General features: G+C 39.9%; 2 protein-coding genes across 3 annotated transcripts; both read left to right on the top strand.

The window, feature by feature from the left end:
* The first annotated feature begins 27,003 nt into the window (after positions 1-27,003).
* On the top strand, positions 27,004-77,995 carry ANXA10 (annexin A10). Of its 2 annotated transcripts, none has more exons than XM_074950059.1 (12): positions 27,004-27,073; positions 43,578-43,662; positions 52,207-52,301; positions 60,422-60,535; positions 62,095-62,185; positions 63,007-63,086; positions 69,308-69,361; positions 69,489-69,582; positions 70,876-70,971; positions 72,344-72,402; positions 75,723-75,845; positions 77,828-77,995. In XM_074950059.1, the coding sequence occupies exons 1-12, from the start codon at positions 27,056-27,058 to the stop codon at positions 77,894-77,896; spliced, it is 978 nt and encodes a 325-aa protein (XP_074806160.1). In that variant the 5' UTR covers positions 27,004-27,055; the 3' UTR covers positions 77,897-77,995. The 2 variants fall into 2 exon arrangements, with proteins under 2 accessions (XP_074806160.1, XP_074806161.1); XM_074950060.1 differs by having other exon boundaries at positions 27,050-27,073; positions 43,581-43,662.
* A 4,672-nt stretch (positions 77,996-82,667) lies between these two features.
* On the top strand, positions 82,668-100,896 carry LOC141985873 (uncharacterized). The gene is made up of 9 exons (XM_074950061.1): positions 82,668-83,147; positions 84,589-84,675; positions 87,476-87,706; positions 89,209-89,231; positions 92,260-92,405; positions 92,665-92,765; positions 92,895-92,996; positions 94,990-96,862; positions 99,803-100,896. Exons 1-9 carry the CDS (start codon positions 82,668-82,670, stop codon positions 99,850-99,852), a joined length of 3,093 nt encoding a protein of 1,030 aa, XP_074806162.1. The 3' UTR covers positions 99,853-100,896.
* The last annotated feature ends 932 nt before the right edge of the window (positions 100,897-101,828 follow it).

A 101,828-nucleotide genomic window follows, 5' to 3' on the forward strand; every position in this document is an offset into this window, starting at 1 on the left:
AGCCATAATTACAGTTTCGTTTCTGCAACACTATAACAAGAATCAAGGCTGCTGTTTTCTAGTCTTCAAAGGCCATATAATACATTTACTGTGCTAAAAATGAACCCCAAGGATTACAGCAAATATGTAAACACAAGCCCATCAAGCAGCACAATATTTTAATAGGGACAGTCATCAGCAGGGGTTGAACTGGTGGGAGGGGAAGCAATGGTACTTTGTCAAGCCTCCGCAATAAACCAAATTCTGCCCACTTGAGCTAGCAAAATGAAACATCACAGTAGATTGTGCAGCTCTTCATATTCTGAATGACTCTCTCCTTCCTTTCATGACTGGCCATCAGTGTTAACAGTAGACCTGCTTAGAAAATGTTTTTTCACACACACACCCCCATTGAAAATTTCAATTACATACACAAAAATATCATTGTCATTGCAAACTTTCCACAGAAAAATTTTCAAAAGCATGAAAATTGAAAACTTTCAGCTGAAAACCAAAAGTTTCCATCAGGAAAATCAAAACAAAATATTCCATTTGATCCAAATCAAAAGTATTTTGGTTTGTGAAACAGAATCAAAATGTTTTGTTTGGGGAAAGTTCAACATTAAACTGAGTCCACCTGCACTGCCTCCTACAAATTGTAATGTGGGTGTCTTGATACACTAAGGGATATTCTAATGTTGGTCTCTCTTGATGAAGCTTTTCCACTGTATATAAATGATTTAATATGCATTGGGCCAGAGAGAGAATGACTCTCACTGTATATGTGAGAGACAAATATTTAAATCCCTTTGCCGCATCAGGCAGAGGGGGAAATTGAACTGGGGTCATCCCCTGAGTTCCCTAACAAGTGGGCTAAAAGTAGGCCTCTTCTTCCTTGTCCCATTCATTTTGTGTGGAGTTAGGTATCCTCTGAGAACGCCTACTGGATTGGGCCCCCCAGGCAAGATAGGCAGGGGGAACGTCTAGTTTTACCACATTTGAGCACCCTGCTGGGACTTAGGCATGAGTCAGTCTCTCCGGTGCCTTGACTGAGGCACTGTGTGCATGCCTAAGGCAGGAATTTAAGTGGGATTTTAACAGCAAAAATGTAGATACAAAGTGAGTTTAGGCACCTCCAGTTTAGGCAGCAGATTAGCAGGAGGGTTGAGGATATCAATGGTGCCTAAATTTTGGCTTTAGGTGCCTAAATCCATTTGTGGATCTGAGTCCTGGAGCACAAAATGTGGAGATATATTAATTTGGGGGTTCTTTTCATTTGCCTTCTGGTGTTGGAATGTTTAGGATACATGTTTTCAAGCTTTTCTGCACAGTTACAAGGACAGAAAATTTACTTGTTTTTAAAACAAAAGCTCAGATTGGCAATAACCTGATTCCAGCTGCTGACGATGGAAATAAAACACCAAATATTGCAAGACTCGCAATAATATAATGAGAGTTGGCAAAAATGAAAATGTTTTCTCTCTGTTTATGAGTGGGTGGTGACTACTGCCATCAGCCAATATATTCCAAAAACAGTGCCTAAAGTTAGGCTACTAAGTCTATTTGCACCAGAAACTCTACATCCGCTCCTGAGGGACACAGAATTTTTCATGACAATCTACCTAAGTCTATGCATTTAAGAGAACTTAGAAAAATTGCTCTTAAACAAAAAGCTCTGTATAACCATGACTATGAAGTCATTATCTCTCCTGCACCGTTTTTAGGCACCTAAATAAATGGCTTTTTTTTTTCCAACAGTGCTAAGCACCCACTGAACTAAATGAATGTATATGGGTGTGAAACTGATACAACAGAATAGACCCATAGTATTCAAAGTGTTTGGGAGAATCTAGAATGAGAAGCATAGTCTCATTTACAGGAGCAGTCAAATAAATGAAACAACAGCATTCAACCTTCATTTTGCTCCATAATGAAAGCTACATCATAGCACCATATCAAACGTTTATTAAACTCAACATCTTGTAAAAACAAACCTCACAGTAGTTGATTCACTATATCAATAATAATTTAGTCACAGCAGTTACAACTCTGCTTTAAAGAACCCATTAATTGTTTTTCTAAATCTTTTTTAGTGGAAGAAGGTCCAATGGATTTAAGCAAGTCATTACAAGAGAGAGGTTCTTCAGAAGAAAAGGTTGTTTGAAGCTGGAAAATACTTTGTTTTCCAGTTGTATAGTAATTTTCTCATAAAACAAGACAACAGCAACCTCCGTGGTTCCTGTGAGGTACTGAATGCAGTCCATTCCCACCGAAGTCAATGGATTTGAGAGGTCGCCCAATCTCTTGTAAGATCAGGTCCATATCTTGCACTTTGATAGCTTGGCATTACAAGAAATCTTATGCAAATTCATGCAGAAAATATGAGCAGTGTAAGTCATTGACCTACAACCACTGACCCATTTTGAGTGTTCTTTTGGTATAATTTACAGGACAACCTTAGAATATATTTAAACCCAGGTCTGAAGGTAAAAAGTTACCTTTGCCATCTTCTGAATACTCTTAAATGGTTGTAATCAATTTTTCTTCACTTAAGTACATTCATGTCTTGATATCTCAGACAAAGTACTGTGATGTTCATGGCAGGTTAGTGACCTTCTCATGATATAAATAATAAAATGACAATCTCTAACTTCTTACACTCCCTAAAGGCTATTAATTGAATCCTTTTAAGAGCTTGCAGTAAATTTTATACACATAATTATCTGATTTACTTTTAGTGTTATCATATAAATTATGTCCATAAAATTTCCACTTGCCAATAAAACATAGTAATAATATTGTATTAATCAGAAATGAGTCCATCCACAATTATTAAATTCTGTAAATATAATTAGACACATTAATTGCTTCACTATTTTTGGACTGGTGCATTGTCCTAACAAGAGGTGTATGATACGTAATTGTCACCTACACAGTGGTTGGAAGTTCAGAAATTTGGTGACTGTTTCTATTTAATTCTCCTGAAATAATGTATGAGACTGTAATAGTAGTTTTCAAAACACAACTGCAATTTTAAAAGACACCATCTCCCTCCAGTTTCCAACCTTTCTTAAAGGAATTCCTTTTTACCTGAAATTTTGCATTTGTATTCTCTAGCAAAAGGAGGGTTTTTTAAATATACAGCTAAGCAAACAAGGCATTTTTGAAACCTGAGTTTGCAAACTAAGAGGTTTTTCACTTTTTTTCACATTTTTCTGGAATGTCATAACTTCAGACAACTTGGGTCTGAAGTTATCATGGACCTGATTCACCATTATTTTTTTCCTGTTTCACACTGATATAGCTCTGTTGATTTAAACACCATTACACTGGTGTAAAACTGGAGTAATGGTGTGAACAATCAGGTTCCACATTTGTTTTATCTATTTGTTAACTATGAGAACTAGTATCTTTGAATGTATTTTGAAAGCCATGTGGTTCATTTGTGAGTTATATTCATAATGAATAGTTGAATATTGCAAGCCAGACCTTCAGCAGGTGTAAATTTGCCACCTAACCCTCCATGATCAGTCCAGAGAAAAACTCTATATCTGAATCTCCACTTATCAACACTGAAAATCAGAAGTAATGTCACTGAAATTATTTGAGTTATACTGTTGTAAGTTAAAGGAGAATCAGCACCAAAGGAGGATACGACATCACATTTGTAGCACCTTAAATATCAATTTCCTGACTTTGAATTTCCATGGCTTCAGAAGATTTGGTTTTCTTTAATAACTACAAGAATCAATTTAACTGATATAGATTTGTAACTTAACTGATTTTTGTCTGGGATATTGAAAAAGAATTATAATACTAGTTGTGTGTATCATTTTAAAGAGGGTTCCCTTTTTATATTTATATATATAAATAATCATATTTTCAAAAGAAGACTCTCTCAGATACCTTATACTTAGTTTTATTATGTGGGTGGGGAGAAAGGCAAGAAATAGACTATAAAGCATAAATGGAATGGAATATATTAAGACAAACGCCTGGCCCAGCATGTAAATATCCAGAAAACAGGTGTAAGATACCACAACAGCAAGGGATATTTTTATATCTGGATAACAGCCATTCTTCAGATTACCTCTGATCAGAGGAGGAATTACCTGCTAAAGAGTGAATGGATAAGGATTATTGCTGGAAAAGTGATTTTAGAAGCAAAACCACATGGATCAGGACCTACCTAACACAACCCTCCACAGTTCCTGTTGTGGGCCTGTGGAGCAGATGTTCCATGAGTTTAGTGATGAACTAGGATTGGTGCAGAAATTTTCTACTATATACTCCTCCTGCTGGTTGCAGTTTTTCTGGCATGTGACTGTGCAAAACACCCTACAGAATTTGCCCAACGGTGTATAGGACAATCTTTCATTAATTCAAGTAAATGGTCCCTGAGGACTCTTTCCATACATCATGGGTTCTTAACCGGGGTGGAAGGTGCACATCAAACTTTCCAGAAAGGGTGCAGTAAGCCAGGCCAAATTTGAGTGAGTGGCGTTGTGACCCTGTGCACAAGATTGTTACATCACTTTCTACACTTTGAGTTTCTAGGAAGGGTTTTGCACCAGTATCCTCCTCACTATTGTGAGGGGAAAGGAATTCTAAGAAATAGATGCTAAAGCAGGGGCATGATTCAAAAAAGGTTGAGGACCCCTGTGGTACATCATTCTGTCTGCTAACTGGTTACTCTGTGAGCTGACAAATACATCATAGATCTGGTATACTGCATTTTATAAAGTCACAGTTTCCTCAGGTATAAACTAAACCTTTTTCTCCTACCAAGCACCATTATTTTCTCTTTTCCACAAGCTATCTATATAACAACCTAGCATCCATAAAGCAAACATGTCAAAGGAAACAAATAGTTCACACAGTGTTTGAGTACAGCCAGCTTTTCCAGGTCAGTATGGCTCCATTTTAGTTGCTGCAAACATTTTCTTAATAAATACATTTCAAGCCTCCCCCTCTCTTGTAAATGCAAATTACTTTAGCCTTCTGAAAAAAATCAAGGAGCAAGGACTAGGAAAAGTTGCTAAGAGAATGACTCCTCAGGCAGAACTGAAGGAAACCATTTTCATACGCTCTCAGGAAGAAAGAGGTATGTGAGATAACACTTTTAATATGTGCCCTTAGAACAGCTTTTCGTGCCTCACAGTATAGCACTCCACTCATATTTCTTACTGGAGTCTTTTCATCTATTCTGTCAACATAAAGTTCATTTCAATTTCCATGACAATATCATTTTTTATATTTAACATGCATTGTGTGTGGATACACAAGTAGACATTAGGTACAGCCCAGAGAGTTTCAAATATCACACAGATGATAACATATTCATGTTTACCTCTTGCCCCCACATACATATACACACACACACACACACACACACAAACAAAAAATGGAAAAGAGTTGCAGCACCAGAGACAAATCAACAGTCAGCCAGGTAAAAAGACAGGCAGCTGCGAAGCTCTAAGGAGATCAATTCTTAAATAAGGGTCCTGCAGTCCTTCCCCGCACATTTGGAAATACTAGATGCAGTTTTTTGTACTTTATGTGATTTTAAAACAAGCAGATGAAATTAAAAACCCACCCTTTGCCCCTCTGAAGTGCTTGCAGCACCCCAGTACCTGCTATTTTATGTACAGGAATACCTTGGACAGCCATTTAAAACTCATCATGAACTATGAGAGGGGACCGTTAAGTGGACTATTTTGATTTTAGTGCTAATGGAAAATGTTATTGAAACAGACAAGGGCTCCAAGGAGATCTCTAAGGAAAACTTGGACCTAGAAAAGTTCCTCCCCCAACCCAAGGAAGGTAAAAGGAGCAACTGAATCCTATCAACAGCTGAATCACTTAAAACAACTGCATCTTATTTATAATCAGGAGTCTGGTAAAGAAAAGGCAATCTTCCTCTGCAGGAAGGAGGCATTAGGTGAAGTCTGAGGGAGTAATGCAGGCTGCTAAGGAAACCACACTTGAACTCATAGGAACTTGGGATGCACACCCAGGAAAGGCATCCAGAAAGTTAAATTTTGTAAACTGTACTTTGGGTCAGTTTGTTTTTGATTAGCCATCTTAAAATCTCTGCACAGCTTCAGCATTCACGACTTTCTAAGTTTTTCTTTTTGTGAACTTTTACAAAATAAGGCCATGATCCTGCAAACACATTTGTCAGTAACTTTATGCACATGAGTAATTCTGCGGTGTTCCTGTGGTCTACTCATGTACATAAAGTTTCTTACGTATGTATGTATTTGTAGAATCAGGACCTTAATGTGAAAACACCGATTAGGAGGCATGTTCTCCTTTTTCTTTGGAGAAGATTGGTGTGATTTGAAGGGGGACCGGAATCAAGCTCCAGCCACACATTCCACTCTAGTTGGTGTTTATCTTGTACTAGAATAATTTCAAAATCCCAGTATTAGTATAATAAAAATTTAGTCATGAACTTTGACAGGTTATCCTTTCCCCATCATGTAGAAATATTAAGGTCTCATAGCCACCTCCAGTTCACAGCCAGCTCTCCCAAAATTCCTACATCCTAAAGAATCATGCTCCCTGTTTTATGAAATCAAGGCTGTGTAAACTTTAACATTTTGGCATCAAACTGTAACCTTTTGGTATTTCTTGTTTTTCACTTTACTTTTTTTCCATCTTTCTCTCTTCCCTTACTCTTTCAGTGTCAGTTTTATCACTGATTAACTTTTCTTTCCCAGCTCTTTCCCCGCTCTAAATCTTTTCCTTCATCTGCTCCCTTCCTTCTTTCCTTTCTTCCTTCATTCTCCCCTTCCTTGCCCAGTGCTTTCCCCTGATTCTTTCCCGCCTGCTTCTCTTTCCTTCATGGCTCTTTTAGTCTCCTCCCTTCTTAATAACAGCTACCTCTCCCTCCTGTATTGACTCACCTTAGGCTGAGGCCCCCTCTTACTGGTGTTCCCTGGCCTTCCTGGTTACACCTATTTAGTCCCCTTTTTGTCTCCCCTTACATGCCAGGACTGGTCCACATGGGTATGTCTACTCAGCCCACAGAAGTGAGCCTCCCAGACTAAACTGACAGACTAGGGCTAGCGGGGCTCACCCTAGAACTCGAAAAATGTCAGTGTAGACAGTGCTTTGAGGTTGCAGCTCAGGCTGGAGCTTAGGCTCTGAAGCTCACACCCCTCTCTAGACTTCAGAGCCTGAGCTGCAACTTCAAAGTCCTGTATACAGCCACTAACCCTAGTCTGTCAACCTGGAATAGGAGGCTTGCTTCCACAGGCTGTGTACACATAGCCAAAATATCCAGTGTTCCTGTATGGCTAAGGCACCTAGTTATTTCAATATATATATATCTGCCCTCTCAACAGCTGAGCAGGGCTATACTCTGCCAAAGGATAGTGCAGCCTATGTAAGCCACTCCCCCCACCTCTTCCCCACCACTGTAGTCAACAGCAAAACTTCCATTGATTTTAGTGGATCCAGGATTTCACAATGCATCTAGAAGCTCCTGCAAAAATGGTGCATCTCTGCATTTTCCTGTACTATGGGCTATGCGTCAAGAGCACAACTGAGTCTATAAGCATCTTAAAATATGGCAAAAGATTAAAACTTAATTGTGAATATTTTCTTTTTCTGATCAACTAGTTATAACAGGATGGTGAGTATATATCACTATTAATACAAATTATATTTAAGAGTTTGAGATCAAATTAAAAGTGGTGGCCAGGAATTACTCATGGTATATATTTAAAGAAGCAAAAATGTCATTTGTAAACATCTGATTATTGAACTATTTCAGTCATATAACTGAAGAACATGAAAATATATGTTTCTTTGAGATGCCGAATTCTTGTTCCAAATGTTCCTATCAATACAGACAAGCTGTTATGTCACAGGGTGGCTGCCCTGCCCTTTAACCACCTCTGCCTGATAGCCAGTCCAAATGTCATCATGCAATTTAAGTCGCATATGATAACCTCTGAGAGGAAATCAATATTTATCATCCAGAAAATAGAACAGGATATCATTGTGAGAATCTCCCAGCTATCACGGATTTGAACTGAAATCCAGTGACAGTAGTTGAAGTATAGGTCCCGTATTTTTCAGTGACAGAAGGATATACTTGAAGATTTAAGTACAGAATAAATAATCTTACATCTTGAACAAAGAATTTTCATCATTATCTGTATGATTAAATGATTTATGCCGAAAAAAAAGCCACAAACATTTTGCTAGAAAGCTATTATGCATGCTATTTTCACTGAAATGCTTGCAATGAGTGCTATGGTGGTCTAGGTCAATTTGTAAGCTTAATAAGCTAACACACCACAGTTTATTTAGCTCTTCAGGAGCACAGCATGTAGTCTCTTTTATCTTCCTTGCATCATGTTTGATCACTGATTAGAAACAGAGAAGCGATAACAACATTCAAGCCGTAGGGTTAAAAAAAAAAAAAACAACCTCAAATGTTAGACTAGCAACCGCAGCTGCAAAATGAATGGCTAGCACCAGCTCAAGAAAATATCAGGGTCTTAAATGAATAACAATTCAGACAAAAGGTTAATATTTTAAATTCTGCAAGCAGAATGAACAATAAAGAATGAAGGGAATTGAAAAAAGACTTACAACTGCATTTAAATGTAATAAAGGATTTGAAGCTTAATTGCTTATGTTACAACTAATTTCATGGCTAGATGGTGTCTTGAGCAGCCAGTCGTAAATAATCATTGTTCTGGAATCTGTCCATCCATATTTCATTGTCTATTTCCTTTATTTTAACACTTTAATTATGAACTGTATCTACTCAATGTTATCATTAAAAGACAGATACTAATTAGCTCAAGTGCCACCGAGAAATGCTACCAGTCAGTACAAGTGGTTTCAGCAAAGCCTAAAGGAGAAAAAAAATCTCTTCCTTGAGTTGCTGAAATCAATGTAATTGTGCCTACTGTATCTATTCAGTATGTTCCGCTGTTAACACCCCCCACTGTGTCTATTAAGTATGTTCTGCTACTAACACCCCCACTGTGTATTAACATTTTAAAGGTAACTATACATTTTTTCCCCTGAAGTTAGGGCTAATACATCAGATACACTGAATAAAGATAATAAAATATTTAAACTGTGCAATTAGTTATTTGCTGAAGCAACAACTTTCCTGCATTTTTATTTGAATGGTAAAGAACTTCCTGACGAAACAAAACAAAAAATACTCAATTTCTGGTTCAGTAATAGACAAGTAGAAATGATGTAAGTATTTCTCAAGGTTTTCCTCCTAACAACTCTCTTTGTAGTTGTTGAGGGTGGTTTTATGTCTGAGGCTTTTATACCTCACAGACAAGCAGTGAGTAGAAAAAATTAGAGAAGAAATGTTATCAGGATTAAATCAAAACACCTAGATTACAAGAAGTAATCTATTTCTTAACAATTATCTAAGGATAGTGCACAAAACTGCTGATCTTTTCCTCCGATATGCACAGAAATTTGTTCTTTGTAAACAAAAAAACATGGTCAAATTATCTTGGGGTAATTTCCCTTATAGGCAGATTACAGCTTCACAAATATTTCATCTTTTCTATCAAAGGAATTAATTAAAATGTTGTCTTTCAGTGACTGTAGTCAGCTTCAGTAGGAAACAGAAACCATGATGCAATTAGAACGGAAAAATAGCACGGTACATCTAAGGACTTATTTTATGCCTGGAACTTCTAGCCAAAAACAAGGATAATTCTGTAACCAGCAGAGTCACATGACAAGTCACATGTAAACATGCACTGCATGTTCAAACAAATGCATATATGAGTCTGTGTCTAGATCTGAGTTAGACATTCTAATACTTCCAGGGGAGGATGAGTACAGTCTATATTAATCATCCCCCAGCTCTGCACAGAAGGACAGAAAAGGAAAAATACATGATTCTTCCAGATGATCATCTAGCCATCAAAAGCAGCAGCCCTGAAAAAACACTCCTGGCATCATGCTTTTATGTTTTGAGAACAAAACACAGCAGAAAAAGGGGAAACATAACAAAAAAGTACAAAGGTCTAGATCCATAGAGGTACTTGGGCATTTTAATGCTCAGAATCAGATGCTAAAAGGCTTCCATAGTGTGTTTAAACTCAGGGAGAAAAATAGGACAAAATAGTAACATACCATAGTTCTCGAAGGTTTTTCCACCTTCCTTATTTGTGAACTTGGAGTTTCTTGTATTATATGATTTAAACTGGCTCACATATAGTACAATCTATTTATTGAACAGGAAATAAAGCCATTTTGTATGTTACCTATGGATATTCATCTAGGGTGAAATTCACCCATAGGCCTAATGCACCCCTTTAATAAGGTTGCCAACTTTCTAATCACACAAAACTGAACACCCTAGCCCTGCCCCTTCCCTGAGGCCACGCCCCCTTCTCCGAGGCCCCATCCCACTCACTACATTCCCCCTCCCTTGGTGGCTCGCTCTCCCCCACCATCACTCACTTTAACTGGGCTGAGGCAGGGGGCTGGGGTGTGGGAGGGGGTGAGGAGTTTGGGGTGCAGGAGGGGACTCCAGGCTGGTGGGGCAGGGCTGAGGGATTCAGAGTGTGGGAGGGGGTTGTGGGTTGAGGTAGGCGTTAGGGGTTCAGGAGGGGGTGAGGGCTCTGGCTGGGGGTGAAGGTTCTGGGGTAGGGCTGGGAATGAAGGGTTTGGGGCACAGGAGGGGACTCCAGGTTTGGGGGGGCTCAGGGCTGGGGCCGGGGGTTAGGGCTCAGGGTTGGGGCGCACTTTCCTTGGGCGGCTCCTGGTCAGCGGTGCAGTGAGGCTAAGGCAGGCTCCCTGGTTGTCCTAGCTCCACGCTGCACCCTGGAAGCAGCCAGCAGGTCTGTCTCCTAGGTGGAAGAAGGGGCCAGGAGGCTCCGCACACTGCTCTCACCCACCGGTACCACCTTCACAGCTCCCATTAGCCACAGGTCCCAGCCAATAGGAGTGCGGAGCCAGTGCTCGGGGTGGTGGCAGCGTGTGGAGCCCCATGGCTCTCCTGCCTAGGAGCCAGACCTGCTGGCTACTTCCGGGGCGCAGCACAGAGCCAAGTCAGTTAGGGACTAGCCTGCCTTAGCCCCGCAGCACCACCGACCGGACCTTTCACGACCCAGTCGGCAGTGCTGACCGGAGCCACCAGGGCCCCTTTTCGACCAGGCATTCGAAAACAAGACACCTGGCAACCCTACCCTTTAAGTCTCACTTAAACCCTGTTTTCAGAATTTAAGTTGCAAGTAGGCTGTTTGCTGGCCTTCTCCACAGGTGTGAATTGCACCACTAGCCCTTTAAATGAGATTAGGTGATGAGAACTGAAGTTCACACCTAAAAGAATTTAAGAGTAACTAGTAAATATGGCTCATCTACTCCTCTTCAGCTTTTTTTCAACTGGTGCCTGTGATGGCTGGCTGCATAGAGGATTCTCTCCTTCCCCTCTTCCCCCGCCATTGAAGCAGCATGCAGGCTCTATCCATGACTCTTATGACCACAAGGTGGAAAAGCGGGCAGGGAAGCAACAGTATTGCTGTTCCTATTGCTGGAATCCTTGCCCTGTTTACTGGATGCAGTGCTGTAAAGAAGCTTTACCACTTGAAAATGTAGCAGTTTAACAAAATGCACAATAATTGAATTTGTTTATTATATTCCAAAAGCCACTTCCAAATACATTAGAAATTAGAGGCAAACTCAGACCAAACTATATGAAAGCAGAAAACAAGGAGAAAGAGGATGCTCATGGTCATTCTTTCATACAGTCACCTTTCCTTGTTGTCAACCAAGAAAGAATACTACAAGCAGACCTGGGGATTGGTACCTTTGTTTTTTCCTTTTGTTAGAAATTCACCCAGGAAAATGGATGGTTTTCCTACAAAAGCTGGGAGATCTAGAGCCCGAATTCTAATCCCAGCTCTGGCACAGATCTCCTGTTTGACCTTGTATAAACCACTTAATTTCTACTCCCTTCATTTGGAAGATGAAGAAAATACCTCCTCTAGACTATTATTGCAAGGATAAATTCACTTGTGCTTCTTAAAAAGCGTTGAGATCTGCAGATGAAAGAGGCCATGAGCACAAATCATCATCATCCTGGTGTAGTATATTGCCAGGAAGGGTGGATTCACACTGTTCTGGAGCTCTCAGAACATGAATTTGGCCTTGTAGTACTTACTCAGGCCAGGGGCGGCTCTACCAATTTTTCCACCCCAAGCAGTCGCTGCCGAATTGCCGCCGCACCCGGAAGAGCAGCGGAGCTGTAGCCCAAAAGCCACTGCGGTGGGAACAGCGGCAGAGCTGCCACTGAATTGCCACCGTGGGACACGGACTGCCGCCCCATTCTGAATGCCGCCCCAAACACCTGCTTGGAAAGCTGGTGCCTGGAGCCAGCCCTGACTCAGGCAAAATTCCCTGTAAGTTTGATAGTCAAAACAGACCAAATACAGTGGTAAATGTTTCTTGAATGAAGACTGAAGGATTGAGTTTTATCAAGACAAATCACTATCCAATGGTACATCTTGTACAACATTAGGCACATAAACTGAAAATAACAGTTTTCTAAGATGATTTTGCCTTTAATTTGTTCATTTTAATTTCTTCCCATTCTACTCTCCTAATCATTTGTTCAGTTTTCTTGTAATCTTTGGAAATATACAGTTCAGAAATAAACAGCTGATACAAAATTAGACAAGGAGTCAAATACAAAATAAATAAATGAATAATAATAATAAAGAAATGATAAGTTAGACAAAGCAGAATGTTTTTATCATGTTCTCAATCTTTGAGGAAATTTAAGTTCTATGCATTTGTTTGACAAATGTGTATTGTACTTGAAGTAATAAAACCAATTACAGTGACATTTGCAGCCATCTGGATTACATATCTTGCTGTGCTAGCCATGGTTAAACATTTTAAATTGTAACTTCTGTAAACAAAGCATGTTCCATGGGGAAAAAAATGAGTTCAGTTTACAAATGAAATAATTCTTAATACCAATTATCTGTTGTCATGGCAAAAACTGAGCTTCGAGAGGCATGTGTTTTGCTTGTTTGGCATCCAGAAGCTGTTTCCCAGATGGGGGCACAGCAGAAAAAGTTAAATGTCTATAAAAGACAACTAAGGTCAGATATCCATCCCACTGGCATTTACACATTGCCATTAAAGTTACGTTTTAACACCATTAATTATGCTTGACTGCCTCCTTTTCCCTTTTTTAAGCAAATAATTGGAAAGTATTTTTGCAGTGAAAAATTCCCTCCAAGCTAGTTAGAGGGATGTTCTTTGTACTAATGTGATTTTCCTTGCACTGTTAGGTTAGTCATGGTAAATTGTAAAGTATTTTATTGTATCCATAGTAATTTTACATTTAAAGTGTGAAAAATTAAAAGCAGCATCCACAACAATTCAAATATGCCCATTCCAGTATTACTGAAGGTTCTCTTGAAACATTTTAATGTGGTTTTTAATAGGTTTGTCATGAAAAGATTTTCTTGGCTGCAAATTCAAGGATTTTTTTTACTCATTTAGTTACAAACCTTTGATTAAATAATTGCTGAGTCCTTCATTATCATTGGTATTACAAATATCATATGTGGGCAATACACATTGATTCCAAAGTTCTTTCCATGAAGCAGGAAAATATTTCTAGGAATTTTAAAAACAAGTGTAACTCTTCTGCCAGTAACTGGAGCAGCAACAAGGGCCACTTTCCAATAGGTAAGGATCACTCTTAAAAACTAATACCACCTCCCTCCACTCAGAATTTTTTGGGGGGATCACGAAATACCTTCCCCAGGCACCCTTAATAGGCAATACTTCCCCGTTCACAAGCACGGAGTCTGTGTATGAAGCAGGGAAAGGGAATACATCCGCAGCTTGGGAAAACACAGCAACAATATATCTATATGAACAATAAGTAAAACATTCCCCCCCACAACTTTGGCAGTAGTCCCTTAACTCAGTTCCCACCCACCAACATGAATGTTCAATAAGTAAACATCCCTTTACCACATCATTTCACCCTTCCCCATCCACTAAACCTTAGTCATGGTTTGGTGTCTGTGGGTAGCTGGGAGCATAGTCACAGAATTCTGAGATGTACTCAGACAAGCCTGTCTCCAGTCCCTTGGGAAATGCTGCCTAGTCCTATCCTGAGGCTCTGCCACATAAGCCAGTTGTAGTGATTTCAGCTTTATTTACTGATTGGGTCAGAGGACCTTCACTAGAATTTTTTCAGCTCTGCTGTTGTCCTCTGTGGCTTCAATAAAGAGTCTTCTCTGCGATTTGCCCCATAAAAGAATTGCCTCTGCATCATCTCCTATCACAAAGACCTCTGCAACAGCACAGTCCCATGACCAGAGAGAAACTAGTAGCATATAGAACTCTTGAGCACAGTCTTTGCCACAAACTAAGAACACCTTTTTCCTATCTCAGTTCAGTTCCACAACCCAACCACCAATTCTAGTTTGAACACAGTTATGGTAGGCCCCAAAGTATTGCTGGAAGTATTCCGGGTAGAATGCTTATGAAATGAAGCTCTTTCTGTAGCTCTATTTCCCCCAGGTCACCAATAGATGGTGGCAGAAAGTTCCTTCCCCATTGGAATGTCTGTCCCTCTGGAGTTCTGGGTAAATAGCTTATGCAGATGAAGCAGCTCTCTGACCATTCTTTCCCATTCATCAACAGATGGGAGCAGAGAGCTCCTTACCCAGTAGAGCAGCGTTTCTCAAATGCAGCCACCAGGGACTTTTCTTGCGACCACAGCCTCCTGGGTGATTATGGGGGGGAAGGGAAGCAGTGGCCACTCCCCGCAGGGTCTGGTTCCTACCCCCTTCTGGAGTCCCAAACACTGTAAGAGCAGGCAACCAGTAGGAGTGGAGACCAGTGGAGACCTTCCCAGGGGCGGTGGGGCTCGGGCTTCAGCCCTGGGGTGGTGGGCGGCAGGCTCTAGCCGTGCAGTGGTGGGCTCCTTCCCCCCTCCTCCAGGCTTCGGGCTCTGGCCCTGGGCTCACCCTCCTATGTTGCCCCTGATCCCACTGCCTCCTCCAGTCCACAGCTGTGCAGTGGTATCCCAGGCTCCAGTCCTGGGCTCACCCCCTCCACCCAATCCCCCATCACCTTCCTATCCATCTCCCCGTCCAGGGCTTAATTTTTCCTCCAGCTTGCTGGGGCTGAGTAAGTCTACTGTGAAAAGCGATATTGACAAGTATACAACTATCAATTTTCACAGTAGCAGGCTTACTAGCTAGCAAGTCTGAAAAAAATCAACTAAAAAAGCAAAACATGCAAAGCACATTATTTGTGTTTCTGTTCTAAGTCCAATAAAGAATAGAGACAACTGTACATTATTTTTATTATTGAATCTGCAAAACCTTACATAAATAAATTAAAATGATTTGGACCTTATATGTGCATATTTATTTGTTTTTCCTCAAGTTAATTAAGTATTTTAGGAAAAATTGTCAGAGTGGCCACCAGCAAGAGTTGGTGGCTGCAATCTGAGGCCACCAAAATTTTTGTAGTGAGAACCCCTGCTCTAGAGCATCAGGCCACAGAGATTATATAAATTTGACACATAGTTCAATAAAAGAACTGCATATTGGAAAACTTACTGGTAGTGCATCAGTAGGATTCCTCTGAGGATAGTTATGATGGGAATTTAATTATGCTGGGAATTCTTCTCTTTCCTCATATGATGAGGGTGTATCATTTTCCCCAACTGTCAAAGTACTTTTGATCAGTACCAATGAAAGTCAAATCTCCGTTGTATGTGTCTCCTTCCAAGGAGAGCATCCAAAGCACTCTGGGTGAAATGCATAGTAAATATTTAGTATGAAAATTTGAAGATTAAAGCTCCATACAACCAAAAGTTAAATAATAAAGTGAAGCACTGAATGGGAGCATTCCACTACCATGTTTATCAGAATAACATATCATCAAGTCTAATTCGATCATCCACTGACTCCAGCATGGAGATCAGACTGTGCCAGAATGACAGATACAACCCAAAGAAGGATGAAGCAGGTCACAATGCCAGTAAAGCTACAGAAAATGCAGAAATTTTCATTCACAATTTTAAGATAGCAAAAAGGAAGGATTTATCATTTAAAAAAAACCCACAAAAGCGAAGTCATACTCAACTCATAAAAATTCAGCAGTCAGAAAATAATTAAAATACACAATGCCCATCACACACATGAACACGCTTTCTCAAACCCAGAAGAAAATTAAATGAGGCTTGCAGATGTAATAGGTGCAGACACAGAAATATTTGAGGGAGCAATGGCTTGTTTTGCAAGGCTGTTGAGCTAGTGGGGTGTCCTGTATTATCCTTCAGAGCTGCAATTCAATGCACAAGAACCACCAGCCACCAACGCTGTTGCCCTCATTCTCAAAAAAAGTTTATTTTAAAAAACAAACAGATAGTGGCGTTTCTTAATATTGAATGCAATAAGCCATTCCAAGCTTTGACTCCAAGATGTATTTATCTTTACATTGCCTTTGACAGTCATAAATGACTTTTTGAAGAAATAGTGTGTGCAGTGTTGTTGTAGCCATGTTGGCCCCAGGATATTAGAGGGACAAGGTGGGTGAGGTAATATCTTCTATTGGACCTACTTCTATTGGTGAGAGAGATAAGCTTTTGAGCTACACAGAGCTCTTCCTCAGGTCCGGGAAAGGTACTCCGAGTGTCACAGCTAAATACAAGACTGAGTAGTTAGTTTAGCATAAGTAGTCAGCACATATTCAAAGGGACCATTCAAGGTGAAGTGGCCTGTTAACACTTCTGTAGTCATAGGACAAAAAGCGGATTAGTGGGGGTTACAGATTGTTATACTAAGCCATAAATCCAGTGTCTTTATTAAAACCATGATTTTCAGTGACTTGCAGAGTTATGAATTTAAGCTTCCAAACTCATCTTTCAAAAGTGTTGTGCAGGTTTGCTTTGAGGATGAGGACTGAGAGGTCAGATATAGAGTGATCGCTTTGTGAAGAGTGTTCACCCACAGGTGATGTGATGTTTTTGTCTTTTATCATTTTCCTTTGTGAGTTCATTGGAGAGCATGGCGATTGTCTAGTTTCACCCACATAGTTGTGGGTAAAACACTGGATTGATGACTTATTACAATAATCTGTAACCTATTAACCCCTCTCCCCTTTTTGTTCTATGACTATAGGGGTATTAATAGGCCACTTCACCTTGAATGGTCCCTTCAAATATGTGCTAACTACTTATGCTAAACTATCTACCCAATCTTGTATTTAGCTGTGACACTCTGAATACCTTTCCCAGACCTGAGGAAGAGCTCTGTGTAGCTTGAAAACTTGTCTCTCTCACCAGCAAAAGTTGGTCCAATAAAAGATATTACCTCACACACATTGTCTTTTTTGAAGAATGTGATGTGAAATCTCTTTACTGCTAATTTTAGTTCTGCTCTTAAATCTGAGACATGTGCTTTTGATATGGTAGAACAGTTTTCTTATCCTTGCAGAGCAACTGTGTTTGTCCCATGAGAAACCACCTGCATCCCCTTTTGTTTTACAGGTCATGAAGCTTTGAAGTCCCTTGTGAGATCATTAATTCTTTCTGTTTTACATGGGTAGTCTTATGATAAATACCTGGAATAATTGCAAAAGATTTGTCAAAGATGAAAATGGCTATTTAAAAAAAAATCATTAAGCCTTCTGAAATCTAACCTATAGCTGGATCATAGACTCTAGATCATTAAGGGCCTGATTGTGCAGCCCTTACTTACTTCAGGGGGAAATTCACCCCAGTGTGGAAGGCCACCAAAAGGCTCCTCACACCACTTATGTGTCAAGTAGGAGCTGTGTCATGGGGTAGTGGGTGCTGCAGACAGGCATATATAGGCTGACATTGTGGGGGAGGGTTTGGAAAGGGCTAAGGGATCTGTATTCATGTGGCCCCAATAACCCACCTAACTGTGGAGGAGAAGCTGCAGCCACCTGGGCGGGCTAGATTTCACCTCTCAGCTATCCACTTCTGTGCATCTAGCTTTCACCTATTGGTGAGGACTGTATAAGGATTTGTATAAGGAGTCCCACTGATGTCAACACTACAACTCATGTGAGCAAGTGCTCAGCTCACCAACATGAATAAGGGGCCCAAAAATCTGAGTTTTCAAAGCAAGTGGCTTGACTTTCATTGTGTTCTGCAACTCCATCTTCATTCAGTAACCCAAATGCCAAATGTTTGTGCAAACCTTCCGAGTGAAACTATCAAGTCTCAGCCAGATTCAGAAATATGCTCTAGCAGCTTTGCAGCTTTCCAGTAATGCAAGGCAACTATAAATCCAGCTTAACTTGCTGGCTATGCTGAGTTTATGACTGCTTTGCAGTGCCAGCGTAGCACAAAGCAGCCAGAGTGCACTGAAAATTTGGCCATTTACTTGGTAGAAATGGCTTCAGCATGTTATATTGCACATATTCTTATCAAAAATTAGAATCTGTTTCATTATTTGATGTAACACATTCTAACCTGTTCGATTTCCAAATGGCCACAGCTATCAATTTGTTGTGTTATTTAGCACAAGAAATAAAACCTCTGATTGATTAGGATTGGATGCAGAAAACATGGGTTTTTTTGGTCTAACCTTTGAAATAGTAAATGAGTAGCTGCTCAGATGAAATAATGGAAATAATTCTACATCTGCAAGGTGCACTAGCTATCTAGAAGAATAAGAATTTTCAGAATTGCCAAGCACTCCCAACTTCCACTGAAGCCAGTGCCTTTGAAAATAAGCAAAAAGAAAAGGAGGACTTGTGGCACCTTGGAGACTAACCAATTTATTTGAGCATAAGCTTTCGTGAGCTACAGCTCACTTCATCGGATGCAACATAGCTCACGAAAGCTTATGCTCAAATAAATTGGTTAGTCTCTAAGGTGCCACAAGTCCTCCTTTTCTTTTTGCGGATACAGACTAACACGGCTGCTATTCTGAAACCTTTGAAAATAAGGTCATTTTTATTTATAATTTTTATTTTATGTATAAATCTGAAATACAGATTTAGGAGCCTACCTTTAGGCACTGAGAATTGGAAATTTTGGCAAATTTACTTTATACTTGTTGCAAAAAGAGACTCTCCTACATTAGCTATTAGCCAATTACTACTTAAGGGTGAGAGCATTACAACCCATAGCATTAGGCTTTGAGACGTCCAGGTCATTTCTAAAAACCACTTGATTGTTAGCTCAAATCTGGTCCAGTTCAATGGTGCCCAGAGTCATTGCTAGCTATTGCTAGACTGGAAAGAGGCTTAGAATTGAACCTGCGTAAGGTTCACACGCCTCTACAAATGGCCATTCAGAAGGGTGCAAGGCAGAGGCATACAGGTAGGGTGATGTGGAGAAGTTTCACTGCATAAGTTAACACTCGCTAAAGAATTCTTTTCTCTTCATGACTAAAAACTGATGCCCAATATGTTACAGAATTTCAGGAGCTTTGAAAGAAATGGCTGAGGGTGACTTGATTTGACACACAGCAAAAATGATAAATCTAAACATTGGTCCAACTGTCTGTGCTCGGAGGTAATTTAATACATTAGCATCAGGGGCCTTGTTTTAAAGGATATATATTTGACTCTAAAAATAAATTTGTAGGTTCAATAAAAAAAGAGATTATACTAGGTAGCGTAATAAACCTGGATATTTTAAGTGAGTCTGTTAGCAGCGGGGGATATTGTATAATGAACTACAAGACAAGAATTAATGATAATTTTGAGTAGGTTTTTGCAAACACAAAGGTCTTTCTTTCTCTTTATAAACTTAATATCTTGTAGTGTAATTAGCTGCAGAGATCAGTTAAGAACAATCTCTCTTTGCTGACAGGTAGCTTTTCTGTACTGCATGCTTGGACTAACCAGTAGAGCTCAAGCCAAACTAAACTACGGGTGCTGACCAAATTAAGCTTCACGAGTTTCTGCCGGTGAAGGAATAATTGCCTGGTTTTTTCCTCTATTTTAGTCAGCGTTTATCAGGAGAGAAGTTCAAAGTGCAGTATATTATTTTAAAGGTTATGCAGCAAAGCTCCTTTATTAACACAGCTATAGAATAATGTAACAGTGTTTTCATGCCATTGTTGTGTTTCTGTACATACAGATTTCTTATGCAGCTCCCTAGGCCCAGAATACCTTTCATGATCGAGTGTGCCATGCAACTTCATTGTCCTCCTTCAAATCCCTCCTCCAGACTCATTTCCTCTGGTTAACCTTCCAACACCGACCTTTATTCTACCACTCTCTTAAGAGACTTTAATCCTCATACTGTTCATATATTACATTAGCATATTTTAAAAGGTTCTTAAAATGGTACTGAACAAGAAGTGCACATAACAGACTTGACTTAGACACATAACAGACATAATATCCTCTGATTTGTTTTAATGGAGTAACCCGCAGCCATACTATACCATTACTCAGCACCCTTTGTTTGTTCTTTTGTGCTGTTCTGCCTTTAACTCAGTTGGAAAGCCCTTTAAACCAGGTATCTATATTTTTATTTTGACTGTAAGGTGCCAGGCCCACCACTCCATTTACACACAAATGGGGCTAGATTCAGGGTTCCTGGGTATGCCCTCCCCACCAAGGGGCAATCTGCTAGCCAGAGATCAACAGAGCATCCTGGCCACACCCCTTCCTCTTCACCTTGTACACAGTGTTTTCCTGTAGATAAAACACAGACCTGGGAGTTATGAAACCTGGCTTTGATTCCTGGTTTCTCTACTGATTCACAGTTCCTTATCTATGTGTACGTCACTTTCCCAAGCTATGAAAGGAGGATATTACTCACCCTCTCTTGTAAAGCTGATAGAGATCTATGGATGAAAAGCACAGTATTTATTAATCTTGTACACATGTGTATATGCTCATTTGATGAGTGTAATGCATTCTGAATGCATACAATATAGATTATTAAGTGTTTCAAATGTCACAGGTGGTGGAAGTAGAGTTAAGCTCTTCTCTGACCATCTTTTATTTTCCCCATGTCTCATTCTCACTCTCCCTACTCCTGTGATAGTTGCAATAGTACAGTTTCACCAGTGCAGGCTGTGTATTAGATTTGATCCCCCCCACCCCCCAAACTATGAGTGTATGTTTAGAGACACAAAGAGAAAAAGTCCCATGCCTGCAACACATTACTGTTTGTCATTAGTATTTGCTGTAGACTGGACAAAGTTAGTAGTACACGTGTGTTCCTCAGCTATCACATTTCAGTTCTCCATGGAATCCCTAAAGCAATACCTGAAGCTTATTACTCCTACAATGTGCACTTGGTTTTTAATTATTCAGGGAAATGAATATCAATGAAAGTTAGATTCTACCATAGGATTATTTTTTACTTCTCATTTTAATAAAATCATTCTTTTAATAAGTTTATGACTATCTAATTAGAAATTAATTACACTGGGCTAATTTTAGTCAGTGTTCCCATTAGCACCAACAAAGACAAGGTTAATCTGAATTCCTAACCCTAAACACCTCAATGATCAACCACACCAGAAAGCGGCACAGAGGAGGAGCCTAAGTGGAAGAGCCTTCAGCATAGTTGAGTAGCTCCAAAGAGGGCAGAGGAAGAGGGTATCTAGCCTCCTCCACTGTCACAGAAAAGGCAAAAGGCAGCAGCAGTTTCTCTAACAGGAGAGAGGAGGCAACCTGGGGGGTGGGGGCAGAAAACCTAGATTCCTCAATCAGCTGCAACATGTATGGATCTTTGGAAGGAAGAGGAAGGTGGAACTCCAGAGTGGAAGAAAGAGAGGAGGCACCACAGAAGCCAAAATAGTTACCAGATCTCCCAAATGGGAGGAAATGAAAAGAGAACTCAGATCCTCTGGTGCAGGGGTGGGGACTGCAGGTGTAAGAGAGAGAGAGAAAAAAACAGAAAGAGCATGGAACATGGGGCAGAGCAAAGGCCTCATGACAAAGGAGAATTCAGGGTGCAAAGTGGATATAGAGAACAGGAAGAGAGGATGGGGATATGGCAGAGAAAGAATGAGAGGGAAAAGTATGTTGCTTTTTATGAAGAGAAAAGGAGAGAGAGAAAAAACAAAAAAAGAAAATAAGAAAATGATCTGCAGAGGGACAGAATGTTTCTGGGTTAGATGGACAGAAAAATAAGGAGAAAACCAATATAACATTTTGGTTGTTAGTTAATTGTATTTAAAATATTTATGTTCCTTCATGTAACTCTATTTTGCTTGCACTCACCCCATGTTTGGGCAAAAGGGATCATTTTAACTGCAGAACTCAAAATAATCAAATGATGCCATGGCTACATTGGATTCTATAATAATTAAAGAAAATAACTGAGCAGAATATGCAAACTCCCCTCCAGCTGAGGAGAGTGGACCTGTCCCTACACCTCCTTCTGTTTTGCATAACTGTTACTTGGGAATGTTGGCAACTATGCCAAACCCCAGCACTAGTAGCAGGGCTTCACTTCTCTTGCATGAGGCTGGCATATTGGAATTTCTCTCCCGATCATGTAATTTGGAGAGAAAAGATGCTTAAACAATAACTACACTGGCCCGCCCAAAACTCCTGGGACTAGTTTCCATCTCTGAAACACCTCCTGCTCTAAATCCATCTCCATCTGGGGTTTGTGAAAGTGTAGTGACTTATGTTAAAGTGGACAGAGCTGGAGACTGTAAATGAACATGGGAAACTAGGTTTGATTGTGTTCAGTTCTATAAAGAAACAAACAAAAAAACCAACAAACATTGGGCCAGATTCACTAAACATCACATAGAGGTGTAAGTCACATCTCCTTGTGCCAGCCTGGCCTTGCCTCACAGAATGAGGAAGGCAGAAGGCAGACAAAGAAAGGACAGATACAACCCCTTCTCTTGGTGTACTTTCCATCACTCAGTGAGTCTTCCAGGGTCCCCGCCCAGAGGAGTCAGCATAAACCCTGGGCAGATACAGTCCATTAATTTACTGATGCCCTTTTCATATGGGTCTGGCCTCCACATTATGTGCCATGCATTCCACAGGCCCTAGAGTTTGGTTACTTGTTTAAACCCTGAGGTCCCTGACCATGGCAGGTTTTGACAGTGGTGAATTAAAATATTGTAAACAATCCATTTTGTATTGTACTGAAGATTAATCATTAAGCACACTGCATTTTAATTACTCTTAACACGAAAAGAAGAAATAAAAAAAAGAGAGCCTGCAAAGAGAAGCTAATATTTTGTTTCAAAATGTGGACAGCAAGGAAACCTAGCTTCTGTTCTGGGTTCTGCCTCATTGTGTGGCACTGGGCAAGTCACTGAACTTCTCCATGGTTCAGTTTTCTTATCCATAAAATGGGGATTAGAACATGTAAGTAATTTCTATAAAGCACTGAGGCACAAGGATGTAAAGTGCTATAACTGATCAGTTTTATTATAAGTACAAAGGAAACATTCTTGAATTAACAGGCATCAGGTTTAAAACAAACAAAAGGAAGTACTTTGTCACACAATGCACAGTCCATCTCTGGAATTCATTGCCAAGGGATCTTGTGAAGGCCAAAACTATAACTTGGTTCAAAAAGGAACTAGATAAGTTCATGGAGGATAGGTCCATCAGTGGCTATTAGCCAAGAATGAAACCCCATTACCCAGGTGTCCCTAAACATCTGACCACCAGAAGCTGGGAGTGGACAACAAGGGATGGATCATTCAGTGATTGCCTGTTCTGTTCATTTCCTCTGAAGCACTTGGCATTGGCCACGGTCGGAAGACAGGATGCTGGCTAAATGGACCATGTAGCAAGGCCAAGACTCACCGGTACGGAACCTCCCGCTGGTCATCGGGGGGAATTAGCTCTCCAGCCTCTGGAGCATCCTCTGCAGGCTGGTGTCCCGCTTGCCTCAGGCCCCTGTATCCCTCCCAGACCCCAGTGCCCCTTTATCTTGGGTGCTGCCCCCTGGCAGTACACCCTCTCTCTGGATCTCCCCACCCAGGGGAACCTCCAACCCTCTATCCCCACCTCAGCTCAGTCTATGGCTACTACCAGTCACCATCTAGCCCCTGCTCACTGGGGCCAACAGCAGTGTACAAGCCACTCATCATTGGCAAAGGGGGGAGGGGGGTTGGACCTGCTGCCTTTGCCTACTCTCTGGGCTGCAGCCTCTGCAACCCCAATACCTGGTTTGGCCTTGCACAGGGCCTGCAGCCTGGGGAGTTGCAAGGCAGGAGGTCCTCCCACCTTTCCCCTGCCTGCTCCCTCAGCTCCCAAGCAGGTAGGTCCTTCTCCCTCTGAAGCTGGAGGGAGAGTGACTAGCTCCTGGCTCATAGCCTTTTTATCAGGGGCAGCTGTAACCTGATTGGGGCATGGCCCAGATGTAGCTGTTTCCCCAGTCAGCCTAGGCTTGCTGCTTTCCCCAGCAGCAGCCCTCTCCCAGGGCTGGTTTAACCCCTTCAGGGCTGGAGCAGGGTGACTACCCTGCTACAGACCAGTATGGCTGTTCTTATGAATCTATCCTGCCCTTCTATACTATAGGTCAAGACTATAACAGGGTTCAAGAAAGAACTATATAAGTTCTTGGAGGATAGGTCCATCAATGGCTATTAGCCAGGATGGACAGGAATGGTGTCCCTAGCCTCTGTTTGCCAGAAGCTAGGAATGGGTGATGGGGGATGGATCACTTGTTGATTACCTGTTCTGTTCATTCCCTCTGGGGCACCTGGCATTGGCCACTGTTGGAAGACAGGATACTGGGCTAGTTGGACCTTTGGTCTGACCCAGTATGTCCGTTCTTATTTTCTTATGTACTGAAAGATAACATGCCGTCCCAAACCCATTAAGCCTTGCATATGTCACAGGCATGCAAAAAACCCATAGATATTAGGAAGGTTTTTGTTAGGACTGACATTCACAGCCACTCACATCCTACAAACCATTGGATGAGCCTTCCCAAGCCAGAGAAGTTCCCTAGTAATACACTGGGGACTTGAATACCTGGACCCGCCTCGAGAATTAAAAATAAAAGAATAGTTCCCAAGTCAGTTTATAGGTAACAATAATGACACCAGCTCAGTAGATCCCAAAGTTCTTTACAAAAGGAGGTCAGTATCATTATCCTCATTTTACATACAGGGATATTAAGGTACAGAAAGGTGAAGTGCCCAAGCTCACTCAGGTCAGTAGAAGAGCCAGGAATAGCATTCGGTCTTCTAAATCCCAATCCAGTGCTCTATCCACTAGGTCATAACGTGCCTCCTAAATAAATTAGTAAACCAGCTCTTCCAAAAGTGGATTATAAATAATATGATTCATATATATATATTTTAAAAACAGCACAACTAAGACTCTTGGTTAATTTCTCAGCTCCAAGTAATATGCAACTCTTTGAGTCTCTTGGCAGGTATTTAGCTAGAATGGTGGTAACCCAGAGTATCTTTTCGAGTAATACCATGGGATGTACACTCTGTTTTCTCACCTGTATTTTGAACTCTTAAGTAGGCATGAGAGAAACTGTTTCAGGAAATGTCACATTTCCTGATACTACAAATAACTTTATTATAATAATATTTACTAGCAAACAGAATAAATAAAAAGGTAGTGGCTGCTGAAAAATGTCATTTTTAAGCATATAAGTACCTACTCAGTCAGACAATGATCCATCTAGCCCAGTACCTTGTCTTCCCACAGTGACCAATTTCAGGTGCTTCAGCGGAATTAACAAAACAGGGTAATTATTAAGTGATCCATCCCACGTTGCCCACTCCCAGCTTCTGGCCGTTGGAGGCTTAGGTACACCCACATCATGGGGTTGTATCCCTGACCATCTTGACTATCCAAGATCATTCATGATTTTATAGACCTTTCTCATATCCCCTCTTAGTTCTCTCTTTTCAAGCTTAAAAGTCCCAGTCTTTTCTAATCTCTTCTCTCATGGAAGCTGTTCCATACCTTTAATCATTTTTGTTGCCCTTCTCTGTACCTTTTCCAATTCTAATATATCTTTTTTACTTAGATGGGGCAACCAGAACTGTGCACTGTATTCAAGATGTGGGCATACCATGGATTTATATCATGGCATTATATTTCTGTCTTATTATCTATCCCTTTCCTACCAGTTCCTAACATTGTTAGCTTTTCTGACTGCCACTACACATTGTGCAGATGTTGTCAGAGAACTATCTACAACGACTCCAAGATCTCTTTCTTGAGTGGCAACAGCTAATTTAGATCCCATCATTTCTATGTATAGTTGGGATTATGGTTTTCCTATGTGTATTATTTTGCATTAATCAACTCTGAATTTCATCGGCCATTTTGTTGCCCAGTCACCCAGTTTTGAGAGATCTCTTTGTAACTCTTTGCACTGTGTTTTGGACTTAACTATCTTCAGTAACTTTGTAACATCTGCATATTTTGCCACCTCACTGTTTACCCCTTTTTCCAGATCATTTCTCATTTTTGGTGACAATCTCAAGGGCTCTGCAACTTCTGCAATTTTTTCTGCATGTTGCAGCATCTCACAAACTGATCACTTGTATATATCAGCAAAGGGCAATTGGCTATGTCAATTTAAACCAGATGAGGATCTGGCCCAGTGACTGCACAGACACCATGTAGAGTCAGTACAGCATCCATAATGTCACAGCAGTTGCAAATAGTCAATATAATATGTACTGAGCTAAGTGACTCAGCCATAGGAAAAAATGAACTCGAGCCAGTTTAATGCTGGAAGTCAATCATTAACACAAGTATATTCTGTAGATTAATACTTCATTCCACGATTGGCTACATTCTGTTTCTTAAATCAACACATTAGAGCAATAAGGTATTGTGCTAATGGTTCTATTTGTTTTACATAATAATCCTGCTTAGTCACATATGAATAATGGCTAAGTATACACAGTGAATCTGTAAAATCTGGGGACATGCAGTGCCAAGAGCTGCTCCTACTTCATTGTTATTTGGGAGTCGAAGGAGATTGGTAGAAGAGTATATCAGTTTGATTGGATGGTTCCAGTCAGTCCTCTTCAACACAATAAGAGTTAGTTAGAGCAATTTTAAGTTTTTATTCTGAATCCTACTTTGACCTCGACTGAACTTGAAGGCTTACATCAGAATGTATTGTGGAGATTATGTAAGTACAATGATCAGTTCTGCCAAATCTTTCAAAATTTTCTGTTTGAGTTGCCAACCTTAACAGAATGTTAGAAGCCCAGATCCTCAGCTGGTGTAAATAAGCGCACCTCCATTGTAGTCAATCTACTGCCAATTTATGCCAGCTACAGATCTGGCCCAAGGTTTATATGTGGTATCTAAAATGTGGACAACATGGAGAATGTTGTTTGTGCGCTTTATATGCAGTGGCAGTATTAAAAATTTATATCTAAGACAAAATGTGTCTTTTACCATTTACTTCTGAGATCGAGGTCAAGGTCTAATTTTGTACCATCACTAAACAATAATGATTTATATTGAACTATAGCATTTTGATTAACCCATTTTTTTTAAAATGCAGATTTCAGTAACCTTACAAAATAAGTACAACCTGCAAGAAACTTGGTTAGGACTAATTTGTTAGACAAAAAACTTGTCAAGACCCTAAGAAGAAATGGAAGTTTTATTTGCAGAATCAAATAGCTGACTGGTACATTGGTTTAGCAAAAGTTTTGCTTTTCTGAAGTATGTCTCTTTCCTTTGAATGAGTCAACATGAATACATAGAAATTTGGCATGATTTGGCCTGAGAACAATTTAAGACGGAATATAAGATTTTACATTGTATAGGCTTTTAACTATTGTAAAGTGCTATTGCTATTGTACTCATACATTGTCACGCAGTTCATTAAAAATAAACAAAACTTTTGAATCTTCTGATGGAATTGACAAATATTGCCTTTTGTTATGTTTCATACATATATATATTTACATTTCAGATCTTTTTCTTTAGAAGATGAATGTATATTTTGTGTTACAATGTAATGTACATATGTTTTTTTGTCATTTATAAGCATTTACTTTTGTCGGGGATGTATTAAGTCATATTCAATTTGTTTATATTTTGAAAATGAAAAATATTCAAAAATGAAAAACTGACTCTCCATTAAGTGACAAATCATGGGAAGTGGTGTTGATTAAATGTGCCAGATTAATATATTGAAACCAAGGTGCATGCACTCAATACTTTTTGAGAGCAAAATATGAAATGGCTTCATATACCTGGCATATTGGTAATTGTGCCATTTAAGGAATTTCATAACCTTTTAATAATTAATGCTAGTGTAACAGTGTATTTTTTCCAAAATGCTTTGTGTGTGCATCCCCAATTGCTTTACAAATCAATACAGAAAGCATTTGCAATTTTTTCTTTAATTATGTATCTGAAGGCAAATTATTCCAGTCTCACTGACAAAGCATTTCTTTCTAGAAAACTATATTGCACTTATTTGTTTCTCTAGACAAATAATTATTGAATAGGGTTCCATAATGTGTTTGTCTTTGATCTGCGATTTGGGATCTCGAGTCCATTACTAGACCTAAGGTCCCACTTAAGAGCTGAAGGTTCGTTCTTTCTTTCTACTGGTTTATTAATGTATTTCATTTTACTAGAGTGAAGGAGGAAGAATTAGGCAGTCTGACACAACTAGAGGATTAATTTAATCTGGAGGAGTCACTAACTTCAGTTTCTTTTCTTCTTCTGATTAAACAAGTCCAATTATATTTGAGTAATTAATATCATGTATTGATAGTATTGCTGGGCATTAATATTAGTATATTACATTACTGCATAAGGGAATAGTTTATAGTTTATATCACTAAAGATTGTTAAATATAATATTAGTAAGAGTTAATGATATTGCAGCTATTTGATCTTATTATAATTTGAAAACACAGTCCAGTATTATCAAATAGATAGTCTAAAATTCCTGTATATTTTGTCTGTTTGTTCACTGTGATTAACTGTAACTTGCCCTTATTATGTCAAGCAGGGGAATAGAGGGAATGCTCAAGAGTGAGGTACTACTCAGAGTGAAAGAGAGTGTCAAAATCTGACCATATACTTTCCCTGAACAAAATACTGTCAAATTCTCTTGTGGTATAAATTGGCATGTCTGCATTGAAGTGTGCACACTTACTCCCTGGGGTGGGGTGGGAAGAGAGGGAAATAAGTGGATCCTTGATTAGTATATGTCAGTAGAACATTACTCTCCTTCGCCTCAGAACAAAAAGCAGAGTTGGTATTCATAAAAAGAACAGGAGTACTAATGGCACCTTAGAGACTAACACATTTATTTGAGCATAAGCTTTCGTAGGTTACAGCCCACTTCATCGTATGCATAGAATGGAACATATAGTAAGAAGATATATATATACACATACAGAGAACATGAAAAGGTGGAGTAAGAGGCTAATTAATTAAGATGAGCTATTATCAGCAGGAGAAAAAAACTTTTTTAGTGATAATCAAGATGGCCCATTTAGAAAATAGATTCAATATGTGTAATGACCCAGCCACTCCCAGTCTCTATTCAAACCCAAGTGAATGGTATCTAGTTTGCATATTAATTCATGCTCAGCAGTTTCTCCTTGGAGTCTGTTTTTGAAGCTTTTCTGTTGCAAAATTGCCACCTTTAAGTCTGTTACTGAGTGGCCAGAGAGGTTGAAGTGTTCTCCTATCGGTTTTTGAATGTTACGATTTCTGATGTCAGATTTGTGTCCATTTATTCTTTTGCGGAGAGACTATCCAGTTTGGCCAATGTACATGGCAGAGGGGCATTGCTGGCACATGATGGCATATATCACATTGGTAGATGTGCAGGTGAACAAGCCCCTGATGGCGTGGCTAATGTGTCCTATGGTGATGTCACTAGAATAAATATGTGGACAGAGTTGGCATCAGGCTTTGTTGCAAGGATAGGTTCCTGGGTTAGTGTTTTTGTTGTGTGGTTGCTGGTAAGTATTTGCTTCAGGTTGGGGGGGCTGTCTGTAAGTGAGGACTGGTCTGTCTCCCAAGATCTGTGAGAGTGAGGGATCATTTTTCAAGATATGTTGTAGATCTTTGACAATGTGCTGGAGAGGTTTTAGTTGGGGGCTGAAGGTGACAGCTAGTGGCGTTCTGTTATTTTCTTTGTTGGGCCTGTCCTTTAGTAGGTGACTTCTGGGTACTCTTCTGGCTCTGTCAATCTGTTTTTTCACTTCAGCAGGTGGGTATTGTAGTTTTAAGAATGCTTGATAGAGATCTTGTAGGTGTTTGTCTCTGTCTGAGGGATTGGAGCAAATGTGGTTGTATCTTAGAGCTTGGCTGAAGACAGTGGATCATGTGGTGCATTCTGCATGGAAGCTGGAGGCATGTAGATAAGTATAGCAGTCAGTAGGTTTCTGGTATAGGGTGGTGCTTATGTGAGCATTGCTTATTAGCACAGTAATGTCCAGGAAATGGACCACTTGTATTGATTGGTCTAGGCTGAGCTTGATAGTGGGATGGAAATTGTTGAAATCATGGTGGAATTCCTCAAGGGCTTCTTTTCCATGGGTCCAGATGATGAAGATGTCATCCATGTAGCGCAAGTAGAGTAGTGGCGTTAGGGGATGAGAGCTAAGGAAGCGTTGTTCTAAGTCAGCCATAAAAATGTTGGCATACTGTGGGGCCATGCGGATACCGATAACAGTGCCGCTGACTTGAAGGTATATATTGTCCCCAAATGTGAAATAGTTGAGGGTGAGGACAAAGTCACAAAGGTCAGCCACCAGGTTTGCCATGACATTATTGGGGATACTGTTCCTGATAGCTTGTAGTCCATCTTTGTGTGGAATGTTGGTGTAGAGGGCTTCTACATCCATAGTGGCCAGGATGGTGTTTTCTGGAAGATCACCGATGGATTGTAGTTTCCTCAGGAAGTCAGTGGTGTCTCGAAGATAGCTGGGAGTGCTGGTAGTGTAGGGCCTGAGGAGAGAGTCCACATAGCCAGACAATCCTGCTGTCAGGGTGCCAATGCCTAAGATGATGGGGCGTCCAGGATTTCCAGGTTTATGGATCTTGGGTAGGAAATAGAATACCCCTGGTCGGGATTCTAGGCATGTGTCTGCACAGAGGTGGTATTGCAACTCAGAGGTGTGTCTGAGTCACAGTGCCTCCCAGGGCTAGTTCTGGCATGGTGCAGTTTACACACAACCTTTTACTGAGGGCTAACGGCACAATCTAGCCCTAACTATTTCCTAGAGGAATCCCAATGCAATATTAATTTAGGAACACAACAAAAAGCAAAATCATAATTAGCATTACTTTAAGAATTATTAATTAATGTTTTAAAACAATCATCATTATTTTTTGTATATGCTTGGGTGGAAGGTTACCTTGATTGGAATACATCAAGGCTTAAGAATGCAAACCAGAAAGTGCTCACAACAGCAATCCTGCCAGACAAAGAAACATTATCTGACTTCATTATTGTGATTGCATACTGGAAATGGCTTCCCATAGTACACAAACAGAAAAACTACCAGAAATTAGATAAGAAGGCAGCCACTGTCCTTTATAAAATACATTTATCAGAAAAAGACAGGAGGATTTTGAGGATGACTGAATTAGCTATGTTGAAAAGTTTCCATTCCATTATTGCATCATATAATTTTCAAATGATGTGAAATACATTTAATAAATTCACATAAATCAATACTACACTTAGCAATTTTTATCTAATAATAAAGCTGTACCACAGAGGATCTCTTTGAGGAAGCATAGCTAGTTCATAAAGGACTAGAGCACATAGCTTGCTTTTAAAGCATGTATTTTCTTTTAGAAGGTATTCACATTCTTCAACATTCAGTCCAAGGAAATCTGACTTAGATTGTTTGTTATCAGTGGTATGACTTACTGAACAAATATTATTAGAAGGTTGTTCACACTTCAGATTACTTTTTTCATCATAAGACTGCATTGTCTGAACTTTACACACCATAATTTGATAAAAACTGTGAAAGCAGATAGCTACAGCCTCAGCCTTTACTGAGGCTTGTGTTGAACTGCTCAAAGCTTTGATTGATGGAAGAAAATGTAACTTTCTTACGCTTACTTAGACCTGGGAGAACAGTGCAAACAAGTTTTGCTTACTTTTCGCGAATTCTGAATCACTTTTCAGGCTCCATCCCTTATTTCTTCATTCCCCTCCTACTTCATCCAAGCAAACTAGTTTTATGTTTTCACAACTGTTTGGGAAGGATCTTTTATTCAAATAGTTACAGGCATTTACGTGCAAGCGAGCACGTCCACATATAAAGTGATCAGCCAGGCCACAATTATGATAACTGGCCGTGTGTTTTTTCACAGGCGGGTATTTGGAGGCAGCAAGAGACTATAAGAGAGTTTTAAAATCATTGGGTCTCTCAGATAAAACAAACAAATACAACATCAGCATGAGGGGCAGTGAGAAGCAGCATGGAGGGGAGGACAGAAGGGTAGGTAAGATGAGGATGCTCAAACAGCAGAAAGTTACTTTGCTTGTGGGCACTTTGCATATGTTCCAGCCTCAGAAAATGGAGGGATGTTTCTGGAGTGGGTCTAGCCACTAACGTGGGGGATAAGAGCACAGAGAGAGAACTCCCCCATAGAATCACCTTGATGTGGAATTATATAGAGCAAGGGTCAGATCTGCAGATAGCCATCTACTGACTAGTTACACAAGTTCAATGGTAAATTATTCCCTTACCCAGCCCTAAAACACTCCACAGGATGACCCTCATGTTCCTCCTTGACTCAGGAGTAACTGATTCTCTGCTAATTTGGTCCCCTGTTACATCTTCTCTCTCACTTGAAAAACCATGGTAAATGCTACCTTTGCAAACAGTGTTACAGCAAAACCAATACATAAGTAAACCAAAATGTTGTGACCAATATGTCAAAGTGAAAACAATATCTTTAAAATTAGCATACAATGTAGTCTTTATTAAGCCCTTGCAGATGTGTTTTGTGTTTTTCCTTCACTGAACCTTATCTAGTATTTTTAGTCTGTTGGCATAACCACATTTCCAAAATTGGCACCTAAAGTTATACCCTCAAAAATGCACTTAGATGCAGCTGCAGGTACAAAAGCCACATTTGAGTAATTGCATATGCAATGTTCTGGTTTATGCATGTAAATGTGAAGTATATGCATGCATGGGTATTTCTGAGGGCAGAGGATTTGAAAATATGGCCCATAGTCATGTATATAGTAGTATAAATGTACTCAGTGCTGTACAGTAGTAAGACAGAACATGCATAAATCAGGGAGTGTCCACTACATCTTGAATGTGAGATTTTAGAATTTTCATGAAGACAATGGCGAGAGCTTGAAGTATATTTAGTAGAGAAGATAGTGGCAGCATGTAGGGATGTGTGGAAGAGGAGTCAGGAGCTGGTAAACAAGCTGAGACAAGAGGGCAGATCATCAGTTGAGGTAAATCATTGTAGCTCCATTGACACCAGCTGAGGTTCTGGCCCATCTTTTCTGAATACACTCTATAGAACACTATTTCCTTAAGGCCAAATTTTGATGTGATTTCATTTGAATGGATATAGTTATCATGAAATAGATCAGGTTCCAGATGATAATAAAAAGGTTCACAGTCATGAATTCAGTTTCTTTATATACTAGAGTCCCCTTGGGAAATCGAAAGTACATTTAAATATTGGAGAAATCATCTAAAACCGCTTATTTATCTTGAGGTCCTTCCCAGAATAGTATCAATACAAGCTATTTAGGGGAGGAATCTACTTACCAGGACTGATTTATAATCAGTCAAGATAAATCGCCCTTTCATAGCTCTCATGTGTAAACTATAGTTAGAAGCCCATTTAATGTCCATATATAAGAATTGTCTGATACCTATCCAAGAATCACAATCATGACTATGAGTCTAAACTCATTGTGCATGGGTTTTATACCTTTGTTAATCTACCAAAATGAAAAGGCACATATGAATTACTCAGCACAATATTCATAGTATCATAACTCTGGACAACATATAAAGTGAATTACTTCAGTGCAACAGCGCTAATAATCAAAATGCATATATAGGTGTCATAAATATAAAGGGAAGGGTAAACCCCTTTAAAATCCCTCCTGGCCAGAGGAAAAATCCTCTCACCTGTAAAGGGTTAAGAAGCTAAAGGTAACCTCGCTGGCACCTGACCAAAATGACCAGTGAGGAGACAAGATACTTTCAAAAGCTGGGAGGAGGGAGAGAAACAAAGGGTCTGTGTCTGTCGGTATGCTGTTTTTGCCGGGGATAGAACAGGAATGGAGTCTTAGAACTTTTAGTAAGTAATCTAGCTAGGTATGTGTTAGATTATGATTTCTTTAAATGGCTGAGAAAAGAATTGTGCTGAATAGAATGACTATTTCTGTCTGTGTGTCTTTTTTGTAACTTAAGGTTTTGCCTAGAGGGATTCTCTATGTTTTGAATCTAATTACCCTGTAAGGTATCTACCATCCTGATTTTACAGAGGTAATTCCTTTACTTCTATTTACTTCTATTTCTATTAAAAGTCTTCTTGTAAGAAAACTGAATGCTTTTTCATTGTTCTCAGATCCAAGGGTTTGGGTCTGTGGTCACCTATGCAAATTGGTGAGGATTTTTACCAAACCTTTCCCAGGAAGTGGGGTGCAAGGGTTGGGAGGATTTGGGGGGGAAAGACGTGTCCAAACTACGTTTCCCAGTAAACCCAGTTAGAGTTTGGTGGTGGCAGTGGATATTCCAAGGACAAAGGATAAAATTCATTTGTACCTTGGGGAGGTTTTAACCTAAGCTGGTAAAAGTAAGCTTAGGAGGTTTTCATGCAGGTCCCCACATCTGTACCCTAGAGTTCAGAGTGGGGGAGGAACCTTGACAATAGGGCATTAGCAACTCAGGGCAGAGCAGCACTAATGTCAAGTTTGGGCCTGGTCCTACAAGGTGTCTAGCACTCTCAGCTACCCATCTCACAGAATTTGCACAGAACCTTGCAGAACTGGACTCCTAATACATACTATACTTCCCTTTCAACTCAGTCCTACCACTGAAGTCAACAGGAACTTGGCTTGCTTATTTGTTTCTCTAATAATTGAATTTATTACTGAAGTCATCTCTGTCACTTATTTTGTCTGAAGAAGAATTTATACCAACTTCTCCTTTCCTTCCTCAGTAGAGCTTCAAACGATCAATTTTGAAATCACTGGCTGACATTTTTGCTCCCTTAAGGCCTCATCCAAAGCCCAATGAAATCAACAGAAAGGCATCCGTTGACTTTAACCATAGGCTTTGGGTCAGACCCTAATGCCAGAAAAGTTAAATGATTTAAAAGTTTTTCTGTTCTTTTTAACATTCAGCCAGGAATCCTGTCATTTGAAAAACATTTTGTTTTGCTCATGGGCTGGGTTGGATAATGGTCTATTTAGAGAAATTAAATAAAGTGACAACACCCCTAAAATTTACACTGGCGTCACCTTTCTTGCAGAAACCTGCAAGACCATTTTTACTGCAGTAGAGTTAATATCACCATGAAATGTAATTTCTGCACACAGCAAATGGCAACATGTGTCTTGTAAGTGTGAAATTCAGCCCCACAAGGTTGCCATGAACATCACTTAGATCTTTGTAGATTAGTCTCCTGTTCTGCCATTTCTCTGATTTTAGCAGTTTCATATTTCTGCACCACTGTCAATTATTTCCCATGTATACTGCTGCCTAATTATTTTTATATGTGGAAATCCGCAAAAGCATAGTCAATTTAGTGAGGTCAGATAATGTTGCATTTAACACTGGGGATAAAATACTGTGGCTGTACTATTGGCCTGATGTCAATAATTGAAGTCTGAAGGAAAATTTCAATTATGTGAGACTAAAAGTAGTCTATAGGGTCATGAAGAGTCACTAAGGGTCTGATCTAACTTCTACTGAGGGGAATGGGAATGTGCCTGTTGACTTCAATGAAAACTGGATTGGGCCCTAAAATAGGCAGACCTTAATGCAGCAATGGCCTACAAGATTATTCAAGTATTTTAGTAGACACCTTCCTATTCTGAATGCCATAAATATCAACACAAAGCCAATTTCAGCAATCTAAAACTGAACTCAGATTACTGTAATTACAGGGAAAGTTTGGGTGTAAGTAAACCTATTCTTCCGTAGATCAAAGAAATATAGTCAGTCCGGAGATCAAAGGTTTAGGTTTAACTTTTTAAGGTTTAAGTATAAGAGTACTGAATTACAATAAAGGAACAATAACTTTAATTGTCAAACTTTCACAAGCTTATTTTGAACTTCATTTCTTTCTCTGAAGTAAGGGCAAGATGTTATTAGTGCAACTCTGGCCTAGTTTTTGTTCTTAATCCAGTGTTTTGACTATTGCTACTCTCTTTCCTGGCTCTTTTAAAGATTCCTTTTCTGTAGCAGCAAAAACAACGAGGAGTCCTTGTGGCACCTTAGACTAACAAATGTATTTGGGCATAAGCTTTCGTGGGCTAGAATTCACTTCATCAGATGCATGGAGTAAAAAAATACAGTAGGCAGGTATAAATATACAGCACATGAAAAGATGGGAGTTGCCTTACCAAGCGGGGAGTCAGTGCTATCGAGGCCAATTCAATCAGGGTGGATGTTGCCCATTCCTAACAGTTGACAAGAAGATGTGAATATCAACTAAGGGAAAATTACTTTTTGTAGTGACTCAGCCACTCCCAGTCTTTATTCAGACGTAATTTGATGGTGTCAAGTTTCCAGTTGGTGTCAATATTGTTTAAGGTAAATTGTCCTATACCATTGTTTCTTTAGGACTAGTAGTCTCCTAGTAGTCATATAATAATTCTTTACCTTTCTTCAATTTAGGGTGGCTTTAATTAGGAACAGTGTTTTCTCTTATTTTTCTTAGCTGATCATCCACAGCTGATGACCTGTCTCAAGGCATTTGCCACCACCTGTTTCCTATTTTGAGAAGGAAGCTGTAGTAACTCTGTAGGTTCTTATTCACTGTTATTTATGATGTGCTCTGTGGTCCTGAAAAATATTTTACACTAATCTTCAGAAAAAGTTATTGTAATGTGATTGCTGTCTTAGAGCTGTTGGAATTTGATGTACCAGTGTTATACCTTGTCTAATAATTCATTCTGATTGATGGGGAGTTGTTACTTGAATTATTCAGAACCCTGTTGGATATTTCATTCACTGGAGTGTGTTTAAAGGCTTATTTCACCTATAGCTTGGGAGATATTTCTTTCAGATAAATGTCACTGCTATGGCCAGGATTTTCTGATGATGGGTTAGACAAAGTGTATTTTGAAAATTAAAGTAAAGTAGGAAAATGACAAAGGGGAAAGAATAAGCACTCCTGCCCGGGCCATTCTAAAGCCCAAGCAGATGGAGGAGCAGTCATAAGGTGTGCAGTATGTTGTTTTTCCTTCTGCTTCTCCTCAACAAAATAGATCAAAAGACCCATATGATGTACTAACAAAACACAGGTAGCCACAGACTGAAAACTGAGTGTGCTAGTTGCAGACATAGCAGAACTCAGTCAGACTGAACAAAGGAAAACAGTAATATTTATAACTGCTTTTTGGTGTTCAAACAGCTCTCAAAACCTACCTCAAAATAAAGCTGATTGTTCTGCTCCATTTGCCTTGGTTAGAGAATTACAAACTGGCCCAGCCCTGCTCTCTGGGCTGACACCAGTCTATTGTAATTGGATTTTATTATTCAGTACCAGGGCTTCTCAGCCCTGTGTGTCTGGGTAATAACTGACCACTGTTTCTTTCTCTGGGTCTTGCAGATGTATCCCTGCAATCTGACACTCTCATTGGTTAGTGGAACTCTGCAGTCCAACTATCGAGACCCCAGAACCAATGCTCAGCCCTCCCCAGCCCCCAGTTTCCCACCCCCCCAGTTTCCTTGTTACATTCCTCATGGACAAAATGGCTGTAAAGCAAGGAACAAAGGCTTAGCAAAAGAATTTAAGGCACAATTATTTCCTCTTTAAAGAAAAAAAACAAACGAGTTACAGATCTATGGAAAATAACAAATAGCCCTGAACAAGACTTCCCCAGACGGATCTCATGCTACCTATAAATCCTGAGTTCTGGGTAGTATTCTTAAACTAGGCAGAGTCTCTTCTGCTTTCACTCTTCCTAGAAAGGTCTGCTTACAGATAGCGACAGAATAGCTTCTTACTTAGAGAAGCAGCCTTCTTAAATAATGACTCTCATATTTAGTCAGGTGGCAGCTTTCCCAACCACGTGCTTAGTGTCAGGAACTATGGACAGAAGCTTCTTCAGCTGAGCTTGGGGCTAACTAGCACATCCCTCAGGCTGGTTAATGAGCCCAGCTGGGCTGCAGCAGATTCACCTGATTGGTCAACCCTCCCACTTGGCTGCAAGGTGTCAACATGTCTGCATTTAATCTCAGCAACGGCAACAGATTACTAACTATTCAATATTTGTGGCCTGCAACTTCATTCTCTTCTATGCCTTGTTCCTAGCCTTACTTTACACCTACTCCTACCTTGTGCTTGTCCTATTCCTATCTACCTCAGCTCTTGTTCCTTGCCTGGTTCTTGACTCTGACTCCCAGTTCCTGTTCCCAGCTCTGACCACTAGGTAAGACCACCCATATCATGACACTTAGACCAGGAAACTCCAGCCCTCTTTTCCCAGAAAGGTTTCTGTGTAGAGAGTCCAGTCAAAGGCCCTGTTAGTAGAAAACCCCTTTGTCTAGTAGGGAATAATCATTCAACATTGATGGCTCTCTCATCGATAGTCGTCTCCAAGGTGTCCCACTGCCTAATGTGAGCACACACTGTCTAGAATAGATTGCCCTTCTCAAGATTAGTCTGGTTTTCCAAAGATGCTTACAATGCAAACTGTGGGTTACAATCACACATTTGCATTCTTATAACAAAATGGAGTTAACTTAACTCAGCCATACCCCCAATCTGTCTCTCAAATGACCGTGCAACAGATTGTGGCTGGCCTCTGCCTCAGTGCGTAAGGAAAATGAAGTGCACAAAGGGTAGGGGTGTATCCTCTACTTCTCTTCTGGGTGGCTTGCTCCCCTGGCATTAGTTGGGAGTAGTCTCTGCACTTTCCCAAGAACAAGTGCTGCAATTGTGCCACAAGCAGAAGTGAAAGCTCCTTCCACAATCTTCCTTCTTTCCCCACCAAATGCACCTGCACAAGGGCCAGGCATGACCTAGCACTAACATATAGTGACTCATGGAGATCTGAATTCCTTTCCAAATACCTTTTTCCCCAGTTTCTCTCCATGCACCATCATGTCTGCACAAGATGGTGCAGTATGAAGCTGCCACATGCCACAGAATACAGAGAGTGAGAGCCTCAGCTAGTATAAATCAGCATAGCTCCATTGACTTCTGAGGCAGGATTTAGTTCAGAGTTATTCATTTACACCAGTTGAGGGTCAGGTCCTTTGAAATCACCAGTGTCCACCACAATGTGGTTGTCATCCCTCTCCTTTGACTAACTTTCAGTGAATATTGTAAAGCTCTTTGGAATCCTTTGGTCCTGTCTAAAAGGTTTGTAAATGTAACATACAGAAGACAATGAGGAATTATTATATAGTTACTACATTGGAGTCAGGCCTGAACTTGTCCAAAGTTCAGATACAGCGTTTGGCTCAGACCTATATCTGAATTTTATGAAGATTTGGGGAAAAAACAGATGCAATGAAGTTTAGTACATGCTGGATCCCCAAAGATTTCAAACTAGATGTATCAAATGATCCAACTTACAAAAAGTGCTTCAGGATGGCTTTCAGAAAATAAAGTAATGAAATTGAAGCTTTGAATGTCAATTTTCTGGCAGGAACAAATTATAAGGACGGGGATACACATCTTACAAATAAGAAGGGCACTTTCTTAAAGAAGCACAGTTCTTTGGGGTTTTTTAAATTTATTTTCAGAATACTAGCTCTGAGATAAAAGCCAGCCACTGAGTTGTTAGTATTTTAGGGTTTTTAATGGAGACCTTAATATTATATGTAGCAACACAAAGTTCAGGTCAGTGACTTACTGTATTTTGGTGGAATTCTGGGTCTGCTGAGAAACCGGTCAAAGTTAAATGAGAGCTACAATGACCAGCTAATCAGCAAGTGGACTCTGACACAAACCTTTGTGGACAAGGAATGTGGACAAATTGGAGATAGTCCAGTGGAGGGCAACAAAAATTAATAGGGGGCTGGGGCACATGACTTACGAGGAGAGGCTGAGGGAACTGGGGTTTTTTAGTCTGCAAAAGAGAAGAGTGAGGAGGGATTTGATAGCAGCCTTCAACTACCTGAAGGTGGGTTCCAAAGAGGATGGAGCTTGGCTGTTCTCAGCGGTGGCAGATGACAGAACAAGAAGCAATGGTCTCTAGTTGCAGTGGGGAGGTCTAGGTTGGATATTTGGAAACACTATTTCACTAGGAGGGTATTGAAGCACTGGAATGGGTTACCTAAGGAGGTGGTAGAATCTCCATCCTTAGAGGTTTTTAAGGCCAGGCTTGACAAAGCCCTGGCTGGGATGATTTAGTTGGTGTTGGCCCTGCTTTGAGCAGGGGATTGGACTACATGACCTCCTGACGTCTCTTCCAACCCTAATATTCTATGATTTGTGTGAGATAGAAGCCAAGGTCAAAGGTAAGTACTGTGTGAGGTAATTTAATATTTTGGAAAGAGCTGTTTGCTCAAATTTTGTTCTAGGATTTTTATTAAAAATGTTTTTCTTGTGCTGTGTTTTCTAGAAGGAGTTACCTTGAAGTTACATATGTAATTCTATTCTATTTAAAATTATCGTTCCTTTGATTTTTATGGTAATGTAGTTTGGGTGTTTATTGGCTTGGATTTTCCTTACTAACATTGGGCCTGGTATACTTAGCTGAGCAGTGCCTCTTAAGAGGCCAATTGAGGACATTCAGCATATGCAAGGATCAGGCCTGTTGTCAAAGATCCATAATTAATATTGTCTGGTGCTTTTCTGGACAAGAGTGCATATGCTTTATGCACTCTCCATCTCTGTGCTCATGATCACCCCTAAGCCATATGCTAGTAATTGTTTCTTTTCTACAGAAGGGACTTAAATCCATTTTGCTTTGGGAGTTTCATGAACATGTACTTGTGAGCACAAATCATTGATGCTCACTACATCTCGGTTCTGATTGGCAGGTTATATCTTTTGGAAAAAGTTATTTGTAAAAAAATTAATAGTCTCCCAAATGGTGGAAACCCATTGCTAGAGACATTTAAAAGTAGACTGGACACAGTGAGAAAATAGATTGTGGAGAGAAGGATGGTTCTAAGTGTCCAGTAGGTCTTATCCATCTCTAATCACTATGACCCATAGCTTCATGTCTGCCACAGCTTTTGGTTGGCTCACTTGGAGCTCTGTGGCAGACATGAGGACATGGGTCATAGCAAATAGAGATGGAGAAGACCTTCTGGACATCATCCTTCTGTCCACTAAGAAACTGTTCCCTACAATCTATTCTCTCACTGTGTTCAGTCTACTTTTAAATGTCTCTGCTAAAGGGTTTCCACCATTTGGGAGACTATTGATTGACCTAAAAAGATGTTTGTCAGGAATCTTTCCTTTTTCTTAATTTAATTCCATTACTACTAGCTATCATATTTTGCATCATGCCAAACAATTCCCCCCTATTTAATCACACCTTTCACATTTTTGCTGACAATTGTTTCACTTTGTATAGCTTAGCTAAACAGTGACTATGTTTAAGCCCCAATCCTGCAGCTGGATTCACATGAACTATTGTGTCCATATGAAGCCCTACGAAGGTCAATGCTGTTCCATACAGGTACAGGAATTAGTCATGAAAATCCAGTGAGAGCATCAGGACCTTAGTTATTTTAATCTTTCCTCATAAATCATTCCCTCTAACCCTTCCATGTTTGTTACTATTCTTCCAATTCCTCCACTTTTGACTTCACATCCGAGACGATAATGCTTAGAAAGGACCACGCCTGTGATACTTCATTGATATTAGCCATATGACCTCTGTATGGCATATGAAATGGTTGTTTCTATTTACCCTGGAAGAGTTGAGATTCAGAGGTGGGCGTGTGTAGTGAAAGAACATTAATACCATAATCTTTCACCTCTGAATTACAACCTTTCTTCGAGGGTAAATAGAAACAACCATTTTATATGCCAGGACAAGTATATTCACTCTAACTGAATCTCTGCAGGATAACCTCTTTTCCCTTAGAGGCTGGAGAATTAGGCTGAGAAAAATAACTTCAGAATAAAGTAGGAGTAGCAGTTTCATGCGATTTTGTAATTATTTTCTATTGCATCTGCCTATAATATAAATGATGTCTATATAACAATACATCAAAGAATCTCTGCAAAGTTTTCTCTGTACTGGACACTATGGAAATACCTAGACAAATTAGATTTAGATTGTTTCCATTGATCTTTCACATCCATCTCAAGATATCCATAAGCCACATCAGTCTTATGAAAACATCCTTTCCACCCAATCTTAAAAACAAATTCCATGTGCATGCCTTAGGTTACCGATCTATTGTGAGTGCTAGATTCAACAGCTCTGTTAAATTTAACAGACTGGAATTAATTAAAATTTCCACTTCTGAAATGATTTTTTCTGGTATGTCCATATTTTGGTGGCTTTTTTAAGCAATAAAACATCTGCTTGATCTTAAGAAAATTAAACTAAAATGGCTTTCTTGTGCTAAGTATGACTGTAAGATGCTGTTTAGTGGCCAACTATTTCTGAAACAGTGGACCATGTATGTCAAATCTGCTCCAGATGTTTTACCATTTTAAAGCTGGACAGAGAGCATTTTAACTGAATGCCAGTCGTGTTTTTACTTTCTCCTACTGCCAAAGGCAATTTCAAAACCCTAGAACTCTGTGTTAAACAGAGGAAGATCTTTGTTTGAATTCTGTGTGGGGCATCCTATTCCTTTATAATCCTCACGACTATATTTGAATGGCGCTGTTTTGTTTCATTTTTCCTCAACTTGAATTTTTTGAAAGTGGCTAACTTAAAGCATTGCTTTCAGTTTGAGCATCCTTCAGACAATATTCTATTTCTTTAATTGCTAAAGGTGTTTCCCCTCATGTTTTTCAGGTGGGCCTGAGACCAACATCAAACATGTCTGAACATCCTTTGTCCCCTTTTTCTCTTTGTACACCTGCGTGTTGTGCACTTAAAGTAAACAAATATCTTTTCTCTAATCTCAGGTGTTATAGTAACTGTAAGAGCTATTTGCAATAATAGGTAATTTTCAACCCAATTTTCAGTGGAAATGTGATCATCAAGTTGACTGTGTCCCTTTAATCAGGTTGGAATGCAAGGATTAATGTAATATTTACTGGTCACTTGTGGAATATTGCTTAGTAACCTCATAGAAACTAAAGTATGTGTTTTGAGTGTCAATGGGTTCCAAAAAACAGGTTTGATGCCTGATCTTGCAACCTTTACTCATTACAAACATAGGTTCCAGAGGCCTTCAGTGCATTACTCATTAAAGGAAGGACTATTCATAAGAACAAGGGTTCCAAAATCTTGTGGTTCATTCATAATTCTGCTGATGACACCTTGTATATAATTAATGATCAGTTACAAATAACACTAACCTATCTCTTTTCCCCCTTAGCAGATACAAGGAACAATCTTCCCAGCTCCAAATTTCAATCCAGTTATAGATGCCCAGATGCTTGGGGGAGCCCTACAGGGAATAGGTGTGTATCCTGACTGACAATTCCAAGCCATCTCTTCTTTCAGCCCATCCTTGGAAACACCTTTAGAACAAGAGCAATTGTAGAAACAGGCATCAAGAATGGAAAGAGATAAGCAATGATTTTTTAAATTGTTTTTTAACTAAAAATCATATATCACTGACATTAAAAGAAACTGTGCAATTGCACTGGAAGGAATTAGAAGATGTTCAGGGTAGACACAAGCCTATGACAATTTATTCAAAGCTTTTGGGGTTTTTGTACTAACCTGCCTTTTCCTAAAGGTTATCTTTTATTTCACCAGCACTCTTGAGACAAAAGAAAAGTCTCTTAATTATGACATCTAAAGTTAGCTATTCTCAAAGGATATTGGCTTTTAAAATATCAATCATTGATGAAAAAAACCAGACAAGATTACCTTATTGATTCCTCTTGAGGAATTGCTAATCTATGGACTGAAAGCAAAAACCAGACAAAAATGCAGTTCACCAAAGCATTTTTTTCTCTTCAGGTTTTTGTTTTGGGTTTTGTTGATATTTCTGGGGGTCAGAATACTGAATCTTTGACTGAGACATTTTCCTAATCAGGATAGCTGTCTGCATGGGAAACTTTCAAATTCACCCTGCTAGGCTTTTTACAAGTATTAAAACTATGGCTGTCAAACAATTAAAAAACTAATCACGATTAATTGAGAGATTAAAAAAATCACAATTAATTGCAGTTTTAATTGTACTGTTAATAATAGACTATCATTTATTTAAATATTTTGGATGTTTTCTATGTTTTCAAATATATTGATTTCAACTAAAACACAGAATACAAAGTGTACAGTGCTCACTTTATATTTTTATTACTAATATTTGCACTGTAAAATAGATAAAAGAAATTGTATTTTTCAATTCGTCTCATACAAGCACTGTAGTACAATTTCTTTATTGCTGTGATGGGGTCCAGACTCACCACCACAGCGCTTCCTGCTGTTCATTCTGAGAATTAGCTCAGTTCATGTGGAGCGCCCTCTGCCGGTGCTGTCCCGTCTGTCTCTTGCCCTAGATTGGCGTCTCGACCCGCGTTGCTCTCAGCTTGCGGCATCCTCTTCAGGACACTGCTCTCCGGCAGTGCCCACTGCTCTGGTCCCACCCCCTTCCTGGGGTTTGGTGTTATCAGCAGTCCTTCTCTTCGCCCCAGCCACAATGGCCAACAACACCCCCAAAGGCTAACCCCTTTTGGCAGGGGTCTGGTGCAGTCCATGATGGCCACTCCTAATGGCCAGGTGGAAGTGCAAGGGGGAAGGGAGGGACCCAGGCCCGCCCTCTACTCTGGTTTCCGACCCAGGACCCTTTGGCGGCAGCCTTCCTGCCTGCCCTCCTTCTCTCCCTTTGTCAGTCTCTCTCCCTGGGCCGTTTCCCCTTCAGCCCCTTTACACTGGCTAGGTCCTTTTTAATTTGTTTTGCATTAATAGCTTGAGTTAACTGTGATTAAATGACAGCCCTACTTAAAACACCAAATCTGGCATTCTGTCCAGCCATTCTCTTCAGTGGAGCGTATGTGCCTCCATTTAGCTATGTATACTTTGTCCCAGGAAATACCAAAAAGGAGTATTATTAAGTACAATCTGCCTCTTCTTTTTGATTGATTACGCTGTTACATGTTAAGGTTTCTCATATTTTACTATTTTTAAAGCAAGAACGTTTAATGAGTCATATTTTCACTGGGATTAAAATAGACAATATTCTGTCCATCACCTATTAAATACAAATTGCAATAACACATTTTAATATACTTTAAACTTAATCATGTAAAAACATGGGAACAAACTTCTGTTTTCATGCATGACTGCTTATCTACAAAATTAAAGCAATTTGACTTCAATGAAGCTATGTCCATTTACTCCCCACAGCCTTTGCCCTGAGAGCTGGCAGTCTGTTGCCCCAGCCTAGCTAACAATTATGCATGTAAGTAAAATTACTCACATTTGTAGTCCCACTGAGCACAATGGGAGTGTTCACATGAGTAATGTTACTTACGGAGATAAACAATTGCTGTGTTGAGCACTAACTTCAAGGATGGACAAACCATTTTTCATTATAAACAAACCTCCTGAAGTAACTGTTCTCTGAAAAGTAAAAATAATATACTGGATTTGAAACTGCACACTTCTTGAATCTGAGGCTACATCATTGAATGGAATGGGACCTTTGCTATTGACTTCAGTGTGCATGTGATCGGACTCCAGATGAGAAATAAAATGGCATCCATGTCATTCATGAGAGCCAACAGCCTGCCACGTGGTGAGGAAATGGTGCTCTGCCAATTAAACAAGACTTAATTTACTGTATTACAGACGGATGACATTCTATTCAGAATTTGTAGTTATACTGTAGAATGTTTTATTACCCTGATCAGCACTTGGCAACATAATACAGGCCATAGTTCTTGCAGCTAATATCAAATTTGTCAAAATAGAACCTATGAGTTAAAATTCATACAATAAAATCTGCATAATCCCAAAAAATCAAGAATTCATTCAGAATAATGCTAAAGAACCTTAAAGACTATCCTCCTCTAACACCATGCTACCCATCACTAAAGTTTCCATTCCAAAACTTCTGTGGGTTACCTGTAACTTTCACTTAAACACTTTGTTATTTGACATTTGAGAAGCTAGTTATTAATCAACCATTTTTCCAAGTCAGATGCAACATGACGATTAAAACAATTTCATTAATGGACTTGCTGATATAGAAAATCGTCATGTCAGTTACATAAAGTAGTATTTATGGAAGGGTTATATAAAGCTGGTAATTGATTAATGAAAACACTGAATGATAATGTTACTAATATGGATTTAATGTTACTAACGTGAAACTACATTTGGCAAACTAATCTCATTTGCCCATTTTTAATGCTCTGAAATTTTATTGAAGAAACAACCACTAGTTCATGTAAGTGCACAGAAGATGATCAGCAGTCTGATCATGTGTAACAAAAGTAAGGTACATAGTAGCGGAGACTCATATTTCATCCCTCGCAGATTCAGTGAAAGTGTTAAAAATAGATTTCAGAGTAACAGCCGTGTTAGTCTGTATTTTCAAAAAGAAAAGGAGTACTTGTGGCACCTTAGAGACTAACCAATTTATTTGAGCATAAGTTTTCGTGAGCTACAGCTCACTTCAGCGGATGCATACTGTGGAAAGTACAGAAGATCTTTTTATACACACAAACCATGAAAAAATGGGTGTTTACCACTACAAAAGGTTTTCTCTCCCCCCACCCCACTCTCCTGCTAGTAATAGCTTATCTAAAGTGATCACTCTCCTTACAATGTGTATGATAATCAAGGTGGGCCATCTCCAGCACAAATCCAGGGTTTAACAAGAACGTCTGGGGGGGGGGGTAGGAAAAAACAAGGGGAAATAGGTTACCTTGCATAATGACTTAGCGACTCCCAGTCTCTATTCAAGCCTAAGTTAATTGGCAAACACCTACAAGATCTCTATCAAGCATTCTTACAACTACAATACCCATCTGCGGAAGTGAAGAAACAGATTGATAGAGCCAGAAGAGTTCCCAGAAGTCACCTACTACAGGACAGACCTAACAAAGAAAGTAACAGAACGCCACTAGCCGTCACCTTCAGCCCCCAACTAAAACCCCTCCAACGCATTATTAAGGATCTACAACCTACCCTGAAGGATGACCCAACACTCTCACAAATCTTGGGAGACAGGCCAGTCCTTGCCTACAGACAGCCCCTCAACCTGAAGCAAATATTCACCAGCAACCACATACCACACAACAGAACCACTAACCCAGGAACCTATCTTTGCAACAAAGCCCATTGCCGACTGTGCCCACATATCTATTCAGGGGACACCATCACAGGGCCTAATAACATCAGCCACACTACCAGAGGCTCGTTCACCTGCACATCCACCAATGTGATATATGCCATCATGTGCCAGCAATGCCCTTCTGCCATGTACATTGGTCAAACTGGACAGTCTCTATGTAAAAGAATAAATGGACACAAATCAGATGTCAAGAATTATAACATTCATAAACCAGTCGGAGAACACTTCAATCTCTCTGGTCACGCGATTATAGACATGAAAGATGCGATATTACAACAGAAAAACTTCAAAACCAGACTCCAGCGAGAGACTGTTGAATTGGAATTAATTTGCAAATTGGATACAATTAACTTAGGCTTGAATAGAGACTGGGAATGGTTGATTCATTATGCAAGGTAATCTATTTCCCCTTGTTTTTTCCTACCCCCCCCCCCAGACATTCTTGTTAAACCCTGGATTTGTGCTGGAAATGGCCCACCTTGATTATCATACACATTGTAAGGAGAGTGATCACTTTAGATAAGCTATTACCAGCAGGAGAGTGGGGTGGGGGGAGGTATTTTTTCATGCTTTGTGTGTATAAAAAGATCTTCTACACTTTCCACAGTATGCATCCGCTGAAGTGAGCTGTAGCTCACGAAAGCTTATGCTCAAATAAATTGGTTAGTCTCGAAGGTGTCACAAGTATTCCTTTTCTTTTTAAAAATAGATGGAAATAAAAACTTACTAGACATCTAGCCACCTTTATCCATTTGTGTTTCTAAATGAATGGTACGATCTCCCTAAAATAGTCTGCAAATAGCATTGGTAGATATTGAGTTTTCAATTACATTTTTCATCAGATTCCATTTTCAACTAAAGATATCCTGAAATATTTTAAGTTTTCATTTAAGTTGGTCATAGTTTTTGATGAGCTACAGGCTGGATGGATTTTTTTCATGAATTTCAAGAAATGAAAAATTTAGGATTTTTTTTTAAGTAAAATCTTTTGGTGAAAAAATCATGTAACTTTTTTAAATCAGCTCTTTGTAAAGCTATCACTGTTCCTTCCAGTCCCCCATTGACTTGTTTCTAGTGTCATGCCCACAGAACCTGTCAACTGACCATACCTTAGTCAAGGACCACTGGGAGACTCACAGTTATTGAAAATAACCTTGTGATTGGGAACCATTACTTTAAGTACAGCCTATCATACACATTTTCATATCGCTGTTACCCAAGTTTTCTCTTCTACTTCCATCTCATTTGTTACATTCACTTTTATCTTAAATTAGATTGTAAAGTCTTCAGGGCAGGGACCATGTTTTATGTGTATGTACAGCATATAGAACACTAGGACACAATCCTGATTGGGCCTTCTGGTTGCTACCACAGTGCAGATATTAAATAAAAATAATTGAAAAGCAGTCTGATCTGCTGCATCCCTAACATTTAGCAGGTACAGTACATGTCACAGTTCAGGGTAACTGCACCTATATTCCCCCATCATCCAGCAAGGACATCCACTCTTGGTTCCTCTGCTGTCATCACTCTTGGATGGATACATGCACCTCTCCCTTCTGACTGGGGTATTTCTGGGCTGAAAAGTTCCCTGCCTCTACTGTACTATCCCCCAGGAAGCCAGGCTACCTAAATGGCCAGCCTCTTCACTTTATTTGCTCTTCAAAGACTAATAACACTGTAATTGCTAGTAGTTAGAAGTTACCTCATTTTTTTCTAAGCAAACCCTTTTATTCTTAAGGTGAAAGCATTACGGAGAAAACATTAAAGCTAAGAGCTTATATGAATACTAATAAGCCTATCAGAGATCACCCCCCTCTAATTAGTTCTTCAAACCCTCCAGACAGGGTTTTCCTCTGGTGAGCAGCTTTCACTTAGAACTAGCTCCCCATGAGTTAGATTCCCTCCTTTAGATAATTTGGACCTTTGAAGAGACCATGAATAGGTAATCTGCCAGACAATAGGCTTATCTTTAAGGCACAGTTTAAAAAAAATGGCTCCTAAGGTGAATAATTTGCGTTCCGCTCTTCCCAAGTATTTCCTGGGAACCCCACTCAACCAAAAGTTCAGTCTTGTCTGGTCAATTGTTTTAAGAGTCCTTTGAAGCACATAACACTTCATAGTATTTATGTTAGTCCTGCCTCCCCTTTAAAAAGTTACATGCCATCCCGCAATAATACATAAACATTTGCATGTTTAATACAATGGCCTAAGAGACTTTAACTTAAGGTTTGTCCTAGATATTGTCATGTCTGTTACACAAAAATCTGACAAAGATCACAGAATCACATTCTGTGAGTACCATTTGTAACCTATTCGTCATGCAAAGGTTTTATTAAGCAGTTGTTTGTTCTCCTGCAACAGCCTTTTAAATTACATTGACTCAAGTGCAGTTTAGCTTGTAAAGACCTTTACATAACTTGTATTTTGATTGGCTGGTTCTTTTAATTCTTCTTTTCAGGGTGTTGCTGCTTTTTGATATAAAGATAAGGATGGCTGGCCCATCAATATAAGAGTATTAAAACCTCAGCTTTGTGCAAGTCACTGCCACCTTCCTTGGAATTCTACCCCTTTTGTATCTCTGAAGCACCACTCTTTTATAACCTGTTGAATCATCCACTCTTCCAGTAAGAGATGACATGATTTTGTCCTTGGAATATCATTAAAAAGCCAAGTCATATCAAATCATCAAGAGTTCTCTTTTGAGAGATAAAAGCAAAATAAGTGAATTAATTGTGAATTATTTTTTACCTTCTTTTGAGTTTTAGCAGTCATACTGACTGCATATTAATGAAAATATTGCTCAAAGTGACTGAAGAGTAACCGAGAAACATTGGGCAAGAGCTACATATGTCCCCAGTTCTCCCATTTTTCTCTTATATAATTCCATTGGCTGCCCTGGAATTATTCCTGATACATCCTGGCCCCATAAATTAGATTTTCCACATGTGGGGAGTCCTCAGCTGGTGAGGAATTTGTGTATGATATTCCTTTCCCAGCCTGGCCAGGAGGATGCCTGGCTGGATGGTTACTGTAATCCACCAATCCCTAGCTGGCACAGCACTCCTGTGCAGGGAAGCCTTTACTAGCCAGTGGAATTTAAGACATCAGTTCAGCAAAGTATTGAAACATGTGCTTACCATTAGGCATATGGGTAGTCCTAGTGAAGTTAACAGGACACAATGTCTGAAAATTAAACATCTAATAGGTGTTTTTCTTAATAGGGCCTTAAGTTGGCTCAGAAGAATTCTGGGACTGGGATCAGTGTAGCACCAGCCTCATGATCAGGGAGTTGCAAATGACTCTTTTCTGTTATGCCTAGCAGATTCTGGGTGCAGCAGAGAAGTCGGTCGATACACAAAAGTGCGCCACTATTGTATTCATAAGCTTTTCAAATGGATTTTCTATTCATTTTCCAAGGCTTCTCTTTCATTGCTGTGTCAGACTCATTTCAGTGCTCAGTTAAAAGTTGTGAGGCTTGACCAAGCATCATCAGCATTGAAAACATCACATTCCATAAATTGATGCAATTAAAATTCTAAGACTAAGTCTACAATGCAAATCAGGAGAAACATTTTGCTCCATAGCAAATAATCTGTGATTTTTGTTGCAATGGTTCTGAAATGTAGCCTCTCTGAAATGACCTTCAGTAATTCCCAAACTATTTATGCTCCCACTCAGTGTCTGACCCCACACCACAGACAAGATTATTAATAGTAAAGGTTTGGTTTAATAACTGCTGCTTAAAACAATAATTTTTCCCATGTAAAAAGAAGAAACAAGAACATAGTATTGTGTTTCTTTTTACACAGGAAAAAACATTTTTTCATGTTTTCAGCAGCAACACTTCCTGCAGGTCTTATATAAATATAAGAAACAACAGATGAATTTGGCCTATCTCCACTAAAATCAATTGAGCTCCACCAGGAAAGAATTTGTCTGGGAATGTCATTAAAAAACCAAGTCATATCAAATCATCAGGAGTTCTCTTTTGGGAGGTAAAAGCAAAATAAGTGAATTAATTGTGAATTATTTTCTATCTTCTTTTGAGTTTTAGCAGTCATACACTGATTGCATAAATTTAGCAGGTAGCTCTAATCACCAGTTACAAACTAATGATCATAGATAACCTTCTTCCACAAAGTAACCCTTGGTCCTAATGCATCATTCAGAAACCAGTATTAATAAATAATCCTTCAACATTTTATTTTACACCATCTAACTGAGCACCTTATTCAGCAATTTTACAACCAATGGTCCCTCTGTGAATGGCCATTCCATTACTGGAAATCAGTAACTTGAAAATGACAATTTAATGAGCATTGTCACATCCAAACTCAACTTTCCAGTCCTAGCTATAAATTCTACCTGAATGCCTAGTTCTTATTTGATGAAAGCTTTAATCCAATTTTACTGATGTTTTCAAGTCCATTCCCCTTGAGCGTATGGTAATGCATCTGATGATAATACAGATTTCTTGACTATTTGTCAGTAGTACACCAGCAAGTGAAAGGTACATAAGCATGATAAATATTATTGATGTTTGTATATACCAATCTGATATTAATCTGAGTTTTTTCTGCAAGAAATGTGGTTAATGCATTTGAACAAAACATGGTATCTTACACTCACCAAACAATGATAAATATAAGTAAAAGTTTAATTTAAGCATTTGGTCTTGTTTCCTTTCCAGGTTGTGAAAAGGACATGGTGATTGATATTCTAACACAGCGTTGCAATGCACAAAGACTTATGATTGCAGAGGCTTACAGGGAAATGTATGGCAGGGTATGATGACATCGTTTTGCATATGTCCACATTTATAACTCTCCTGTACTTATTGCTGTTGGCCTTTTCATCAGGTCATTTTCTGGAACCCAATCTCTGGCATGAAGCTGTATCGCCACCTGATTGACAGACAACTACTTTATATGACTATCAATACCTCTGCAGGTTTTAGACTGTCATTTATCATTTATGTGACAGTGGAAGTTAAACATCTGTTTAGACATAAAGAACTAAGAAGGAAACGAGGTAGTGAGTGAACTGTGGGAGAAGAAACTTTCCATGTTCCTCTACTGATCTTACATACATTCTTTAGAAATACCTCTATCTTCCCCTCACCCCAGTTTCTCAAATATAGTTTGTTCTCCTGACTACAATGTGTGACTTTGGGCATTTTACTTAAATTCTCTGTGCCACTGAGTACCCACTGGTACATAGGAAATAAGTTATCTGATAGAGATATGGTGATATGTAAATAATATTTGTAAGGTGCTTCAAAACTTGTATGAGATCAGATCTGCTCACATCCAGAAGTGATGTGGTACAATTTTTGTGATAATACACCATCACCAATTTTATACTGAAATACACACACACACAAACACAAACACACATATGCTTTTAAAATATGAGAAGACAGAAGCTTAGGTAGCTTTTGTCTTCTGATCAGATTCTATTTTTTAAATATTCTATTTAAATTTATTAAAAGCACCTACCATGAACATTAGCATCTCTTATACATGTCAGAGGAGGCAATATTGCCTAGTGGCTAGAGCGGTGACCTGGATTCTATGCCCAGCCCTATAACTGATCTGCTGGGTGCCTTTGGGCAAGCCATGTTGTCAGTCTGTGCCTCAGTTTCCCCATCTGTAAAATTGGGATAATGATACTGACTTTCTTTGTGAAGTGCATTGAACTCTACAGATGCAAAGGGCAATGCAAGAGTCAGATTTTCTTATTATATACAAAAAATACACAACTAATGAAAAATCCTGTGATTAAACTGACCAGATTTTCCTCAGTCATAATAAAAATTAGGCCAATAGCTTGAGTTAAATCCAATTTCCCTGAACTCTGGATCACCCAGTCCCCCTCAATCTACCAGCTCACCACAACCCTGAGAAAAGAGATTCTCCTTGAGAAGTGTCTTGATACTTATAGTGGAGCTTCTCAGCTGGGAGGGTGTTCTCCATAAACAGACCTTAACTATTGAACTTATTCCCTCCCTGATCCAAAATTGCCCAAGTTTGTTGATTTCTATATAGGCTGCAAAGCCCACCTGTTTTCTGAGATAATGAAGGGATGGAGGGTCAGAAGGAGAGCTGGTATTTATGGGTAGAGGGGAGAACTGTTTGAACTTCATGTTCATGTTTAGTTGGTTATTTTCTGGTTTGCAGGGAGTGGGCTGATGATTTTGTCTGGATTATTATGTCCTTAAACAAAGGTAAAGAAAGATTTTTGTGTTATAAATCAAAATGAATAAACTACAACTAAGCCATAGCTCATCTCACCTTCCAACTTCTGTTGTTCTACTTCCATTTAATTGAAATCACTAGAACATCAGTATGTACATAAGTGAATTCTATTACCTAGATACCTTAACTACTTTTATGCCTCCTATCACTATACCTGAATACCTCAGTCTTTAATTTGTCCATCTTCACAACACCCCTGTAAAGTAGATAGTGTTGTTTTCCCCCTTTACCAAAAGGGAATAGAGACACAGACACTTACACAAAGGCACACAGGAAATCTGTGGCAGAACCTAGGTCTCCCCAGTTGTAGGCTGTATCCCTAACCACTATATCATCCTTCCTCTCTAATTAAACTGTAGTAGTTGCCATTAAAGAGTTAGCTTTTGCCAACACTTACTTCACAGTTACCATAAATTCCTTCATTAAGTGTAGTGAAAACTGTGGTAATCTCAGACAGTGTGTGTGGAAATAGTTGGTAACTGAGGTTTAGTGATTTCTGCCGTACCAGTTATTATTTGGGATTGAGTCAACAGTTTTAAAAAATCAAATAGTGTTCATTATAGGCACTGTAACAACTTTTAATTGTATTTTGTTAAGAAACTGAGTTTATCTAATCAAGCTAATCTCATCTCAGGTGTGTGTACAGTCCACAGCAGAAACCCTGTACACAGCACTTCTTTTCATCAAGTCCTCCTCTGATATTTTTCTGGAATATTACCTGCAACTGGAGCTATCATTTTAATAAAATAAAAAAGTAAATGATATTTTATTTTAAATTACTGAACCTATGGGTAACTGGGATATAAATCTATACTATTTCCAGAAAGAATTGCCAGTTCCTTTTTAGGGGATGGAGTTCACATAATGTGGTTTGAGATATTCTGTATTAATGGAGGATAACTCCTGTTATGTCTATTTAATTCAACAGTTTGGATTTCCATTTTAAAATCCTGAAACAAACAATAAATAACAGAACAAAGAATAGATTCCTCTAGGTCAATTTTACCTTAAATTCATCCTCCTTTTCCCACCTCCCAGGAATAGCCTCTTGGCCCTGTAACGTTGATGGCTGCAGGTCTCACGATAAGGAGGAACTGGAAATGTAAAGGAGAATCTCTGCTTTCATTTTTAAAGAAAGTTTTTAGCCCTTTTTTCAATGTAAACAAGTTGCTAATGTTAAAAGGAACAAGCAGAATGTGTGGGGTAGAGAAGAGTCTAACGATACACAAATTAAGTTAAATTAGTCAATTATTGGGTGCATTTTGCTAACCTTCCCAAAAGTCTTTATGCCAACCCAATGTAAAGTGATGTGGAAATGGGGGTCAGTAATTAGTTACTATTTGGTTGAAGGAGCAGGCAAAAATGCTAAGGGTCTGCCACTTCTCCACATCCTCCCTCTCTCTTCCTCATCCCTATCCCATTTCTCTGGTTTATAGCTCTCTCTCATGGGACATGTTCAGCTTTAATATTTTGTTTTGATTTTTTTTTAATTCATCGAACAGTCCACTGTGTAGACACTCATATCAACTTCACATGTTTAGACCTCTCTCTAGATCAATTTTTAATATGGTAGCTATTGTGCTTCCAATAGGATCCTGTTCATATTGACACTAACATGAATTACAAACTGGAAATGGGGCAAATTAAAGGCAGAAATGGATAAAAGCAAATGCTGAAGTTAAACTTCTGAACTGGCTGGGTGATTCAGACATATCCAGAAACTTAGAGATTCCTTCTTACAATTAGCCTTTAAGGATTTCTCAGAGAGACAATTGGCAATTTTTAATAATGACAACTTAGATTTGTCTTTTCTTATTTTTCACTACTTCTCTTCATTCTACCCTAGTTCTGATTGCAGGGGGTAATTTTTAATTGGTCTCCATTTGTATTATTAATCCATATTCCCACAGGCATGCTGTCAGCAGTAAAATGTCTTAATGAATTAATTTCAATTCTGTGTGTGATTTAGTAGTTGTCAAATGTATCTAATGCACATTCAGGGAAGATTACATATTGTTTCTTTATCATAAATTCATTTTTTAATTTGTATGTCTCCTTCCTCATTGCTACTCTGTTTACTAAATTAATTATACTCAGAAATCCTGTGGTTATCTTTAATTATTCTCCTTCTGAGAGATAGAGAGGCTTTTACATTAACTATGTTGTTATTTTCAGTTATAGTTTTTCCACCATCCCCATGGATCTCTTGGTAATGAAAAATCTTCACCAATACACAAAAAAGTGTTTAAGACAAGTTGCATTGGAAGAAACACCCTTAATAGTTTTGGTTCCGTCCATCAAAAGCAAAGTCTCTATCTTTGGACTGAAAGAAGATATACATGGGGGAGGCGGGGGGACTGACTGGTTTATGGGATTGGAGTCCATTTGATCACTGATTCAAATACAACTTCAGGTCAGTAGGAATCTGGGCCCAGGTCCTCAAAGGTATTTAGGCTCCTAACTTCCATTGATTTCAAGATTAAGGCACCACTGCAATCCACAGAACCCTCACTCAGTTGGAGCCAAAGCTCACTGCCTACATTTCCACAGTAAAAAACTCACTATATGCCTAATCTTCTGCCACAGGCAGGCACCCTAGCCTATCTCATGCCTCAAGCTAGGCAAAGATAGATGGTCTCCTGCCCATCTCACCTGCAAAGCCTGATCCAGTAGCTGTGCTCTGAATAGGGCTCTCTCCACACCAAAGAGCTGGGTGGAGGAGGAGTTAACATCCTCCCTTATAAACTTTAGCCCAGTGCTTAGGACACTCACCTGGGATGTGGGAGATCACAGGCGCCAACTTTTGTTGGCGCCGGTGGGTGCTCGTGCCCCCCCGCAGCCCCGCCACGACGACGCCCCTCTCTGCCCCTATTGGATCCCTCCCCAAATCCCCACCCAGGCCCAGCCTCTTCCCCAGGTGAGCCGCTTTCCTCCTCCTTCCCCCTCCCTCTCTCCCAGGCTTGCTGTATGAAACAGCTGTTTTGCGGCGCAAGCGCTGGGAGGGAGGGGGGAGAAGCAGGATGCGACAGCGCGCTCAGGACAGGAGTCAGAGCAGAGGCGGAGGTGACCTGGGGCGGGGCGGGGACCTGCCGGTGGGTGCTCTACACCCACCAATTTTTCCCGTGGGTACTCCAGCCCCGGAGCACCCACAGAGACGGCGTCTATGTGGGAGACCCCAGTTGATTTCCCCCTCTGCCTGAGGGAAAGGAATTTTAACAGGTGTTTTCCACCTCACATGTGAGTGCCCTAATCACTGGACTATAGAGTTATTCTCACTCTCTCTCACCTACTTAATACTTAATTATTTAGTACAAAGTGGAATGGCTTCAACAAGAGAGATTGAGATATACCCTCTTCCCCCCCCCAAGAATAGAATTATAGGACTGGAAGGGACCCCAAGAGTCATCAAGTCTAGTCCCTTTCACTCACAGCAGGACTAAATATTATCTAGACCATTCCTGAAAGGTATTTGTCTAACCTGTTCTTAAAAATCTTCAATGATGGAGATTCCACAACCTCCCTAGGCAATTTATTCCAGTGCTTAAGCACCCTGACAGGAAGTTTTTTCTAATGTCCAACCTAAACTTCCCTTGCTGCAATTTAGGCCCATTGCTTCTTGTCCTATCCTCAGAGGTTAAGAAAAACAATTTTTCTCCCTCCTCCTTGTAACCACCTTTTACATACTTGAAAATTGTTATCGTATTCCCCTCTCAGTCTTCTCTTTTCCAGACTCAACTAATCCAATTTTTTCAGTCTTCCCTCATAGGTCATGTTTTCTAGAACTTTCATCATTTTTGTCACTCTTCTCTGAACTCTCTCCAATTTTTCTGCATCCTTCCTGAAATGTGGCTCCCAGAACTGGACACAATACTCCAGTTGAGGCTTAATCAGCGCGGAGTAAAGCGGAAGAATTGCTTTTCATGTCTTGCTTACAACACTCCTGCTAATACATCCCAGAATGATGTTCACTTTTTTTGCAACAACGTCACACATTTGACTCATATTTAGCTTGTGGTCCACTATGACCCCCAGATCCCTTTCTGCAGTACTTCCTCCTCGGCAGTCATTTCCCATATGCCATAGTCTAGTGGTTCAGGCACTCACCTGAATAGTGGAGAACCCTTCTTCAAATCCCTTTTCCTCTTCAAATGGGGAGAGGGAGAACTGAACTAGGTTCTCCCATATGAGTACCCTAACCCCCGGTTAGTGGTTAAAAGGGAGTCCATCTCCTCTTCATCCCATTTAGTATGGAGCTAGGCAGGCACATAAGCCAATCTCACAAGAAATAGCTCAGGTATCTAAACGAACATGCTCCAGGAGATGGGTTCCCATTTGTGTATCGAATGCAGAGATAGGTCCCTCCCTGCAGCTCAGACATAGACGCCTAACTCTGGGAGAGTGGCAGGACTTAGGCACCCCTTTCCTCAAGCAGCTGCTGTTGGCTAGTCTTGTCAGCTCCCTCCCTAGCATGCTGGCTTTTGTGGATCATATTCTCAGGTGCCTATCTCTCTCCATGCATTGTGTAGGGAGTCTAGGCATCTAACCCGGAATTTACAGTGATTTAGAGGTACTTAAAAGTTAGACAGTGTGATGCTAAGAATCTGGGTCCTTTGTGGATCTGGGTCCTAATGCCTGCTTAGTAGTGTATAGGAAATAAGTGAATAGGTATCCACACAATAACACACCACTACTGCAAGTGACAAGCTTTTTGGCAGTCTTAAGAGTTGAAAGCCTCAAACAGGTAAGGAGTGAGTGAGCATGGACATTCTCATCCCCTCAATAAGCATATTATAGATCAGTGCAGAGGCATGCATATGGGGCTGTGGAGAAGCTTCCAGTGCCATCATACTAGTTTTGTTAATCCAGTACCTTTCACAAGTCCTGAATTCAGTTAAAATAAAAAACAAAAAGGGAGAGACATACACTAACTGCCAATAACAAGATTTCTCATTGTCTGGGAGTGACTAACACTGGGGGGAAAAGTCCCTAGAAATCTCCTATACCCCAAAGAAAGAGTCTATGAAGAGAATCCTTTAGCAGTGAGGAAGAAGCAGTATGTAGTTTCCAGGGGGAAGATTCTCAGCTGAGGGTCTGCCCCAAGAAGTATAACTATGTGATATGTCACAATATGCAGCAATGTTTTTATTTTCCCATGTATATTACAGCTCCATGTTCATTGTTAAAAACAACTAGGGGGACATTCGCTACTTAGCACTTACCCATAAGTCTCATTAACCTTAACAGGAATCAAGTACTGGTATCCAAGAGACAAAAGTCCAGCAAATGTGATAAATGCAAATGGACACATTCACTAAATAAGTCTAGTATTCTCAAAGTATAGCAGAGGAAGGGTGCTGGAAAATAGGGAAAGATAAGCAAAGATAAAACCTTCCCTCATGTTGCCCCTCTCATCAGGGACAGCTTCTTTGCCATTTTAGATTCCTGACTAAACTCCAACTCTTCTCCCTGACATATGACTAGAGGAATTTTGGGCTGAAAGGTTTATTTCAATCCAAAAATGCTGATTTGTCAAAACAGAAATGTTTTGTAGGAAGGGGTTAGGTTCAACAAATTTTTGTCAAGAAAAGTTCCTCAGGTCCAGGATGGAATGTCAGGGAGGAACAGGACTAAGAGAGATTATAGTCCTGTGGTTACAGCATGCCTCTGGCCTATGTAACAGAGTCCTTGCTCCAAATCACTGTGTCTCTTGCTCCGTTTTGCTTGCTGAAGCTGTTACATTTTGTATAAATAATTAACTATTGCTTGAGAGAGTGACTGACTATAACTTAGTGGCTAGGCCACTAACCAGAGATGGAGGTTCAAGTCCCTGCTCAAATGAAGAGTTAATTTTGTATGCACTCCAGAAGCACTCCAGCAAAAAAGATTGAAAGAGGGGGTAAGCAGACTAGCCAATAGTCTGGTGGTTAGGGTATCTAGGTTACAAAAACTCACATTCAAGTCTCCCTCTGCCTGATTCAGATCATTCCAGGCAAGTGCCATAATCACCAGCCTAGAGTTGCCTATTTTATTTTTTTTTTTCATTGAATAACTTCAAAAAGGTCTTGGTTTCATCCAGATGTGGAATGAGTCCATTCTCAAAATCTTGACAAGTTTTACCAGCTGGGAAAACTGTTTTCTGTCCAGCTCTACATTACAAACCTACTTACAAATATAGTTGAGTACACCCCATAAAATATAGCTGTGGTGATTCCCGCAAAGGCTGTTTCCATAGTCACATCTAAGGGTCTGGGTTCATAAAGATTTGCATACACAAGGTGAGGGAGAATGTGTCAAAGCAGACTGAAGACCCTTTTAAAAATTTGGCCCCAAATGTCTTTCCTTACCAGTGTCAGTCTTTTCCATTTCTAAACATTAGGGGTTTTTTCACCTATGTTCTAATTAACCAACATTGCTGTGTTCTTTTTCTTTCTTGATGTACAGTAGTCTTGCCCATATTATCAACAAGGATATGCACAGCTTTGAGAAGAGTTTTTGTTACTTAACTGTAGCCACAATCCAACCTGCAGGGCTCATCTTTTTATTATATCACAAAAATAATTGCTAGTTTTTATTTTTAATGCTTTCAGTGATTAATATTCCACTGCACAGCAAGAGTACCGCAATAATCCTGATTATCTTTTTTCCAAGGATTTGATTATGGACCTGAAAGAGAATCTCTCTCATCACTTCAAAGACATTATGGTTGGCCTGATGTATCCACCTGCATCCTATGATGCCCATGAGCTCTGGCATGCTATGAAGGTGCTTGTCTAACTCAAAAATACTTAGACAATTACTTATAGGCACTGATTACAACAATTCACATCTGTTTCATAGATTCTTTGTCATATAACTGAATGATAAACTGTTAAAAAGGCATTTCTCAGTTTAGTGGGAGAGAAGAAATATTCGGTACTATACAATTTACATGTATTTATATATTAAAGGCAATATAAATAATCTAGCCTTAAAAATACAGCAATCATTTAACAGATAAATATAAACAGATAACTGAAGAAAATAACATATTTCTACAGTATGGTTTCTTAACTGAAAAGTAAGGCCCTGATCCGGCAAATGCTTACACATGTTCTTAGATATGCTCATATGAGTAGTCCCATTGAATCTTTCTCATGAGATTACTCACGTGCATAAGGCTAAGTGTTTGCATGATCTGCACCCTAATACCTACCTTACTCTTTTATAAATCAGTGACTATCCTTTAACATTTTAATTTCATTCCCATTTTCAAGGCTAGGAACTATTTTATTGTATTAAGCAGTCATTGCCAGCAAATAAAATGAGCACCAACTTTGTCATTTTTTTAACAGTTGATATCAAGGCACATTTAGAGCTACTGGTATATTTTTAAAATGATGGTTAGCAGTGAGATTATTATAGCCCATTAGTAGCTTCAGAAGTACTATTTTTATCACTATTGACCAGGATTGGCAAATCTAGAATTTTTCTGCATTTGAATCAAGTTTGTGCTTTCTTATACTCTTGTACCTTAATTGTGGAGTCAATGAGATTACTCAGATGCTTAAAATAATGCATATACATAACTCTGCAGAACTGGGGCCTTGCTGGCATACTCTTCTCCCGTTCTAAATGCAGGATTCTCATTGTCATTAACAAGAGCTGTATGCACCTATCAAAAGTAGTATATCTAGCATCCACTCACCTGAATTCAAACTCACAAACTGAAGTCAACAACCTTGTGGGGAAATGTAATGATTTGCAATCCTACATGGTATGACAGTAATGAAGAAATATTTCATGTAAAAATCAAGTACTGTTGTAAACATTCCCAAACATACTTTTAAGTAATTCCAAAAAAGAGAAACTGGAAGCACAGCATGTTATTGATGTTCAAATACATTTCAAATTGTCTAAACCCCTAGCACAATTAGGAACAGCATGCTTGATATATGCATTTAATTCTTTACAAAGCCCCACATATTTAAAAGGGCTTTATTGCTCCCTAGGAATGAAATTCATCCCAGTGCATTTTCCCCTTTGGTAGTGCATTGTCTTACTCTCCATGTTGCCTTAGCAATAGGACACTTCACATGCTTAACTTTAAGTGTTAGTGTTGGAGGTTCAGTTCTAATACTAATTACACTAAAGCTAATCAGTAACCCTGAAAAGACTGAAATCAGTACTCTTATTAACACGGAAATAACCCATAAAAATAAACCATGAACTCCTCAAACAGAGACTATCATTCTTTCACAGTCCTTGACAAATATTACAATTGTATTGGAAGCCATTATCTCTACTAGTAATGACCTTGCTTGTTTGCTATTTTTTCCTTGCAGGGAGCAGACATGGAAGAGAACTGTCTTATTGATATACTAGCCTCAAGATCAAATGGGGAGATCTTCCAAATGAAAGAAGCCTACTTAATGCGTATTGTTTATTTTATTTAAGTATACAGTAGCATATCCTGCAAGGGTCCAATTCTGACTAAGTGTGTTCTGGATATAGTTGCATGACTGAAAGAGCTAGACTTCCAAAGATGAATTCTTAAAGCCAATTGTTTTCCCTCTTTCCTTGTTTCAGAATAATTGTACATCAAAGGCTGAAGCAAATGTATAAATCAAGTTTAAATTTTTATTGTATTATCATAAAAATATCTCAGTATTTTTAGACATTCAGGATTCTGTGATCTTTGAAACATCTCTCAGTCCACAGACTGATATTTTTGGATTATAACTTTTGGAGGAAGATTAAACTCTTTAAATCTTTAAAGAGAAGGAGGGGTTTTGTTTGTTTGTTCTCTATCTTATAACTATCTCACTAATTCTACAGTAATTGTCATTTTAGGCTTGAATCCACAGTCACTGTTTAGGTAAAAAGTCACTGAGGTTCTTGCTAGCAGCAGAGACTACAGACCGGATCTTCTTAGGTGTTTAGGCACCTAAAAATGCAGATAGGCACCTCATGGGATTTTCAAAAGTGCATAAGCAGGTTAAGTGAATTAGGTGCCTAACGGGCTTAAACTCTTGTGAAAATCCTTTTGAAGATCTATCCCCACATGAGTAAGCCAATTTATTGCTCATTGCAGAATGAAAAGTGTTAAAAGACTTGCAAATGTCAATATACTGAGTATATTTTTTATTCTAGTTACTCATTGCTGTTTGCAAATCTTCACTAACATTATTCAGAGAATATTTGTGCGTTCTACAAATTACACATTTAACACAAGTTTGTTGTGGTTTTCACCCCAGAATACAACAATGATCTTCAACAAGACATTTATTCTGAGACTTCAGGCCACTTCAGAGACACACTTATGAACCTTGCTCAGGTACTGTACAAACTCAAAATATGTTCATTTTTTTAAAATGCAGAACCATCTTCTAATATTGTTGAATGAGCCTCAGATTTTAAATTGGCTACAGTTAAAACTAATCCATGCTCAATATGGTTGAAAAGCTACATTTTTGAAGGGGCAGCAAAAAGGGGAAAGATTAGAATTTAAATTCTTTCATCTGCTTTCACTTTGGTTTTTGAATGCAAGTCAATTGAGTATTTTATTGAACAAGAATCTGAAAATTCCAGCGTCTGACCCTATGCTCGGAAAAGAAAGTATCTTCATATCCAAATGAGATTTTCTTTCACAAGCTCTATTTTTTTCCATTAATGGAGTGTACTGTCCATATTACGGTTTGTATGTCACATAGAAAAATGGAGAAATAGCTGACCTGACTATGCAAGAAATTATTAAACAGATCTTTATATTCCTTCTGTTTTCAAAAAAACATGTTCTTTGTGCTGAAGAAATCTGCCACACAACATGCTGTTTACACTGTGGTGGTACCTCATGCAGGAAGATTGTCAATATTATTTACAAACTTCCTGATCCTGTAAAGTGCTTGAGGGCTTTTTTGTTGAGATATGGTCAATTCTCACTGAATTAGGAGACTGTCAACAGCTCAAAATTGGTGATCAACTCTTTACAGAATCAAACCCTAAAGTGTTGTGCCATAAGGCAAGGGACAGAAGATACTGGGGACAGTAAATGGGGACAGTAAATACTGTTATCAAAAAGACACAGAGGGGGAAGATGCCTTCATGCTAGTGCCCTAATTAATTTTGTTTGTATTTCAGGAATTATTACATCTTAAACATCTAAATATGTTTAGCGTGAAAACTGAATTAGGAACTTTCACAATATGGGTCAAAAGCAACAGGTGCACTGTCAGAAATCTACATGTACCTTTGTACCTGCATTTGTTTTTACAAATAGGTACACAAATGACTGTTTGCACATGGAAAATGGAGAGCTGCAGTCAGAATGGGCGACTGCACATTTTTATGGTTGCACCGGGACCAGAAAATTTGACTCTATATTAGTATTACATGAAAAAAACAAAAAACAGACAAAAAACAAAACAAAAAAACTTCTACATTAAAAGAACACTAGGGTTGACAAGTCAACCAGCCAAAAGTTAGGAAATACCAGGATTAAGGTTTCCTAAGAAACTTTATTTTGGCTCCCTTGTACATATGCATTATGATATAGTCTTATTGTGTTTTTTTTTCACATGACCCCTTCCTCATTCAGTGCACAGAATGCACAGTGCTCATTTAATAAACACTCAGTATTTTCCTTTATCCTGATTATTCAGCATGTAGCTGCATGCATTATTTAGCGAGTACCATCAAGCCCTGGACATCTTTGAAAATTTTGGTTTATGTGACTTTCCCAGTACCACATAGGAACTATGTGGAGAGGCAGGGGAAATCCAATTTTTCTGGGTGGCATTCAGTGCCTTGATGGCTTTAATCATAAAACCATCTGTGACAGTGCGCAGGGAGTGAGTACTTATTGAAGATCTGGGGGAGGGTAGGCGCAAGTCCCGCCCTCATCTAAAGACTCCTCCCCCAGCCTAAGAGGAGGAACTACTGAACCCAGGTCTCAATTGAAGTCAGGGGGCAACTGATGAATAACAGGAATGGGAGTGACGGTAGGACTGCCAACTCTGACTGAAGCTATTCCAGGAGATTTTTTTTCCAACATGACATAATGTCATTTTCTTAAAATATCCTATTAAAATCTCCAGGATTGCTTTCAACTCACCGGGAGATTGATGCCGATTCCTGGAGACTCTAGGCCAATCCTGGAGGTTTGGCAACCCTAAGGGAAGGTCACAGGGTCAAAAGCAAGGAAGGTGTCAAGGTTCCTTCCCCACTCTGAACTCTAGGGTACAGATGTGGGGACCTGCATGAAAACCTCCTAAGCTTACTTTTACCAGCTTAGGTTAAAATTTCCCCAAGGTACAAATTAATTTTACCCTTTGCCCTTGGATTTCCACTGCCACCACCAAACTTTATCTGGGTTTACTGGGAAACGTAGTTTGGACACGTCTTTCCCCCCAAAATCCTCCCAACCTTTGCACCCCACTTCCTGGGAAAGGTTTGGTAAAAATCCTCACCAATTTGCATAGGTGACCACAGACCCAAACCCTTGGATCTTAGAACAATGAAAAAGCATTCAGTTTTCTTACAGGAAGACTTTTAATAGAAGTAAAGGAATCACCTCTGTAAAATCAGGATGGTAGATACCTTACAGGGTAATTAGATTCAAAACATAGAGAATCCCTCTAGGCAAAACCTTAAGTTACAAAAAAGACACACAGACAGGAATAGTCATTCTATTTAGCACAGCTCTTTTCTCAGCCATTTAAAGAAATCGTAATCTAACACATACCTAGCTAGATTGCTTACTAAAAGTTCTAAGACTCCATTCCTGTTCTGTCCCCGGCAAAAGCAGCATACAGACAGACACAGACCCTTTGTTTTTCTCCCTCCTCCCAGCTTTTGAAAGTATCTTGTCTCCTCACTGGTCATTTTGGTCAGGTGCCAGCGAGGTTACCTTTAGCTTCTTAACCCTTTACAGGTGAGAGGATTTTTCCTCTGGCCAGGAGGGATTTTAAAGGGGTTTACCCTTCCCTTTATATTTATGACAGAAGGAGACACTGATCAGAGAACCCCAGACAGCATCCTCTGCTCCTCAATGGTGTCCAGGGAACCAGTGGATGCATCCCAGAGAAACACTGCTTGGATATGTGATCTGAGGGAGGAGTGAAAATAGGCCTCACAGTCACAGAGCACCTCCCCATCCAGCATCCTTCTCTTGGTATGGTGGATGGCCACTTTGGCCAGTGGCGGGAGGAGGTTGTTGAGGAGGTCTCATGACTTTGTGGGGCCACAGCTGGGGTGTGCGTAAATCAGGAGGTGCAGTGAACAGTGCAGCCATAACCTAAGGAGAAGCTGGAAAAGGGGCTGCAGCCTGGCACACTCAAGATAGATGTGCACCAGGGTCTCCCTCATACCACACAAGGGGCAAGATAGGTGAACTGCACCAACTACATGCCCATGCTCATGGCTCCGTGAACAAGCTGCCAACTAATATCCCCCGCGGGCCACAAGACCAATGTGGAATACAGACTGGCCCACCAGAGTTCCTCACCCTCCACTGGTGGCAGGAGATCCCGCCACTCGATGGCAGGGTTGGACACCAGAGTGAGGAAATGAAAGGTGTGGAGCACACGCGTGTACAGCTATGCATTTTCTTTTCTTTCTTTTTTTTAAATCAGGGGAGTACACAAAGACCCCAATCAGGATTGTTAGGGATTGTACAAAAATATGAAGGCCTGGCCCCTGTTCCAAAGAACTTTCAGTCATAGTAAATCTTAATGATTAAGGCACTGATTCAGCATGATTCTTAAGCATTTTACCCAATTTTAGGCATATAAATAGTCCCAATGAAGCCAAGGTGACTTCTCACATTCTTAAGGATAGGAAAGTGCTTACACACTTTACCAAATTAGGGCCTAATTCAATACCATGTAATTTTAGGTCCTTATCCTGCCAACATTCATGCATGTGAGTAATTTTACATACAAGAATAAAGGGCACTACTCATGTCTGTATTTGCAGAATGGGGGCCTTGTTTATACAGAATCTTTCATACAGACTTTGAGGAATATTCTCAATGGGTGTAAATCAGCATAGGTTCATTAACTCCAATTAAACTATGCCAATTTATACCAGCTGATGAATATGACCAATTCATACCAGCTGATGAACTGGATCATTATCTCAAAATGCTCTGCAGAGTTAAACAATAAATAACAGCACATATTCTAGCAGGGAGGAATGGCAAAGATACAAAACATAAGTTCAAGGTTGAAAAGGATGGTTTCTGATGAGGTTCAAAATGGGATGAGGAGTGGATGACAAGGAGAGAAAAAATATGTATGTTCCAGATGTAGGCTCTGCAAAAGAGAGACTTTTTCCTTCTAATGTTCAACAGATTTTCTCCCTGGTGATGAACTCCTTGCCACCCTGAAAAGATTGCACAATATCTTAGTTCTTACCCTCATTAAAGCCAGGGCAATTTTTTCTTACAATCAGGACAAATACGAAACATCCTGCCCTATAATCTGCAGTCCTCATTGTCAAAACACATTGCCACAAATATCCCTAAAGAGGCTGACTGTGGATCACCAAATAGTCAGGATCCCACCAGCTACTCATCTCAGATTCTGGAGCCTAAAAAGAGCTCTGGAGAACTCCAACTGCACTGTTTCATACTGCGCTTCTTTGTAAGTTTTTATCTGCGTGTGAATATTACCTTATATATGTTAATAAAAACAATTGTAGAAAAGTCAGATGGCACTTAATTTAAAATGTTATCCTTTTTATTTTTTCTCTTTTGGATAGTCTTGTAGAATAAACTGGACAATGTTATAGATTAAAATAGAAAATTAGATTCTTTCTACCTATTTCTATGTAACCTATAGAAAGGATGTCATTCTGTAACAACGGTTTCTTTTTTTAAAATATTTTCTAAAAAATCGTATTGGTTTACTCTCTATTAAATTCTGGGGCCTTGATCCTGCAATTGATAGCACACAGGCATTTATAATATGGGCCAATGGGGCTCTGTGCAGGAGCAGCAATCTACCTGATTGCCATAATTACAATACTGAGGCCTATAATACTTTTCCATAAGGGAAAAGCATATGTATCCCCCCCACCCTCCACCACCACCAATTAATGGGTAGTGGCAAAATCCTTCAGAGAGGCAAGCTTCTGGAAGGCTTATTAAATCCTAATTAATGTAATGTACTTGGATCGAATTATAATTATCCAGACTTTTAATATGACATGAAGAGCTGATTTATTTTGCCCCAGGTTTTGGCATGGATATGAATTAAAATAACATCATTTTCTGGAATTTAAAAATAAGAATATTGATGCAGTTTTTAGGATTCTCCTGATGAAATAAGGCAAGAATAATCCTTTAAAAATGTAACTGTAGGGTTTTTTTGTTTATGTAGAGCACTGCTGCTCAGTTTTTATTGTCCACTTGTCATATTTTTCCAGTTTCATATATTCAATCACAGGAAGAAGTCACTCCAGCATAATTTCCTTTAAGCAATTTATCTTGTCATTAAGAACTTCATTCTTTGTTCTGTGCAAATTCTTTACAATTTAATTAAAATGTGAATTAACATATTTCCCAGGCAACAGTTGAAAACTGGTCATTCTAGTAGTTGGCAGACAATATATAATTTTAATCCTTACTTTCACTTTTGTAGCAGAATGATTGTCAACGCCAAACTAAAGTAAATTGCTTCAAAAACATATCATTAAGGCAGTGATTAAGTGCTGTCTGAGAATTATGACTCCTGCAACCTGGGCTTACTTGTATTCTTACACTGTAACTATGATTAAAAGGAGTTATTCTAAAAGACTTTTCTTTTGTTACAACTAAATAAATCTGATCCTAGTGTATTAACTAAATCATATCTGCTTGGTTTACAGAACTGCAAAGCCAAAAGAGCTACGGGAGAATAAACTGTATTCTCTTTTGACTCATACATCATCAAATTTGCCAGGCAACTTCTCAATCTTGAATATTAATTATAGGTGATGATGGTAACATGCAGTGTAAAGCAGATTGATCACTATTTGATATGGCTGATCTTGCAGTTTGGACAGTGAGAAAAAAGTGTGTTTTTTTTTTCCTTGTAAAAAATAGCAAAGTTATATGGACATATCAATGAAAAATAAACTGGAGACACAAAGATGCCATTCGTACAGTTATTTTCCACATCATAACCACATGTTATAATAACTTTATAAACAGGTAATGTCATCTAGTTATTCACTAATTTTTCTTTTATGTAAGTAAAGGATTAGTTAAAAATGTGGTCCCACAGGGAACCCATCTGTATGCACCTTTACGACTACTTCCTGTCATCAGTCCCATCATGATTCTAGAATTCCTCCACCCTAAGGGAATGGCCCTTGGAGAGATGCCATAGCAATTCCAGATGTAACCTCTAGAATATTTTAGGGCTCTATAGACCAGCTCTACCACACACCGTTCTTGTGTAAAATCCTGGAATGGATATCTCAGTGAATGAGAAGTAGTATTATATAAAGACCATCTCATTCTCTTGCAGTCATTTTAGAAGAACTAACAGAGGAAAATGTTTTAACATTTTACAGGGAACCCGGGAGGAAGGGTATGCAGATCCTGCTATGGCTGTTCAGGATGCAATGGTAACTACAATCAGCTCTCAGTTTCTCAAAAATAACAGAAAACAAAAATGTAGCTCTTTGAAAGTCTTGTTTAAAGGGGCTTGGGACTGATGATCTTTTGCACCTTGTTATTATTTTAATGCCTTAGGTCCTATGGGAAGCATGTCAGCAGAAAACAGGGGAACACAAAAACATGATGCAAATGATCTTGTGCAACAAGAGTTACCAGCAGTTGTGGATGGGTAATTATCATCACTTATGAATCCAACTTCTCAGTATTTTAATGTATAATGGAAAGGGAAAATATAGCTTACAGAGAAAACAGGCATAATTTTAACTAGGCACATAGAAGCTGAATTCACAAACCAATATTCAGATTCCAGTGCAGTCTGAAACAGGAGCCTGAGCCTACATTCTTTGTGCTCCCAAAATTCCAACTGAAGTTAATGGGAGTTTTGGATGTACAAGGATTACAAAGCTGAACCCCGTGTAGAATAGATAGTGAAAAAAATGCATCACAGAAATGACAGTTAAGGTGACGGGCTAAGTCTTCTAAGTGCACTGACCTTACCAGTGGTGCTGGAACTAGGGGTGCTGGGGGTGCTCCCGCGCCCCCTGGCTTGAAGTAGTAATAACAAACACCAAATGCATGGTTTCCATGGTCAGCACCCCCACTATAAAAATTGTTCCAGCACCCCTGGAGCTCACACTCAATTCATCTGGTGGGGGGGAGTCAAAAGTGAACTGAAGCCACCGTTCCACTTTTCCCAGTCTTGGGGGGCAGAGAGGGCCAAATACCGCCCCTCCCCCTCCCCCCCAAAAAACCACCCAACCAAACAAGTGACAGCTGCTGGTTGGAAACATTTTAATGAAACATATTTTTGTCAAAACATGGTGTTCCATTGAAGCTGATACATTTTACAGAAACATGTCAATTTTGACATTTTCTATGGGAAGGCTTCTGAGGTCAGTGCGGACTCCCCAGTTGCTCATGTGTAGCGAGAGAGTGAGATGAATCGAAAACCTGACCTTTTCAGTCCAAGAATGGACATTTAGACACAATTCCATTTTGAGAAAATGTTCCAAAAGTTTTCGTTTTGTTCTAGTGTGGAATGAAAACAAATCTCAAAATGGAATTGTCATTCTCCAGACAGCTCTATAGCATAAAGGGTGGACTAATTTACTTCAGCTTGTAATGCTCTCCTGGGGGATATTACATCAACAAGGATAAGAAGGAACATACTCCTAACCCCAATCCACCTCATGGGGGATGGGGGCAGGTGTTAGCATAGAGCTGGCTATGCTATTCTCTCCCCCCGCCCCCATGCTAAGAAATTGCCAGATGCCCTTTTAGGACAGCTTTCCAGCTGCTTTGCTCCAAGTACTGGGTTGAGAATCTGTCCCAATCTCTCATTTTAGATTAAGTTTCATCTTGGGGTAATAGACATGTCAAAAGTAAACAGCAACAAAACGGCTGGAGCTAGTTTCTACTCTTAATACAGAATATAAATAAACATATATTCATTTCTTTCAAGTTTTTCAGGAGTTCCAAAACATCTCTGGGCAAGATATAGTAGATGCTATTAATGAATGTTACGATGGATTCTTTCAAGAACTGCTGGTAGCAATAGGTAAAATAAAATGATTATTTTACATTAGTGATAACTTCTTAATAAATATACAGTATAGTATATCTGGTCCATTAAAAGGTGCAAATATAAGCTTTTTGTGCTATTTTCCCCACTAGTTAATTTTCATATATGGTGTAGAAACTTTGAACATTTGGAAGAAAATCAACCAACAAGTCTAAGACTATATAGAAGAAAGGGCATTTAAATTGTATTGTACGTTGAGGCTAAAAATTAAAATGTGGTCACTGGATTAGGGCTGAGGAGAACTGGATTCTGCTTCTGGTTTTGCTACAAACTTCCTGTGTGACCATGGGCAAGTCCATTAGGCACTGATTCTGCTCACACTGAAACAAATGGCAAAACTGCATGTCTTCAGTGGTGTAGGATCAAGCTCCTAAATTCTCCGTGCCTCAGTTTCCCCATCTGTAAAATGACGGTAATCATGGGCAATGCATCACGGAGGCTGGGGGATGCTAACCTTCCCCAAACCCCTGTTAATGCTCCCCACCACGGCCCTGGGGCCAGGCCATGGCAGGGCTCAGAGGTCCCCCAGGCGGCCAGGGCTTGGGGCAGTTCCGGCGCCTGGGCCGGTGGGCTGGAGATGGCTTGGGCATGCAGGCTGCGGCTCGGAGCAGCTCAGGTGGGCCAGCCGGGATCCATCTGGTTGCAGTGGGGGGTTAGGGGCTCCTCTGGCTCTGGCGGAGGGATGGAGAGCCGGGGGGGGGGATGGAGTGGGGGCAGGGCCTCCAGCGGAATAGGAGGGGTAGGGGGCTAGGCTTCCCAAAGGGGGGTTCATGAGTCGCCCATGATGGTAATAATACTTCCCTACCTCACAAAGATGTCATGTAGCTAAATTCATTAAAGTTTCTGAGGCACTTAGATAGTATGGTGATGAACACCATAAAAAATCTATAAATAAATAGCAAATTATTATGACTGAAAAATAAAACCATGTTCTTAAACTACCAGCATCCTTAAGATGAACCACAGGTAAAGCTGCCCTGCCTGCTGGGGGGAAGGCCCACAGCCAGGACAGAAACAGAGAGGCTCCTTCCAGGTGGCCTGAGATTAGAATTTTATAATCTGCAGCTTCAACGGGCAATTCCATAGGATTGAAAATTCTGCCACCTCCCACTGAATGAGTATTGCTAGGAAAACATTTTGAGGAGCACCCCAGGTTTTTTCTAAGATAGAAGGGGCAACCTGACCCACAGCCATGAACTGTGCAATGTGAGAAAGTTTCTATCAACCGGCATCAACTTGTTTCACTTCAACCCAATAAGCACCCTCAAGATCACATAAACACACCATTGATGCAGTTTTCTGAAAGTCTCTAATATTTCTCCTTTTCTCCATAAAATATCTCTCCTAGTTCTCTGTGTTCGAGATAAACCTTCCTATTTTGCATATAGGCTTTACAATGCAATCCATGTAAGTAGCACTATTCTTTCACATATTTTAAACAACAGTTTTACTGTCTCTATTTTGAATGACAGGTTTTAGAGTAACAGCCGTATTAGTCTGTATTCGCAAAAAGAAAAAGAGTACTTGTGGCACCTTAAAGACTAACCAATTTATTTGAGCATAAGCTCAATAACTGACTTTCCACAGTATGCATCCGATGAAGTGAGCTGTAGCTCACGAAAGCTTATGCTCAAATAAATTGGTTAGTCTCTAAGGTGCCACAAGTACTCCTTTTCTATTTTGAATGAGTTAGCTCATTTGCTTTAAAAGGGTTAGGGTTTTGATAGCTTCCACTGTTAAAGTGTTGCTTGCTTGTTTTAAAAATTTTGGTAATGTTATTAATTTCAAAGTCATAGTGCTTGATCAACAGATGAGTTTTCTTTCAACACTACTTGTCCGTTAACTGCATTGACTTTGTGAAAACAGAAAACCATCATTTTGTATGGACTGCATCTCCCCCTGGTGTGCAAAACTCAAAGTGCACTTTTTATTCAACATGATCTATTCTTATTATATGACTTTCCGCTGTACAGCTTTAATAACTATCACTGTGAATGGCATAATACAAATGCTATAGTGTGAAAATACTAATCACCATGTTTTCAATTGGACTCCATTTACATGTGCAAATCCTAATATTTTTATGCACATTAGCTTAAAAAAATTAATATTGGGTGCAAATGTGGGTATCTGCATATGTAATCAGAAGTATCCACAAATACTGCATAGGGGTAAAAATACCGCACATGTGTTTTTCTTCATATTGTGTGCTGCTGTTGTAAATTTATGTAAAGTATTCATGACAAAATTTAAAATGTTCAGAATCTGAGCATTTTCATATTTTTTCAAATTCAAATTTGATTCTATTTTCACAAAATTGTTGTGCTAAACCAGGCTCATTTTTGAGTGAAATGTGCCATTGTGCAATTATTTCTTATTTTCACAGTCAGATTAGATTTTTGAGAAAATATATTAAATAAAATTGCAGAAAAAATAAAATAAATTTAAAGTAAATTTCTCAGTTTCCTCCTAGTGCCTAGTGATTGATGTCAATGAAATGCTTAGTGATACGGTATGCTGCTGATAGTAGACGTTTTAAATCATATTCCATTCCACAGTGCATTAGTCAATCAGATTGTGTCAAACTTTTGTCAGATTTCTATTTAGAATATTGCATGATTAGCATCAGTCTGTTAAGAAAGCTTCTAATATTTAGAGCTATGGTTTCCGGAAAATCCATAATGGGTTGTCAGAAAGATTTTAGTGCACCCACCAAATAAGAATCAGATCCTGTAAATGCAGCTTTCTGAGTAACCCTTACTACTTTATTCTGTTAGTGTGAATAGCTAATTGATAAATTCAACCTGCCACCTTTAAATAAACCAACATTTGTAATAAGTAAATATTTCCCCTGCAACCTTCAAAATTGTTTGAATTAATGTTACTGTCCACTAGATGTCACCATTCCTCCAGAAGTGTCCTGAAAAAGAGCACTGTCTAAACCTGAAAGCTTGTCTCTCTCACCAACAGAAATTGGTCCAATAAAAGATATTATTGTGACAGGTTTGGTTACAGAGACCCCCTTGGGACTGTCACCTGACATACTCAAACTACCTCTGAGCTCGTTTTCCCTGCCAGCTTGGGACTCCAGAACCCTGCCTTGCTGAGCCAGACAATGCTAGTCTGCTGCAACACAGACCCAGGTCCAAACCACGTCCCGAAAGCTACAGGCTTTAACTGAAAGCCACTCGGCAGGTACTCCAGCACCCAGACACCCAGCTCCCAGTGGGATCCAAACCCCAAATAAATCTGTTTTACTCTGTTTAAAGCCTGTACAGGGTAAACTCATAAATTGTCTGCCCTCTATAACACTGATAGAGAGAGATATACAGCGGTTTTCTCCCCCAGGTATTAATCACTTACTCTGGGTTCAATAATAAACAAAAGTGATTGTATTAAGAATAAAAAGTAGGATTTAAGTGGTTCCAAGTAATAACAAACAGAACAAAGTAAGTCACTAAGTAAAATAAAGCAAAAACACGCAAGTCTAAGCCTAATAGATTAAGAAACTGAATACAGGTAAATCTCACCCTCAGAAATGTTCCAATAAGCTTCTTTCACAGATTAGACACCTTCTTAGTCTGGGCCCAATCCTTTCCCCGGTACAGTTCTTGTTAGTTCCCGCTCAGGTCGTAACTAGGGGATTTCTCATGACTGCAGCCCCCTTTGTTCTGTTCCATCCCTTTCATATCTTTGGCATAAGGCGGGAATCCTTTGTCTCTCTCTGGGTTCCCACCCATCCTTCTAAACGGAAAATCACCAGGTTTAAAATGGATTCCAGTATCATGTGACGTTCACATGTCCTGTGAGACTTCATTACTCACGGGCTGGCACCCACATATACAGGATGGCTTACAAGTAAACAGAGCCATATACAACCAATTGTCCTAGTTGATGGGAGCCATCAAGATTCCAAGCTACCATTAATGACCCACACTTTGCATAGTTACAATAGGACTTCAGAGTTATACTTCATATTTCCAGTTTCAGATACGAGAATGATACATTCATACAAATGGGATGAACACACTCATTAGATCATAAGCTTTGCAATGATACCTTACAAGAGACCTTTTGCATGAAGCATATTTCAGTTACATTATATTCAAACTTATAAACATATTTCCATAAAACATATGGAGTGCAACATCACAATTATCTCACCCACCTTCTTTCTCACCATTCCTCCATGCAGAATCCATCTGAGAAATTGAACAGCTCACGTGATTCATGGTTGGATACAAAGCATTAGAGTTCTAAACCACTGATTAGAATCTGATGGCTGTTTGGCAACCTATGTGAAAAAGGATGGTGGTCTCAGTCTAGTCTTAAGTGGACAAATTACACATAACAAAAGCCACCATCCCACCTGGCATTCTTGTTGGCAGTCTCAACAAAAACGATTAATGACTGAGACCCTGATTCAGCAAAGCACTTAAGCACATGCTTTAAAAGAAGAAGTAGTAAATACAACTGTCCATTAATAAGATAACATGGAAAAATTTGAAGTGGCGTTTGGAGTACAGATTTTATCTCAGTTACACAGTAATATGAAATGCACTATTCATACACAAGAAAACTTAGTATAGTAAAACCTCTGTACACGTCAAACTTCTGTCAAATCCAGAATATATATCAAGATGATAATTTGCTCATTTGCACATAATATTAATATATTCAGATAGATAGACTCAGCCAAGTTTCCTCATATCTTTCTCCTCTTTTAGGAGTATGGTTTCCATAATAAAACTGTTATCAGGATTCTGATTGCCAGAAGTGAAATAGATCTGATGAATATAAGACGACGATACAAAGAGAGATATGGGAAATCTCTGTTTCATGATATCAAAGTAAGTTACTCTATACTTTTCCATGTATATAGTACCTAGTTCAATAGCAGAGTTTCATATATCTGTATGAGAGCTTTAACAATAGTAAATGTTGAGTTAATTCTGAATCCTAATCTAATCATTTGATACAAAGGCAGAAGTAACAATATGCTGCCTGAACTCATGTTACATCAGTTCAGTGCCTCTGATTACTTTCAGTAAATGAACAATAAAGATGAGATAATACTTCCCACTAAATTCTAATCACACTTTCATATTAGAGGCCTGATTCTGGCCCCCACCCACCACCAGCAGCGGAGCTGAGCGGCTTCCTGCCTGCTTGCTACACATAGGTGCCGGTCCCTCCCTGCAGCCCCTGGGCGGGGTGGGTCTGTGTCTATGTGCGCTGCTCCTGCCCCAAGCGCCCCTGCAGCCAATAGGAAGCTGCAGGGGCAGTGCCTGTGGGTAGCAGCGTGCGGAGACCCTAGCCCACCCTGCCTAGGAGCCCCAGGTGAGCGCTGCACCCCCTCCTTTCCCACACACCCCCTCCTGCCCCCAAACTCCCTCCCAGAGCCTGCACCTCCGCACCCACTCCTGTCCCCAAACTCCTCCCCAGATTCTGTCCCATCCCACCCCCACCTGGGGACAGAACTGCCTGCTGGGGAAATACTTTGCAAAAAGTTGTTCCCCTACTGGTATAGAACTTGTGGAGCAGCTCTGTGGTCTTCCTGCATAACCCCCTGATGTGAGGTTGGGCCCAGATTCAGTTTGGAGAGGGAGGTGATATGGCCAAAGCACCCTTTTCTCTGGGTATTCTGAGCTGTAGAGCAACCCATAGGTGGTCATACAAGGTTACTGAAGTGATGTAAAATGACCTTTGCAGTTCCCTTGCCTGTGCTATGCCTCTTTTGTTAATCACGTGGCAAAACTAATCTTGGCTGAAAATGTTCAGGTGTCCTTGCCACATCCAGCATGAAGCACAGTACCAGCACCATGCACTACCTGGGAGCATTTTAAATGTATTTGTATTATTTAGCCTCGTCACATCCACCCTAAAACAGTGCTTCACCACCCCTAAGGCCCCTCTTTCATTATTCTAATTAAAGCTGATCCGGCAATCAGTTTGTCCTTGATCAGCATGGACCTGTTTCCATCTTTAACCTTATAAACTTATTGTTATGAAGCTAGATTTTCACTTCCTAGCACATCTGTTTCCTCTATAAACAAACAAAATCCTGCATTACTGGTACTCATACTACTGGGAAAAATTCTAATAAACATTCAAAATGAATCTGATGCCAGTCCCACTGAAGTTTTGCAATTAACCTCAATAAGAGCAGAGCAGGTTCTGTGTCTGCAGGATCTGGTCCTTTATTTTATTTTGAGTTATTTTCTTGAAAACATGAACGGCCAGATTTTTATTTGATTTACAGTGATGATTAAGAGAAATCAAAATCATTCCTACTGTGTGTGTTGGGTTTTTTTACATAGCAACCACCAGAAAGAGCTATTTTTCTTGTACTGTCAGTCCCATATCTTCAGACAATCATGAACTGTATTGTTGAATTCTTGTAATATGATTCAGTGCAGTAAAAACTTTTCCAATGTTTTTATGATTTTTTTATTATTATTTTTATGAGAAAATATCTACGGCTAAGATTTTCAAAACTGATCAATGAATTTTCAGTGCTCAATTTGAGATACATTAAAAGGACCCGATTTTCAGAAAGAGCTGAGCAGCCACCTTCTGAAAATCAGACCTTGTAGGTGCCTCAGGTTGCCCCTTCCCCCACCCTCCCCCAAAAAAGGAGAGATCCAAAATTACTAATCACTTTTGAAAATCTTGGTCTAGAATCTTTACGAAGCATTGAAAGTCTTGTGCAAAACCCACAACTTCTCAAATGTCCTCCAGTCCCTAATACACAAAAATGGTTTTCTTGGCTGGGGCGAGGGGGGGAGAAAGAGGAAAAATTATCATCACAAAAAGATTCTTTCCCTTGCAGCATTTTGCTTCAGGACATTATGAGACAGCTTTACTTGCCATCTGTGCTGGTGATGCTGAAGATTATTAAAGGAAGAAGATAATGAATTTTGAAAGTTGTATGGATCCATTTTTAATAAAAATCCAAGCCAGGCACATTTCCTATAACTATTGGTTATTCCTGCACTATATAAAAAAGTGGACAAATCAATAATAGATATTTTCTAACTTTAAATCTTTTTGAAAACAAGACAAGTGTACAAACTTGTTTTGTCAGGAATATGATTTTTCCCAACTTGTGAAGAAATGCTGTTACTGTGAACTGCATTATCTAATGTAAAATTAATACAATTCTATTTAACTAAAATGTATGTGTATTATTTTGCCTTATGATGGGTTTACAGACACCACGCCAAGGGAATGATGGAGCAAGAAGGCCCTGCTCCTCCACAGCTGCAAAGCATGCTTCAAATGGAAGACCTGTTTAAAAGGGGACATTGATGCTCAGGGGGAGGGAGAGAGTAGAGAGGCTGTCTGCAGGAAGGAAACAAACAAGCTAGTTTGTAGCACTAGCTTCTGGGACAGAGGATCCACAGGGGAAGGCTGGACTATGGGTAAGACTAGTGTGGGTAAGACCATAGGCGGCGAATCATATGGGCCCATGGTGCCTGGGCACCAGGAATATTCCTGGCCCAGGGCCTGGCTCCAGCAATGTTTGAGGCCAGGTCTCTTCCTTGGCCCCACCTTCTGTTCCCGGGCACTCCTCCGGGCCATTTAAAATGGCCCGGGACCCCCACCCACCACCAGCAGCGGAGCTGAGCGGCTTCCTGCCTGCTTGCTACACACAGGTGCTGGTCCCTCCCTGCAGCCCCTGGGCGGGGTGGGTCTGTGTCTATGTGCGCTGCTCCTGCCCCAAGCGCCCCTGCAGCCAATAGGAAGCTGCAGGGGCAATGCCTGTGAGTAGCAGCGTGCGGAGACCCTAGCCCACCCTGCCTAGGAGCCCCAGGTGAGTGCTGCACCCCCTCCTTTCCCACACACCCCCTCCTGCCTCCAAACTCCCTCCCAGAGCCTGCACCTCCACACCCACTCCTGTCCCCAAACTCCTTCCCAGAGCCTGCACCCAGACTCCATCCCGGAGCCTGCACCCCAGCCCTCCGCACACCTCCCACCCCCAAACTCCCTCCCATAGCCTGCACCCCCACCCCCTGCCCCAGCCCAGAACCTGCACCCAAACTCCGTCCCAGAGCCTGCACCCCCACCCCCTTCCCACACACACCCTCCTGTCCTCAAACTCCCCCCCAGAGCCTGCACCCCAGCCCTAGCCATCCGCACACCTCCCACCCCCAAACTCCCTTCCAGAGCCTGCACCCCCACCCCTAGCCCACAGCCTGCATCCCTCACCCCCTCCTGCACCCCCACCTCCTACCCCAGCCTGGAGTTTGCACCCAGCACCCAAACTCCATCCCAGAGCCTGCACCCCAGACCCCCTCCACCACCCAAACTCCCTCCCAGAGATCAACATCTCACCCCTTCTGCACTCAAACTCCCTCCCAGAGCCTGCACCCCAATCCCCTGCCCCAGCCCAGGGCCTGCACCCCAGACTTCCTTCCCCCCACACAAACTCCCTCCCAGAGCCTTAGGCAGGTCTGGGTCGGAGTTTGGGGGGGCGGGTCAAAGGCATTCTGGGCACCACCAAAATTTCTACAAACCTGCCGCCCTAGGTAAGACCTGAAGAGAGAACAGGGGAGGCTGGTCTAGTGTAGCTGCAAGAAAGAACTGAGACACACTTCACCCTTTCGACTTTGAGCCCTGAGCCAGGACCTGGTGGAGAGGGAGAGCTTGAGTCCCCCTACTCTTCCCTTCCCTTTTGTCAAAGCGGGAGAAACTGGGGAACACTGGGAGATGACTGACTGTAAGTTGGCCAGCAGCCCCTCAGCTTGCCTGGCAAGGCCATCCCAGGACTTTGGGACTTTCGAGCCATTGCCTGCCAGCCCCCAAGTACAGCTGCCAACTTTCACACAGTAAATAAGCACCCTGACTTTTGCAATAAGCCAAATATCAAGCTACTCCCATTTCAAAACAAGCCAATCCCTAAGAACCCCAACACTTTATGTACTATATACCTCCGGCGTGCAGTCTGGGACTGTGGTGGGCCCGCTGGGCACCCCTGACTCTTTCCCGCTGCTTGCCCCTGCCCTTGCCCCTGCTTGCCAGGAGCCGATCAAAAAAAAGAAGCAACAAACTACAAGCCAAACAAGCTACAAGCCTAAAACTAGCCAACAAGCAACTCACAAGCCAATTAAGCAAAAAACAAGCCCAATTTCTGCATTTTTTTCCATGGGTTTGGCATGTCTGGGGCGCAGGTATCTGGGAAAGGGGGGGCCCCCACAGCTGGGCTCTGGGAGGGAGGGGGCAGAGAAGCAAAAACTAGGTTGTTGTAGGGGTTTCTTTAACTCTCTAGTCCTAGGGAAATTTTTGTGTGTCTGTATTGTTACAGACATACTTGCTGACAGGTATTTTGAAATAAATTACCAAAATAATTGAAACTGGTGTGATTATGTACGGTTATTTGGACAAATAAAATTTGCAAATTTTGCAGAATTTTAAAATATTGTGCGCAGAATTTTTAATTTGGGGGCACAGAATTCCCCCAGGAGTATTCTTGACTAGTAAGGTACTATTTAATAAGAATATAGGTGGAATAATCTGAGCCTAAATCACTTTGGCCCCAATTCAGGAAAGCATTTAAGCACATGAGGCGGAATCCCTTAAGCACACATGCTTAAGTGCTTTGCTGAATCAGGGCCAATGTATTGAACACTTAAATAGTAAATTGCTCTTTTGGCTTTCCACTTCTTATTCTTTTATATGACCTCTCTGGGCTTCATCATGCCAGCATTTGCATTTCTATGACGTAATGCTTTAAGCAAAACCAGGTGTGTTTGAAGGAAGACAGTTAAACAAAGAAAAAAATTCATATTGATTTTAAATAAATATTTTGTAAGCCTGCATACTGTATTCTAAGTATGAATTATTCTAAGCATTTTGGAGCTGGAGCAGGGTTTTTTTTGTTTTTGTTTTTTGGGGTTTTTTGTGCTTTGCAAAGCACCTATCACAATAGGTGCTGGTCCACAACTAAGGGCCCTAGGTTCTCTGGTAATACAAATAATAAATAATAGTCCCTGTATCTGTACACATTTACAGACAGAAGGGAAACTGACTATGTGGTAAAATTATCCTATGCTCTTTAATGTATGCTCAAAATGTCAATTTAGTACAAACACTTGAAGGTTTTTAATCTGTGATTTTCTATAAGCATAATTCTAAAACGTAACAGTATAGGTTGATTGGTTTGCTCTGGCATGTCACCTCAGGGCTATGCAAAACTGATGTGTAGTTTCAGTCTACCTTGGGTGGGGCAAACCTTGTTTTCGGTTTGTTTCAAAACCTTTGTGTTTGATTTACAATAATCTGACAACTCAAAGGAAAACAAACCTGAAATTGATCAGTACCAAAAGGTTTTGGATTTAACTCATACATCCTTAACCAGAACTGTTAAAGAAAAAGTTTGGGAGAGTAAACTTGACCATCATTAGCGGAAATGTTAATACCTGGTGATTGTGGACCAAAATTTGCCTTATTAACAAAACTTGAAGCAATGTGAAATTATGTAGGTTTGGGATTTTGTTATGAAAGATTTTAATATTGCAATGCAACTGTGGTGAATGTTCAAAAAGTACTTTCAGCTCATAGCTATTTTATACCAGCATGGAGCTAATTCATATCAGAATAAGATTAGTAAAATATGTAGATATATATATATATATATAACAAAGTTCCTTTCTTTGGGTCAGATTGTGACTTCTTACTCTTACTCATGCAAGCACTGCCTACGAATAGTCCTATTGAAGTCTATGGGGCTACTTATGTGACCGAAAGTTCATCAATGGAAAAAGAATCAACAATCTGGCCTTTTGTATTTTGTAGTCCAAACATGGAAAAAAGAAGAAACTTTTATTGTATTCATGAAAAAATACATTTTAAAATAATGTAAGATAAGAGAATGGGATGGCTTAGGTGACTGGTAACTGACAAAGGAGCCTTTTGCTCTCTGTCACTTGTTTGACTCCATCCTGGTCAGCAGTGCTCCAATGTCATTACCATGTGACAGATTTAGGAGTAGGACTTTGATGGTCCCCGTCCAGTTCCCATTGGCTAGGTATGGACAACCCCAAACTAACCTCTGCCACCACAGAAATCAAGGACTGAAGGTCTTGCGGTGGGGGGAGGCAAATCTGGTGAGAAGTGGTGGTCCTTACAGACACTAGGGTGTGAGGGTCATAGGGAACCCTACACCAATTAGTTGTTTATACTGCACTGGGGCCATTGCCATAGGCTCTTTACACACGTACGTTCCCTGCCCTTCAGAGATCACAAGACCTGGAGCTGCTCCAAGCTACGGCTCCCGCATGCGCTGCTGCCCCGTGGGAAACAGCAGCTGCCCCAGCACCTACATCTCAGGTCAAACCTCCTACTGGGTAGGGCTGCTTTAGTCCCGCCCCTCTCATTGTGATACGATTGGTGTTTTCCCGAGCCGCATGTTTCGACGAGTAGTAGCTAGCGTTGTCAATCTCTCACATTCCTCCAATCACAGCCGCTCCCCGGCCCGCAGTTCCGCAGGCGCTCTTTCCCAATCTCGCTCAGCTCAGAGCGCGAGGCGGGCGGTTGAAATTCAGGGGGCTGCTGTGCCCGGCCGGGAGCGAGCTCCGTGGGAGCTGGCCGCAGGGCGGCGGCTCCAGCCCCCGGGGGAGCGGGTCTCTGCGGAGGGCGGCCCGCCGCGCCGCGCCGCCGGCTTGGCCCCGATGGAAGCCAGCCTGACCTGCGCCGTCTGCCTCGGCCTCTTTGAGGATCCGGTCACGCTGCCGCTCTGCTCGCACAACTTCTGCAAGGGCTGCGTGCTGGAGTGCCTAGCCTCCGGGGAGCCCGGCCCGCTCCCCTCGCCCCGCGCGGGCCAGGGCCTGCGCTTCTCCTGCCCGCTCTGCCGGAAACTCTGCCCGCTGCCGCGCGGCGGCTACGCGGCGCTGCCTGTCAACACCACGCTGGCGGAGGTGGTGAAGCTGTACAGGGCCGGCGGGGGCAGGGCGGGGCCGGGGCTCGGCGAGGCGGGGGCACTGAGCCCCCCGCCGGCGGTCGGAGCAACCTGCGAGAAGCACCCGGCCCGGCTGGTGCAGCTGTACTGCCGGATGTGCCGCCAGGCGGGCTGCGGACAGTGCGTGTCTGAGGGGCACCAGGGCATCTTCCACGCCGTCAACCTTCTGGACACCGTGTACCAGGAGGAGAAAGTAAGCCCCGCGCCCCCGGCCAGCCGGCTGTGCCCATTGCGGGGTGAAATAGGAACCTGCCTACCCAGCCACTGCCTCCCTTGAGGCTTAGCCCAGACCACCCAGCTGTGCAGGCCTGGTTGGCGAACACAATAAGCCGGGTTGCCTCCTGAGAACCTGTTAGAGCCAAATGGGCCGAGTGTTGTAATAAGTCAGAGCATTCCTGTGAAAGCTTTCAGGGCCAGGACGCTGCATTAACAAGTCCTGGTCTTTCCTGTTTATCCTGCATACCTAAGGCCAAGCCATGTAGTAATATGGCAGTGTCCTGACCTAATTATCACAGTGCCCTAACAAGCTGTTTCTCCCTCCACCTCCTCGTAGATAGTTTTATGATTTTAACTGAATAGACTGTAGACGGGTTCAAGATGTTGAAGCTGATAATCTTAGGCCTGCTCTAAACCTAAAACTGTGGTGGTTCTAGCTCTGTTGCTCATGGTTGTAAAAAAAATTCACACACCCCACCACCAAAAATGTAGTTAAGCCAACCTAAACCCCAGGATAGACACTGTTAGATCAACTCAGGAATTATTCTGTCAACCTACCTACAGCTCCTTGAGGGAGTAGATTAGCTATAGCAGGAGGAGGAGGAAAAACACTTCGTCATTATAGCAAGTGTCACCTGTAGACAGGCCCTTAATGTCTTGTATGTTAACCGTGTTTCCCTAAAACCAAGAATATGCTAGTCCAGCCATCCGATGTAGAGCCGCTTCTTGGCAGTCACGTTACCTATCTGCTTTTTGGCCTAACACTTTTGGATTTGGGTAGTGGATTAAGGAAAAGCAATTAAGGTGAAATAGACGGCTCCTGGGATATTTTAGCATGAAGAAGGCATGTGCCTTTTTTAATACTTTATCTGCAATGGATTTTTGCCAGAGAGTGGACATTCAACCACTTTTCCAGGCTCCATCTGAAGTACAAGCTAGGTAGTACATTATTAAGCAGTCCCTTTCTGCAAGTGCAATTAAACTGCAGCATAATGTCCCTGGTACATTGGATGGGTATGAGGCGTAGAGCACATGGCACTGTGGCTGTTCTATACTGATGTTGCAGCTTGACCAGTGGGAATGCAGGCTGGAAGTGGGGAGGGGCAAAGGCAGCTTGTCCCCTCAGCACAGGAAAAGAAGAACACACAATCTGGTCTGGAGTTTAACTATACTGGTATAGTTAAAGCAGCAAAACTTTCTAGAGTAGACAAGCCTAAAGGGGAGAGAGAAAAAATACCAAATGCAAGTTTCTTCATTGTCCTAAAGCATGAAGAGTCTTTTTATATAAGTAATGCCTTAATAGTCTAGTTAAACTCTGTGCAGTCTGTAGATATAGTATGATTAAAGAGCATAATGTAGATTTTTTTTTAATTAAAAAAAAAAAGTAGATTAAGTGGTTATAAATTTATGTCCTGCAGTTAACCTTCTTTAGCAGCCTGAAGAAACTGAGAGCAATAAATGAGAACTTGGTGAAGGAACTATCAAGTCATCCAAAAGATACTGAGGTGAGTTAGACATAATGACATCTGTAGAGAATAGTGGAGCCCTGTGTTTTTTGCAAATGTGAGAGAACACAAAATAAAATAAAAACAACCTGTAAAATAAAATGAAAAACGTACCCTGCAGCATCTGCTCCTGCTGGCCCAGCTGTGTGTGGTGGAAGCCACTGCTGCAAGGTGAGTACAGGGCAGGCTTATTCTGCAATGCTGCTCCCGGGGAAGGATCCAACCGCATCCCCACCCCTCCAATGAGAGAAGGACCTGATCCCTTCCCTCCTCCCCACTTGGGCGATGGTGAGAGAGAGAGAGAGACACCCACACCCCCCCACTCCCTGGGGAACCTGGAACTAACACCTCAAGACCTCCTTATCCAGACCAGCATCATAAGTAAGGCCATAGTGGGTCAGACCATGGTCCAGCTCTAGCCCATCTTCTGACAGTGGCCAATGTCGGGTGCCTCAGAAGGAATGAACAAATAGGCAATCACCGAGGTATCCACCCCCTATCATCCTCTCCCTGCTTCTGGCAGTCAGATGGTACGGACACCCACAGCATGAGGTTGTATCCCTGACTATCGAACATAAGAATGGCCATATTGGGTCAGACCAAAGGTCCATCTTGCCCAGTATCCTGTCTTCCAACCGTGGCAAATGCCAGGTGCCCCAGGGGGAATGAACAGACAGGTAATCATCTACTGATCCATCCCCTGTCGCCCATTCCCAGCTTCTGGCAAACAGAGGCTAGGGACGCCATCCCAGCCCATCCTGACTAATAGCCATTGATGGACCTATCCTCCATGAATTTATCTAGTTCCTTTTTGAACCCTGTTATAGTTTTGGCCTTCACAACATCCGTTGGCAGTGAGTTCCACAGATTGGCTCAGCGCTGTGTGAAGAAATCCTTCCTTTTGTTTGTTTTAAACCTGCTGCCTATTAATTTAATTTGGTGATCTCTGGTTCTTGTGTTATCTGAAGGTGTAAATAACAGTTTGGTATTCACTTTCTCTAAACCATTCATGATTTTATAGACTTACTTTGTATCCCACGTAGTCATCTCTTTCCCAAGTTGAAAAATGTCCAGGTTTTTAATCTCTCTTTGAATGGAAACTGTTCCATACCCTTAATTATTTTTGTTGCCTTTCTCCTTACCTTTTCCTATTCAAATACATCTTTTTTGAGATGGGGTAACCAGAACTGCACATTGTATTCAAGCTGTGGGCAGTTTATATAGTGGCATTATGATATTTAGTGCCGTCGTATCTATCCCTTGCTTAAAGGTTCATAATATTGTTAGGCCCCCCCCCCCTTTTTTTTTGACTGCCACTGCGTATTGAGTAGATGTTTTCAGACAACTACCCCTGATGACTTCAAGATCGCTTTCTTGAGTGGTAACATCTAATTCAGACCCCATCATTTTATATGTATCATTGGGATTATGTTTTCCAATGTGCATTACTTTGCATTTATCAACATTGAATTTCATCTGCTATTTTGTTGCCCAGTCTCCGAGTTTTGAGAGGTCCTTTTGTAGTTCTTCGCAGACTGCTTGGGACTTAACTATCTTGAGTAGTTTTGTATCATCTGCAAATTTTGCCACCTTACTGTTTACCGCTTTTTCCAGATCATTTATGCATATGTTGAAAACTGACCATTTATTCCTACCCTTTGTTTCCTATCTTTTAGCCAGTTACCAGTCCATGAGAGGACCTTCCCTCTTATCCCATGACAGCTTACTTTGCTTAAGAGCCTTTGGTGAGGGACCTTGTCAAAGGCTTTCTGAAAATCTTAAGTATACTGTATCCCCCTTGTCCACATGCTTGTTGACCCCCTCAAAGAATTCTAGTAGATTGGTGAGGCATGATTTCTATTTAACAAACACTATGTTGACACTTCCCCAACAAATTATTTTAATCTATGTGGCTGACAATTTTGTTCTTTACTATAGTTTTAACCAGTTTGCCCGGTACTGAAGTCAGGCTTATGGGCCTGTAATTGCTGGGATCACCTCTGGAGTCCTCTTTTAAAAATTGGAGTCACATTTAGCTATCCTCCAGTCATTTGGTACAGAAGCTGAGTTAAAAGATAGGTTATAGACTACAGTTAGTAGTTCTGCAATTTCACATTTGAGTTCCTTCAGAACTCTTGGGTGAATACCATCTGGTCCTGGTCACTTATTACTGTTTAGTTTATCAATTTGTTCCAAAACCACCTCTAATGACACCTCAATCTGGGACAGTTCCTCAGATTTGTCACCTAAAAAGAATGGCTTAGGTTTGGGAATCTCTCTTATATCCTCAGTCATGAAGACCGATGCAAAGAATTCATTTTGTTTCTCCGCAATGGCTTTATCGTCCTTGAGTGATCCTTTAGCATCTTGATTGTCCAGTGGCCCCACTGGTTGTTTAGCAGGCTTCCTGTTTCTGATGTATTGTTTAAAAAAAAAAATAAAAAAAAAAACGCTATTACTTAGTCTTTGGCTAGCTGGTCTTCAAATTCTTTTTTGGACTTTCTAATTATATTTTTACACTTCATTTGCCAGAGTTTATGTTCCTTTCTATTTTCCTCACTAGGATTTAACTTCCACTGTTTAAAGGATGCCTTTTTGGCTCTCACTGCTTCTTTTAGTTTGTTGTTTAGCCACAGTGGTACTTTTTTGGTTCTCTTATTATGTTTTTTAATTTGGGGGTATACATATAAATTGAGCCTCTGTTGTGGTGTCTTTAAAAAGTTTCCATACAGCTTGCAGGGATGACATAGTGTAAAGACTTACTGTTATCAGATCTTTGTGCAAAATACTTTGTTTCTAGATCTTGAACAAAGAAGCAGAGATAATTATGTTGGAATTTGAAGAAATTTTCAAAACTCTGGAAATGAGAAAAAAGGAATTGCTAGAAGATATTGAAAGTCAGAGAAGTAAGAAAGAGAAGGAATATCAAATTTGGAAGAAAATGAAGGAAACTCACAAGAAAACCATTGAGAGTTTCCTGAAGGACTGTGAAAAGCTTGTTGATGAATGTGATCCTGAGCGTTTCCTGGAGGTGATAATTTTTACATTACAATGATCTGCCATCAAGTAGTATGTACATGTAACACCCCCTGTTTGGGACATCCTTTGAGATACTTAAGGCATGGCCACACTGGAAACTTCAAAGCGCTGTCATGGGAGAGAGCACTGGGGGAGAGCTCTCCCAGCGCTCCTGGTAATCCACCTCCACAAGGGGATTAGCTTCGAGCACTGGAAGCCTATTTACACTAGCGCTTTAAAGCGCTCTGACTTGCTGCGATCAGGGGGGTGATTTTTCACACCCCTGAGACAGCAAGTTAGAGCGCTATAAAATGTAAGTGTAGCCAAGCTCTTACACATAAGGCGAATTCTGTTTAGATGTTGCCATATAATCTGCTTCCCTGAAGGTGCAATTCTGACAGGAGTCTCACTTCCCTTCAGAGTGTAGAAGAGAACCTTATTTTGATGTGGGGGAGGGTTCCCACCCCTTGTATTGCACAATCTGTTTTTAAAGCACTAATTTCTAATTCACTTGAATTTTTGTGATTGACTTATTTTATTCCTTTCCAACTCAATCAGGAACTGATTGGAAAGTTCCTAGAGACTTGGTTAAAATTCTGTGAGGCATGTACTCAGAGTAGTGGGGTGGGGCAAGTGGCTGCATTATAAAACACTATGTGACCCTCAGTGACCAAAATTTTTACGATTTTGGGAACTCTTTCTAGACTTGTCTACATGATGGGGAAATGCACTCTATGGAGTGTGATTTCCAGTGCCCACTAACTTGTTGAACATTAATTGCTTTGTATAGATGCCATTAGTGTGCTTTAACATAGTTATTTTATAGCTGTCTTCTGTTGAAGTGCCCTAGGGAGCCTTTTATGCACGCCAACAGGGTCTACATGGTCCAGTTAGCATGCTCTAGAAATCACTCCCCTGTAGAGAGTGCACTACCCTACCATGTAGAAAAAGTCCCTTAGGGCTGGTCTACACTAACAAATTAGATCAACCTAGCTATGTCACTCAGGGTATGAAAAATCCACACCCCTGAGTGCTGTAGTTAGGCTGATCTAGATCCGTGTGTAGATAGTGCTGGGTCGACAGAAGAATTCTTCTATCGACCTAGCTACCACCTCTTGGGATAGCATTTCAAGTGTAGACCGACTCTTAGTCTTGCACTAAGGAGCACAAGTCCATGGTATGGAAATCCTGCCAAAACGTTTTCAAGTACATTTTGGTCTCAAAGACAGCCATGTGGCTTTTGCCTCATGCACAGTGTCTTGGATTTGACTTTTAGGAAAGATTTCTCCTTTGGCTTCCGAACAAAATATTACAAGGTAAATAATTTTCCCAGACATGACACTCCCTGTGTGTGATTATTGCTCTTCTACTTCTGTGAGCCCTTAAAGTTCTGATTATGTCTTGATGAAATGAAGAGTTGTTTTTTAACAAGTTGAACAGATATTCTGGTAAAGTACTTTTGTTTTATTTTTAAATAACATCCTTAACTCTAATGCAGTCTTATTTTAATTACAGGTGGCATGTGGCTTGAATAAAAGGTACATACATTTCATGTGTTCTACTTTCTGTAGTTTTGCTAGTGTATAGTTGAGTAAGGTAATAAGATACAAAAAAGTTTAGTTTAATATTCATATCATGACTGTGGGGGGTTGGGAGAGGAGTGTCCAGGGCATACAGTGGATTAATTAATATGGAGAGATACACAGAACAGTTTTGAACAGTTGTAGAAGTTCAGTGAATATTTGAGATCATTACTTTCTAACATTTAATTTCAAAATTCTTCTAGAGCTGTTGGAATTAGTATATCACTTTCACAGATTTATTATTGAACAGATAAAAGTGGATCTTGAAATAATCACTTCAGATACTCTGTAAACACTGTCCTAAAAAAGCCTTAATACTGTCTTTTTGCTTTGTCCCAGAAAATAATATAAGAACATAAGAATGGCTATACTGGGTCAAACCAGTGGTACATCTACATTCTGTCTTCTGACAGTGGCTAATGGCAGATGTTTCAGAGGAAATGAACAGAATAGGGCAATTGTCAAGTTATCCATTCCCTGTCTTCCAGTCCCAGTGTCCGTCAGTCAGAGGCTTAGGGACACCTGCTGCATGGGGTTGCATCCCTGATCATCTTGGCTAATAGCCATTGATGGACCTATCCTCCATGAACTTATCTAACTCCGTTTTGAGTCCAGTTATGGCTTTTGCCTTTACAACATTCCATGGCAACCAGTTCTGCAGATTGACTGCGTTGTGTGAAGAAGTACTTCCTTTTGTTTGTTTTAAACCTGCAACCTATTAATTTCATTGGGTAACCCCAGATTCTTGTGTTTTGAGAAGGGGTGAATAACACTTAGTTATTCGCTTTTTCTACACCATTCATGATTTTATAGACCTCTATCATATCCTCCCTGAGTCATCTCTTTTTCCAAGATGAAAATAGTCTGTCTTTTTAATCTCGCCTCCTGTGGAAGCTATTCCATACCCTTGATTGTTTTTGTAGCCCTTCTCTGTAACTTTTCCATTTCAAGTATCTTTTTTTGAGATGGGGTGACTAGAACTGCACACAGTATTCAAGGTGTGGGCGAATCATGGATTTATGTATTGGCATTATGATATTTATGGTCTTATCTATCCCTTAATGGTTCCTAACATTGTTAGCATTTTTCTTTCTTTGACCGCAACTGCACATTGTACAGATGTTGTCAGAGAACTATCCACAGTGACTCCAAGATCTTTCTTGAGTGGTAATAGCTAATTTAGACCCCATTATTCTGTATGAGTAGTTGGGATTATGTTTGCCAATGTGCACTACTTCGCGTTTATCAACACAGAATTTCATTTGCCATTTTGTTGCCCAGCCACACAGTTTTGTGACATACCTTTGTAACCCTTGGCAGTCTGCTTTGGACTTAACTGTCTTGAGTAATTTTGTATCCTCTGCAAACTTTTCCCCCTCACTGTTCATCCCTTTTTCCAGATCACTTATGAATATGTTGAACAGCGCTGATCCCAGTGCTGATCCCTGGGGAACACAGCTATTTACCTCTCCATTCTGAAAACTGACCTTTGAATATTTTAATCTCTTTCTGACTTAAGTTTGTGCTTTAGTTTGTCAGATGCTATGCTGCTGTGCGACTGTAAAAATCTAGTTTTTGTGGGAGTATTAAAGAAGGTTTCAGGAATTATGCTTATAGGTCCTGCTAACATAATTAGATAAAATAGCTTCTTTATGTATGAAATGTTACTGAGACACTATAAATCCGGTGATTTAAATTTTATATTAAATTGAATATAATGAATTTACTGTATGTTGAACTGTATATTAATCTTGTAATTTTCTCTGAGAAACGAAATGCTCCAATTCAGGAGCATCATGTTTTCAAAACTAATTTTTGGATACTTTAATGAATTAGAATCAAGAATGTTTGAGCATATACAGATTTGTTCAGTCAGCTCTAATATGATTAATGGAATTAAATTTCTTATTCAAACTTTCTATGAAAAGCTTGCAGGGTGTTTTTTGTTGTTGTTGAAGTAATGGAGTACAGTACCTTCTCTTGCTATTTTAAACGTTTGCTGTGGGATGCACAAAATGCCATATTTGGCTTTCTTATGGTTTTGTACTTTCATGTCTATACTTAATTAGGCAAAGCCTTTTAAAAAAAAAAATTACAGTAAGTGAGAACAGAACTTTAAAATTCTCTTTCACAGAATGAGGAATGACCTCTGGGGGAAAAAGGTGTAATTTGGGTTCAGACACAGTGGACTAACAGTACTTTATCTCTTATTACTGAAGAATATATTTGGCAACAGTATTTCAGCCACATCTCTTATATTTTCATAGTGTATGTATTAACCTTTTTCTGCTTGACTAGTTAATTATTTCAAAAACAGGTACAGGAGAGGTGCAGAATTCTGGATAAATAAATAAATAAAACTTGTAGTTTCTTCCAATTCTCCTATTGTGTATTTAAAATTTCTCAATGGAATGATTTGCCTCCTTGCTGATTGGTGGTTTGACAAAATTAATTGTTCTGAACAATTACCGTAAGAAGAATGTGCTTTGATGGTTATTGCCGCTTACTTGTTTAAATTTCATTATGCTGGATTATGGGCCTTTAAATGTAGGGCAAACTAAACAAATGCTTAAATAACAATATCAGTTCTTCAATTCCCCTCCCCCACACACACAGACACCTTTTGCTTCCTCCCACCTCCCCCAAAAAACCTTTCTCACTGAAACTTCTTTTGCTATCTGTACAGCTAGAAGGGGTTAATCCTTTTAGACCATGACATACAGCTTCTCTGGCAGACAGAAATCCCTTTTGGCTATTTTGATCACAGAATTTTTTCCAACAGATTCTCAAGTGGTCTTTTCTAAGAAAGGAAATTAGAAAATTCTAAATAGAGGAAGATCAATCTCTTCAGATATTTTTCTGCCATCTACTGACTTCCTTTTTTAATGTAATTATTTTTATTAAGTAGGTATAACTTTTTTCTGTTTTGAGCCCAGCAAAACACAAATAATTGTCTAAAAGATTTTTTTCACTTCTTTTCCAGAATGAAGACTCAGCTTGACCTGATGCACATAGCATCTAGCTATGAAAAAGCACCAGAGTCTACCCAAAAGCAAATGGACATCAAATCTGTGGTTAATGAAATCTTGGCCTTGCAGCTGACTTCAGTTGATTCATTCATTGTTAAAGGTAGAAAAAAGATACATGTATTTTGAACACAGTGCACAGTTCATTATTTTTAACACATATATGTTGAAAATAAATCTGTTATCCTACCACAATAAACTTTATATTAAAGCAATACTCAGTTTGCAAAATGGAAAGTGTTTTAGCTGCCCTGGTTTCATAACTTGGTAAGTTACATCTGATGAGTCAAGTGTTCTTTGTATTATTGTATTTTAAAAAAAAAAAATACATCAGTCTTATTTTTATTCCTCTTTTCGAACAGAACTTTCTTCTGGAGGAAATGAAGGTTTAACTGGAAAGTGTGTGTATAAAAATAGTGCAAAACAATGGAAAGATCAGAAAAACATACACAGCACATATTATGTAAGTTCTTGTTTACAAGAGTTACTACAGGTTTTTTGTTTGTTTTGTTTTTGTTCTTTTAATGGTTAAGTATGTTCTTTTGGCTTTGTAAAATCCAAAATGGGCAATGTCTGATGCAACTTTTTTCAGCCTGTAGTGGGACATGAGGAAACTTTGACTGACGGTAGTAAGATCTGTACTCGCTTAATGTCAATATCAGAAATGTCAGCATTTCAAAACATGAGTCATGAGGTAAGAATGCATTTTGGTGTAAGTATTGCTCAACTACTAATAGTGTCTGGATAAACAAGTTACTGTTTCATATTGTGACAGTCTTTTACTTCGGGCTCCCCCACCCCCCTTTTTTTTTATTCATTATGCTTAGGGCTCTACCAAATTCACAGTCCATTATGGTCAATTTCATCGTCATAAGATTTGAAAATTGGTAAATTTCACACTTTCAGATGTTTAAACCTGAAATTTCATGGTGGTGTAACTGGGGGTCCTGACCCAAAGGAGGATTGTGTGTTGGGGGGAGGGGCACAAACCTGTTTGTAATGTGGGGGTCATGAGATTGCCACCCTCACTTCTGTGAAAAGTGCAGAGCTTCCTGCAACAGCAGGAGGTTCCCGGGGGCTCCCCACTCCTACTGCGCACATGCACACAGCAGTTGTGCAGGGGATGGACAGGTCCTCTCCCTGCCCAGCCAAAGCTAGGAGCCACCTTTGCTGGGGTGCTCCCAACAGCACAAGGAAGATTGGACCCAACTCTACAAGTCTCCTCCAGCTGCAGGAACCTCTGGGGCTGCTGCCCAGTCCCATAGCGTCCTGCAGCAGAGGGAGGCACCCAGAGGTGGGTCTGATGGTTTTTCTCTCTCTCTCCTCCTCCTCCTCTCCCTCCACCCCCCATCCCCCAAACAGCAGTGCAGGGGACAGACAAGTCCTGTCCCTGCCCAACTGGAGCTAGAAGCCCCCTTTTCTGGGACGCTCCTAGAAGCAAGGGGACATTCGATTTCACGGGAAAGGGCTTATTTCACAGTCCATGATGCCCTAATTATACTAAACTGATACTCTTGAGGGTCAGTCACCTACTTTTAGTTCAGGCTACTGCACACTAACTTTTTTCTTAAATGAAATGTAGAACTACAACCTAGTTGCTTTTATAGAAAAATGTCTCACTGTTGTGGATTGTTAAAAGTGCAAGTGGATTATTTTTAAACTTATTTGAGAAGTTCACATTTTTTTGGCCACACTTCAAGTCCAAGTAGTCCATACTTAAAGATAAGGTAAGGCCCAGTTTCAGTGGGAAAGATACTGTGATCAAACCGAAGTATGAATGAGTGCCACATCTTTTCCTGAGAAGTAGTTAGTATGTGTTGATATTGGGCCTATGCTTTTGTGTGCATTTAAAGTGATAACTCATGCTCAAATTTTTAAACACTTAGTAGATTGTATGTCGCAATGATGGGTTATATGTGTCCCCTAGTATTCCAAATCCCAGTTTCTTTTGACTGCAGTCAGTGAAGGAGTATCTGAGTTGCTGTGTCAAGCTTTATCAGCTGCACTGAATCATGCCTATCTAGCTTCTTCCTCTAGCAGAAACTGTCTTAAAGATCTTCCCTCCGTAGTCATTTGATAGCTGTTTTGGCCTTCCATAACCATTGCCTCTCCAGTTCCATATTCTTGAGTGTTAGAGGCATTTGAGTATTGTAGACATAAAATGAATCTTTTGCCTTGTTACCATAGATAACCACTTTGACTACTGTGTATCTTAATGTGACTAAGAAATTCAGAGAAATTCATTGGCCCTGGATAAAAGTACTGCATTGGATTTAGGTTTTCATTATTCTCAGATGAGAATATTCTCTTGCATCTTAAACAATTTTTGCTAAAATCAGAATTGATCAGTTTTTTAACTTGAAGTTATAAAGATATTACTTCTGTGTAGTCTCATTCTTTGATACTTATGTCACTGAAGTATTTGGATTTTGGTTTTGTTTAAGTCACTTAAATATTTTACTTTTTAAAAGTAATAGATTTCTTCTAATCCGAACAGTTTGTATATTTTTTTCTGTTGCCTTTTAAGTGTCCAGCAAAATATTCTAAGTAATTTAAAGTAGTCTTAGAACATATAAGCACAACAAATTAATAGTTTGCCTTCACATAATATTTAAAGAACTTGTAACTCTGATGGCTTACTACTTTTCCTTGTACTAAATAATTTGGTGATTTTTCTATAATTGTAGGAGGTACGTTATAATTATTATATGGATCATCGGAAATCAGATCCGTTGAAGATGCAGACTTCACCTGCAAATACAAAGCATACATTTGTGATAACTGATTCTTTGAAGGATACATTCTCAGCAGTTCCTCTTCTGTCCTCACCTCCCAAAGTGAAAGATGCACAGAGAATAAAAACACAAAAATTACGAAAAGGAAGTTTTAGTAACTCTAGTTTTTCCAGTTCCAGTAGTTACAGATTCAGCTTTCCACCTGTGAACTGGAATTTCTCTGAATTGAACAGTGACTTGAACTTATTTAATGGAACAAGATCTCCGGAAGTAAGCAAACTAACCTCCACATCAGAAAATTCCAATGGCTTGGTAATAAAAAACAAAGTAAAAATGGAAGAGTCATCACCGGTTCCCATTTCTGCAAAAACACTAGCAAGTCCTAGCACTTCACCTGGCTTACCAGCATCAGCAATAAAACCTGTTCCTGTTTCAAAACCAAACTTTTTAGGTGCTCCTACTCAGAGCCTTTCTGTTCCACCTTTTATCCCCAATTCGGGTAATGACTCATCATTACCCAATTTAAATAAGGCAGCAGCTACATTTTTCTTCAAAAAAGAGAAGAATAATTCGGTTTTCCCCACTTTTTATGTGGAAAGATGTGATACTCAAGATAAAATTGGCAATCAACATGGAAATTATACGATGTTTAACTCTTCAGCTTTAACTGAGGCTAAAGCTTCTGCTGCCTTTACAAGTCCTAAACTAGGATCATCAGAAAGTGGAAAGCCAGTTTTTTCATTTACCTTTAGCAATTCGGAAAGAGATTGTTTTACAGTATCCAAACTCAGCAATTCATTGAAGATGTCACCATTTTCAAGCCTATCTGAGAAGCCAGCTGAACAAAGTACAGTATTTCAAACCAGAAAAGAGAACGTTTCTGTAAGCAAAGACGTAAAATATAACTGGCTAAAATCTCCTACAGTAGTCCCACAGGAGCAGAGTGCCAGTACCCCTGATTCCACTGCTACTGTAGCCTGCACTACATCTAGTAGTGACACTGGGAAGAAAGATGTTTCCAAGAGCCAGCCTGTCCCCTGTAGTAATATATTTTCCTTCTCATCCAATAATTGTATTCTGGAATGTAAATCTTCACCTGTAACCTCATTTGAAGGTTCTGTCAAAAGTACTTCCAACTCACTACCCTCCTCCTCGATGCTGTTTTTATCGAAGAGTGAAATTGAAAAAATGAAAATAGAATCAATTGACAAAGTACATCCAGTTGTAGAAAAATCTACACCTTCAATATGTGCAGTAGCCATATCTGAACTTACAAGTCCAAAGTGTACCAATTCCTTTTTTTCTTTTGACCTATCTATGAAGACTGAAACTGAAGACACGCTTGCTCAACAGAATTCTTTGTGTGGTCCAGCTATAGTCAACTCTCTGTTTTCAACAGGCTTTCCTAGTAAAGAAAGCAATGTATTTTCCACTCATCCTAGTGTTGCATCAATTAAACCTCATATAGATGTGAAAGTTGAAGATAATGTAAATATTGCTGAAACCTATAAGTCACACCAAGATTTAGAAGAGATTTCTAGGAAGCAAGATGAACTTGACACTCTGCAGTTACAGAATGCAGCTTGTCTTAGTCCAGTGACATGTGGTGGTACATTTTTAGGAGGCTCGGCACATGCAGTAGGTAAAGAACATGAAACACTAAATCATTCAGACTCTGATACAGAAGAGCTAAGTCAAGCATCAATGTCTAGTGACTGTAGCAATGCATCAGAATATTTTTTGGTGGCAGAAGACAAAATAACAGTTAGTGAAAAACCAGGTACATGCACCATAGAGAACGAAATTGAAGAGAATTCCCTTCAAGGTAAATAATATTCAGATATCTGTTTAGATATGCTGGAACTAGGTAAACGTTTGTACTGAAATACATAACCAGTTTAAAAAGAGAGAACTCTCTCCTCCCTCCGAGCTCGTTTTGTGTCTTGCAATGAATCTTAAATGGGGTTTATCTGTAATAGGAACAACTATCATAATCAAGTAGAATTCATAATAAAGTAGGGTTACTATGTTTGTGGTACAAACTGACAAAACAATATCAACCTCCAAAATGTCTTCCATTGTTAGAATTTAGGGTTAAACATGGTTTCTATGCCCTTATGAAGGGTGAAGCTAGAACTCTAGTTTCTTGCCTCTACACCAGTTACCCCAAAATTTGGACCTAAATCACTCCAATACTGGCCTGCCTGTAACCATAAACCAATTGTTAATTTGTTCTGTCCAAATGGGTAATAACGAGGTGGCTCGCCCTAGAGGAAATGCCAGGGTTTTACCAGGAGGGTTGTCTCTGGACTGCAGAGGACTCACCAGAGCCAGCTAATTCTGATAACTCATGGGAGGACATGGATACAGCCTTCCGCTCAAAGGATTGACGTACAAGCAGCAATTCTTCGTAAACAAAGTGTCATTTATTTAAAGGAAAATAAGCAGTTACAATACATTAAATAAAGCAAGGAAGAATACACTAACCTGTTAAGGCATCCTAAACCGCTGTTAAATCTCAATTAGAAATCATACATTAAAGTGGCAAAATAAAATAAGACCGCACAAAACACACAGCATACATAGACCATATAGCAGTTATTATGTAATATTCAGGGTACATAGAGACCCCTTGTACACATGCATAAAGCCCCAATACAGTTAGTAAACAGCATATATGTACAGGGAAGCATTACAATGTTACACGTTAAAACACATGGAGACCTCCAATTCATATGTATGAAGCCTACATGTAACATTACAGTATAATCCTGAATTTGATACAATATAGCACACAAGGCTTCTATATATAGGCATAAGAGAACATCACAGTATTACATGCCTTTGCTGTTCTTCAGTCTTCTCTGTTCTTATTCATCTGGCTACACACACACCCACCACCACCACCCCGGCTGTCAGCCTTATATTCGGTTTCCGGTCTTCTCTGACTGGTTGCTTTCTCAAATTCAGAAATTAGCATAGATCCTCCCTGCCTAATTATACCAGTTCAGCCAATCAGCTTCATCTGTCACTCAAGCTGGTTGATCCTCCTCCTGAGACTTCCTTGCTATTATCATAGATCTTCCTCCTAGCCGCATCTTTTAGTTCTCTTTAAATATGCTTACTCATTCCCATCGAACTTTTATTTAACCCTTATCTCCTCTCAGTCAAATCTGCTTCCATTTTGAGGTTTCTGATAGGAAATCACTGTGGCTGCCATTTTGGATTTTTAGCTCTAAACTATTATTACTTACCTAAAGCCTTAATTCTAAAATTAGCTACTGTTTTATGCAAGCTAAAGCGTTATGATACTGTCACCACTGTTGGTAGGTTAATTTGGAGAAGTGATTTTTTAAGATGTTTTAAACCCCACTCTAGCTGCTTTTCTGCATGTCTCTGCTGTAGGCTGCTACACAGGATCAGAGCAGCTTAATGAAAACCTTTTTATATTAGCAGTAGAGATATGGAATGATCTTTTGCTGCATCTTGACTGTGTTATCCATGCCATTTTATTCCAATAATAGAGAGAATATTTTAGATTTCTTCAATGCTTTTTAAATAAAACCTCTGAATTAATATTCAGAATCAGTTCTTACTATTGGTATATATTGGTGGAGAATATTGCTTACACTTTATGAAATACAATCCTAAATCAATAGTAACACAGTCATTTTGAGTGAGTTGGTGATAGTGAATCTTTGCATGATGGGCAGAAACTTCCGTCTAAAGAGGAAATCAAGTGTTGTGGAAAACATTCTAAAACAGAAAAACCTACATAAATTAAAGGTCGATATGACAGCAAAAATTTTAACAATGACTATGCTGCATTAAATCGCCCACTGAGGAAGGACTAATCAGGTGAATTTTCAGATTGTGAAATATGACACATACTAGAGATCAAAAAATCAGTCCAGTTACATTTGATGATTATCGTTCGATATACTGCCACCTCTAAAAGAATATTACTACTCTCTTATAACTATGGCAAAATAGTATGAGGCTTAACAGCCCTTCCAAAATCATATTAACTATGATAATTATGGATATTCTTGATATCCCTATACATGGCCAAATACCTTTTTTTTAATCTTGTCAAATTCTTGGCCTCAACCATTTCTTGTGGCAAAGTCCATCACCAAATTATTGTGTGAAAAAGTATTTCCTTTTATCAGGTTTTAATTGGCCACCTTTTCAGTTTCATTTAATCTCTCCTTGTGTTTTGAGATGGGGAGTATAGAATTTCCTGATTGATCTATCTTTGCTATACCATTTATTCTTTTACATATTTATCACATGCCGTCTATTAATCTTTATAAAATAAAATCCCAGTCTTTTCTGTCTCATGAGTTTTTCCTACACCCTGGATTATTCTTGTCATCCTTCTCCGAACCCACTCTAATTCTGCAATATCTTTTTTTGAGATGGTGTGACCATTATTACACCCCATCTGTTGGCCTTGTTTGTGGAAAGCTACAGACTGAAGTTGCCATAGGATAAGAGCTGATCATAGAGCTAAAGAACTGAGAGCATAGATGGACTGGTTCATGTATATATGGAAGGTGCTGGCTGAGGCCCCTATTTTGTACAGGGCTCTTCTAATCATAGAAATGGCCATGTCACTAAAACTTCATATAACTGTACCCTATATGATTTATAGACCTAAATGTTTACTGTGTAGATCAACATATTTTATAGCAGAAACATTCTGAAGAGTTAATACTGACATTCAAAAAATTAAATATGTATTGTATGTTTCTTTTCACAGGACAGGAAATTAAGTCTACGTCCATACAGAACAGTTGGTCAGAAATGTAAACGAATTTTCTAGAAACATTGGTCTTGGGCAAATCTCTTTCAGTTTACAGTAACGTATTTATCATAGTCTGTTGAATCTATCCTGTATGTATATGCATCTCCAGATATTTAGATTAGTGAAATGTGCCTTTTACTCTCTGAAAAGGTACATTCTAAAACCAGCAACCAGCTAAAATAGGGCTAGAATAAAGTATGCCTTTTAATAAAAACAAACATATAGATTTGAAAGGCTGTTCTTTCTAACCTTGAGCGATATATTGAATATAATCAAGTGCTGCAAGTTATTTTCTATAATAGTTCTTTTCTATAATAGTTCAAAGACAAGAAGGTGGTGTCTTTGCATGAAATGTTTATACTTATAAAATTTTAGACACTAAACAGGATATCTAAACAAATCTGTCTTATCAGAATACATAGTTAATGGCTGAAGTGATGATATTTCTTCTTGAGTTCTAATCTTCTGATCAATTTCTCCAGGTTCAGTTATTGATCTTTACTGACCTCTATGGAGGAAGCAAATATTGAATGCATTATTAAAGGCAAAATTTTAGTTACAGTAGTTGTCACTAATTAAGTAACAACTTTTGACATTCTCCTCTATATAAAATGGTACCAAAACTCTTCCCAATAGGTATATTTAGTATCTTCTGTACCACTACTGTTTTCATCCAAGTTTTATGCTGAATTAGATCCAACAAAGAAGTGACTTTTGTAATAAAGTCTTCAGTACCACTTGACGTGGTTTTTCTGTGGCATAGAGTTCTTGGCTCATCCATCATCCAGGCTATACATGATACTAATATAATGTTGTTCTCATTGACTTCATCAATAATTAGAATAACACTTGCAGCTGATGCTGTTAAGAGGTTGGGATTCAGAATTGTTCTTAACTACTAATGTTATGCTTAACTTGTACACAGTGTATAGGAAAGAACACTGGAAATCATTTTCTAGCTAATCTTTATAGCATGGATTTATTTGCTTATCTGTTAGCACCAGTGTCAAGTGCTTAGTATATCACCACCTAATATATTAAAATATTTAAAACCAACGGTAGTAACTTGTTCCAGTCTGTTTTTGTCTTGTAATTTAATTACACTCAAGTGATTTGATTATTTGAGTTTGTAACTTTTTAACAGTAGCATGCTATTTCTCATTTAGTTTATAGTTTACATGTAAGCCAATGTGTATGGGTCCCCATTAATGAAACCAGAGACTTTTTGTATGTGAAGATAGTTCTGGAAATTAGAATTTTATTTTTTGCCATTGCATTAGTGCTAGTGGAAGCTAAAGTAGACATTTAGTAGACAGCATGTGCACTTCTAAACTGAAATAATCCTGAGTTGCAAAGCATCTTTTAACAAACTGCATCTGAGACCCAGAAGGGAGCCTAATCCTTGTGAATGGCTCCTGAAAGTATATGGTTAGGTAGAGGCTGAAGCAGTCCTAAATGTGCTTGGAACAGTGTTTGAGCCATGACCATAGGTTTTTCCCTTGTAAGTCTTCTGAGTGTGAGATACAGGTAGACAATGAAGCTGAATTATTGGGGGAAGCATCCATACTGTGCTAGAAAGAAAAACTCGGAATTGTTCTGTGTCTTACGGGCTAATTGGGTGCCATTGATCTCAAGTCAATAACAGCTCTTTTTGACTTCAGCGGTATAGGCTCACACTCAGAATAAATTGCAGGATTGGACTCTAAGCAAGCCGATCCTGTGACTTCAAACTACTCCACAAGGTCTTAATCGTTCTTTCATTCTCTTAAATGAATAACCCATTACTTGGAAGCAAATTTACCTCTCTGCCTGTACGCTACTGTTGATATGAAAGTAATCTCTTTTTTTTAATTAGAACATAGCAAAAACCTAAATATGCTGAAGCAGAAATTTCATAGAATCCCCTGAACATTCATTCTATAGAATGATTTTATTGGTGACAACATACTGCATTCCTCTTCCATGCTTTTATTGTGTAATA

This window comes from Natator depressus, chromosome 4 (genome assembly GCF_965152275.1).
Source record: "Natator depressus isolate rNatDep1 chromosome 4, rNatDep2.hap1, whole genome shotgun sequence".
NCBI lineage: Eukaryota > Metazoa > Chordata > Testudines > Cheloniidae > Natator > Natator depressus.

Coding starts and splice junctions, on each gene's coding strand:
- LOC141985873 (XM_074950061.1), top strand. CDS start 82,668: ATGGAAGCCAGCCTGACCTGCGCCGTCTGCCTCGGCCTCTTTGAGGAT. Junction 92,406..92,664: donor TGATTCATTCATTGTTAAAG/GTAGAAAAAAGA, acceptor CTTTTCGAACAG/AACTTTCTTCTGGAGGAAAT. Junction 96,863..99,802: donor TGAAGAGAATTCCCTTCAAG/GTAAATAATATT, acceptor TTCTTTTCACAG/GACAGGAAATTAAGTCTACG.
- ANXA10 (XM_074950059.1), top strand. Junction 62,186..63,006: donor GAAAGAAGCCTACTTAATGC/GTATTGTTTATT, acceptor TTTTCACCCCAG/AATACAACAATGATCTTCAA. Junction 70,972..72,343: donor AGAACTGCTGGTAGCAATAG/GTAAAATAAAAT, acceptor TATCTCTCCTAG/TTCTCTGTGTTCGAGATAAA.